Here is a 144,179-nt window from a genome sequence, read left to right as displayed (position 1 = left end):
TGCAATTACTTACAGAAAGGAAAAGACCTAGCGCACAAATCACTCACTAGGCTGGCTGCCACACAGGAGTTTCTTGCAGCGGTAATTAAAGGAATTAATTCTTCTATTAATTATTTCTTCTTAACTCCTACTGATGAAGGTGAAGTAAAAGTCTTATATGTGATCTTAAACCTCATAGTTCTCCTGGAATCGACGGGTGTCCACCAATCCTCATAAAATATATTAAGAATTCCATAGTTAAACCTCTAACGCATGTATTCAATTTAAGTCTATCATCCGGTACTTTTCCAACAATCTGGAAAACAGCTTTGGTGACACCCATTCATAAAAATGGTAACAAAAGCAACCCGTGTAACTATCAACCTATTTCTTTGCTCCCAGTTTTTTCAAAATTGCTGGAGAGGTTGGTTTACAGGAGACTAACTTCTTACCTTGAAAGTAATAACATAATCCCGGATAGACAATACGGCTTTCGGCGTGGGCGATCCACAGAGGATGCAGTAACATTAGTGTCAAATATAGTGTCGACTGCGTTGGACCAAAATAAGTGCTGTCTCGGCGTGATTATTGACCTGGCCAAGGCATTCGACACTATTTCGATACCCATTCTAGTTAAAAAACTAGAGGGCCTGGGAATAAGAGGATTGGCATTGGAGTGGTTTAACAGCTACTTGTCAACGCGGTATCAACGAGTGCGAGTGGGTGCGGATTTTAGCGGTGAATTACCAGTTGGATTCGGCGTGCCACAGGGAAGCATTCTTGGATCTATTCTGTTCCTTGTGTATATTAGCGACATGATTGAAGGCGTGTCGGGATTAAAAGACATCATTTGTTACGCCGATGATACAGCAATATTCTTTCAAGGTACTACATGGGAGGAAACCTACAAAGCAGCAGAACAAGGAATGTCACGTGTTGCTGATTGGCTTTTAAGAAACTTGCTGACGTTAAATATTAATAAAACTAAGCACATAGCCTTCCACAAAACGCGCATTTCACAACTTTCCGCAACGGCATGTTTAAAATTACATACCTGCAGCCTAATATCCTCATACTGTGATTGTCATCCCATAGCCCGCACAACCAGTATAAAATATTTGGGTATCATAATAGACGAAAACCTATCCTACAAAAACCACATAACAATACAATACAATACAAATACTCTTTATTGTACACTATCAGAGAAAAAAAAATTACACCTGAGAAGAAAATATAGACATGTACAAAAGGTGGTCTTATCCAGACAACCTCAAGCATGAAAAGGACATGACAAAAGAATTAGACGGCATGGAGGTGTACATACATAATATATACATATAATACGTAAATATACATACATATACACATTACACACTCATACACACACACACACATTATATATATATATATATATATATATATATATATATATATATATATACATATATATATCAAATATATATAAACATAATATATAAAAAATATGAAAATACGAATATACATACGACAGAAGAGAGGAAGGACTGGCTAAAATCATTGTCAGTAATATATATTTGTAGTAAATTAATTTATAAACTTATAATGTGACTCATAAGTTTAAATAGTGTTTCTTTAAGTAAATTTTAAAAGTGTCTAGTGATTGTGCCCGCCTTATATTTACGGGTAAAGCATTCCACAACCGAACAGCTTGTACCGCAAAAGAGTTAGTAAAAAGAAGAAACATGAGAAGGAATTTTAAGAATAAGATTATTTATCCGATCGAAGAGACGGGTCGTGACAGTTTGATAGTAGTTCAAAGCGCTCTTTTAAATAGGAAGGCGTCTTTGGATTAAACAGTACGCAGGAGAGAAGTGAAATAATGTGAGTATTCCGGCGAAGTCGAATTGGGAGCCACCCGAGCTTTTTGCGAAACTCAGAAAGGTTTTGAATACGCTCGAGTTTATTTAATTGATCTTCCCTGAGGTCGAGGTAACAGGTGTCGGCATAGTCGAAAATAGGAAGAAGGATGGATTGTGCCAACGCAATCTTGGTGGTAATTTTCAAAAGATTTCGTAACCTAATGGAACTAATAGCAGTAAACATTTTACGACTAATTACCATAATCTGTGAATTCCAGGTCAAATTTTGGTCAAAAATAATACCTAGATTTTTTACTTCTGAACTATAAGGAATAACATTGTTGTTAAATATAACTAATGGCAAAAGAGAGTGATCCAAACGACGAATCAAATGGTGGCTGCCAATAATAATAGCTTGACTTTTCACAGGATTTATTTTTAGACCAAATGAGTTACTCCAATTAACAATTTCACTTAAGTCGGAGTTAATTGAGTTAAGTGTATGGTGGATATCGTCTTACTTAGAATGCGCATAAATCTGTAGATCGTCTGCATACAAGTGGTAGAGAGAAGAAATACGGGAAGTTACATTATTAATAAAAGCTGAAAATAGCAGAGGCAATAGAACGCCTCCTTGAGGTACACCGGCATTGACGGTCAGCCAATCAGAATATGAGTCCTGAATTCGAACCCGCTGACGGCGACCGTATAAATAGCTATAAATCCAGCCAATTACCGATGAAGATAAGTTAAGGGAATTAAGAACCGCCAGCAGAATGTCAAAGTCTACCGTGTTGAAAGCATTACTAAAGTATAGTAACGTCAAAACCGTGAGTTTCCGGCCGTCCATAGCCTGTCTGATGTCATCAGTAATCTTGACCAAAGCAGTAGTCGTACTATGACCCGCTCTGAAGCCGGATTGAAAACGATTTAGAAGGTTGTTTGAACAAAAGAAACACTCAAATTTATGGTATAAAATTCGTTCAAAAACTTTAGAGAGGAACGGGACAATGGAAATAGGACGGTAATCACTGTATGAAGAGTGATTTCTTTTTTTGGAAGTGGGTTAAATTTGGGCATCTTTCCATGGGGAAGGAAAAGTCATAGTCGCAACTGAGTTATTAAAAATGGGTGTTAAGACAGGAGTGACATAATCAATAACAGGGATAATCATTTTCCGGCTAATGCTATCAGAACCAACAGCATCAGACTTTATGGCTAAAATATTCCTCTTAACATCATCCTCAGTTAATTGGCTAAAAGAAAATGGGGAAAATGTGGAAATTACATTGGCAGAAAGAAGAGAAACGGTATTGGACTTGATTGCATTATCAATAGCATCTGAAGAGGAGAAGTGATTATTTAGTAAATTTAGGTCAATATTATTTGAATATGCATTTTGATTGTGTACTTTGCCGACTCCAAGTGTTTTTAAAAATTTCCAAATTCTAGAGGTGTTGCAGTCTTCTGTTACAGATGTGAAAATATGCCGTCGATGAGTATCTCTACACAGTTTGTTGCAGCAATTCCGGATTATTTTGTAACGGATTTATTTTCAACTGTTGGATTTGACATATATTTTGCTTTTGCTAAGTTTTTACTCACTTGTAATGTTTTGATTTCTGTAGTAATCCAGGGTGCAGGGAGATGTTTAATGCGAATCCGTCGAATTGGAGCATGAACGTCGTACAGCTGAGTGAGTAAGGAATTGAAGATATCGATTTGCTCATTAACCGACCTACCATCCACAGCTCCCAACCAGTCAATTTTACCAGCATCTTCCCGTAAGTGTTCCAGATTCATTCCACCAAATTGCGCTGCAGAAGTATTATCTTAGAAGTATTATGCAGAAGTATATTCTTTTTTGGCTTAGGGGGTTTGATTTTATATGAGAGGAAAAGAAGATCATGATAGGAGAAAGCAAGTGCAGGACATTGACTATGTTTCACAACATGATCAATAGATGAAACAATAATTAAATCTAGCAAGGAGGGAGCGCAATTTGGAAAGCAGTGTGTTGCAGTAAGAGGAAGAATATTTAAATTTGATCCATTAATAGCTGAAGTCAAACGCAATGTTCGAGCATCTTTTTTCAGCAGGCACGTATTGAAGTCACCCATTATCACAGTATGGCTGTATGTAGGAGAAAATTTGTCCAACAAATTTTCAAAGGATTGAAAGTAGTCAACGGTTTTTGAAGGACTATAGTACACGCCTAAAAGGAATTTTGTGCAAGAGAGGGTAACCTCAACGAAAAGGTGCTCTGGGTCACCGTCATTACGATTTAGAGAAAAGCTTATAATAGAGAAAGAATATGAGATCTGAGGTAGATGGCGACACCACCGCCTGGCCGCCTAGTACGATCGTTCCGAATTAAGTGGTACCCCGGGAGAGAGTAGGAGATTGAGGGTAAGCAAGGTTTAAGCCATGTCTCTGATACAAGAATAGCGTGCAAATGATTATTTTTAAAAGAATATAACAAGTCTGGAAAATGTGCTGGAATACTTTGAGCATTGATATGAATAATATTTAGATTATTCCCAACGTCATTAAAATGTGAGTCGAGAGAATCAGTTAGAGAAGGGAGAATGCTGTGAAAGCTACTGTCACTGTTAGTTTCGGAGGATGAAATGAATTGAAAACAGTCATTTAAGCTGTCGTATAGTGCCATGTTATATAATTATAAAATATAATATTAATAATATATAATAATAATTACAAATTATATTAAAAATAGATTAAAAAATAAAACTAATTAAAACTAGCCAGATGAATAAGTAATAGAAGAAAATAAATAATAATTAATAAATTTTATGTTATCAAAAATTACTTATGTCATATCCTTTTACCCGCCAGCAATAAGAAAATAATTATTAAATAAAAAATATAAAAAAAAAATTATTGCTATTTTACACACATATTAGTCGGATGTCTGTTATTCAAAAACAGTAAACAACATTGAAAACTGCAAAAAAAAAAGTAAAACAGAAAGTTAAGAATCAAACATAAAAAAAAACAACAACAAAATGAAAAAAAAATATATTAATAATTACATAAACAAACGTAAATAGACAATTAATGAACTTTAATTTATGGAAATGACCTATGCACCTATGTATGGAAGAGACTTAACATAGACATCCGACGACGACACAACATAACATGACATAAAAGAGGGTAATCACAAAAAAAAACATAGAATAATAAAAATTGTTGTATAAAGAGGGAAATTAAAGTTTCCGATAACAATTATGAAAACAAACAGTATCATCTACTTTTTAAAAACCCTCTTCGTGCGTGGTTTTATTACCCTGTCAGTAGCCTTCGATTCAGTAGCTTTAGCTTGTGTCGGAGACTTAATATCTAACGCTGATTTCGGAATGTCGTTAAGATAAAATAATTACCACTTAGATGGAACTGTCCTTAACCACGCCGTGGCAACTTGTAAATAAAACAACACTCAGTAAATTATTGTAAACATTTATTTTTAAAATCTGTATTAGTGTATGTTTTGTAAGTTGTCCTAAAAAAATAAATAAATAAATAAATAAAATAAATAAATAAATAAAGATCCGACAAGCATTCAGCTTTATACCGGGATCCATCCGCCGCAATGATATAAACAATCCCGTCCCGTGTCCAGCAGTTACTAATACCGAAACGTGATCGTGCCTCCAAGAACACATCATGTCTATTTTTCACTAAGAACTCAGATTGTGTGACACCGGTTCCAACCATAACCGATATGGCATCGAGAATTCGCAAAACTATCTTTGTGTTTAAGTCCCTCAGACACTCAGCTCCCGATAACATTATGTCGTATGTGTACAGGGCACTGTGTCAGTCCCTTATCCTCTATTGTATAGGAGTTTGGGACTATAAGAAAGGGGGAAAACTTCTGTACCCACACACACGCACTCACACGTACACGCTCTCACACGCACTCACATGCACACGTATACACACATACACACACCTATAAATACACGGACACAACGAGAATAAGTTATTATTTCGTTTAATATTGTGGTTTTATTATTTTATCTTAATTTATTTTGTTTAGTAATTGTATATAAAATAGTTTATATTGGCTCGTGCTGTGCCTAAAGAACTATTCTTCTGGTAATTGCATGCCTGGCATCTGCGATACAAGCTGTGCTTAGTGCAGATGCCGTTAGAAATAAGTTCATTGTATAGTTTTTCATGGCAATAAAGATTATTATTATTCCACTGAATGTCACTCCGTCCGCCCAATACATAATAGATACATATATTATAATAACTACTTATGTAAATAATATAGTAAATTTACTTATACTTACATAAATATAAGCGTTGGAGGATTACGCCCCGGCAGGGAGATCAAACGGCCGAGGGTTAGGGCTGAAGGCTGAGAAACCAGCGGACAATCCTAGCAGAATCAAGTAACACCGCCTTTTGCATCCTGGCTGCGAGCGAACCGTCCAGGATCCCCAGTTGCCTCAGATGGTGAGCGAGGCTAACCGGGATCAAACCGTTGGCAGATATTACGATAGGAATGATTTCAGCAGACCTCACATCCCACATGTCGACAATCTCGTGCGCCAGATCCAAATATTTACGTTTTTTCTCAGTTTCGGCTTTCACAAGGTTCTCGTCATGCGGAATGGTGATGTCCACTAAAAACACCCTCGACCGTGCCCTGTCCATCGCCACGATAGCAGGCTTGTTCGACAGTATCGTCCCGTCTGTGGCGATAGGCAGGTCCCAGTAGAGCTGGACTCCGTCGCGTTCGAGAACTGGCACCGGTGAGTACTGATAATACGGCATCCTGTGCTCCAGGAGACCGTACATAAGGGCAAGCTCTTGGTGGAGAATCTTGGCTACTTGGTTGTGTCTGTGCAAGCACTCAGTATTAGCAAGCGCGGAACAACCCGAAAGCACATGCCTGAGTGACTCACCGGGATGACGACAGGCTCGACAGAAGTCGGGAGTGCCATCCTTCAGGACGTGCTTTCGGTAGTTGTTCGTCTTGACCACCTGATCTTGTATTGCACAGACAAAACCTTCGGTTTCCCCAAAGAGGTCGCCGAATCGAAGCCACTGCACGGAGGCCTTACTGTCCACGTGAGGCGCGTGAAGCACCTTGTAGAACCGTCCATGCAGCTCCTTCTCCATCCATACAGTCTCTCGGTCAGAGGTGCACAGTACGACCGCTCTCGGGGGGTCAGTCCTTTGTCACACACTATAACGTCACCATGCAAAGCGCTGCCTCGTCTCGTTTCCAGGTAGCCCTGAGGCTGCACACCTCGCGGTTATGCACGGTCTTATCGCTTAACATGCCTCGACCACCACACTTCCGCGGGATATACAGTCTCATGACCGACGACTTCGGGTGATGAACGCGATGGTGCGTCATATTTGTGCGGACTCTTCTGTTCAGGGCGTCAAGTTTGGTCTGAGTCCATCTGAGTATGCCAAAGGTGTACAAGAGAGTGGGCATGACCCAGGCGTTATAGGCTCGGACCTTGTTGGCTCCAGACAAATAGCTCCGAAGAACTTTTGTTAGCCGTCCAAAAAGATTTCGCAAACTGCCTGTTTCATGTCCACTTCCTTCACCCCTATGCATTTTGACATACCCAGATACCGGTAAGATTCAGCTTCGGAAAGGGTCTTGAATGATGTTAATTCGAGACTAAGCTGCGACGATTGAGTCACCTGACCCCTGTCTACATGCACGACCGCACACTTATCCACTCCAAGCTGCATCCTGATGGAACTGCTGAACTCCGTAGTGGTTTTCTGCAGTTCGTGCAGGAGTGCAGCGTTAGGTGCCAGCAATTTGAGGTCGTCCATGTAGAGAAGGTGAGAGACTTTAGTACCTCCTCTCCGAAACTGAAAGCCTGTCCCCGAACGCTCCAGCAAGGTGCTTAGAGGGTTCAAGGACAAGCAGAACCATAGTGGACTCAGGCAATCACCCTGGAAAATACCCCTCCGTATCCTGATTGGGTCATCCGCGCCCGTCAGTCGCTCGCCCTGGAGACATAGGATCGTGCTCCATTGCCCCATACATACTCCGAGGAAGTCTCGAACTGCCTGGTCAATCTTGTACAGCAGCGAGGACCCTCAGGAGCCATGAATGAGGTACCGAGTCGAAAACCTTTTTGTAGTCGATCCAGGCGGCCGAAAAGTTCCGACGGTTGCGTCTGACAAGCTGGCCCGCCACAGAGTCAATGAGAAGGAGCTCCTTTGTATCGCGACCGCCTCCACGACATCCGTTCTGAGCTTTAGACAAAATATTAAACTCACCAAAATGTCGTGAGATCTTACAGCTCAGAACGGACGTCAGTGTCTTGTAGATGGAGGTCAGACACGTTATAGGGCGGTAGTTGGTAGGATCCGCGGTGTTGGTGGACTTTGGAGCTAAGTGAGTGATCCCGGTAGTGAAAAGGTTCGGGAGTGTCTTCCGATCTATTGCCTCTTGGTATTGTCGAGCCAAGGTCGCATGGCAGACCAAGAGCCCTTTTAGCCAGTAGTGATGCAGCATATTCTCTTCTTCTAGGCTGGTACGTCGCTACTCTTATGAGTAGCGCGTCCAGGCTCCTGGGTCTTGGCTCCGACAAGGCGGTGAACCGCAAGAGCGGCACCGAAGAGAATAAAACCCGTATCCTCCAAGCCGAAGCTGCCTTCCAAATAGGGGGGCAACAGCCTATTGGCTGCCTCAACGGCACGCCGCGTCGCGGTATTCAGGGGGAGGTGAGAGAGTCGCGGTCTCATTTCCAGCGCCTCTAGTCTCAGAAATCGCCTCTTGCAAGATCCCTCTCATCTGTTCTACTTTTTGGGCGACTGCTCCCTCAGTGATCGCCTCCACAGGCGCTTCGCTACGAACGCCTTCTTGTTGCATTGACACTTCATTGCGCACCTTGGACACGTGTTCGACTTCAGGAGCAGCCTCACGTCGAAATCATTCGAGCTCGGCGGCGTCAAATATGCCCTTTCGTTGGATGTACCGAGCTCGATCTGCCAGGTTTTGTTCTGTGACAGTTAACATAGGCTCAAGCAGTAGGAACTCGCGGTGCATTACTGCCCGGTAGCCAGTCCGCCCGGTCTCCCGTCCTACAGCCCTATAGTACACACGCATGACATTCTCATTCATCTTCGGTGTCCATCTTATGCGACGTACTCCACCAGCGGCGGGCAACGAATGCTGAGTCCCTTGGGACTCTGTCGTCGCCAAGCCAACTGGTGGAGATGGTGGATAAGCCGACTGGTCAGGTGGTGGTGGCGGTCGGCGGGGTTGGCTGGCGGCCCGCATGCTGCCACGTCCAGCGCCAGCTCCAGACGCGCCCTGGCGTCCCCCAGGCAGCGGCCCTATGCGCCTTTCCAAATCATCCTCCATCATTTTAGTTTTTTGAGTGCTAATATACTCACTTGGAGAAGCATTCACGCTCTCCGAGGAGGCTGCGCGGGTGTTATGCAGCTTTTGTTGCCCTTAGTCGCCTTTTACGACACCCTAGGCGTAGAAAGGGGTGGTCCTATTCTACTCTGCCGGGAACCACACGGCTAATTAAATTATTATTATTATTATTACTTATCAATGAGATATTTCTTTCAACATAAGATACCCTGAGAACCCCATGCATTTGGCCAACGTCGCCATAGTAAAAAAATGTCATCTTGCCAAGATCTATTAATTGAGCTACATTTCACTTTTGTGGATGGATGGGGACGATTCCGCCCATTGTCTTTTTAATGTTAGAGATGAATTTCGCTCTGGTCGCCCAGTTACGCATATACGTGATGGTGCCAAGTACATTGCGGTGCCGAGAAGTCACGGTGTTGTACTGTGAAATCAGAGGATCCGAGGAAGGGGGTGATATTGGTGTTCAAGGGAGCCTCTTAGGAGTATTGCTAATCACGGCGGGCCCTATTAGGATAACCCTTGCGGGATTGCGGAAGTGCAATTCCGTCACCGCGATTCTGCCCAGGAGTGTAGAAAGAACACCCAAGGTATTTTGGTCGGTGCGTGTCGGGCATAACACTTGGCTTCCCCGTACCGTAGTTAAAATATATCCTTATGGTATTTCCTCTGGGTCAACAAAAAAATGGTGTCAAGTATTTACGAGAAGAAACATAGAAACGTAAGAAATGTAGTATCAACTCTTGGAAATAATAATTTATGTAAAACACTTTATTTTTCTTTCAATAAATTTAATCTTCTCATAGCCATAATAATTTGAATACGTACTATTTACTATGTAAATTACCAATACTTAATACATTTCTTAATTTAGGTTTAGGACAGACAAAAAATTATCATTTTTAAGGAAAATATGTATATAGGAGTTCATAATTCAAGTGTGTGTGCTGTAAAGCTTTGACATGTTGCGCAGGCGCAAGCCACGATTTATATTTGTGACGGTGAAGAGGTGGCTAGATGACTTTGAAACCGCAGATGAAAAATAGATCCATCTACAACGGCCATATTCACAACTAATCCTACACTTGTTGAAATAGTTTAGCATCGAGCAATATTTAATTAAGGAAGTCTCGCATTAATTATCGTGCAATAAATTATTTTAGTAAAATAATTATCAATTGTGCTGTGTGGTTTCGGCACTAAAGAATTTAGCCACCCCATCTCTTCCCGTGGGTGTCGTAAGAGGCGACTAAGGGATAGCACAGTTCCACTACCACCTTGGAACTTAAAAGGCCGACCGATGGCGGGATAGCCATCCAACTGCTGGCTTTTTAAATGCACAGACCGAGGACGGGCAGCAGCGTCTTCGGTGCGACAAAGTCAGCCCTGCGGTCACCAACCCGCCTGCCCAGCGTGGTGACTATGGGCAAAAACCCCCATGAGTTCGAACCTAAAAATAAGGCCCTCAGTTCCCGGCAGCCCCACTATTCCCGGCTACGGCAGCGGCCGTGGTAACGGTGGGGTAGAGGGTGCTAAGAATCACCGGGGTACGGGAGGCTGCCATAGAAAAATATTCCTGGCTACGTATAATGGACGCACGCTACGGTTGGACCATCACCTCACCGAACTTGAGGTAGAACTTAGTCACATTAAGTGGAGCATACTGGGGTTGTCTGAAGTCCGAAGAGAGGGAGAGGACACGATGATCCTGGACTCCGGGCACTTGTTCTACTTCCGTGAAGGTGATGGGCTTTCCCAAGGTGGCGTCGGTTTTCTGGTTCACAAGACTCTCACTAACAACGTTGTGGAAGTCAGTAGTGTGTCGACCCGGGTAGCGTACCTTGTACTTAAGCTCACCGACAGGTACTCCCTGAAAGTGATACAGGTATATGCGCCGACCTCGGCACACTCTGACGATGAAGTCGAAGCCTTGTATGAAGATATCACAAGGGCCATACATGGCACTACTTCGACCTTCTACAGCGTTGTTATGGGAGACTTCAACGCTAAAGTGGGAGTACAAGGCCGCGACGGATCGAGCATCGGACCACACGGATTGGGGCACAGGAATCACAGGGGGCAGACGCTTGTCAACTTCCTCGAATCGGAGGGGCTCTTCTTGATGAACTCATTTTTTGAGAAGAAGCCCCAAAGGAGGTGGACATGGCAAAGCCCCGATACTGTGACGAGGAACGAGATAGATTTCATCATAGCGGATAAAAGGCATATATTCAGAGATGTCTCAGTGGTTAACAGGTTTAACACCGGCAGCGACCACCGGCTAGTACGGGGCACTCTGAATATATGTCTCCGAAAGGAGCGGACCCGCTTGATGAAATCTACTCTCCGACCTACGCTGCCCCAAATACTATGTGGCTCCGAGCAGTTTCAGTTGGAACTCCAAAACCGATTCGATTCGCTGGAAACTACTAGCGACGTGGACGAGATAACCGACAACGTGGTGAAGACGGTGTGTACACTGGGTCGCAGGCACTTTCCACCAACAAAGCCAACGAAGCAGTCCAAAACTTTCTCCCGAAGCCTTGGATCTGATGCGGCAGAGGCGCGAGTTGCCGGCTGCTTCGCCAGAACAGAGGGCTCTTTCCAAGAGGGTACGGAAAATTATTCGCCGAGACCTCCGCTGCTCAAATACGAGAGAGGTTGCTACTCTGATTGAGCAGAATAGGGGGTCCAAAGTTTTCCAAAGACCATTGGGGAGAAGCCTTCTTGCGAAGCTTAAAACAGCAGATGGCAGAACCGTCTGCTCTCGCCCTCAGGTCCGAGAAGAGGTTGAGAATTTTTATGGACAGCTGTACTCGTCGAGCGCACGCAAGCCTGCGACTTGGGACACCGAAGATCCACGGGCACCATTGTTGCGCCATTATTCGGAGTGTATCCCGGACTTCGAAGAGGATGAGATTGGTGCAGCGCTCGGGCAGCTTAAAAACGGAAGGGCCCCGGGGGATGACGGAGTTACCACTGAACTCCTTAAAGCCGCAGGGCGACCTGTCCTGAAAGCCTTGGCAAGACTATTTAACGCCGTCATCCACCGAGGTACCACGCCGGAGGCGTGGTCCAGGAGTGTGGTGGTGCTGTTCTTTAAGAGAGGCGATAAGTCTCTGTTAAAGAATTACAGACCGATCTCACTTCTGAGCCACGTCTATAAGCTGTTTTCGAGGGTTGTTACGAATCGTCTCGCCAGAAGACTCGACGAATTCCAACCACCAGAGCAGGCTGGGTTTCGAAATGGCTACAGCACCGTGGACCACATCCATACTGTTCGGCAGATTATCCAAAAGACGGAAGAATATAATCAACCGCTGTGTATGGCATTTGTGGACTACGAGAAAGCCTTCGACTCCGTCGAGACCTGGGCTGTCCTGGACTCTCTGCAGAGATGTCATATCGACTGGCGATATATCGAGGTACTAAAATCTATGTACGACGCGGCGACGATGACCGTTCATGTCAATGACCAAAGAACAAGACCTATTTCCCTCCGGCGCGGGGTAAGACAGGGGGATGTAATATCACCGAAACTGTTTACCACTGCGCTAGAGGATGTTTTTAAGACCTTGGATTGGGGGGAACGGGGCATCAACGTCAACGGTGAATTCATCTCTCACCTTCGTTTCGCCGACGATATTGTCATCTTTGCGGAGACGCTGGATGAGTTAGGCCAAATGCTGGCCGGCCTAAACGAGTCCTCCCGACGTGTCGGTCTCTGTATGAACTTGGATAAGACGAAAGTTATGTTTAACAACCAAGTCATACCGATACCGGTATCGGTCGATGGTACCCTTCTCGAAGTTGTTCAGGATTATATTTACCTAGGCCATACTATCCAACTAGGCCGCAACAACTTCGAGAAGGAGGCCGATAGGAGGATTCGGTTGGGCTGGGCGGCGTTTGGCAGACTCCGTCGAGTCTTCACTTCGAAGATTCCGCAATGCTTGAAGACAAAAGTTTTCGAGCAATGCGTCCTGCCTGTGTTAACATACGGAGCCGAGACGTGGACACTGACCAAGGGACTGGTCCACAAGTTTAAAGTCGCTCAACGTGCAATGGAACGGGCCATGCTTGGGGTCTCTCTCAAAGACAGGATTAGAAATGAGACTATCCGCGGGAGAACGAAAGTAACCGACATAGCCCACAGAATTAGCAAGTTGAAGTGGCAGTGGGCTGGTCATCTGTGTCGCAGGACCGATGGCCGTTGGAGTAGACGGGTCCTAGAGTGGAGACCGCGTCTTGGCAAACGCAGTGTGGGACGTCCTCCGGCCCGTTGGACCGACGATCTACGTAAGATTGCCGGTGTAGGCTGGATGAGGATTGCGGAAGACCGGGATGTGTGGCGCGAACTTGGGGAGGCCTATGTCCAGCAGTGGACTGCGATAGGCTGAAGTGAGTGAGTGAGTGAATTATCAATTCTGTTGACATCACAATGTTTATAATACTGAATAAAAATCTGACATCCTTCACTAAAACATTGTCCAATCTTATATATAAAACTCTCGTGTCACAATTTTAGTTACTATACTCCTCCGAAACGGCTAGACCGATTTTATGAAATTTTGTGTGCATATCGGGTAGGTTTGAAAATAGGCTTTTTACACCCCAAAGTTATTGGGGGGGATTAAAGGGTTGATAATATATATGGCAAAACAACGTTTGCAGAGTCAGATAATACAAATATAAAAATTTATAGTCATATTTCTATTACTGAAAGGGCTGCTTTTTTCTTTAATAAATAAGGCGGCGACTAGTTTTATAGTAGTTACGATATTTTAATTTTTAACAACAAATGTTGTTCCAATAATATAATGTGTTGAATTTCGCATAATATCCTTTAATTTCATATTACAAGTAAAATCATTACCCTCTTTGCGTATTTTCTGGCATTATATTGCAACTCGACTCTCTGTATTTTATTACAACAATCAAATATCAAAGTGAATCCAATCTATTCTCGCGTGTAATGGCAATCTGACGATATTCCGCGTGTAGCTTGCCAAACAATGAGAGCCAAATAAAAGCTCACAAGCCGCCTTGGTATGATTCTAAATACATGATTACGATACATTGAATGATATATATGACCAATATTAACTTCAATCCTTAATGAACACTCGTTAAATAAAGTGCTCAATGTTTATCTACGATTTTTGAAGTACGTAATAATAATAGAACACGCGTCGCCTTTGCTAAATTTTCAATTCGGATTGTAAATGGTTGACAGGTGCCATAAGATACGTCGTTTCAAGGTCATAATAAATACTCGTAATTATATAATGGAAAGAACTTAAAAAACTTTTAATATCTGAGATAGGACACTGCAGGAAATATCCTACTCAAAATATGGAGCAGCCCGACTGGGGAAGTACCTCGACCTTACAGAAGATCACAGCTAAATAATACTGCTATAAAGCAGTGTTGTGTTTCTGTGGTGAATAAGGTGACCAGTTCCTGGTGCGGATTGGGAGTTGGTTGGCAATGCTCTTGGGATGCTTCTGGTGTTGCAAACGTCTATAAGCTACGGCAATCGCTTACCATCAGGTGAGCCGAACGATTGTTGCCGTTTGAGTTGTATGAAAAAAAGCGTCGTTACTCGTGTTTTCTTGTCTTTTTAAAATGATCAGCAAGAAGCTTCATTAGAATTTAGTTCAATATTTTAAATACTAAAACTTGCTTTAAAAATTTAATAATTTGAATATTATTCTACAATACTTTTATTTATTTTTTCTCTTTTCATATAACTTTTATTCCGAATTAATGTTCAAAAGTATTCAAAGTCTATTTAAATAAAATATATGCAAATTATATAATAATAAGAAATGACTGACAAACGGTAAACACCAATCACAAGGTCGCCTAATGGCAAAAATTACGTCAATATCTTACATTTGATGAGCATAGACAAATTTAAGAGGCAAAAACCTTGACAATAGTTTCAACAGAATAATATCAAAATAAATTAATATTTATTTTTAAAAAATAAATTAATATTTACTTTTGTTTCTAAAAAAAGGCAACAAAATTACTTAAATTTGCCGCTGTTTCCAAAAACCAGGAAAAGATCTTCGACGCAACCTCTGATGTCAAGAAATATCTACCGCAAGCAGTCGCGACCAAGGACACGTCACCGTACCCAATCTATTTCGGCACCAGCTATTCCTGAAAGCTTACATTGTTTTATTTCTGGCTATACTGTCCACTGGCAAGTACGCGACTATTAGTGAAGTAATGACTACCGGGCCTTTGTAACGATCTTGAAAGCGTTAAAAGATATAATATTTTATATAGGTATGTGTGTGTTCCACACGTGCATTCGTAAAACATAAAGTACCATTCAGATAATTAGTTTAATTCACATTCTATCAAAATATTTGTAGGAAATAAAAATTAAAATCGCTTGTTTTTTATAATACCTTAGAAACCCAACAGTCTACCTTAGTTATATTCAATTTTGGTAATAAAAAATTCAATGACAATTATGATTTGTACAATATTAAATCCATAATTACGATTTGGCTTTTACAGTAGCAAGGAATTTGAAAAACGCGCATTCAGTTATTTTTTGCGCTAAGCGCTTGCATTAAAAAAGTAGATATTTTCACAATCTGCGCCTTCTCTCATCTTCCACGAGTAGAACTCAAGTTAATATTAATACACATAAAGAAAATCTGGGTATATTCAGGTATTTAATATCATAAACAAAATTTGGCTTACTGATCCAGGTGTGAGTAAACAAACGTATCCGCAAATTAACCAAACACTGACCGACATGTTTTGTATACATATTTATGAAATTTTAATGCGTTTCATGAAACATGTAAAGATTGAACGAAAGACAGTAGACGTTTACAATTGTACCAAATTATAAAAGTCTACGGATCGATACGAACTCTAAGGATCAGACCTTAATCCACGACGCTACTCCAATGCGGGTTGGCGGATATATTCCCTACTATGAGTAACGATCGCTATCAGGTGTACATGATAATAATCGGGATCGACGGCTTAACGTGTTCTCCGAGGCGCAGTGGGGAGACCCACAAGGTCTATACAAACGCCCAGATCACGGCAAACATCTATCTGTATGGCCAATTCAAATGTTTGACATGCGGAAATCGAACCCGCAACCGCCAGCGCAACAGCCAAAAACCAGTGCAGTGATCGTTGCGCCAGATCGTCGTCATTTTACAGGTTGTTTCATTTCAATTTTATACTCATAGCAATACGTATAATATATTGTATTACATCATAATCAGTATTAACTACAAATTATGTAAGTACAAAAACGCTACAATATTTCAATAACGTCTCGACTTGCGTAGTGATGAATTTCAGACGATTAGACTTAAGCCTAAATATCTTAAATAGTAGAAACAAATTGGCAATGTAGTAACGATCGGTGAAAGAAGATATATAGAGACAAGCTATTGTTAAACGCACATATATATAAACAAGTAAGTGACAGTGAGTAATGCTCGGGAATGCATTGAGAGTCGGTGGCAAAGAAACGACAATGACATCAATCATCAGCCGCACGGAGGAAGGTCCTGCACCGGCTTTTTTTATACACATGTGACGTACAATATGGTAATGACACACTTCATGCATTCGCAACTAGTTGTACATGTATTTAAGGTGAATATGCAATTGTGACTCTATCACTGTTAACTACAAACGCCACTACGAATCCAGCATAAGAAATTTAATTCAATTGAATTTGTGCAGGCGTTGATTTTATTACGTAATGGAAGATCATATTTGTTAGTGAATATTTTATTTTCATAAATAGTCTTCTTTATACTGTAGGACTTAAGCTTAATTGTGTTTCAATTTCTTTCTTCGTTTGTATAATGGTTAAAATTTTGACGTACTCGTACATACACTTCAGCCTACCTCAATCCACTGCTGGACATAGGCCTCTACAAGTTCACGCCAAAAAAGAGCGCGAACTCATATGTTTTGCCTATAGGCACTACGCTGGGCTGACTCTGTCGCACCGAAGACGAGTACATTGTTTACAGTGAAATATTTTATGCAATTTAAATTCTGCAGAACCCGTTCATTTATATTTTTTTTATATCAACACCTTCAGGTTAACAAAACTGTTAAATATTACTGATAGACAAAGATCGAAAATACGAAGTAAAACGTGAAAAGATTTCTTTTTTGGTGCGTTTGAAGAACAATTTGTATGAATGTAGAATACAGCAATATTTAACCGGATTGTAACAGCCTGTAAATATTTAATTACCGGGCACAGAGCATTTCTTCTTCTATAAGTAAAAAAGCCAAATATAGATGTCTTCACGCTGATCTCTTTAGCAATTAGAGAAGTCTTTGGTGCCAGCCCATTTGTGCCATGACCAGATAGTCAATTGATTAACGTGTCTAATCTAGAATGGCCATCTTAGCTCTACCTACGCCATCTTAATTCTTTTGGGCCATCTTAGTTCCGATCTATAGCTAGCTCGTCCTAAATCGCTCTCAACCCGTTTAACAAACGTAATGAAGGCAATAAATCCGCCATTGAGTGTGCATAAAGTATTTATAGCTGTCGCGGTCACCTGGGACCTTGGCCACTCTTTAGGTGTGACTGCCAGCTCGTGAGACTTACATATTACGGCTGTGTTCTAATTGACAACGCACATACGCTGAATGGATCTCCGTCTATCATTTTATATTCGTTTTAGGTTTTAGGTTATCTTTACTAATTAGTTTATTTAGTCTTCAAAATTTTCTTGCATGTATTGCGTAATTATTTCGTAAATAATTTTAAATGAAAACACACACACTTCCTTCAGTTATTTATAAATTGTGATCAAATGAATTAGTTCACGTATATACGTGATATATATATATATATATATATATATATATATATATATATATATATATATATATATCACAAAAAATGACAGTTAGTTTCACAATCCTTATAAAATGATCTTTTTCCGGTAAGCGATTAAAAATGGATTCATTTTAAAAATGTCTTTGCGTCAAAAATAAGAATTCCACAATAGTTATAGAGAATGAAGAGATGCCCGTGAAATAGGAGTCGATAATGCTAAAGCGTGGGCTAAGAAAAGATAAAAGAGTAATTAAAATATCTACGAAATACTAATTTCCAAGCCTGAATCACTAATGCTTTCCAATGTAACCAAAAATACTTTTTGTTTTTTCTACACTATTTCATACCTCCGATGATTATGAATGCGTTAAACCAAAATTAAATAAAAAATTAAACGTCCTTAAGTTCATATTATTAATTTTATATTATTAATTTCATATTATTATAAAATATTGTAATATAGTGTAATAGTGAACTTTCCGAAAGTGTGTTTACACGTTGTCTCTTTTGATAACGTTGTATACATTTAGAATTAGATAGAACAATGTTTTTTTTAAAACACTTACGTAAAAGATAAAAAATAAACAAACTTAAACTGAGTTAAATTGCGTATAGTAATGCATATTTTCCTCTTTCTAAAGCTCGTCTGGAAGAGATCCCTACTAAGCGATAAGACCGAATTTGTGCATTACCAACTCTCTGTGTAAATAACTGTTTTATGTAAATCTTTTCTGAGTGGTGTGCAATAAAGTATTCTATCTATCTATTTAAGTTTAAGCTTTTATGTTAACTGTGTTCATTCAGGGCACACAGCGGCAATTAGCGACATAACTTCGCTATCTCACTGTGTAGGCATTGCATTTTGCATCAAAGTTAATTAGCAACTATTTCAGGTTGCCTACAACTTGCCATTTCTATTCCCGAGTCCATTATCAGAAAAAATACTGTAATATTCAATTTTCTGTTCAACCGAACATTGCATTAATGTGAAATAAAAAAAAATATATAATATTTCTACATTTCTATTAAAAACTGCCGAGTCTCTGTGGGTTGGAACACGTACAATTAGAAATTAGCTAATCTTTCAACTTAAACCAAAACTGATGATAAGAATAACAAGCGTACTGAGGTAATTAAGCAGAAAAACAAAAAAGAATATCATATGATACAAACCATAATATCACAATTGTGAGAAATATCCAATGGTTCGGCTGCTGTAAAATGTAGTAATATCGAAGGGGTATTTTTACGACTACCGTCCATCAATAGTTTATGACTAAACCATGAACCCTGTTATATAGGCGATATATAATTATATAAGCGATATTGGTTTTATAAAATATTTATTAATGTAATTAAATTTAAGGAGTATGTAAATATTAAAAATTAATTGCCCATATTAATTACTTCTTCTCATACATACTGTTACTGCTTTGCTAGCCGTTGCGGTTTCGGTACAAATATTTATATACAAAAGTTTGTTGTGGTCAGGGTGTTTGTATTTGTAATAAAAACCATGACAAGTCTTTACACTTAGCTTAAAATTTTTGATTGACAAACAATAGTTGCACCATTGTATGTTAAGGAATTCGTAAAGATAACCTTGATACGGTTATAAGTATTTCACAAGATTTCAATTTAGATTTAAATCATATAGTTACAGAAACGCGTTGGTTCAAATGTGTTTATTTTTTCTTTTTTACAATTGTCTGCAACGACTCGACCGAAATAAGATTCACTGGACATTGTGATAAAATTTTGGTACGATTCCCCTAAATACACTTTCAGAAAGATTAATTTTATACAGTTGCTTTAAAAATATATTTTAAACATATATATTTTAAGCATGGTCTTAATAACCAAATATAACCGTCGTAAATTGTGTTAAAAAGTTAAAAAAAATACAATGTGCGGTGTCGTTTAATCGACCAAAATCTAATAAAATGAATTTATGTAAACAGTACTGTCATTCATCGCTGTATGCTAGTATTCGCCCACGACATGTCATTTCCTGCTAATGCTATTAAACAGTCCCTTTATAAGTCACATAAATCCGTAGTAATTTTTTTAAATAAACCTTTACAGCTTTAATGTTTTTAAAATATTTTAATGGTTCGTGTCTTTTGTTGTTGTAACGATAACAAAATATTATTACGAATAGTACGAAATTCATATAACTTATAACAATTGCCTGAGAAAGGTCGTTAATTACAATAACGAAAAGTATAAATTATGGAGAAAAAACATTAACAAATATTCTAGTGACCGTATAGTATATGAAATACAATTTCAAATAAAATTTCAAGACCCTTTTTAATTTGTTTTTAAATAGTAAAAAGTTTATTTGACTTTGCACGAATTAGCAAGCTTAGCTTGTAGTGGAACTGAGGTAAAGCATATTATACACTCGTACAGCGCATTTTACCAATACTCCCACAGCATATCAAAGTAAATATAAGTAGGTATGTATATACAAGTGATGTAACGAATATTCGCATTCGCATTCTCGAGAAACGATGCGAATATTTGGCGAATGTTTTCATTTTATTTTAGGATGATGGATATAGAATCATAATTTTACTGATAAGATTTATATTTGTTATTTACTTATATTCTAATAAAATAACCATTCTGGTGCAGTAGTGGATGTAAGATACCGGCCGTGTGGGTTTGATTTCCGCTGATATTTTTATTTTTATGAATATTTTCTTCTGGTCAAGATGTTTTATCGTTTTGATTTCCCGCTATGCCTAAGAGAGCAAGTTAAGATTAATTACATAGAGAAAAAAATAATATTTATGTTGAGATAAAAGCCTATGCTCAGCAGTAGGATACAAGACTAGCACCGACTTAACTGTTGAGCTCTCGCTGGCTAACCGCCACTGAAAGTAAGAACGTAACATCAATGTAGCTGTCGACAGCAATATTCGATACTATACTACATATATGAAAAGTTGAAGTACATAAAAATAATTTAATTTTCTACTTTTTTTATATCATTAGTTCGGCAAACAAGCGTACGGCTCACCTGATGGTAAGAGATTACCGTAGCTTAAAGACGCCTGCAACACCAGAGGCATCGCAAGCACGTTGCTGACCCCAATCCCCATCCAATGGGGGGGGGATCCCCCAGGAGCTCTGGTCACCTTACTCACAACCAGGAACCCAATACTGCTTAAAAACAGTATTATTTTGCTGTGATCTTCTGTAAGGTTGAGGTACTACCCCAGTCGGGCTGCTCCATAATTTGAGCAAGAAATTCCTGCTGTGCCCTACCTCAGTTGCTAAACTTCTTTACATTTATTTGTTTTTGCCTCAAATATACAAAATTCTGGGAACGCCCGTGGCTGTAAAAAAGCAAAGATTTGAAAAAGCAAAAAGCGCAGGGTGGGGGTCATATTTCACATCGGAATATCGGCCCACATCGCCTGGATCATTACGCTCATTTTTTTCGCGTACATGCAAACTGTGAAATCACTCGCGCCTCTTCTTTAGTTGCAGAAACCCATAAGTGACGGTAAACATTTACCATCAGCTGGTACCGGCCACTCGTTAACGTTCATTATAACAAAAATGAGTCATTCAATCTGTCTTGGCTCGAATATGTTTGGTTCAAACTTATACAAAATTTTACCTTTTAAGCGAACTTTATTTAGTAAACTGTAGTGTACCAATTGTTAGATTTACGCATTCGCATTCGCGAATGTGTTAAATCTAACATTCGGTACATCACTAGTAGATACATACATCAATATATTTTGTTTAATAGTTTATCCTAAAGAATATTAAAATGCTATAAACTTTTCGCGTAATTAAATGTCATATAATTTTGATTTATTAGTTCATTGATCCTCGTAAATTATTTCTGTTTTATACTCGCTGCGCTAGCTTTTAGATATGCCTGATATGTTATGATGAGCCGTGAAGACTCAAATTGGTTTCTGTTCTGACAAGTAGTCAATAAGTATGTTGTTACACATTATTTTAATTACATAGATAGAAATACAATATATATCTAAAAATTTCCTATCACGATGTTTATCCGGACTAATCTCCGAAACTACTTGACCGATATTAATGGAATTTTGCACAGACATGTAACTTTGTTTAACTTAAAATTTAGGCTATATTTTATTTTTATAAATGACCGCGATATTTTTATTGCACAATTTAAAAAAAAATGTGACGGTACGAAGTTCGCCAGGTCAGCTGCTACTAAAACACTTAGTACTTTTTTATACTAATACTAGACTAGGAAGGCAAACAAGCGTACGGTTCACCTGTGGGTAAGCGGTTACCGTAGCCTATAGTCACCTGCAACACTAGAAGCATCGCAAGTGTATTACAGACCCTACCCCCGAACTTCCCCACGAGCTTTGACCACCTTACCATAGGAACACAATATTACCTAAGAGGACAATTATTTTTTTTATAATTTTATATTTTACTATTGACTCGCCCCGGCTTTGCACGGGTGCAACGCTGATACTAAATATAAAATATAAAATGAATATTTGCAATGTAAGCGCAAAAAATGTGTTTATTTGCGACATCACATTAGAAACCTCTAAAACTGTCAGTGTTTCTCTACTATATTATGCATGTATTATACATATAAACCTTCTTTGAATCACTCTATTTACTAAAGAAACCCGCATAAAAATCCGTTGCGTTTAAAAGATCTAATCATACAGACAGCAGGAAGCGACTTTGTTTTATACTATGTAATGATATTGAATAAACATAATTTTAATTTTGATTTAGCTGTGATCTTTTTTAAAGCTGAAATACTTCCCCAGCCGAGCTGCTTCAAATTTTGATCAGGATATTTTCTGATGCGCCTTATCTCAATATCCATCAAGTTTATGCTAAGTATATGAGTAAAAATAAAAATATAAAAAATACATACGAAGAGAATAGAGGGAGAGACGTTAGCCTTCAGTTCCCTCTCGAGTGTGAAATGCAGCTACAATAGCAACTTAAAGCATTAGTGTGATAATATTAGCTTGTCTATTCAGTTTCGAAAGGCGACATATTTTCACAAGTTTTGTAAACGATAATTCTTGACCATTAAGTCACACAACAATATTAAAATGACAAGGCAAAATCTGCAAACTTAGGTACAGTGTGGAGTCATGGTAACACAAGTATTACAAAATGTGTATCTCCTTTATGATGCGTTTGCCAAAATCTATTACAGTCTATGATTTTATTAGGAGATTTCCCAAAGTTCCGGGCTCGCAGTATTTCTGGATAGAGAAACTTTAAATAACGGGCTGTCATACATTACCGTGTTGACTTGCCTATAAATAAAATGAAACATGCATTTGACATGACAAGACGTATGTGTACAATGTCATTCTATATTAAACTAGTAATCGGTTTTCATGGATTCGTTTATCTTTTAGCGTAAATTATTTTTTTGATAAAGATTATGACAGGATGCTGTGTGGAATCAACAACTTTAAATTTTTCTATACTGTAATATTAAATGTCATTTGGTACACTTACGTATATATTAGGTATTATTAGGTAGGTACTCTTTCCCAAGGGAGTTGCTGGATCAACTACTGTACTGGACCCGTCTCCAGGTGGTGGATCGCACTCGCTTGCGAGTGGTAGGGGTCTTGCAGCCGGACCCTGCAGACCAAAACCAGCAGAGGAACGAGAGGTGGTCGCTCGCCAACCCTGTAGTGCGAGGGCACGGCATGCCGGCCGGGTTGTACTGGGCTCCCTGGAGCTTTGCTCGGTTGCTCGGTGCGATGCAGCTGACCTGTGGGGTCAGCTGAGGTGGGCTCAAAGTTGCAGAGGAATGTGTGGCGCTGTGAGGGTGCAGAAAGATGGTGTCCGACCTCCCACCACTTGATTTCCCTCATCCTTCCTGTAGCGCGAAAGCGCAGCGTGCCGGTCGGAGCTTTGCTCGGTTGCTCGGTGTAATCCGGCGGACCTGTGGGGTGGCAGCCGAGTCTTGCTGGGCTCCTTGAAGGTTTGCTAGGTTTCTCGCTGCGATCCGGCATTGAACGTCGGGCTTGCCTGGCTTGGAGATGGGACGCTCCTGGACCCTGTGTCCCGATTCTGCAGACAGTAGACTGATCCGGTTGAGTGTCCCTTAAGTGGGCTGGCTCAGGTGACCTTCGGCGGGCTTGAGACCCCACACGTCGGAAGAGGTGGTCTTGTGGGTGCCGCCCCTCTAAGTGCTGGAGCTCAGATGTTTCATTCGGGTCAACCGCCGGGGCGAGGTGGTGTATGCTAATGCGACCCTGTCATACATGGTAGTTTTTAGCCAGTAGGAGTCTGGCATAACCTCTCCAGTGCCCCCGCGCCGGAAGATATCCATGATGGATTTTCCCTACGTTAAAAAAAGGTAGATACTCTATTACAGTTTACCTTTCAAATCAAAGACATAAAAATATTTTTTAATATAAATCAATACATATAGAAAAAACGTAATAGGTCGGTCTGTACATTTAATATATATGAGAAAATTGGGACATTTAACAACGCAAATAGAATCCAAAACAATGATTGCCGGAATTTTTGTCTGTTTGTCTGTAATGTTTGCACACGCTAATCTCAGAAACAACTTATTTAATTTAGATCTGGTTTTTATCAATATATTGTGGAAAGCTTTGCTTAATATTTAATGTTTGTTTCATGTCAATCGGTTCATAAATAAAAAAGTTATGCTAATTTAAAGAATCGCGTTTATCATGTAGTCACTATTCCACGCGGACGAAGTTGCGAGCACAGCTAGTTCGTAATAAGATTTAATATGACGAAATATGTAGTCCGCCAAATAAAGAGTTATAAAATATTAATAAACTGTATTAATTAAATTAGTACAATTCATCACATCGTCATCATAATCACAGCAGCCTTTCGCAGTCCACTAATGGACATAGGCCTCCACAAGTTTACGCAAAAATGGCGTGAACTCATGTTTTGCCCATTGTCACCACGCTGGACAGGCGGGTTGGTGACCGCAGGGCTGGCTTTGTCGCAACGAAGACGCTGCTGCCTCCGGCCTGTGCATTTCAAAGCCAGCAGTTAAATAGTACAATTCAATTCTATCAAATAGAAGTTATACACAACTAACAAAAGTATCGAAATAGTTTTATTTCTTTTAACTTATGTTAATCAATTAAAACGTAGCTTTTGTTTTACTTAAAGAATCTACACAAAGGAGTAAAATTAAATAGTAAACAGAATATATATAATGTACTACGACATGTTACTAAAAAGATTTTTTAAATATTTGAACCATAAATTAAAAGTGTTTCTTATAATAAAGTAATGCGCATTAAAACGTCACTGGGCCACGTAACAATGATATATTAAAACCAGGAAGCCTAGAACATCGTTATCGTGACCGTAGCCGCTTGTATCACCTTCGTCAGATACGCGGAATTTTTTAATGGCCGAGTGCCAGTTCTTCTTTTCAAATTAATTATTGTTTTACGCGTCTCTAAAGTATTCTATTATAACAACACTTACGCTCTGCCGCGAGTAGCTATTCTCGGTTCTTAGAAAATTTACGATCTTTTGATTTGCCCTCTTGGTATGAAACAAGAAAAAACGAAATTTTGTGTCAGTCGGCTTTATGAGTTCTTAAACGATCGATATTATGATATGTTTATGTTATATAATGTTCGTTTTTTTTTTTTTAAATCAATCATTGATAAGCATAGGTACATGTGTAATAAGTCAATTAAGTAAGAATTAAAAAACCAACTATTGTTAATTGTTTTTTTATTCTTAATTTTTTTTCACTATGTCGAACGTAACATACGAGCATATATACATAAGATACCTACGAACGATAAATTCAACGTTACATGTTACTATTTATTTTATTACCGCCATAAGGGACAGTTTTTATCATTTCACAAACATTTTTAAATTAACATAAATCCAGTTAGCTCTAATATCGTGGTATCATTGTTTCAAATTCAATTTCAGTTGTTCATTTACAACTCCAGTGTACCTACTCTTCCCCCTCTAAGGGTGTCTTATTAATATCACTAATGGACTTAAAACTTAAATACCCGTTTCAGAGTACTGCAAATTTCACATTGGACACCGTTTGTACTTAATATATCTTTGACCATTCCACATTACGCGTTACAATATCTTTTATTAATTTTTGTTGTTCTTAAATTGACTAAGAAAAGAATACGAAGAAAATACAATTGCTATTGCATGTTTTATACCATTACCATTTGATCTAACATTCAGTTACTTATATGGCTTCATCGCCTTTAAAAGAGGCTAATAATATTTAAACCGCTGGATATACATCTGCGATTTCAATAGAACAATATGACTAAAAATATTTTAAATAATGACAACTATTAATTTAAAAGATACAGGACCTGGCGATAAATATTGCACTTCGACTTTTGGAAATAGAAAATCATCTAACTCGCACCCCCAGACTTTTCTTATTATCTGATGGTCAAATTGTATACAAATAGAAAACAAAATGTATTCAATTTAGTAATATGTGTATGTGTTCAGTGAAAATAGCTTGCTGAGGCTGAGGGCAGGGCTTTTTTTAATTGCCTGCTATATGTACGTAAAAATTGTACTAACTCTAGTTATTTTCGTATGGCTAAAAGTAAGAAAGGTCTGGGGGTGCAGGATCTTACTCTATTATATCTGTTACTCGAAATACTAACATTCCGATATCTATTTAGAGCTGTTAAAACAATTATGATTTGCTTGTATTGTTTTTTTTTATTCTTTGTATAAAGCACGCACTAATTTTTTCTATGAATGCTGTCTTTACGTTAGGGTAAAATAAATTAAAAGTCCTGCAAGCGCTTGACGGTTAAACGATAAATTCACGTCAGTTATATGGTGAATTACGTCATTAACTAAGAAAATACTTTTCCATTAATTCTTAATTTCAAAACCATCTTTTAAATACAAAAAATACGTATTAATCAAAAAATAACTTAAAATAACAAATACAGCGTGTACACGACGCTTCTTCCGCGCAATTTGTATCAACCCAAGTGAGGTAAAAATTTAATAGGTTGAGGAAAAAGTCTTTTCGTATTTTCTAGTAAAAAGTTGTAATAAAATCTTTTCCATTGTATTATTTATAACTGGCTGATTATGATAAAATCAGAAGAAGACATTTTAAAATCGAAAATAAAAATTTCTGTCCGCCAAACTGGCTAATATCATCATATAGTATATCATATGGCGGGTATGATATCTTATTTATAGAATCATGAGACACAAAGTCATTTCCCGCTGTCTGTATGCTTAGATCTTTAAAACTACGCAACGGATTTTGATGCGGTTTACTTTATTAAATAAAGTTTTTTTTTCATAACATACACACACGTTCGTCTGTTCCTATGGTAAGCAACTTAATGCTTGTGTTACAGGTAACAGCCGACTGTTATAACAGAGTGATTCCAGAGGAAGGTTTATCAATACATGCATAATATAGCAGAGGAACACTGACAATTTTAGAGGTTTCTAATGTGATGTCGTAAATAAACACATTTTTTTGCGCTATAGTATTTAATAAAGCCGAGGATATAATACGAAGGTAATGTCTACCGAGACATTAGAAAATTTAACTGCTGTGACTAAGTAAGGTTGCTTAAAACACTGGGTACATTATCTAAGTTTGTAACGTACCTAATGTTAAGATGTAATTTTTAATTTTTTTACTTGATATTTTGACTGCCTTAACTATCTTTTCTTATTGTCTTTTATTATTGTTGGTTTTCTTTGTAAATGATATTATTTTTAACTTTCGTTAAGTGTATGTATTACCACATGATGAAATAAATGTTTTCATTTCATTTCATTTTATTTCATAAGCCCCCATATATTAGGTTAGTTTCTTGGATGAATAGTTTAATTTGTTCTTGTAGCTTTCTTCAATCGAGTTTTTTCTATTATTTTTTTTTCAGATAAGATACCGTTTCTGAGATAGCTAGTTATGTCCTTCGCTGATCATCTATTTTGAGCAGTGGAAAGACTTTTAGACCAGTACTTTTAACCTTTGAAAATGGTAAAAAGAGAAAAAACCAAAGAAAGAGAATACAACGAAAATGAAAGGACAAATAAATTACGAGCAATCTGAGGTCGGGAAAGTGGTGGTGGTTGTAAGGGTAAAAAACTGTTTATCTCGATTTCTGGCTTAACTACAAGTTTTATGGAAAGAAGTTCAATGGCAAAGTTATAGTTTCTAAAAAGATCTACAACATTTATATTTACACTTTTTTCGCATAACTTCAAAATAAATGTGAAAAATTCAGAAAACCAAGTTTTTGGGTTTTTTATTTTTATCTTTACAAGATTTTTTTTTTACGAAATTTGGTCAAACTTACCTTTTTATGTCGTAAAGACGCTGTAATTTTTTTGATTTAAAATATTTATTTTTTCTCCTTATTTTGACCTTAATATCGAAAAAGCATCCTTATTTTCAATCGAAAATTCTCACGTCAAAATATCAGCTTTTAAAAAAAGTCGGTGGGTTTTTTATTCGTTGAAATCTCTTTTTTCTAATGGTGTAAAAAATACACATTACTATGGTAAATGTTCTCAGAAAATGCAAAGAAATGCTCAGAAAATGAAAAGAATATTTACTAAGACATCTACAATATTTTGAGAAAGTTGTAGAATCTGTGAACTTGATTGGTGTTCGCTGCAATCAAAACGTTATGTAAATAATTTAATAATACAACCAAATATAATTGTGTTTGCTCGCAAACGGAAAAAAACCGACTTCAATTACATCGACAAGCAAATACCGTTGTATTACTTGTCGTACGTTTCGTTGTTGTACTTGTAAGTAGACGAAAATAATTAACAAAAGCACTAGTCTTCACTACGATTTTCAAAGGTTTCCCTCGATTTCTTTGGAATTCCATCAACAGGTTCTGGTTATCCTGGTACCACACTGGGGATATCTCTTTTCCAACAAAAAGAAAATTATCAAAATCGGTTCATAAACGACGAAGTTATCCCCAAACATATATATATATATATATATATATGTGTGTGTGTGTGTGTGTGTGTGTGTGTATATATATATATATGTGTGTCGAACTGAGTAACCTCCTCCTTTTTTGAAGTCGGTTAAAAAATAAAGTGTTTACTATCAACTTACAATTGTATCCTTATCAATAACATTAATAATTAAAAACTTTATCTTTAAAAACATAATATATACATAAAAACATGGAAAAATAACATAATCAGTGTAGTCTCCAGTTTATTGAGGACTGCGTTGTTTATCGCACGTATAAATAATCGAATGTGATTTTTAACTGGAAACAGAAAACAAAACATTTAATCAGATTGCTTTGCAACAAGGTCGACTGTTACAGTGTGAAACAGTGTGAAACAGTGTGATCTCACAATCATCACATACGACCATTAAATTTATTTTTAGGTATAATAAATAATATTCGATTTGACTCTAGCCCTTTCTATATACTCTAGCCATTCTATACATTTTAGTAAAGTACTTTGTTCAAGAGAATGAGACTTCCCATCATTGAAACGTGTTATAACATTACTTGTAATAAAAACATTAAACTATAAGTAAGTATTTGATCACTTAAATAACTTTAACGACGTTGATTCCGTTTTAAAGAAAAATAATATTAAAAATGTGAGATAATACTGTAGCTACAAATAAATACAATCTACAATTTCAGAATAGACAGGTGTACAAATTACTCTTAAATCATTTTTTTTTTTTAACATTAAAGTCGAGAAAACTCGAAAATGAGTTAAAATTATTAAGTCAGACAGAGGATCTATTAACCCTATGTTTATGGTATAAACGATGATTTACTTTGCGCGGTGAAATCATGAATTTCTTACACAACCGTGACCGTGAGCTGGTGAAACGTAAAATACGAGTTCCGCGTAGATTTTTTTCTTGGCTTCTTCAACAAAATATCGATATGTTTATAATTTTAAGCTTTTAAAAATAAAGCAATTTATTCACATATAGGTTTAGTTAGAGTGCCGATTAAATAAAATTTTACCTTATGACTTATGAATAAGTATTTTGTTTTAACGTGGGGAAAATCCTCACACACTCTTACTCCCCTCCGGCGAGAGGGCGCGAGTCAGACTCTTACTGAATAAAAACCATCCACGTGTGAGCAGACCTCAGTCTAAGTGGGGCGAGATGGGATCGCGCTAGCGTGTACTACCTCGCCCCGGCGGCCGGCCCGAATGTAAACATCCGGGCCCCTAAATTATTTTTAATACTAATATTATTTGAATCTTTTTATCAAATATCAGTCATACTTTCTTCAAAAACTAAAACGTACCCACATACACAAACATTTATTTTGCGCATGGGTGGATGTGAGTGTACAACGTCACGTACGGTATGGAAACCTTCATAATATGAATTCGAAATTCACACTTAGTAATTTCTTTTCCAAAATTTCAAATAAAATAGCAAAAGTAATTAGTAGGAAGGAAGGATCCACTTGGCTCGTCGGACCACTGTCTGGTCCGGAGTTCTGTGCCAGTTACACGCCCACGATGGCCCCGCTTTGCGGGCAGCCGACGCGTTTGGCACTATAAATCAGCTGATTGGGATGGAATGCGGTCCTTCTTCGCATCCTACCCATGGGGGCGAATCTGCTTCTCACTGGATGATCCAGACATCGTTGCTGATTCTGTCGCCGAAGTGGTTCTGCAAGCCATGGAACTTTTTATTCCGTGCTCTGCGGTGCCTATAGGCGGCAAATCCAAGCCCTGGTTTGGTCGACCATGCAAAATAGCTGCACGCCATAAGCGGGAAAGCTACCGAGCTTGGGCTAATGCATCGATGTCCCAGGATGTAAAGACCAGCGCATTAAAAAGGGAGTATAACTTTGCCTCCAGGTCCTTCAAAAGAGTCATCGCTGAGGCAAAAGCGGAGTACGTGGGCAGAATTGGGGAGAGATTGGTTCGACTTCCTTCGGGAACTCGTGCATTCTGGTCACTCGCCAAAGCTGTCCAAGGGAATTTTTGTAAGCCATCCCTACCATCATTGCACATGAGGGACGGCTCGTTGGCCCACACCGCGAAGGAAAAAGCCGATCTTTTAGGCTCTCTTTTTGCTTCCAACTGGACTTTGGATGATAGGGGAAAAATACCACCGATGATCCCTCGGTGTGATACTATAATGCCGGAAATAGTTTTCCAACAGAGCTCCGTACGCAAAGCCCTTTTTTCGTTGGACATCAATAAGTCGAGTGGGGCCGATGGCATCCCTTCGTTAGTGCTACGAACTTGTGCTCCTGAGTTGGCACCCGTCCTTACGCGTCTTTTCCGGCACTCTTATTCGTTAGGCGTTGTCCCACGTTCGTGGAAGATGGCCTTGGTGCACCCGATCCCTAAGAAAGGGGACCGCTCAGATCCGTCCAATTATAGACCAATTGCTATAACTTCCTTGTTTTCAAAGATTATGGAATCCATAATCAACTGCCAGCTCCGGCGGTATTTGGAGGATCACCAGCTGATTAGCGATCGCCAATATGGCTTTCCACGGAGTCGCTCGGCTGGTGATCTTCTAATATTCTTAACTCAGCGATGGGCGGAGGCAGTCGAGAGCAAGGGAGAAGCGCTGGCGGTCAGTTTGGACATAGCGAAGGCCTTTGATCGGGTGTGGCATAGGGCACTTCTAACAAAGCTACCATCCTATGGGCTTCCCGAGAAATTATGTAAATGGATCACCAGTTTTTTGGCAGACAGGAACATCAAGGTCGTTGTTGATTGTGCATGCTCGGACCTCAAGTCTGTCAATGCTGGCGTTCCCCAAGGCTGTGTACTATCAACTACCTTGTTCCTTCTGCATATCAATGACCTGTTACAAACAAGTGGCATTCATTGTTATGCGGACGACAGCACCGGGGACGCCTTATACACAGGCCGTCCTAATATTTCTCGGGAACGAGTCGATGAGTGTCGGAACAAACTTGTGTCTGAAATCGAGTCTCTTTTAGCCAAAGTCTCGCAATGGGGACGACATAATCTAGTCCAGTTTAACCCTAATAAGACACAAGTTTGCGCGTTTACCGCAAAAAAATCACCCTTCGTCGTTCCTCTTAAATTTGAAGGCACTCCCTTAACAGCCTCGGCCAGTATTGGAATACTTGGCGTCGACATATCGAGCAATGTGCAATTTCGTGGTCATCTGGAAGGAAAGGCTAAACTAGCCTCGAAGAAACTTAGTGTGCTCAGTAGGGCGAAGCAGTATTTCATGCCTTGCCACCGCCTACAATTATATAAGGCACAGATCCGGCCCCACATGGAATACTGCTCTCACCTATGGGCTGGAGCGCCCCAGTACCAGCTCCTTCCATTTGACCGTGTTCAACGCCGAGCGGCTCGAATCGCTGGCGACAAGATTCTCTCCGATCGGCTCGATTCTTTGGCACTGCGTAGAGATGTCGGGTCACTCTGCATCTTCTACCGTATTTACCACGGGGAGTGTTCTGGGGAATTGTTCGGACTTATGCCTACAGCAGAATTCCACCACCGGACATCGCGTCGAAATTCAAAATTTCACCCACATCACCTCGATGTCTGGAAGTCTACGACAGCTCGATTCTTGCGCCATTTTCTGCCACGCACGACCCCTCTGTGGAACCAGCTGCCACCTACGGCATTTCCGAAACAATACGACCTAGGGACCTTCAAAAGAAGAGCATATTCCTTTTTGAAAGGCCGGCAACGCGCCTGCTAATATTTTATGTAGCGGGTGTCTGTGGATGTTGTTTTTCACTTACCATCAGGTGAGACAACTGTCCGTTTGCCCCCTCTTCTATAAAAAAAAAAAAAAAAGTTAGAACAAGAAAGTAAATTTTACTACTCCAAAGCTGCTGAGTTAAGCGGAGGAAGTATATCATTGAAATTAAAATTATAGAATTACAAGTTTTTAAGCTTAGCGTATTTATATACAAACCAATATTGGTTCGTATAATGACATTTTTTACCTACGACGGAACAAAGCACCTGAACGAAGCATATCAGTACAATTAGCATGAGACATAATTAATATTGCGAAATAATAACTGATTCAGACACAATAAAAATAGAAGAAAAATTAAGCAAATTTTAGTACCTAGTTAAAACTGAACTGATAAATCGTAAGTGGTGATCTCTTCTGACGAACTATGAAACATGAGTCCAAGTATGAATCTAATGTTTCAGAATCAATCGAACTCATTTATAAGGTGATTCCACAAGTTTTGATAACAAGCATCTGCACCGACCAAAATTAGTAGCAGTACACTTTTAGCGAGTCTTAGAGAATCTTAGTGTATGTAGTAACACATAAGGACATTTTCCAGCTTTTAATAGTAGAAAAAATTGGAGTACAAACTGTACAAATCTCAACAACTAGTGATCGCCATAAAATAAAGGTTTTCACGATGTCGCAACATTTTTGATAAATTTGAAAAGGAAAACCATTAATTTTGAATCCGGTGTTACTTATAAAATTTTGGATGATATTTGCTTTCTAATGAGTGTTACAATAAGCATTTTATTTTCTTTACGTACAGTTTTTCTTTATTCCACTAGGGTGAAATCAGCGTCGTTTCGCTAGTTGCTAAGTGATTACCGTAACCTGTAGACACCTGCTACACCAGACATCGCAAACTTGCTGCCAATCTTACTTTTCTTAAATTCCCCAAGAAAAGTTAATAAATATTGAAAGTTAAACTTATTTAAGCTGCCTTTAGACTTCTTATTTAGACTGCCATTTCATCATTTTAGCTAGTTGTCAAATTTAAATGGGTCTCATACGATTATTTATGATATTACAATTAAATTTATGGACAGTGACAACGTTTTCGCTTCAAAGTTCAAATTACTTATCTATCTATATTAAATTTTATTCTAAATACAGGTATTTAATAAGCAATCGTAGGAACAGTCGATTTTATGAGTTGTGTTTAAAAGAACTGAAAACTGCGAATGTAAATATGGCGCTGTCGTATATGTTTAAGTTTTTAGAATTAATAAAAGGTACGAAATTCGTGAACGGTGACGCAGATACAGCTTGGTACATAAACCGACTTAAAACTTTTCTTAGATATTTTTAAAATCCTTAATTTTTTCCTTATCATTGACGTAACATAACGTAACGTACGTTTAATTTAATATTTTAATAAAAATATCATAATAGGTATATAAATTACGACTCACGTTGTATATCCGCGATAGTCTCCTAAACTACTTAACCAATTTTTATCAAATTCGCACACCGTGTGCAGCTTGATCCAACTTGAAAGATAGGCTTTATTTATTTATTCTTAATGTACACCAAAATACAGACACATATAAAGAAAGATACAATACAAGATGTACAAAGGCGATCTTATCGCTAAATAGCGATTTCTTCCAGATAACCTTTGGGAACTGGACACGATACAGTAGCAGCGGTTAGAAGTGTGCACAAATTAAGGAGGAAAAATCAATAATAAATAGATAAAAACTACGATATGATAGACTTACATAATTATTAAAGAAAAAAAAAAAAAAAAAAAAAACATAAATAAGTAAATATTTTAGTGTATACTATATAATATACATATACACACACATAAATATACATACACACATACATACATACACATATAAAAATATATACATATATACACACACACACATAAATATATACATATATGTATACTTAAAGTAAACTACAAATCGCGACAGTTATGACTTAATGAGCGACATATAATGCTTTTTAAGGCGTTGCTTGAAGCAAGCTAGTGTTGGAGCTTGTTTTATTGAAAGCGGAAGAGAGTTCCACAGACGGGCAGCATTAACAGTAAATGAATTGGAGTAGAAGGAGGTAGAATGGGGAGGAATTTTCAGAAGCAAATTGGATTCAGATCTAAGGGATCGCTCATGGGAATCGCAAAGAAACGTAAACCGTTCTTTAAGGCTTATTTTATTTTATTTTATATTTTATAGGCTTTATTTTATTTCGATACAATTTGAACAATATAATTATTATATTCAAGGAAAAAATAAGGCTGTACGAAGTTCGCCAGGTCGGCTGGTATAAATATAAATTTTGACTAGCCCTTTGGTGCAGTTTGCAATGACCCTGCTTTTTGCTCTGGGGGTTGCGAGTTCAATTCCCGCCTCAAATCTGGGTGTGATATTTGTATTTATTTATATAAGTAATATTTATATGTATTTATCGTCGTATAACCTATAACAGCCTATTGTTACCTATAACACAAGCATTAAGTTGCCTTACCTTAGGAACAGACGTGACGTTTGACGTATATACACTACAAATTTGTACGTTTATATATTATACAAAAGAGCAATTGCATATGTGAGTAGGCAGGTAAAACCTGGCGGTAAGCCAATCTTCCTTTTATTCAATTACGAAACTAGCAAAGTGATTCTTTAAGAGCACGCACATGTGTATGTATGTTGTATGTGTAAATATTGTCTACTCGATGTTTATTGAGAAAATAGCACCTACGAGGAATCGTATTATAGGCTACGTTTCGAAATATACTATTCAAATTATGTGCCGTTTCAGTTTTCTTCACATGATCCCTTGAAGTGAAGCGATTGACGTAGTGTCAATTTGAAACTTTTATTTATTTTCTACTTGTAGATTGTCAAATGACATGTCGACTTATTTTTTAAATGTTAGCGAATATAACTTGTTTTGTAATCCTATCATTTTACACAGATATTACGTATTATGATTTACAATTTTCGAATTGTTGATGGTCTAAGATCCGAACCTAAATCGATCTTCATCGAGCTGATAAGAGAATGAAACATACTTTATAATAAATTTTGCAAATGTGAAAGTCGTGAAATCATGTCAAAATCAGTCCAACCATTTCAGAGATTAGCCGAAACAAACAGACAGACAGACAGACAAAAATTGTAAAAAAAATATTTTGGTACATTCATCGTATATATCCATATGTATTTAGTAAAAAGCGATTATTTAAATATTACAAACAGACACTCCAATTTTATTTATGCGTATAGATGAGAAGTTTCAAATCAGACCTATACCAAAAATATTTTTCAGCGGGGATCGAACCCCGAAAATAGTGTCGGTACTTTTAGATATGATATTAATTTTTTTTTATAATTTCCTAATGTGTGGGTAATACAAAAACAAATAATAAGAATCAGACCTATACTTTTCCTTGAAAATATTTAAAAAAAATCATTATGTTCTACTAAATTCCCAAATACGAGTAATAATCAAATCAAAAAATAATCTATTAAGATATATGAGATTTAAGTATAATTTTGATTCGTCATTTTAAAATTTTTTTTTTATACAGCTAGGTCGCCAAACAGGCGTACGGCCACCTAATGGTAAGCGATTAACGTAGTTTATAGACGCCTGTAACACCAAAAACGTTGCAAGCGAGTACTGACCCTATCAGCAATACCCTTTAGGAGCTCTGGTCACCTTACTCTCCACAGGAACACAACACTGCTTGAAAGCAGTATTATTTCGCTATGACCTGTACGGGCGAGGTTCTTGCCCAGTCGGGCTGCCCCCGATTTTGAGCAGGATATTTCCTGGTATATCACACCTCGGTTTTTTTAATTATTTAATCATAATAGTAATTGTGAATTTAACACCGTTTCGATATGTAGATTCTAATGAAAGATATTGGTAATAACTCAATAGTTAAACATTCTGTTACATATCCTGCATGAAGAACAGCGACATAAATCCACAAGTCTGCGATTTAGAAAATTTGTTACAGAGAATAAAATAGGATACAAGCTTAAAATTTATTTGTAGGCACATGAAAAATCGTTAATAGGATTTTATTATATAAATATGCTTATACCTTAGTCCAGAAACAAATAATTATATGTTAAACATAAAATAAAATAATAATAATAACATAAAAGATTTCATTGGGATTCATTGGGGTTGTCTGGAAGAGATTGCTTAAAGCAATAAGACCGCCTTTGCATGCTGTCATTGTAACTACCTTTTGTGTAATTTCATTTCTGTTCTGTTGTTTTTTTTTTCTTTTTTTTTTTTACTACGTAACAGTGTTTGATTATAATTATGTATGCAAGAAGTAATAAATAAATAAATAAATAAATAATAAAATAAACATTTCAGACGTTTACTTTTCTGGATGATAATCGATGTTTCTTTCTGTGGCAGCTAAACAAAAAAAAATAGAGCCTCTCAAAAAATTTAGAAAAACAAAGAAAAAACATTTAAGTCAAAGTAAAAATCTTGGAAAATGGAAAAGATATTTATTATTATTAGCCTCAGAGTAGCACATAGTAATATTTATTTTCTGGACAGAAGAATAAACGGATACCAATTTCTCGATTCTTTTGTTATTTGATGAAATTAATCAACGTTGGTGAAACGTCTTTAATCACTTAGTTGGCAAATATTTAAGACTTTCTAGATTTTTTTCTATCGTGAAGATTAATAGTTATCATGACAGACATGTCGTGTGCAATGGAGTATCGCCTAGCTTGCAGACAATGGCCGTGCCAAACTGTAGACCAATCACTCTATGCCAAGCTTACATACGCGCTTATCAATCGTGTGGTAGTTTCCAAATTATTATTAAGAGATCTCTCATTCATTTTAAACTGGATTTATTTTGAATAGTATTATATTAAACCATACTAATCTTTATATTTTCATCATCAATGTATCCTCAGTGATTTCATCACTTGTTTTCTTCGCATTACTTTTTTAGCGTGGATAGGAGAATAAATGTGTCTGAACTAGTTACTGTTATGTTAGCGCTATCACTAATCTTTGATGACAAAATCAAACCAACACTACTCCCCAATAAACTGTATGACTTTCTTTCGGTAGTATTTTTAACGTACCTAGAATTTTAAAAATTTATCTTTTACAATTAATAATACAGTACCCACATAACGTAGATACCAAGGTAAAGTTAACGTGCGTGTAATTGTGTACTTTCCTTGTATAAAACTTATTTTTTTTATTTTTTTTATAAGGTATACTATAAAGTTTGAGACGTATAAAAATATATATACCTGATACCGATCGTTATTCATAGTAGGGATATACCCAGCCACCCCACAGTAGAGCAGCGTAATGGATTAGACTCCAATCCTTCTCCTTGCATAGAGAAAGAGGCCTGTGCCCAGGATGTTACAGACCGAATTGTTATATAAATATAAATATACAAGAATAGTATAGGTCTAAGTCACAATCCCTAATATGTACATAACTAATTTAAAAATTTCGAAAAAAAAATACTCTATTTTGTTTAAATTTGTGTCAAGTTACTAACAAGCAGCATTTAACCAAAAATAAATATTTATCAGTGCTATACACTACACAAAGTAAAAGATGCCTAGAAATTAATTTGTTATCTCGGTTAAAACACCCAATCACCTTTTAAAACACGTGTTGTAAAAGTCACTTAGCAGTAAAAACGAAGCATGATGAAGTAAAACATCAAAGAATCAATCAGAAATTATTTAGGTATATAGCAAAAAATGTAAACTAATCTGTTTGCACAGATTCTCCACAAAAGATGGAATTAGTTTATGGTAAAGTTATTTCTGATACCAAGGCCGAACAAGCCGATGCACTTTCTTACAAGTACGTCATCAGCTATAATGTGATGCCCAATTACGTTGTTCATTACGTAGAAGTCTAGTTATTTTTGAAAACAAATATTTTTGTACCTGGATTAAAAATTATTTGTCCATGAGTAAGCCAAGGTGCGAGATCTGTTTAGATTACATATAATGCAAGAAATCAGGTTATATCGTTTCTCACAAACATAATTAATTATGTAAAAATAAATTTACGGAAATATTCATTGATACTTTCCAGACAAAAACGAAATTACAAACGAACACTAGTATCATCATCATCATACGCATCATATAGCACTTACTATTTAATCAGTCTGGTATCGGTTTTTAAAGATACGAGAATACTTATTATCTATGCGTATTGATAAACGGACGAATTGATTATTGACTTAATAAAACAATTACTAAATAACCACCTCGATCTTCAATTCTTCTGAATGTCCACTAAAAATGGGCGTTCCACGGGGATCGATTCTAAGTCCTTTTCTTTTTTCAATATAGATAAATGATCTACCATTATATATTAAGGGTATTTGGGATATAGTGCTATTTGTTGATGAGACATCGCTTCCTCTTAAAGTTGATAGATAAGTTTAAGTAAAGAATCATCATTTACGAGCTTTAGAAAACAATCTTAGTACGGATACAGTAAGGTGGCTTCTGGCTGAACCAAATTTAAAACCATTAAGACCTGCAAATGACCCATATAGCATAACAGCAGTATTGCGAGCTCGCGGAGGCAACACTAAAATGATGAAAACGGCACATCTGTAACTGTAGGAAAAACTACACATTTTTAATTTTTTTTTTACATTTATAGTAAAAAACCGTATGAATTCATATTTTTTTTTTAATCTAAGCAATGAAATATTCTTTAATTTAGTCTAGTTCATAAAGCTAGGTCAGGTACTTTTGAAGATTTAGGTAGCGAATGCTAGCGCGACTCCATCTCGCCCCATCCAGGCGGACGACTGCTCATACGTGGTGGTTTTTTAATCAGATTATTACCCTCTGGCGCTCCCGCGCCGGAAAATAATTCCGAGAGAATATCTTTTATGTTTTTGAACGATTTACGAGCACGGGTGGTCTATTTACAGTTTTAAACCTCCTAGCTATATTTCTTAAAACAACGACTGGTAATTACGAATCATTTACGACTTTATTAATACCAGCAGCTAAATTAAATTTAAACATTTTACCACGCGGAAAGATTCGCTACTCCCTTTAATCTGTTGAAACGCAATATAAAGAGAGATGTATGTTTGTGAAATGTACAATTACCGTCTGTTGTTAAATCTCAGCTTTTTGGTATTTATAGGGAGCAGGAATAGTGTAATAGAAAGTCGTAATCAATGATAACGTGTTTTTTTTTTATTTTTTTCATTTAAAATAAATAATACCTATAAGAATAACTACACCTTTCAGCTGGCAAAGATATTCTAATGCTTACCGTAGAAAAATAACATGTCCTACCTACAGTACATTTTATTCAGCCCTATAACTTGAATACCAGTATTTTGTAGCCAAACGCTTTCTAATCTAGCCCACCTTTCTTCTTTACATCACGCGAGATTTTAGCCAAGCGTAACCCTATAACCGACTGCTCCGATTTAATGGTGCGTATTATGTGTACGCGCGTACACACCACCGGTCGCAAGTTCGATCGATCGATCGAGTATAATATTACTGAGCATTATACTTGAATCATTTTGTAAAAATTGACACATCTCCAAAGTCAAAAAAAAAATTATCAACTACAAAAATAATACATGTTGCTTAATTACAGTGCTATATTTAAATTATATAACTTTTGACTTATACACACGTCCTGTAAAGCAAGCCTAATCCATACAAATAAATAAAACTGGAGTGTCCGTTTATTATATTAAAATTACCGCTTTTTACACACATACATACATATACCAAAATAACATTATTTACAATTATTGTCTGTCTGTCTGTCGGTTCGTTCCGGCTAATCTCTGAAACGATTGGACCAATTTTCAGGGGACTTTTACTAGAAGATAGCTGATGTAATAAGGAGTAACTAAGGCTTAATTATTTTAGAAATAGGCTTAAATTATTTCAGAAATTTATCTATTTTATAACTCTGCGAATTAAACAATAACTTTTTTGTTAAATTCCACCCAGACGAAGTCGCGGGCATAGCTAATACCTGCTACGCCGTAGCGATACGTAGCAGGCTACAAATTTGCCAAATTGTAGTAGTAGATTTATCTACAATAATATCCTACAATAGGTATAAGTAATATGCACACATTTATTACAAATATTAATTAATTTTACAAATCCATAAATTATCACTTTTTGTAACACCTATGTGTATGTATTGTTTTATGCAGATTTTTGGACTATTAATTGAAATCTTAATAGACATTATAAAGCTTATTATGTATTAATTATTACAGGAACGAAAACAGAATTGGATAATTTCTCCATCTAACAACTACATCAACACACACTTCACGATAATCTGCTTTCTTTTATTAATTAAATTTACAATAAAAGCAATGTCTAAAGTTGTCAGTTAATAAAGTATTGCAAACGTTATTTGCAGTTCATGCATCAATTGGTTTATGAGTTTCAACCTTATTCCAGGGTTTTAGATTATTAATTTCATATCGATATGTGTATATAGAGAGAGGAGATGTGGTAAGTTCGTACAGACGCTACCGCTGGCAGATCGCCCGTGGCTCGGGACGGAGCTTATAAAAGTCAGCTGCGTTTTGCTCCCACGCCCGGCGCGCCACAATCACGACGCTCTCCTCATGGGGCGCGCTAACCTGACCTAATAGTATATTAACATAATTTTTATAAATTAATGTATTTCTAGATATAAAACCAGTGATTGGGACCAAGTGAAAAGTGATAACGGTAAGTTTCAATATGTGACAGTGTTATCAACGAAGACAGTGAAATGTGCATTGTGACTTCAGTGTTGCCCCTATACACGATTGTGACCCTGGATTTAGCGATACATGGATGTTCTTATGTGTATGAACCTTAATGCAATTAAGGAAGCGTGCTAAATTGCGGTTGCATTAATGCCAGTGTTGCCAGAAGTGATAAGTGACAGTGAAAAATATTTACAAATAACCTACTTTAAAAGTAGAATTTTTTGATAAATTTAACGATAGAGAACTAATAAATTTCGTAATACTTTATTGTTCCGACCAAGATTTACTACTTCTATTAATTTTACGGAAATAATCAAATGAATGTCTATGTTGAATTTTTCTCTGGTATTTATCTAACATAAAATTACTATCAGTCATTGTTAACACGAATTCACTTACCTACTTCCTGTAATACTGGCTAAAATGCTTTCTTACGGACTTCATTAAGTTAAATTTTAAAAAGCATAGAATGCTTTAATCGATCTTAAAATACACACAATGGCATGTTTGATAGTGCTAGACCGATGTCTATCACCAACTCTTAGGTTATTCTTGACGTAGAGTATAAATAGCTTCTCCATCAATTTTGACATATTTTTGGCGTGAAACTTTCATTAATACTTGTATGTTTTTTTTTATACGTACATTAATCAAAAAAATTCTAAACCAAGATTTTTAAATGTACGATTATAATTAATTAACATCAAGTATTTTACAGTATGTAAATATAGTTATTACTGTTAACTGTAATTAAAAAAGTTCTTACTTCCCAAGATCAAATGTTTTTCAACAGATTGAGAAACAACAAAACTGACCAACTTAAAATTAAACTATACAAATATTAGTTCTTCATTTTAAAACAACTTTTATAATTGTTTAAAATTTTTACAATGTTTTATTACTTAATAGTCTAGTCTACATCGTAAAAACTATTCAACTGAGAGAATATTAACAGTAAACCGCAATTTAACGACTATAACGTAATATGCGTTATTATTAAAGCTTCCTAATCCGATAAAATTATTTAAATATGCTAGAACAAGCTATTATTTTTATGACTGGCTATTAAACCAGAAAATTTGAATCCTTACGTTAACTAACGGCAGGTCTGCAGTCGACCAGATCATTCACAGGAGTCGACGTATCTTATGAATGTTCGTTAAACGACGAGGACTTCTTTTAAAAAATTAGCTCACTTATCTTCTGATGATGACATATAATGTGTAGAATATTCAAGATTTTCATTTTAATACGTAACTCACTAAAACTAAATTGTATTTAAGAAAAATGTTTATTAGATACGTTTATTCAACAAGATTGACATCTAGCATAATACAAGGTTCTTACCGACGGAAAATTTAATTCAGTTTATTTATTCATGATGATATTACAGAAATTATATATATATATATATATTATTTTTACGTATTTACAAAATCCAATAATACATCTCGCACAAATAGCCCTTGTTCAGATAGTTGGCTGATGCAACATAGCCTAATATTCGAAGTCATGTAGAGCATGATTCTTATAAATCCCTTGGCCGCCAATAGATAAGAGAGACCTGCCAAAGCAGACGGTTACGACACACTCAAGTACTATAATTCTATTTCGATTATTACCTTCGCCTGTTTATTTCTAGATGACGAATAGCCTTACGTGTATGCCTCGATAGCTGTAACGTCGTGCGTACGCAGTGGCGTACTTTGGCTCGTTACATTATCTCGGAATTTTAAAAGCTTGTTTTACAAGTATATTTTTGATATCTTCTTGACTTCTATTTCTCACTAGATACAGCTCTCAGGAGTTCAACGTTGTTGATGTGAAAAAGATTTATTTGCTTAAAAGATTTATGGACTTGACTGACCGGAAAATTAATCAATCAATTTCAGTCTATTAGATCCCGAAAGGAATATTCTGACATCATTTAATATTTTTGGGTAGATGTTATGTTTTATGTAAGTCGCATACAAAGTATCATGGTTCATTTAAAATATTGTTACCAAACATCTCTTTCGGCTACACTAATATTTATCGCAACTGTTGTGCTTTGAAAATTTAAATTAAATTAAATTAAAGTATATAATAAATGTACAAGACAAAAATAAAATTATTCTATTGTACAAGACAGAATGTAAATTATTTAGTAAGCTAAAAATTTGGCTCATTTTTAACCGACTTGAAAAAAGAGGAGTTTCTCAGTTCGACTGTATTTTTTTATGCATGTTAACTTTAACTTTTGATTGGGTGTTTTTTGTGTATGTTAACTTATTTTTTTATGTATGATAACTTTTGATTGGGTGGACCGAGTTCGACGCTTTTTTTTAATTGAAATGCATTTCATGTAGTCCAATTTAATTGTATTCGGGATCTGACAAGTATTTTTTAAGTAATATCTAATAATGAGTACCTACTTACTTGACTATTTTTCCGTCCACATACGTTATTACTTGTCGATTAATTAAATTGTAATTGAAGTCGGTTTTTTTTCGTTTGCAAGCAAATACAATTATAATTTGTTGAAAGAAAGAATTATATATTACGAATGAGCTCAATAGGTATTATAATCATAAACCACTCATAAAAACAATGAGCAAGTTTGTGGGAAATAGAACGACTATTTACATTGAAAATTACTAGAGTCGTATGTTTTGAAGTCAAACTTCTTTAGACGCACGAGGGTAATTTTTTTACGGAACGGCAACAGTTTTGTCGATGGCGCTGAAACGGAAATCTAAAGCTCTCATTTAAAATTGTATAAATTTAAACGAGACTTAAAAATTCGTTTGCCAAAGAAGTTTCACTTCTGACATGTGTACATTTTACGCACGCACTATTTTTCAAAAAAAATATACTTATTACAAGACAAAAATAATAAAGGATTTTATAAAAAAGAATTTTTGTTAGTCTATTATTATTGTCTAAAAGAGCTTTAACTTCGTAACAAAATATTTTTATCTTTAAATAAATATCATAACAACGTTTGTAATACACAATCAATTAAAACAAAAATAATTAGAACCCTAAAGCAAATTAATAATATACAAGTAATAAAAGGTTTTATTTGAAGTTATTTTACACAATTAAAAGCAAATTTTTGTCAAAGAAAGTAGTTTAAAGGCTCAAAATTTATAAATTCAATTGTTTAATACTTTATTGAAAGAATATTTTGATAGGCTTATATAAAAATAAAAATAAAAAATTCAGGCTTTACTTTTAATAAATGTAAAATAAATAAAAATGCGTAATTTTTCTAGTGTATTCGTAAATGTAGATTGGTTAAAGATGTGACGTTATCAGGAATTTTAGTACATTTTGTTGCCTCCACGAGCTCGTAATACTGCTATTATGCAATTTGGTATACTTGCTTCTAGGTTTTTGAGGTACTGGGTATACTGCGGAAGATTCTGCCATATGGCCGTTGGCAAACACTATCTAAGGTATAAGCGGGCGGACATTGTCTTGCATAAAAACAACATTCTCGCCCATGACCACTAAAAATAGACCAAGGTAGGCATTCAGAATTCCAATGACATTTTTTTCCGCAGGTAAATTTCCGAGCCTCCGCTGTATGGTACTTTTTCTTCTGTACAGGCTTGGCTATAGCGCTCTCCCGGTCTTCTGTCCAGTCTTTTTCTCTCGTCGTGCTTGTATAAACAGACTTTAGACTCATCTGAAAACATATCTTATGCCCAATTATTCAGTCTCATTCTCGTGTTCTCTAGCATATCTCAAAAATTAGTTTCTGTGGTGTATTTCTAGTTTTGGACTATTTGCAGGTATGGCTAATGGTATGTAAATGGTAATGGCTTTAAATTTGCTTCAGCCAGAAGTCAACTTACTGTATCCGTACTAAAATTGTTTCCTCCAGCTCGTAAAAGATGATTCTTTACTTTAACATCCGTACGGAAGCAATTTCTCAACATTATTGACACCATATAGCGATCCTGCACCTTGTTCAGCCTGTTACCGGTCTTTGGAGATTGAATACAGTTTCTTGGAAACGCTAGAGTACTCCCTAAACTGTAGAAAGTGTCACACCAACTGTTCTCGCTGTATTTCGCCGACTGTGCCCATCTTAAAGCATCATCAGGATCCTGATACATTCTTCAGTCGCTAATGAAGGCGACATGATGACTAATCTGACACTCAGAATAATAAAATTTATAGGGCAGTGACACCATGTTTAGCACTTTTTTAATCCAAAACTAAAACAAACGCGAAACAATTGATTTAAATTTTTTGTTACTAAATTTAAAAACAACCATTATTTTACATTTTCAGTTTTTTATACTATATTATGTTATATATATATATATATATATATATATATATATATATATATATATATATATATATATATATATATTTTATAGATAATTATCTAAATAAAAAAGGTTTTATGTATTATTTGATTTTGATGCCGTGTGGTGTCGGACGGGTAAAATAGCACTACCCCCTTTCTCACCGTGGGTGGCGACCAACGGATAAACTTGGCTCAAAATCATCAGGGTCCTGGAGATGGAAAACTTAATTTGAAACCCAGAATGGGGTCCCCGTCAAGCATTCGTAACATAACTCTAAAATACGAAAGACTTCTGCAGCCGAACTGGCTCCACATGTATCGACTCCTCGTTCCTGTAGGCCTAGCCAGTAAGGTCGAGAGAGTAGCGCAGAGCTTAGGCAACTCTGCGTTTTTCTGAAGAGTGTCCTAGGTGACACAGTGTACGAGTATATCTGACACTGACTAAATCGTCTGCAATAGACGGACTAAAGCCAGTGATGATGATGAATGAATGATGATGTATTATTTAATATGGCATTAAATATTCTTTAATTTAGTATTTATTTCGTATAATTATTTATTTAAGGTAGGTCAGGTACTTTTAAAGCTATTGAAAATTTTCTAACCGACCCTTTTTCTTTGAGTTCCAGTATATTTCGAAACACAATAATAGTATTACAGATTACCTATGTGTGTGTATGCAGCAATTAACTATTCGCAGAAACGTTTATATCTTATTTAATAGATTTTTATTCCAGACACCGAAGTAGATGCTAACATTGGCATTCAGATGTTTCTCACTGATTTTCTATTTTCTCTCTCAAAATTTACATACCTAGTCTTTGAAAAGAAGGCGGACAATTTTTGGTTTATAAGCTTCCGAACCCCTGTCAGTTATGAATAAATCAACGTTTGAATAAAACTTCAGAAAGAAGAACACCAGGTCAACAAAATAATTTGAAGTTTTTCACACACAGTTTTTTGTTACAAGTTTTTTTTTTTTAAGTATGTTTTACAGAACACAAAAATCCAAATTATTAATTATGGCGTAAAAATTTAGTTTAAGTGTTTTCAAACGCTTAACTAAATATTTAGATTTAATAATACCTAACTAATTTAATAATAGACTAAACACTTTTTGTATGTAATTAATATATGTACCCCCAAAAGAACTATAAAATTTGAAGTTAGAAAATATAATAATTGTGTTTGCAGGCAAAAGAAGAAAAACCGACTTCCATTATATCGACAAGTAATACAACGTAGGTAGACGAAAAAATAGTCCAGTAAAATACGCATTATCAAAGATTACTCCAAAAGTTGTAATCAGATCTCGATGAAATTTAAATGTGACCACATGATAAACATCGGCTTTCGATTAAATTAAAAATCATCAAAATCGGTACACCCAGTAAAAAGTTATGCGGATTTTCGAGAGTTTCCCTCGATTTCTCTAGGATCCCATCATCAGATCCTGGTTTTCTCATCATGGTACCAAACAAGGGATATCTCCTTTCCAACAAAAAAAATAACTATCAAAATCGGTTCATAAACAACGGAGTTATCCCCGAACATACATTAAAAAATATATATATATATATACGGTCGAATTGAGTAACCTCCTCCTTTTTTTGAAGTCGGTTAAAAATATGAAAGATTAAATTAGATGCCATATACATGTTACAACATTAAAAATAAACTTTCGTGATTATTATTTCATTATTTAAAATCAGTTAATTAAATCTACACATATACAAACAATATTTGATTATTTCTAAGTAATGAACAGCAAGCTTATTAATTTCAGTTGTATAACAGGACGTATAAAAATTACAGTGCAACCTCAATATAACCTAATAAAATAAAATAACAAATAAATGCGAAAATATTCAATATCTCAAATAATTCATTACAAAGAATTAAATTGAACAGGGGTTAAATTAGACTGCAATTGGTTTTAAAAAGATAAAAGCAATTTTTTACTAAACAGTACTGTAATTTATAAACTCATCTACTTACCTGATATATATGCTATACTTATAATGGGTACAAAAATTGGTAACATAAATGGAAATTTCAGTTACTCCTATACTTCACAATTACTAGAAATAAGGTGGTTTATTTGAGTTTTTTTTTTATACTACTAGGTCGGCAAACAAGCGTATGGCTCACCTGGTGGTAAGCAATTACGGTAGCTTATAGACGCCCGCAAAACCAGAAGCACTGCAAGCGCCCTACCGACCCTACCCCCAATTTACCCCAGGAGCTCTGGCCACCTTACTCACCAACAGGAACACAACACTGCTTGAAAATAGTATTATTTAGATGATCTTCCATAAGGTCGAGGTACTACCCTAGTCGGGCTGCTTCATATTTAGAGCAGGAAATTTCCTGTTGTGCCCTACCTTAGTCAGTCAGTCAGTGATGAGTATTCGTAATATAAAAGTATTACTACCTTGAAATAAAAAAGAAATAAAAAATAAAAATTGCATGTTTTTAGAATAAAAAAGGTCATGGGTTCATAAGCCCGTGGATGTATATCACTTGTATAAAAAAAAATATATAAAAGCATATTTTTATCATCTAAAAGGGTATATTAAGTAAATTTTGGAAAATCATTGAATCGAGGTAATCGATCATAATTAAGGCTCATTATATTAAAGTAATCTGTATTATGAAATATTCATACATGTATACGAGTATGATATGCTTGTCATGACGTTAGTTATTCAACGATATAGATCATTGTCAAAAGCCAGTTCGTCTTGCCAGCTGTAGATGAATTTCGAACTCTCCGCTGCGCTCTAATAATAATTTGACATGCAAATCGCTAAGCTAATAACTACATACAATGACATTTAAAATAGAATAATTAATATAATAAAGTATGCAGGTACAAAAAATATTAGTTAATACTTTTTAGATGATCCAATTTACTTATAATAATTTAAGTTGTGTCATTACAACAAGCTATAAAGAATCTCAAACTTTAAAACACCTATCCCACACGATTTTATTAAAACTTTAATAAAAGCCCATGAAAAAATAAGTATCTACTAATGAAGGTAAGGGCCACGCAGACCCTGGCCATGAGCCCAGTTTTTCTAGGTCGACCACAATATCTTAATGACCGAGATAATCTTGTAACATTACAGCCATAAAAATACTGTCACTGTTTTTTGCAAGTAAAAATCATTTTTCAATCATTATATGACAGGTAAAAAAAATTGTAATTTAACTTTTAATGATAAGTCAAAAAACCACACATTCCAAATGTACCGGGAGCTCGACCCGGGCTGTGGCCGCTATAAAAAGATCAACATAGGACGGTCGACGACGGCTGCCGCGCGACATACAACCCTGGAAAGAGACTTGACTGTGCCATCTAGTACTGTTGCCAAAATAATTAAAGAAATCTCCGTCGATGTCCCTCCGCCGCACCCGCGCCGCTCTAAAATCGTCGCTCTTTGCCCGGGAGTTGCTACTCGGGGCGCGGCGGGAAAACATCTCCCGCGTCACTTTTATTTCTTCTTTCCTTCCCGACGCTGTCGAATTAAATATTTCAGTAAGTTCCTAATATCTGTAAAAACGGATTAAGTCCAAGTGTAGTAGTATTAACTGTGAAATTAAGTGTTTATAAGTTGCCTAGAGGATTGTGAAAAATATTATTGTGATAAAGTGTTACATAACGCGAAGAATATTATAGTATCTATTTCCTAATTTTAAAAATACCGCACTTTCTAGGCGCCTAGTGCATAAAAATAGCACCGCGTCACGTGGTACAATTTCAACCTATAGAAATGCACCACATTTGTTCACAACCATAAATTATATTTGACTTATTTGACTATTAAAATATAGTTCTGACAATTTTTCTATCAAAAATATGATTATTAAACTATACTGATGATTTATTTATGGAGTAAACAAAAAGTATGCATTAAAAAGATTTACATTTGATAACATTAGTTTTTGAACCTGGAGACCAGATGGCGTTATGATCGAATCCTTTTTTTACGTCAGTCTGGGAAAAAATGACGGCTCGATTGGAGACGTGTTGGTGTAGTTTATGATATTTACGAGAAAAAGTATTAGCTTAGTACAAAGTTTAGTTATAACTTCGAGAGTATAAAGTCAGACTATTTATGTTAAGTGAAACATTTATTAAGACATTATCTGCTCATGTATGAAAAAGTTCTTGGTGAGTGTATAGCTGTCCGATGAAAAGGGGCTTAATGTAGGAAATAAGTAGTTATCATCATTCGTAAATTCGTTTTTGACTATCTTTAATGAACCTCTAGTTTCTGTCACTGAAATAAGTACTCATAACGTCTTATTCACTATTGAATAAAATATTACGCTTAGTTGTTACAATAATTCTACAAAAAATAACATTGCGAGGTTACCTTCACGTTAATGAAATGATGATTATACGTAGATTGATTACAATAATACTTAATAATAATGATTCGATCAGACTTTCAAAAAGGCCGTGACTAATACTAAATATTTTCATTAATATAATATGTAACTATCTCCTAAAGCGTCAAGCTATTGATGATGACTTGTCATTTTCTAACCTATATTCTGTATTGACTTCTAGAACTGACGGCAACGTAGAAATTCCACCATGGAGGACGCTCACACGAAATCCGTGGAAGAAGTCTTAGGATATTTTGGTGCAGACCCAGACAAAGGGCTTAGTCCAGACCAAGTCAAAAGAAATCAGGACAAATATGGGCCAAATGGTAAGTAATAGTGCATTTTTACTAAAATGATAAACCATTCAGAGCTAATGCAATATTTTCTTTAATAAGCAAATACAATAAAAAATATACCTAAGGATTGTAGTATTGAGATACAAGAAATGATTACAATATAATACTTTTTAGACAAATAAATAATTATGGACTTCAAGTTATTATGGTCATGCCCTGATTCAATGTTTATAACAAAAATAAATAGATTTAACAGCTATGTATATATAGGAATTTTGATTTATATTAAACATATACCTAGTTTGAATAAAATTATTAATGTTGTATTTCATACAACAAAGAATTAAAAACCTTTTAAATTAATATAACTTAACTTATTTATTTATTATTTATTTATTTATAATCTTTTTTAATTGAACTTCATATTTGTCACAATTTCTGTAAAGAACTAAACACTAACAAAGAAAATAAACTAAGTCTTCTCTCTAATGTGAAAGTTCTCCATTTTATAATATATAACTGTTTTCTGGCATGATTTTTTCTAAGATATGGAAAACCCAAAAAGAAAAACATCAAAAGAGCTACACTAATTTAAAAATTATCTTATAAAAAGAAGCTGATCTCTCTGCATGTATACAATGAAAATGATTCTTTATATTAACCAATTTTGTCATTTCTTTTGTTCAATATTTAATTTTAATGTCCTTAATATGAATACATAAATAAATAATTTATTTGATAAACAAAAGTTCTTAAATTAAAACAAAATAAAAATATGAAATTTCAAATATTAACTCAAGAAATTGAAACTAATACATTGCCTTCAATGATGGTATACATTTTACAAAAAAAATTTTTTTTTTTTTTTTTGAAAAACTAAATTTGTAAATTAAAATATTCAATAAATAATGCATTGATTATGAAATTGTTTTTTAAATAGTTAAATAGAAACAACTATTGTTATAGTTTTACACAAAATTACATTATCCCCGCAGATTCATATGCATTGAATTTTATTATATACCGGTCACAAATGTTGCTAACATTTACTTATTGCCCTGATCCATGAAAGTACAACCTAATGTTTTATTATGACAACATTCTTAATCAAGCTAAGAAATGGCAAGAACAAAATATGAAAAGAAACTAAGGGGGTGTCCATAAATTTAGTGAGGTGTTTTTTAAAATTTCTGGCACTCCCTTCCCCCCTGGTGAGATGTCGTGAGATTTTATTCAACCTCCCCCATACCCCAACCTCATGAAATTTTTTAAAATGTGGGTTTCTTGCGTAAGAGTAACTGTAATAAAAATTTAACAATAGAATACTAAAATAATACTTTTTAATCAGAAAAAAAAATGTGTGATATTTGCCGAGACCCCCCCTCTCCAACGTAAGATTAGATGAGATTTGACTCGAACCCTCCCCCCTTAAACATCTCACGTATTTTATGAATGCCGCCTAAGAGAATCAAAGATTTATATAAAAATAATCTCAATATTTTTCAATTAATAACAGAACTATTAATATAGAAGCTATTATCAATATAGATCTGTGTGGCTACGGCACTAAAGAATTTAGCCACCCCCTCTCTTCCTGTGGGTGTCGTAAGAGGCGACTAAGGGATAACAAGGTTCCACAACCACCTTGGAACTTAAGAAGCCGACCGATGGCGGGATAACCATCCAACTGCTGGCTTTGAAATACACAGGCCGAAGACGGGCAGCAGCGTCTTCGGTGCGACAAAGCCAGTACTGCGGTCACCAACCCGCCTGCCCAGCGTGGTGACTATGGGCAAAACACATGAGTTCACGTTATTTTTGGCGTAAACTTGTGGAGGCCTATGTCCAGAAGTGGACTGTATAGGCTGTAATGATATCAATATAGAAGCGTTATTATTAATTCAAGAAATAAGTTATATGTGTCGCTCTCAACAACTGCGAGTAAAGATATAATTTGTAGTCAGTGGTCTGAAAATACTCGGAAACAATTTCAAAATTAATTTATAATCACCAAATTTTTCAGAATTTATTAATTTTTTCCACAATTAATTTAAAATCATATAAGTAAAATAAAATGATCTTATGCAATTTTTTAGTTGTTTAAACTAATCAATGTCAGTCATAGACTTAAAATAGTACATAAATATTAATTAGCAGATTATTAATCCATAATATTTGAATAAATATTAAAGCATTATTATTATGCTGTACGATCAATTAACCAGTATCGTGTATATATTAAAATATTAAAAGAAATATTACAATTATATCAAGTTTAAAAAAAAAAAAGGATGGATTGCTGATGTCAGTTTTCTACCTGTAGTGTCAAAGATTTTAGAATGTAATGAGTGTGATTTATTATGTAATTTTTCAAATGAAATGTAACAAAATATTTGTGTCGCGTATTTCAAAAAGCGCAAATACTTCATTAAAGAAATATTCAAAAAGAATTGTCAATAGCCTTACAAAATTCACCATGACAATGCTTCGTAATAAAAATCCAGTATAAAGAGCTAAGATTTGATATAAGCTGAATCACTCAATGGAGCAGCAAAACTGGTTATGTACTTTTAACTGACGCTAAAAGCATTACGATAGATTAACCGTTACATTTTGCTTACCGACTTTAATACTAAGAACCATTGACTGTCCTTTGTTTTTTTGTTTTTTTTTTTAATTACGCTGATTCTTCAAATTGTGTTATTATATATTATACAATTTGTTACGCAGTTAAAATGTAAATCATGAATCATCTTCGTGTTTTTATTTGTATCACATTCATCTTTGAAGTTTTAAGTTTAAAGCCCTTAAACAAAATTCTAATTGAGCTATGCTAAAAAAAAAGGTTAAAGTAGAAAATCTGGATATGTTTTTTTTCGCAAATTTTTTTAATAATATATTAACTAGATAATGTTCTATATTATAAATCAGGTTATTAGTTTCTGATCCCTAACACCATTTTACTATTACGTCACTTAACCCATTAGCTGACGTCAGTAAAATCTTCGCTGTTTTTAACCGACTTCAAAAAAGGAGGAGGTTACTCAATTCGACCGTATATATATACGGTACGGTACGGTACGGTAGGTACGGTGAATATATTAATTAACATACGTTCGGGGATGACTCCGTTGTTTATGAACCGATTTTGATAATTTTTTTTTTTTGTTGGAAAGGAGATATCCCTTGTTTGGTACCATGATAAGAAAACCAGGATCTGATGATGGGATCCTAGAGAAATCGAGGGAAACTCTCGAAAATCCGCATAACTTTTTACTGGGTGTACCGATTTTGATGATTTTTAATTTAATCGAAAGCCGATGTTTATCATGTGGTCACATTTAAATTTCATCGAGATCTGAATACAACTTTTGGAGTAATCTTTTATAAATGTAACTGAAGTAGGTTTTTTTTCGTTTGCCAGCAAACACAATTATATTGTGATAAATTAGTCCCATTCTGATTAGGCATTTGAAATCATAAAGCTTATTTAAAAAAATCGTTATCACAAACGACATTGCTATACTAATAAACGGTGGTGATTATAGTTGTAATGAGCAAAATCTGAAATAACAGTTAATTTGAAGTACTTTTATGTTGTCATATTAAAATAGAATGTTAAAGACACGATGTAATACAAAGATTTATCTGAAAACGTAGAACTTTCTTGATAATAGGCGTCACTCGTGGTTTTACCCGTGTGTCTAATAAGTTCCTCAAAGATCATTTTCAGTGAGTTGTTTTAGACCGTTCTGAATGTCTCTTTCATTAGGGTGAAAAAATTCATGAGTTTCCGATTTACCTATCTTATTTCTTTGTCATATTAGTATAGATTGTGGATTGTTGAATAAAAAATTCACTCATACATCAGCTTGTTATTTTTAGTCTGATTCTACCAACATCCCTTGTGTTCGGTGAACATCGTTGGCAATGGTGCGCACACGCGAGCAGCCCATCGGCCACCAGAAAGCATTTCATGCGTGATAACGATCGTGTCAACCCTAGTTATAATTATAGCCGCTTTGTTTTACCTGTTTGGATAATATTTAATATATATTTAATATTTACTTTACTCCTTTTGACGTAATTATTCCAACGTACCTTTTTTATAGGTAAACTATGTCAGAGTTTTAAGAACTATTAGAAGACTTAAAAGTAAATATGCAAACGCGTTATAAAGATATAAAATGTATCCTTCATACACGAACAAAAGATTTTATTTATCTTAGTTTATATTAGAACGTATAACGTAATTTCATAAAAGAAATATTTTAAAAATGGTATGCAAATAAATATATTCGACCGTTATCACGGGCTTTGATAAACGTAAACAATTTAACATGTCTTCATACACCTAGCTAGATATTTAGAATTGTAGAAGGTCATTAGCCTTGTAGTCGGAACAATCGTTCTTTATAAATAAGGCTCTTTTTTTATAAAAGGTTATTTCCGTCTGGATTTAAACGCGATTCCGAATGATTCAAATTAGAATATTTGACTCATTTAATGAAACAACTTTTTTCGGATTTTATCGCGGTTTATTATTAACTTTTGATTCCCGACGTTTCGGATACTTTACAGCAATTGAAATAAAATTTAATAATAAACCGCGATAAAATCCGAAAAAAGTTGTTTCATTAAATAGAATATTTGATCTCAAAACAATGAGTGCTGATGACCGATTTGTTTAAAATGTTTTGTTTGCGCTTCTAAATTTTTTCTCAAATACATTTTGTGAATATTTCTCGCAAATGCATAAATTGTCTATCAACATCTTGGTAAAGTAACATCTAAAAATATATTTAATATATTTTTAAGTAGAAAAACTAAGGCATATACTGCTAATAAGACTTTCATATCCAAGTACCTACCAAAAGAATCCCATATGATCAGTTAGTCTTGTCTACTGTTATAACCAGTTTCCTACAATTCTACCCGTCAAAAGTAGTTAAAATTTGGCACAAACAAACACATGATGTCATTAAGGAATAAATTATGAAATCCTTTTGGTAGGCAAATGATACACTAAAAAACAGATGCCATACATAGGTATACCTAGTTCTTTTAAATTCCTTAGTATCTTGGTAGAGTTGAATTACACTGTCGAATAATTGAAACGTTTATAATATAAAGGATACATTTATGCATTACAGGTGTATTTAGGTAATTCTGTTATATTTGGTAGTTTTATTGTTCGTATTTACGATAGTGAATAACAAGGATATATAACTACAATAGTAAAATAATTACAATATTCTAATAATAATAAGTACAATATTCTAATTTTTATTTATTTGTTACAATACATTAAAATGTATTTTATTAATAATTTTTTAATAGTGATAAACGATCAAGATAAATTTTATGTTAAATTTTCTATTGTCTATTATTATCAGAGCACGCTTGGAGCGTGCCGATGCAAAATACTGTTTAATATACGATAAGCTTGGTTCCAAGTGGATAATTGTGATAACACAGTTAACTAAATATATTTGCATTAGACCTTGGTCCGTACCGCTGTTCGCTTAATTTCTGTATATACCCATACGAGTTTTTATGTCTAAAATATTTTGCTATCATAAACATCACAAGTTCGGATAGATAAATAAAAACAAGGTTATCTGTATTTATAAAACAATTTGTCCTGACCGATTAGTTAATACGTTTTTACCAGATACCTTTACCAGAGATATGTTTTAAAAAATCGACCCTTCAGAGGGTAAAATGAGAAAAGAAAATTTATGTTGAATTACAGAAAGTGTTGAAGCTAGAAGAATGGAGTATATATTTATTAATTTGATAAATAATTATACTTTTAACTACAATAAGTGCGTATTCTATAGTAACTTTATACAAAATCGCAATAAAAACTTTATATCTTTCTGTGATTTTTTACATCTAATTAGAATATACTGTTTTTATATGTGGAAAATTTATTTGGATGAGCGATTAGTGGATAGGGGCATATGATGCAAAACCATGCGGAATGATCCTTGGAGGACAACAAGGGTTGATGAGTGTAACCTGCGTAGGAATACGTTAACCACAGCACTTAGCTTCCGTCCGGTCACATTCCACTTAATAAGTTTGTTTACCTGATGAAAAAGGTACCATCTTCATTATGTACCGAATGCGGCATCATTAAAAATGCAGTTCACATCATGGTGGAATGTGTCCGAAATAATATGCTACCCAAAATTTTAAAAAACTTAGAGGTTGTAATTCACTTTTGACTTATCCTCTCTCAGAACCGGCTAAACTATTATACAAGATTGTAAACATTGGTATGAGACGGCGACTTCATTAATTTTCTTGTATTAAGCATGTTTGATGTTTCTATGGAGTTGCGTAGTCCTTATGGAATACAACTCCTTAAGTAAAGAAAAAAAAAACGATTACACAAAATGTTCATTACTCTACTAGATTTCCTGTATCTTTTAAACGTACAAGAATTGCTACAAAGAGACGTGCATAATAATAACTTGTTATATGTTGTAAATACAAAAACTAGTTAAAGCTTCATCACATGATACTTAAAAGGACTATATTTTAAAAAATATCTAATAATAAAATACAGAAGCAAAGAAAGGAAAAATAGTGGAGCTTAAGTATAAGACCATCTTGAATCAGAATCTAGGTATAAGTATGTCTATGTAACCGAAAAGTAGAGGCTATTGTTTATTTTGCGGCCTCATTTTGTTGAACGATAATAATAATTTGCCTCAGTAAAATAATCTCATACAAACTACACGTCACTTCACTTTGAAATCGGTCACAATACGGAAAACTTCCAACCGAAATAGATTCTTACACAAATAATGCTTTGTTAATGAATTTATAGCGCCTTTGATGCTATAGTCCTTTAATGTTTACATGATTTATTTTGTTTACCGTTACCGTTAGAAAAATATCGTGACTTTGCAAGTTACTGTTATTTGTGTAGTGTACTACACAAAACTATTTTGAATCTGTAATCCAAAAACTACGACTTTCTATATCCAAGCTATCTAAAAGCTAAGTTTTGTAAACATTATATTTGATGCAACTAGCACGATAAAAAGTGACGATGTAAAAAAGGCATCAGACGTTGTATTTCGAATGAAGAATTTCTGTAGAAATTCTCGCCAATTAGTTAACAAACTTGGAAATAAGAATAATTCTGAATTTCTGGGTCGTTTATTAAATACGTGTCTTTCAATCAAATGAAGCTCAATCAGTGTATTAGATAGAGAGAGAAATTTAGAACATGTTAATTTCTATGGTTACAAAAATAACAATAACTGTATTTAAATGCGTTTGATACTCGAAAGCATCATAATGAATTCATAATTGGTTCCCATAATAGCAATGTATATTTTATTCATCTGAATTTTTACAAATTAACTCTCACTTCAACAACACAGGTTTGTTGTTGTTTTTTTTTTTTAATTAACTTAACTTAAACTACAGATAAAAAGTGAAATATTGCCTTCAAAATATTTTTGAATACACTTATATCTCACACATACCGCAGTTATAATAAAACTAGCTGACCCCGCAAACGTTGTTTTGCCATATATATTATTAACCCCCCCCCCCCCCTAACCCCTATAACTTATTGTATGAAAAATAGATGTTGGCCGATTCTCAGACCTACCCGATATGCACACAAAATTTCATAAAAATCTGTCCACCCGTTTCGGAGGAGTATTATAATTAACATAGTGACACGAGAATTTTATGTATAAGATTAATTTTGTCCAAAACGGCTGTAATTGCGATTTATTTTATGTATGTTACCTCAAAACTTTTTGCTTGTTTTGACCTATTTTGATGATGTTTTTTTTAATCGGACGGTGCTTGTCATTGATCTAATTTTAATTGAACTTTTCGAGTTTTATCTAATAATGCGAATTTACTTGACTATTTTTTTCGTCGAGCTAGGTTGTTTTATACCGCATAACTTTCGTGGGTGTATCGATTTGGATGATTCTCGTTTTAAACGAAAGGTGATGCTTGTCTTGTAGTCCCGTATAAAAAATTTATATCGAAATCTAATGACTACTTTTTGAGTAATCTTTGATAACACATTGACAACACTTGACAATATTTTTGTCTACCCGAGTTGTATTACGTCGGATTTTTCTCGGTCGGTTTTATTTTAGTTAACTCTCGTAAAATTAATCACAACAGTCATTTTTAATCTCCAAAACGGACATTATATTAAGCCATGTGTTTCTCGTACATCGCTCTAAGTGCGCTTATAATGCTTTTGTACCAAAATTTCTTTGATAAATAAATCACCGATCAAAGAAACATCCTGCCATAACTTTATTAGATTATTTATAATAATTTATCTTCGTTAAGTGAGACTGTACTAAATGTTGTATGTATAATGTTACGCCGTTAGAAAATAAGGCTCCTTAACAGTAACTTATACTTTAATCCTATTGTCTGCTTATGGAATAGTGTCTGAAATTAATAAGCAAATAACAATTGATTATTCGTTTCAAGTCTTAAGTATTGCCAATAACAATGCTTCACTATATATATAGTAAAATGAGAAATCTTACTAAATTAGCGTTACTAGGTAGCGTATGGTTTAATTTCTGATAAGAAACAGATTTTAAAGATATGATTCAGTGACTTAATACACTGCAATGTACGTAAACGTGCAATACGCGCACATTACCCACGTGCATCATTTATGTTATTAGCACAAAGATCTTAATAATAATGACGTCTTTAGGTGAACTAAACAATTGATCGTGTGGAGTAAATCGATTGAATCATTAATCTGCGTATTATGAATATACTCCGTGCTAGTAGGCTCGGTGCATCTGAAGTCACGAGCGGCCTAATCTGTGTGGCGCTTAGAAAAGCTAATGCTGACGCGTGATGCGGTGAGATCAGAGTGCCTAGTGACTGAAATAAAGATAAGCGCCACTGCCCGGTTTATTTTAGACAGTCTTACGTTGGTATCTTGCGTCTACGAGAGGAGCAGACGCTGTTCGCGCGAAACCTTCCTTTTCGTTATTTCATTTAGTTATTCAATAAACAATTTTCATCAGTAATGACGTCGTAATAATTTTGAATGTTTTCGACGTTGACATTTATGACCTACCGATATTATATGGCATACCACTAGAAACCACAATTCTTGCAGTCACTTTTTCAAATAAATTAGTTAATTATATAAGTAGTGTCTTATTTTGTACGTATGTTTTTTTTTTTTTAATGTTTTACACATTTACTTGGGAGGCGTGGGCTTTATTTATCCGCTACATTTTGATATTTTTTTCTGAAATCTCTCTTTGAAATACATATTTATGAAAGCATTTAAATGTATACGTTTTCAACACTTGGAAATAGATTGCTACCATACATTAAAATTAAATAATGCCGGTAATTTTGACATCACTGCTCTCTTTATTTGAATGTTTGCCAAATTATATAACAGGAATGATAAATTATTATTTTAATCGCATTGAAATAAATCTAAGGAACATTCTAAAATGTTACTATTAATTATTTTTATTTCTTTGCTATGAGCTTGTTTCAGTGAATTAAAAATAATATTCATTTATACTTGATAGTTAGGAAATTTACAACATAATAATAATAACATGGCATATAATATCTAATAATTAATGTCTCTATTGTTATTTATACATACATATATTATCCTAACTTCGATATATTTTTTTTGCGTTCATACCAGCAACAAATCATAAAGTCCATCATTGAGTAAATTTTTAGTCTGTTTTCATTAAAATATATTTTTGTTGCATTAAATAACTTTAAAATTTATACAGGGTTCAAAAAATCTAACAATACCAATTTTACGTTCTAATCAATGATTACTAAAAAAAAATACCTATCATTCAATACAGGTTTTGCAAAAACTTTCAATTTAATATTGTGTGCCTCTACCTAACAATAACTTAATTATCAATTGTATAGTTAAATTAATGAAACGTGCCATTGGCTCGGGACGTTTTATACTTAGGAATTATGTGACACTTTAATAAGTGCGGCACGTCCCGCGCGCGACGTGGGCAGTACGTCTACCATGAGTTTTTGTTACAAGCGCACATGACATAACTATAGTAGTAAACGTAGAAACGCAACAGAAATAGTTATCTATACCATACCTATTATGAGTATTTCTAAATTTCACTATAGAGTCTATCGAGCACTCGATAAGACTTATAGTTGTAAATCCGTTATATTGGTATTAGTTACTAATATCTTTATCTCTTTCTTCCGTATAGAAAAAAGAAAGAGTAAACATGATGACTTTCGAATGAAGTGAGGTCTAAACGAAGTTTAAAATAATCCGACAAAAATGCAAAGCAGCATATTACAGTGTATTCATGCGAGCTCAAGAATTTCTAAATTTTTTCAATTTATTCCGTCAGTTTAAATGTCTAACTTAAGTTGTTGACAAACACTTGTGAAACAATCATATTGTTTAATTGTTATACAATAATTCTAAAACAACAAAATATAAAAAATGAGAACTAATGCTTCCCAGTTCGAACTTATGGTGGATTATATGAAAAAGTAAGTGTTTATTTAAGTGTTATGGTTATTTATCTCTTTCTTTATTTACGTAAATCGTGATCATAATTTTATAAATAAATTGTATAATTTGTATTATATTATTATATTATTTCGTAAATTGAATATAGAAAATAATATTATTATATCGTAAATTGTGTTTTAGGAACGGGGCTATGTTCTACCAAATATAATGCAATTAAATAGTATATAAACCTAATAATTATAAACTTCTTGCACGATTTTTTCAAGTGAGCGACGCAACTATAATAGTAACGTTAAACAGGGTGACATCTGTCAAATATGTTACTCATGGTAGCGAATTGTATGAAAATATCGGCGCTCTAGAATGACATTTACGAGTGTAGTTAACTTAACTGTCCTGAGAAAACTTATGGTACCAAATATAGTAATGATAGTATCCGGTAGAGGCGCTGCTCAACTTGCCATACAAATTTTCTACTACACTCGCTAACGTGTATCGTCTCTGGAAACTCATGGTAGACGTACTGATCAAGGAAGTGCGGATCGTTAAAACTGCCGCTTTAGCGGAATGTCTTCGATAATCGTTGTAAAATTATATAAACCTACGTGAAGCTGACGCGGCGATTTTGATAAGTTGACTAATTACTTACATTAATCTCGGCCAGTCGAACAGCGTAACAAATAGTCAATACGATTGAGTTACAACACGTCTGATTACATTCACAAATTTAGAGATCAATAACGTATTCCAGACTACAAACGATTACAAAGTACTCTGTTTATTTAGTCTAAATATTAACTAATGTCTTAATGAGAATGCAAAAATAACTTATTTATTGTTCTGTTGCCGTAAACATTGCTCTACGCTATACTACGCTACGCAATAGGGTTGTCGTCAATAACTTATTTCTTTACCTTTGAATAAGTTCGATCTGCGTACGTATCCTTATAAATTATATACAAGATAAACACTTACATAAGAAGGTTTGTGGACAGGTTAATACGTCGCCCCATTAGTAAACATGTGTAACGACAACATTGGTCAAAATGTCGACCAATGTGATGGTTCCACAGCAATACAAATTTAGAATGAGTCACAAATGTATTTACAATTTTATGTAGTAAAGTAACAGCGGAGTTTCTTGCCGATTCTTCTGTGCAGAATCTACAATCCATATGTAGCCCTTGATAACTTGACTTTAAGTAATATTTAATTTGTTAATTTACGAATATAGTTTTAACTTGTAAATGACGATTCAAAAGTACTTTTCAAGCGTACTTGAATGTAATATTTTTTTATTTTGTTTTTTTTTTTTTTTTTAAACGCGTTAATTTTTTCTGTATTATATTAACTATGTATTTTAAGCATAACAAGAAAATAACATAGTGACAACCCTACTACTCTAAGATCCGAACTAGACATGATTTTCACCCAACTGCTTAATAGATAAAAACTTTTATATCTACTTTAGTATGTTAAAGATAAATCGCAAAAGTGAATGCCATAAAAATAATAGACAACCAAATGTTTTTATATTCTATAGGCTTTTAGAAAACCCTTTCGCGATTGTTTTCTAATATACTAAAATAAATACAAAATAATTTTCATCCATTAAGCAGTCGGGTGAAGTTCGTCTCTAGTTCGGATCTTCTACTGTATAACAAGTCACACAAAGTAAAGTAGGTATTAGCAAAATAATAATAAGCAAGATAATGTATTCCTTTGTTTTATGTTTCTTATCAAAAGAATAACACCTTAAGAAATGTTATCTATCCCTCGCGCTCTCATCTCATTCTTTGTTTAAATTTTTTTTTTATTTATATTTTACTACGTCCTAATTTTGCAATGAAAAGGATAATAAATAAAATAGTTTGGCCAAAAAACGGAATATAATCTTCACAAAAGATTACGGTCATTAGCATTTTGATAATAAAGATGTTAATTCCTTATCAAAATATTAGCGGCGCGTGTTCGACCTAGCAAGAACATATTTAGTCAATGTACGTGTATTTATGTACGATCGTAACTGCCGAGATAGATAGCATGCATGCTCTGACTGGTTTATCGTCTGCTAAATTTACTCCTTTGATGTTTCATTCAAAATTCTAATTACGGTACTTTTCTCGTTTTCAGAACTGCCTGCAGAGGAAGGTAAGAAGCTAACTTGTTTTGGACTCTGAAAGACGCTGTTGTGATCGTTTAATAGTAGAGATTAGATTAACTGAATATAAAAAGCACATTCATTCATGGTTTTTAACCAACCTACTAAGTAAAGGAACACTGAAATTTTAACTGCGCTCATTAATATTAGTTTTGTAATCATTCAAACGTTCACATCTCTATTATCTATTAAAATAAAATAGTGCATTTGTATCAATAAAATAATTTTATCTTACTACTCTGTTAAAAGTATGTCACGGCTAAATAATGATGTTTTTCAGTTACTTTTTAGTCTATTTATTGATGTTGATGTATTTTTATATACATTTAAAAAAATCTATATTTCGAGACGTTTTATTCTTTGACTTTGAAAAGTCATATAACATAACGTAAATATTTGGAGCTCTTTTACTGTATACTCTGCTTTTATAATGTACACTAAACGTCTCAGTATCTCGACCTGGTTTTCGTTCTGTCTTCAATCAATATCATGTATCCCGTGAGCCCACTTAAAATTCTTTCTTTTATTTATATACGTCTAAAAATCTCCTCTATTCATAGGTAAGAGTATATGGCAGTTAGTTCTGGAACAATTCGATGACCTTTTAGTCAAGATTTTGCTGTTAGCCGCCATTATTTCTTTCGTGAGTATCAGATTAAAAATGTAATAATTTCGTGACGTTCGCACGGTTAAATAATGTATTTTGTTAAAATTTCCAGGTATTAGCTTTATTTGAAGAACACGAAGATGCATTCTCGGCATTCGTGGAACCTTTTGTTATTTTATTAATTCTTATTGCTAACGCCGTAGTAGGAGTATGGCAGGTAAAATTGTTTTTATTTAGTCATTCTGTTGTTAAGATAATTTATTTGTTTGCGTACAATACCTAAACTTTTAACATTTGACAGGAAAGAAATGCAGAATCCGCTATCGAAGCTTTAAAAGAATACGAACCCGAAATGGGTAAAGTGGTAAGAGGAGACAAATCTGGCGTACAGAAAATTAGAGCAAAAGAAATTGTACCAGGTGACATTGTCGAGGTATCTGTCGGAGACAAGATTCCTGCCGATATCCGCCTGATCAAAATCTACTCTACCACCATCCGTATCGACCAGTCTATCTTGACTGGTGAATCTGTGTCTGTAATCAAACACACTGATGCCATTCCTGACCCTCGCGCTGTAAACCAGGACAAGAAGAACATTCTATTCTCTGGTACCAATGTCGCCGCCGGTAAAGCTCGCGGTATCGTCATCGGCACTGGTCTCAATACTGCCATTGGTAAAATCCGTACTGAAATGTCTGAGACTGAGGAAATAAAGACACCTTTACAACAAAAACTCGATGAGTTCGGTGAGCAACTGTCTAAGGTTATCTCCGTTATCTGTGTTGCCGTATGGGCTATCAACATTGGTCACTTTAACGACCCCGCTCATGGTGGAAGCTGGATCAAGGGAGCCGTATACTACTTCAAAATTGCCGTAGCTTTGGCTGTGGCTGCCATTCCGGAAGGTTTACCCGCAGTCATCACTACTTGTCTCGCTCTCGGTACCAGGAGAATGGCTAAGAAGAACGCTATCGTTAGGTCTCTTCCATCAGTCGAAACCCTCGGTTGTACTTCCGTTATTTGCTCTGACAAGACGGGCACCTTAACCACCAACCAAATGTCTGTCTCACGTATGTTTATCTTTGAGAAAATTGAAGGTGGTGACAGCAGCTTTCTTGAATTCGAAATCACTGGCTCCACCTATGAACCTATTGGTGATGTTTACTTGAAGGGACAAAAAGTTAAGGCCGCGGAATTCGATGCTCTTCACGAATTGGGTACTATTTGCGTTATGTGCAACGATTCTGCTATTGACTTCAACGAATTCAAACAAGCTTTCGAAAAGGTCGGTGAGGCCACTGAAACCGCTCTTATCGTTCTTGCCGAGAAAATGAATCCCTTCGGCGTACCAAAGACTGGTCTTGACCGTCGCTCGGCCGCTATTGTTGTCCGCCAGGAAATTGAAACTAAATGGAAGAAGGAATTCACACTCGAGTTCTCCCGTGATAGGAAATCCATGTCTACCTACTGCACACCCCTTAAGCCTTCTCGTCTCGGCACTGGTCCTAAACTTTTCGTCAAAGGTGCTCCCGAAGGTGTATTGGAACGTTGTAGCCACGCTCGTGTCGGAACCACTAAAGTTCCTCTTAGCTCTACCCTGAAGAACCGCATCCTTGAACTTACCCGTCAATATGGTACCGGCCGTGACACTCTACGTTGCCTGGCTCTGGCCACCGCTGATAACCCCATGAAACCTGATGAAATGGACCTCGGTGACTCCACGAAATTCTACACATATGAAGTGAACCTAACATTCGTTGGTGTCGTCGGTATGTTGGATCCCCCTCGCAAAGAAGTATTCGACTCGATCGTTCGTTGCCGCGCTGCTGGTATCCGTGTAATTGTCATCACTGGTGATAACAAGGCTACCGCTGAAGCTATTTGCAGGTAAACTTTACTCCTTTATTTTTACAAGTTTTATAATATTAATCAGTTTCTAAAAATAGTGCATTCTCAATTCGTTCAGCTGCTATTTTTGTGTATACATTATGATATCTTTACCAAAATATAAAATGCCCTAGATTCTCAATCTCAATTGTAAAATTAATTTTTTGGGCAAAGTTATTTATTTATTTATCAATAATTCATTTTATACTTGTGTACAATTTATAATGTGTCGAGACAATTTCAGGCGCATTGGTGTGTTCGGAGAGGATGAGGACACTACTGGAAAATCATACTCTGGCCGTGAATTCGATGACCTCCCAGTGGCCGAGCAGCGCGCGGCCTGCGCCAAGGCTCGTCTCTTCTCCCGCGTAGAGCCCGCCCACAAGTCCAAGATCGTTGAATACTTGCAAAGCATGAACGAAATCTCTGCTATGGTAAGTAATAATAATATATAACGATTTATTTTTCCATCGCAATTTATTATGTTGTTACAAAAAACATTAGCTTATTAAAGATATAACTAATAAAAAATTAACAACTCGATTAGCAAATTAAATATTTACACCACCTGTTTACATCGTTTCATGTCAACCTTAACAGCTACACTATACACTCATGGCTCTATAAGTAGATATAATTTAAACCCTCCTTTATGGATACATCTTATAGAAAGTCGGCATCAAAGAATTTATTTTCTGTTTACGAAAAATATAACCGTCATAAAAATAGAATTGTTTGTACCAAATATGTAAGAGTATATTATAATTTTTCTTAAATCGCCTTCTTATTTCCATTGATAAAACGGCCCTGTATTTATTGGACCGCGAAATATTACGCAGATACCTCCTAAATATTGATACAGGGAATTTAAGATGTGATCTGTTTATTGTTGTAAAAACAATATCTTCATAACTATTGTAGAGTATAAACGTTATTCGGTGTTTACAATGAGAGTATCAGTAATGCTTTTCGAAATGTTTACATTAGTCAGTTGGTGCTGTTTATAAACTATAACACTTTGAAATAACTAAATTGAAAGATACAATAACAATAGTGAAATTCTAAAGGCAAAGCAAAATAGTATTGCTATAAATACGAAAATACCTTATTAGTTTAACTTCAGTTATTATACTCAAGCTAAAAACTAAGAATCATAAAGCTATTTTGCTTCATTTCACTATTTACAATAATGGCCTTCTACTATACTAGTTCATACTGTACTAATGATATAGAAAATAATATTGGCTTACAATTGTAAGCCAATGATAAATAATCGCTATACAGTTAGTTACTTCTGAAAAAAAATGGAACTAATTATTTAATAACAACAAAAACAATTGATATATTAAATATTTTTGTTAACATCGATGGTTTAACTTTTAACTTAAAATAAATTAAAGACTATAAATAATACTAATATTAAACCCTTGTGATAAGAAGCAAAATTTAAAGTAATTTCAGAAACCTTGCAAGTAAAATAATCGCTTGGATTACAGACTGGTGACGGTGTGAACGACGCCCCAGCTCTGAAGAAGGCCGAGATCGGTATCGCCATGGGTTCAGGAACCGCCGTCGCAAAGTCCGCCGCTGAGATGGTATTAGCTGACGATAACTTCTCATCCATTGTTGCCGCAGTTGAAGAAGGTCGGTTTTTTTTTTTAAATATTTTTACATATAATTAAAAAATGAGTAGCATATATATGTTGTAATATATAAACTGAAATTATTGACCTGATTTTGACTAATTTTAAAATGTAGTTGAATAAGAGTCCATAAATGCCCACTGGGTTAAAACTGGAAAGGATATTTAGTATTTATAAAAAGTGAATCAACTCCATTTCGACGATCATTAACTTTTTTATAAAGTCATACAAAATTTAATGAGGTTTTACAGACCAGAGTGTACACCAAAATAAATTTGTAATTAATTCAAAAATAGAACGTTATAAATACAATCCGGTTTTCAGGTCGTGCCATCTACAACAATATGAAGCAGTTCATCCGCTATCTCATCTCTTCAAACATTGGTGAAGTAGTGTCTATCTTCTTGACCGCCGCTCTCGGTCTCCCTGAGGCTCTGATCCCTGTACAGCTGCTGTGGGTCAACTTGGTCACTGATGGTCTCCCCGCCACTGCTCTTGGTTTTAACCCGCCTGACTTGGACATCATGGATAAACCACCCCGTAAAGCCGATGAGGGTCTAATCTCTGGATGGCTATTCTTCAGGTTGGTAGAAGTAAAATGATTTTCAAATGTATGATGTAAATTTTCTAATAAGAAAGCTTTCTGCTTCAGCCTGTAATATCCCACTACTAGGCATAGGTCTCTTTCCCCATGTAGGAGAAGAATCAAAGCTTAATCCACCATGCTGCTCCAATGCGGCTTGGCGGATATATTCCCTACTATGAATAACTACTAAGCTTAACATGCTCTCCGAGGCACGGTGGGGAGATCACAAGGACTGCACAAACACCCAGACCATGGCAAACACCTGTATGGCCAATACAAATGTTTGTCATGTGCGGGAATCGAACCCGCGCAACAGGTACAATCCATGGCTATGACTGTTGCGCTAAGAAAGCTTTGCTGTTTGCAAATAAACACAATGTGAAATTTCTCCAAAAACATTTATGTTACAATTTTTATCTACAACAGCTTTATGCAAACTTATTATTACCTACCTGCATTTGAATTTGTCGATTTTTGTTTAAGTATCTCAACCACTAGTCCAATGGCATTTGACTGTGTTATTATTATAATCAAAGGTCACTTAATAAAATTCTTTATTCTAATAAATGCAACGCGTTTATGAACAGATACATGGCTATCGGTGGCTACGTTGGTATGGCTACAGTCGGAGCCGCGTCCTGGTGGTTCATGTACTCGCCCTATGGACCTCAGATGACTTACTGGCAACTCACTCATCACTTACAGTGCATTACCAATGAAGAAGATTTCAAGGTAATTGGTTGTTGAAAATTTATTGAATCTTTTTTTTAATTTATTTTTTTAAATTCTTATGTATTTATTTTAAAGGCCCAATGGCGTTTAAAACCTTTTCATCATACAGCCAAATCTACTGCTGTTAAAACTTAATTTTTGGACAGTTGTTTCATTTTGAAACCAAAAGGCTATAAATTTCGGAAAATCAAATCATTAAGCAGTTAATTAAAATTTGGCACAAACATTTATAAAATAATTTTGTCTTTATCAGCTATTATAAAAAATAATGTCAGAATACGATTTTATTATTACACACGAAATCAACGATCAAATAGGCTGCAAAATTAGACGTATTTTACATTTTTTCAGGGCGTCGACTGCAAAATCTTTACTGACCCTCACCCTATGACAATGGCCCTCTCCGTACTCGTAACCATCGAGATGTTGAACGCTATGAACAGCTTGTCCGAGAACCAGTCGCTCGTCACCATGCCGCCCTGGTCCAACATGTGGCTCGTCGGCTCTATGGCACTGTCTTTCACCCTTCACTTTGTCATTCTATACGTAGAGGTCCTCTCGGTAAGTCACTTGACTCATTATACACTGTCAAACGTCAGAGAGTAAGATGTATTTGTGTCTTTGGGTTGTGATAATAAATACTCGGAAACGTAAAAATTAAAATAGTCTTAAACATAAATAATTCAAAAAATATGGAAACAAAAGTTCTAAACTGCATTTTTTTTATTTCTTTTGACATATACATGTTTTTTAAACTGACGAAGTCCCCAGTGGACCGTCCTAACGACCCCGACACCTCGCTCTGTCCGCAGGCCGTGTTCCAAGTGACGCCGCTGTCGCTGGACGAGTGGGTGACGGTGATGAAGTTCTCGGTGCCCGTCGTGCTGCTGGACGAGGTCCTCAAGTTCGTCGCTCGCAAGATCTCCGACGGTGAGCGGAAATCCCTCGCGCACTGGCTCCACGGCATGCAGTGGATCGTGCTCATGTGGGCCGTGTTCTTTGGCATCATCATCTACGGACCACTATAAGCCGGCCGCGTTTCGCCACCCCGTTTGATTCACACCTAATACCCCCCCATCGGACTCCGCGCCACCCACCCTCCGGTCTGGACGGGACCAGAGCGCGGGTGGGGCGGGGCCCAGCTGTGGACCCCCACGGACGATGAGCTCGGCTCCCACAGTTCTAACAGTGTGTCGCTCGCCTGGCCGCGCGGAGACGCTCATGTGTTTGCATTTTGCATGTGCGAGACAATAATTTATTCTACAGTATGACCCTCGGAGTCTCGAACTGTGTTCGTTTAGTTTTGTATACGTGATATCCGATCGACGATAACAGGTCGGCGGCTGTGACGACTCCGACCAAAAATATCAAAACACCAAATTTTTATTATTTTACGAGAATTTACTAAGTTATAAGATAGTGTATTTGCATTCAGTGGTAAATTTGGTATAAATTAGTTGTTCGTAAAGAGCTCCGTCGATAAGATTATAGTAGTATGTATACTCGCACACTGCTCAGTACCTCGTCCTCCCGGACGGCAGACATATTATATAAAAACTTACATTATATAGTAATGTGCATTGTTAGCTTAGAGTAATTTATTGTAAGTGTATCGTTAGGACGTCGTTTTTTCGACAACTGTTCTCGTTAAGAGGATACTTTCCTTTATCCTCTTACCTATGGTTGGCTTAATCCTACCTTGACGCATTTTAATTTAGACGATTCGATCTGTTTCCAGTTAGCATTAAGCTACTATTTCGTATTTTTGCAACTACTAATAATGTAATATAAACAAATTTATGAATGTGTCTTCATGCGCTAAATGAATAGAAAAAGTTTTAGTTGATAGTCTCGACTATAAACTGAAGCCTCATTGTGAATTGAATTGCATTAAATGCTTACAACATAATTATAATAAGTATCTTTTGAAAATAATATGTAAAGCAATATAGTCAGAATATTTACAAATAAGTAGTAAACGATAAATAATGACATGATTGGTTTTGGTGATAATTTTTAGATTAAATTTAAGAATATCGTAACCATTTCTTGTGATTCGGTTTATAGTTCATCTCAGTAATGGGTTATAGTTTTAGCTTTACGAAAATCCTAAGTCTGTCAATGTTTTTTTTTTATATTATAATAGAAAATGTTAATTTCTGGACATTCGTAAGTTTTTAATAATAAAATTGTTCAAATAAAAGTCCTGCATGTGTGCATTGCATGATTTTTTTTTTAAATAATACCGTGTGAATTATTTGTATGAATTACATTACGATTTTATAATATATGTATTTTCAGGTATCTGTGGTAATCTTGAATAAGTTAAATTATTTAATAAACGAGGCAATTTGTTACCAACAACATATTACATTCTACACTGCACAATTGAGGGCATGCTCAAAAATTTGTTGTGACTCCCTTACCTCTTCCGAATATTTTATTTATGAAATAACTATGTATGAAAATGTTGCAGATAACAAAAATATACACATTTTACATTAATTAAAATATTGAAATTGTTGTTCTTTTCTTACAATGAATTGTAGTGCCCTATACTGTTCCTCGACCTACTCATTCTTTTTTTATTTATTTGTCCTAAAATTTGCACTCTCGTCCACTTAAATGACGGCAGCAGGTCACATGTTCCTCGTTGATGCACTCTAACATGTTTTGGTTTTTCTTTTCCTGCTAACATACTAAACAAAGTTTTGCAAGCTTCAAAACAAAATTGCTATTGGCTACATTCTATATCAGATATCTAAATTTTAAATTTTGAAAGAACGTGACGATCGGTCACCGTCATCATCGATTGAAATAAATTAGAATTTAAAATTATTTTCGACAAAATTACTAATCGGCTCCGTCGCAGGCTATTGCAAAACTATTCCTTACGGCGCCGCTGCGGCCGCGACGCGCACTAACGCGTTTGTCTGCCCGCAGCCAAGCCGATGTGGAACGTGTAGACGCCGGGCCCGCCGCAGCGCACCGCACGCATATTCCATGAACACTCATTGTTTGTTGTGATCCCGCAGTGACTACACACTTAGTACCTCCGACACGGTTGTGAACTCTGCGTAAAGACCTCGTAAGTTTGGACCGCGACCCACGCTGTAGCGCACCGAACTAACGCTACCGTTGTTTTGCAGCGAACGAGGTGGTCATTGACAAGTGGTAAACGCCACCGATTCATAGTTTCACCCGCTTCTCTCTGCTACTTCCACCGCTCTCGTCTCTGTAGTACGCTGCTCGGCGTGCTCGTGTCGCTGTAGGCTCCCAGCGCTAGGGGCTCCCGGAGAGGACATGTTCATAATGTGTATATACATAACTTTACTTAGGAGGTTTATTCGATTTGTTATTACGTTGTTCTTTGAAGACTACATGGTGCCCGTCGACAGAAGCAGTGCGATAGACTATGTGTACTTAAGTTGACAGCGTGCTATTATTTATTGTTATATTTTATCTCTTTATCTAGTTTGCTTATATAGAGCCGATATTTCTAATTAGTGCTGACGCCTCGACGAGCAATATGGTGTCTGTAAGGGAAGGATATACAATATTATCCAGTGTTTGGGACCTAATTGAGTCCAAATTTAAAACATACCTGTACATTTTAATGTATTATTGTTTTGTACAATAAATCGTTATAAAAGAACAAATGTTTTATTTTTAAATCTGGGGATACACATATTAATAAAATAATTTAAATTAATATCCTCTTATTCTGGGCGTTTTAGTAAAAGTGATGTATATAGTAGCACTGCTGAAGAAGTGGTATATTTCAATAACACAATGTTAATATTATATATTTATGTAGTAATTAAATTAATATTATCACCGGCAACGTGCTCGAGGATTCTGCTACTAAATTTTATTTACACCCTTCAACACTAAGATTTAAACGACACTACGCTGTTCCAGAAACAAGAAATCTATCCAGACAATTATTGACTAGTTTATAGGTACAAATTTATTTATTGAATCTTCATGTAGAAATACAGATATACGTATAAAAAAAATACAAAGGTGATCTTATCGCTAAAGGGCGATGTCTTCTAGATTTTCAGTTTCAGAACCTTTGGGCGCAGGACACGATACAGAAGCAACGGTTAGAAGTACACATATTAAGAGAAACCAGAGTGTTTCTCTTCAAAACGCATCAATCGTTTGCCTTTTCCTAAAGAGTTTCGTAGAGGGGAACACTCAAATGCCGCACAAATTTTCTATTTAAAAATGTTTTAACTAAAAAAAATCTCTTAATATCTAACTGTAAACAGCCGCACAAATTTCTCAGGCAAAGTTTTAATAACTCAGAAAATCTTTGCATAACTCACTTCGCCGCACAACAATAATTCCACAAAAAGTTTAATAAATTCTAAATAACTCTTCTGGCAGACTCCCAAATCTTGACTTATTAAACCATATAAAACGTTTCTTTGACTCGATAATACTTTTTCAAAGCCTCTTAGAGAAAATGTGAGTTATAAGTGTTTATTATTTATTATTATTATAAAATAAAAATTTCAGAATTATTATTTATACTTAGTAGAAATTTTTAGTTTTTTCCGAAAAAATTTCCACGAGAATATTCATATGGGCTTGAAACAAAGTGTATGCAAAGTATACAATATTTCTCAATTTACAATAGTCATTATAATATAGAAAGTTTGCAAGGGCCAACTTATCTCTAAAAGAGGTCTCCGCCAGACAACCCATAATTTATTATTTTTAACATTTTTAAGTGCTTGCGTGTTCAGGAAAGGCTGTTATAAAATTTAATATTATAGAAACGTTTCTAAAAGGTTGACATTTTTTGTAGAAGAATAAAGGCTATACTGCTACATACCTACACTATGCATACGAACAGTATATTTATATTTATTTTTTTGAGTCTAAGACAAAGCTAGTCAAAGGAAGTAAAAAATTAAATGTAAAAACACTATCCCTATTTAAACTTTTATACCTTTCCAACTACCAAGTAAACTTTTGCGCATCCCTATTGTATTTACTTACCTTGACGTGCCTATTTAAATGCAAGTATTTCCTTTTCACCTCTTTACTGTACCTTTTAACCAAATAGCCCTTAAATACCTTTTAAATAAAAAAGTAGTCCACTTTGATTTGAGCACTCATGTCCGTGCGGAAAGGAGATTAGTTCTTTCGGACTACATAGTCTTTCCTGCAACAAGAGTTCAGGTAGGGTTTCCTACAATGGTTCCCTAAATGATACCATAAAAAGAGCTCTTACTACCATTGACGTTCCTGCTGTTATCGAGCCTATAGGAATTAGTCGCGATGATGGCAAGAGACATGATGGATTGACATTGGTTCCCTAGGAAAGGGGACGGGTGCTTTTGTAGGACATTACCTGCGACACACTTGCTCCGTCTCATGTCAGGGAAATAAAAGTAGAAGCCGCAGCGGAAGAAGCTGAAACAACTAAACGGCACAAATATTCGTCAGTAATTCCAAATTACATCTTTGTGCCATTTGCAGTCGAACCACTTGGATCTTGCAGTTGCAGTGCTAAATTTTTTTTAAATGAGATAACTCCGTATTGCATCTACTGGTAACAAGAGGGCTGCTGGTGCATTTTTGTCCAAAGAATCGGCATAGCGATTCAACGGAGAAATGCTGCCAGTATTCTTGGCGCAATTCCACAAGGACGTGGTTTGTACCAATACTATCTGTAAATATTTAGTTATTAAGTCGTGAATGGAAAAAACGAGCGGGAAACATAAACGCGCGCGGTTGTGTTTTTTCTTGCTACTATTAAAATTACTTTAAATATAGTTCAGATCAGGTGTAAAGTGTATATATTTAGTTATTTAGTTTTAGTTTTGTATTTAGTTTGTTTTTCTTCTATTTTCGGTAAGTGTATGTAAATATTTATTATATAGAATGAACGAACCTCCGGACCCGGGTGGCGGGAATGATTTTAATTCACAATATATTCCGCAACCTAGCAATTTTATTACAATTGATTACGATGAATCGAGTATGGAAACTGATCACTCTATGAGTAAAAAGCCACTTAAAAGATCTCGTCTTCATAAAATTTGTAAACAATGTAATAAAAAAGTTAGAAAAAACGCGGGAAACCAAAAAGTTGGTTGTCATTGTTCGGAGTCTGAGAAATCAGATGAGACGAATAAAAATGAAAATAATAAAAATGTCCCCGTTTCGGTACCACAATCACAGCTCCAACCTGATAACACTGTCTCTAAAAATCCCATAGGCAGAAATATTTATAATGAAAATGATGTGTCTCCTTATTTAATTCATGTTCAAAAAATTACAAAAGGTGATAACGATGGAACGATTTTACACCCAATCACATTCGGAGATTTCCTTATGAAAAATAAAATATATAATATTATTAACGGCAGCTTGAAAAAGATAGGACGAAACCGAATTTCTGTAGCATTTAATAATTTTAAAGATGCGAATTCTTTTTTAAATAATAGCCTGCTTCTTGAAAATAGTTATCACGCTTTTATACCATCTTTTAATGTTATTAGAATCGGTATCGTTAGGGGTGTGCCAATAGAATGGTCCCCAGAAGAAATTATAAAAAATATTTCTACACCTATTGGTTGTGGTAAAGTTGTAAAGGTTAGACGTTTAAATTACAAAACTGTTGTTGAAGGCGCTACTGTGTGGAAGCCCACACAATCAGTAGTAATCTATTTTGATGGCAAGGTCCTCCCAAAAATAATTTTTATATGTTACAATTCTCTTCCAGTCGAGCTTTACATCTTTCCCACAATCCAATGCTACAAATGTTGTCGTTATGGACACACAAAATTGCAGTGCAGGTCTAAGCCAAGGTGTTTAAAGTGTGGTCAGGAGCACACATCAGAATCATGCAATGCCAATGATGATAATTATTTTTGCTGTTTATGTTCTGGCAACCATATGGCAAATAGTAAAGCGTGCCCTGAATTCAATAGGCAAAAATCTATTAAATTACATATGGCTGAAAAGTGTGTATCATATGCAGAGGCTAATAAAGAGATACCAGCATCATACAAATCTTATTCAGAAGTTAGTAAAGAAGTAAATATTAGCCAAAATCCTAATAAATCATACAAAAAAACATTTATATCTAGACCTCGGGATCCTATTAAGCCTAATATAGGTTATGATAAAATTGCTCATAAAAATATAATAAAAGAATTTTCATTCAATGAATTTGAAAAAAATTCAACTCCAGTAGATATCATTAACTCTAAAAATGATTTTGCCAAAATTTCAGATGTGCTTTCACTATTACAGAGTTACTTACAAAACAACAAAAGTTTACCGTCCATCGTTGCCCCTTTAATACAGTGTATCGTAAATATAATTCAAAATGGACAGTTCCCAGATAATAATACAGTGGAACGCCAGAAGTGTAATTAATAAAAAAAACGACATAATTTATTTATTAAATAATTATAAACCTTTTTTATTTTCTATCTCAGAAACTTGGCTTAGGCCAAGTAATAATCTTAGGTTTCGTAATTATAACACCATCAGAGAAGATAGACTAGATGGTTTTGGCGGAGTAGCCTTTCTCATTGAGAAAAACGTTCCTTTTAATTTAATTAATATTCCTGTACATAGTTCTGAACTTTCTATTTTAGCTATAAGTGTACATAACATATCTTTTGTGTCTGTATATATTTCTCATATTTCTAATAATATTTTAAATGAAATAAATAATATTTTAGCATCACTTCCAAAGCCGTTAATAATAACAGGGGATTTTAACTGCCAGCATCAGTCCTGGGGTAGTTCAGTAAGTAACAGTTATGGTAAAAAGCTTTTAGATATTCTTGATGTAAATAATTTGTGTATTATTAATTCTGGAGAGCCTACAAGGCGGACTCTGCCTTTTGAAGGTAAAAGCGTGGTGGACTTAACTATTTGTTCTCCACAGTTTGTGCCACAATTAACATGTTCTGTATTAAGTTCAACCTATGGAAGTGATCATTTTCCTGTAATCACTTCTTGTGCTATTAATAATGTAAATATACCAAAACAGAACATAAAACTGCTCCCTAGATATAATCTTAATAATGTTACATCAGAAACATGGGAGCAATTTAGTAATAAAGTAGATACAAAATTGCTACAATTATTGTTAAATGATGCACTTATTGATGCTCCTGTTTTCACGGACGTCTTGATTGAAAGTGCTAATGAAATCTTCCCAGTGAAAAATGAAACTTCTCATATTCCTAGTCCACCTTGGTGGGATAAAGATTGTACGGAAGCTATAAAAAAAAGAAAACAGGCTGAAAAAAAATATAATAACAATATGTGTTTGGAAAACTATCTGTCATTAAAAAATATTGTAAACAGTACTAGATTACTTTTTAAAAGAAAAAAATGTGATGGTTGGAGAAATTTCTGCTCCTCCTTATCTCCTCATACTCCTCCATCAGATGTATGGAAAAAGATAAGAAGATTCAAGTCAGCATATAATACAACCCATTCTGTATCACTCCCCAGCAGTATAGCAAATGATTTTCTAGATAAACTTGCTCCTCCAACAGTTAACATAAATATTAACCTATTAGACAAAAATAGCATAGCAGACGAACATGACGAATCTACAGGATTAAATTCTTCCTTTAGCAAAACGGAATTAAAAAATGTATTATCTTATGTCTCAGACTCTGCCCCTGGACCTGATGGTATATATTACTCATTTATTTCCCATCTTAATGACAATAGTTTGACAATATACCTAAAAATATTAAACACTATTTTTCAGTCTGGCAATATCCCATTAGAATGGAAATGTCAACTTATTATCCCTATATTAAAAACAAACAAGGATCCTCTCCTCCCATCCTCATATCGCCCCATAGCTCTTTCATCAGTCCTTTTAAAAATAATTGAACATTTAGTTAAAAATCGCCTTGAGTGGTTCGTAGAAAGTAACTCTCTTCTTTCTTCGTCCCAGTTTGGTTTTCGGCGAAATAAAAGCACGTACGACAATATAGGTATATATACTTCGGATATAAGATTAGCTTTTTCTGTAAATAAATTTGTGCTTTCAGCCTTCCTAGATCTGTCGAATGCCTATGATAATGTCATTGTATCAATACTAAGACAAAAATTATTCAGTCTTAAAATCCCCAGCAAAATTATTTCATTTATAATAAATATGCTTACTGATAGATCAATTATTTTTTACAATAATAACCAAAAATATTTAAGAATCCTCACCAAAGGTTTACCTCAAGGGTCAGTTTTAAGCCCCTTGTTGTTCAATTTGTATACCCATGATTTAGATTTAGCAATTGACAAGAATGTTGATGTTTTGCAATATGCGGATGACTTACTTTTATACATAAAAGGAAATAATATTGATGATGCGTCTGCGAAATTAACGGAATCTCTGTGTTATCTTAAACGGTGGTTAGATAATCATGGTCTCGATTTATCACCACCAAAAAGCTCCGTCGTTCTTTTTCATCGAATGCGTAGAGCTCCATTACTTCATGTGACTTATGACAATAGTATTATACCGCAAAAAAACCATCATAAATTTTTAGGTATTATTTTAGACGAAAAGCTTTCAGGAACTCCTCACTTTAATTTTATTATAAATAGATGTGAGAGAAATCTAAATATTATGAGATGTCTTGCAGGTGTATGGTGGGGTGCCCATCCCTTTTACTTAAAATTGATATATAACGCATTAATACGTAGCATATTAGAATATGGCACCTTCTTGCTAGAACCTGGGTCAATGTCGGGATTTAAAGCATTGGATAAAATTCAAAGTAAATGTCTTAGGATCATCTGTGGGGCCATGAAAACTAGCCCTATTAATGCTTTACAGGCTGAATGCTGTGACCCTCCTTTGCATTTACGTCGTCAATATTTGGCAGACAAATACCTTTTTCGCTGCCTTCAAGTCACTGATCATCCAATTATCGCAAAGCTCCAACAACTTGCTTACTTTGTTTCTAATAGTTCGTATTGGACAAATAAACCAAACCCGTGTTTAGTTACAAGTTATTTTAAATTGAAATCTCTTTCCGCTCCAATTCAAAGCTCTTGTAATTTACCAATTTTCTCTTGTTCATACAATGCCCTTACTTCTAGTCCTAATGTTGTAAACTTTGACATAGAAAAAACAAATTCTTTTAGGGCTGATGAAAAATTTAAAAGAATAATTAAAACACGATTTAGCGATTATCATTATATTTTCACAGATGCGTCAAAACATTTTGCCAATAGTAATGTCGGAGTAGGAGTTTTTCACTTTCAATATAATATTGTTCAAAAAATCAAACTCCCTCCTGAATGTACAGTATTCTCTGGGGAATGCTTAGGCATTTTAAAAGCTTTAGAATATATAAGGTTAGCTAAACTTAAAAAATCCATAGTTTTCACAGATTCATTAAGTTCTATTCAAGCTCTTGTCAAGAATCCTTTTAAAATTAAACAACAGCATCCTTATATATTTGGCATTAGACAATTATTAACGGAGTGCACTGAGAAAGGCATTTTAATAACGCTTGCTTGGATCCCTAGCCATTGTGGAATAGAGGGAAATGTTAGAGCAGATACTCTGGCTAGAGAAGCTACAATAAGTGGTGACCTTTTTCCATATAAAATTTCCTACCCAGATTTATTAACTTTGCCCAAACTTTGTATGGATAAGTCGTGGCAAGAGTCCTATGATCATAGTAGTAGGCAAAAAGGAACGTATTATTATAGTTTACAATCTGAAATTTTGGTAAAACCATGGTTTTATAATATGGATTTTAATAGAAAAGGCTGTAGCATAATATCGAGACTAAGGCTTGGTCACACTTGTTCTCCACACCATCTGGCTAGATTTAAAATTATTTCCAGTCCGTCCTGTTTTTGTGGTTATGAAACGGGGGATATTAACCATCTTTTATTCTCTTGTCCACTTTTCAACCGCTCCCGTTTCCTAGAGTCACTGATTAAATATAAAATTCCTTTTCCTACATCTATAAATTGTTTATTGTCTTCTAGAAAGTATGATATATATAAAATTCTATTGGATTATATATTTCTTAATAATATAGACATTTAATATACTGTATATGTTTTTTTATTTATTTTTATTTTTTCCTTTTCATCATAAAATATATTATTTTGTTTCTTCCTATCCTGTTCTGAATCCTCTCATAAATTCCTCTTGTCCGTTATCCACAATTTTTGAACATTTTTTTTAATTCCTGCTCGTCATTGGCAATGCACTAACGTGCAGTCCATAAAAAAAAAAAAAAAAAAAAAGTCGTGAATGAAAATATGTATAATCTATACAAATAAATAAAATTGGAGTGTCTATTTGTTATATTAAAATAATCGCTGTTAACTAAATGCATATGGATTTATACACGGTACATATACCAAAATAACATTTTTTACAATTTTTATCTGTCTGTCTGTTTGTTCCGGCTAATCTCTGACATGGCTGGACCGATTTTGACGGGAAATTCACTGGCAGATAGCTGATGTAACAAGGAGTAACTTAGGCTATTTCTATTTTAGGAATTTATTTATTTTGTAACTCTACGAACTGAAAAATATATTTTTTTATTCCACGCGGACGAAGTCGTGGCCACAGCTAGTGTTTAATAAACAATTAAGCCAATTTTTACGGTTATTTTCAAATAGTCCGATGAAGTTTGATCGTACATCATTGATCGTCGTGCTGTGGTTGTATACTCTAAAATGTCATTGTCAAATTAGAGAAAACATTTAGCAACGGCCTTAGTTTTTTGATCTAAAAACTTTTCAAACTTATAATAAGAGTGTTCTTAACAATACAATGATAAGAAATTTGTAAATAAAAGGAAAAATGGAAGAATGCAGGTTTGTACTTAATATTAATTCGAGAGTGTGGTGTTCTACAAATATAGTTTTAAAAGTATGAATTGATATTGCAATCGAAATTTACTTTAATATCGTCACGTATTTTTACAGATTAGTTTCGGAACTACCGAATAAAATGGCACATTTAGATATAATGGGAATAGGCGAAAGCAACGTCAACAATGCTACGCCTGAACAGACTAGTTCACGTGTACTCAGAAAACGGAAATCCTTTGCTCCAGAAGCGACTAAATCTTCAAATCGTCGAGTTAGTATGAAACCTCGCAAACATAATATTTCAGAAAATGCGAATCCCAAACAAATAGAAGCGTTGTATCTTAATAAAAAAATTAACACATGTACTCAAACATTAGAAACAATTTATGAGGAACCAAAATCTAGTAATAATGAATCAAATTCTTTTATCGGAGGACGAAAAATTAAAAGACTGTTAACATTCCAAATAGGTAGCCAATACACAAAAGAAAAAATTAAAAAACGTCGAGCTAAAATCAAGAAGCTGCTTGGAAATAAATCATTTGTCAATAGAAAGAAGATACCCATGAATGTGTTTCTTAAGACAATTGAGTGTTTGGAGTTGGATGAAGTGATCCACACTGAGAATAAAACTATTGATAGTGTGAAAGGATAGTGGTAATGTGTACCTAAGGTAAATCAGTTTTCTATAATATCATTTGAAAATAACTCAATACAACTGTGACATTTAATAAACTTTTGTTTAATTTTTGTACTTCTGCTTTTTATTTTCTTATAAATAAGTGTCATTGAGCTTATAACCATTAATAAAAGTTTTGAACATACAATTCAAAGATGTCATTATGGTTGTAATACCAATAGAAAATGCTTTTTAAATCATGACTTCATCATATCAGTTATAGGAAAAAAAAACAATTAAAAAATACTTATCATAATTCTTTCTGGAATGTCTGGTAATTAAAACAATGACAACACAAACTTAACATAATAAAATTATCAAAATAATAGATATTTAAATAATAACAATGACATCAATATCTATTCATAATTAAATAAACTATCTGCAATCAGCTTTAACATTTTTTATTTGTTTAGTTATTAACTGAACACTCTTTAGAAGAACTGGAACATCCTTCATATTCCTTTAGTAAACTTGAATCAACTTTTTCAAGATTCACACAAACACAACGAGGCCTCTTTTCTCCAGGGGTAAACAATTGCCTCGGTACTCCTTCCCAATTTCTATTTATACCACCACTGAAAAAATTTAAAATTTTAAACAAAGAATTATTGTTCCACATTTTATTTTTGTAAACATAATAATTCTGAATAATATAAAATAATAACATCATCAATCTGCCTCAAGCGAAAATTGACTCACAAAAATTTACTTGTGAGCATTTGGTGGAGACTAGTGCCGGTGTCATTCAATAAAGCTTTCTTAAATCTGGCCAGACGATTACAGCAGATATCTATTGTCAGCAACTGCAAATCATGATGGAAAAGCTAGCTGCTAAACAACCAAGGCTAGTCAATCGCTCTAGGCCACTGCTACTTCAAGACAACGCTAGACCACACACTGCACAACAGACGGCTACTAAATTATTGGAGCTTCGATTGGAATGTCTAAGACATCCATCATACTCCCCGGATCTTGCTCCAACAGATTACTTCTTGCAAGGGAAAAAATTCAACTGTAATGGGGATCCAAACCGCCTTCAAACATTTTATTGATTCTCGTCCGAATGGTATATTTTTAGTAAAGGTATCAATAAACTACCTATTAAATGGCAAAAGTGCCTAGATAGCAATGGTAAATACTTTGATTCATCATCACATCACATCAGCCTTTCACAGGCCACTACTGCACATAGGTGTGTGTTTTGCCCATAGTCACCACGCTGGGCAGGCGGGTCGGTGACCGCAGGGCTGGCTTTGTTGCACCGAAGACACTGCTGCCCATCTTCGGTTCCATACTTTGATTAATTATATTGTATATAAAAAAAAAATTGACTTTATTTTCTGACCAAACAAAACGCCAATTTCATATGTAAGGACCTAATATAAGGTATGAAACTTTTTTCTTTATTTAAGAGCTATGCCGCTACTATTGCTCTGTTGTATGCTACTGTTGACAGTAAGAAATGTTTTAAGACTATTTATTGTCAGGTTATTCTATTAATCTGTGGTATTGTAAACTTTTAAGCTGATGCTTTTTGTCTACAAAATTTATTTATTTTCTGATCTGTTTAGTACCTTGTTTTGGTGCACCATACTCGTGTCCCATCTTTCTCACTCCAAGCAATATTGCACGGTGGATATATTTGATCTTGTTTTTTAGCCTCTTCCTTTTCCTGTTTGCAATTTTTTATTCTTTGTTTTAACTGAGTCATATATACAGTTTCTTCTCCATTCTTATCATAATATCTGCCAGCTAATGAACCTAGAAATTGGATCCTATTAAGAAGAGATTTATTTTTTCGGGCGATTATTTACCACTTCTAATTGAATTCATGGACAACAGATTGATAACTTATAATCATTGGCCTTAGTCCGTCTATTGCAGACGATTTAAAACGCAGAGTTGCCTAAGCTCTGCGCCACCCTCTCGACCTCACTGGCTAGGCCCACAGGAATGAGAGCCATGCCACGAATGCTTGACGGAGACCCCATTCCGGGTTTCAAATGAAGTTTTCCTTCTCCAGGACCCTGACGATTTTGAGCCAGGTTTATCCCTTGGTCGCCTTTTAAGAGTCCCACGGGGAGAAAGAGGGTGGTGCTATTCTACTCGGTCAACACCACACGGCATATAATAACTTATAATAGTCTGCTTATATTAATACAAATTTGAGTTTAATGCTGTAAAAAATTGTTTGCAAATTGGAAGAGATAAGAAATAAAAGGAAAATTAATTTTTTGAAATTCATCTGTTCGACAAGCAGTGATCAGGGAAGCATACTTTTGCCTAACATTAGAAAATTTATAATTGTATAGATTGGAAAATATTAAAATCTTTGGTAATTGTGTCCATCGCCGGCAAGAAATTTATGTGGTTGGGGGGGGGAGGGTGGGTGGGGTGTGGGAGGGAGTGTGGGTTTTTCACCCCCCCGGACAACTAATTAAAGCAGTTAGTTATAAGATTTATTTATAAGATAATTATTGTATTAAGATATAATTAATACTTATTAATTATTATAATTAATAATTATTCAGTTGTTTTTTAACCTCCTGATAACGTAATTAGCTGCAACATTTAAAATTGTAAACATTAAACCACAAAATACTAATATTATTACATGCTTTTTAAAATCTAAAAACCAGGCACCAAAATTAAATAAATGATAATACTTAAAGGCTGATAGTACCAGTACATGTGCCACAACTTAATTTCTATAAAACTAATTGTACCCACGACTTCGTTCACGTGAAAGATTCTATATGGATACACATCTTTTTTTAAGGGCACAATCTTGATCCCATGCGAATTATTGGATAATAATTGTGTTAGCTCGCAAACGAAAAAAAAACCGACTTCAATTACATCGACAAGTAATACAACGTAGATCGACGAAAAAATAGTTAAGCAACTACGCGTTATCAAAGATTACTCAAAAAGTAGTTATTAGATCTCAATAAAATTTATATGTGACCACATGATAAACATCAGCTTTCGATTAAATTAAAAATTATCAAAATCGGTACACCCAGTAAAAAGTTATTGCGGATTTTCGAGAGTTTCCCTCGATTTCTCTGGGATCCCATCATCAGATCCTGGTTTCCTTATCACGGTACCAAACTAGGGATATTCCCTTTCCAACAAAAAAAGAATTATCTAAATCGGTACATCCAGTAGAAAGTTATGCGGTATAATACAACGTAGGTCGACGAAAAAAGCGTCAAGTAAAAACGCATTATTAGATATAACTCGAAAAGTAGTTGTTAGATCTCAAATAAATTTAAATGGGACCAATTGGGACACACCACCTTTCGATTAAAACAAAATTTGTCGAAATCGGTCTACCCGGTCAAAAGTTCTGATGTAACATACATAAAAAAAAATACAGTCGAATTGAGAACCTCCTCCTTTTTTGGAAGTCGGTTAAAAAGTACCATATATGTTACTACTAGCTGTACCCGCGGCTTCGCCCGCGTTTAAATCAGTGAGTCACAGTTTTCCCAGCAAACTTCCAGTGAAACTCAAAATCTCATCAAAATCGGCTTAGTCGTTCCATAAACCTTGATCTTGAAGCCCTCTCTCCATTGGTAAAACCGCATGAAAAGCCGTTCAGAAAATTTTGAGGGAATCGATCACATACACTTTTAGGGACTTCTTGTTATAATACACTAACTGTTGCCCGCGACTACGTTCGCGTGGTTATGAAGATATGCATTACTACTTATTTTTATAAAACCTCTCTATACACCACATTTTTAGTTTTATTTTCAGGCTGTAGTATAAATAACCTACCAGGCGAACTTATAGCTGCTGTATATGTTTCATACAAACTATCAACCCCAATCAAACGCCCTTAGCAGTGGAATATCAAAAAATCCGTTCTTAGTGGACGTTTACTAACTATAATCTACCTCCCTGCTAAATTTCATCTTTGTCCATCCTGGATGGATGGACCTTCCAGCGGTTTTTGAGTTTTCGTGATGAGTGAGTCAGTGACCTTTCTCTTTTATATATATACATTACGATGCATTATTTGGATTCCTTTTCACCATCTATAGAGCATACATTTTAAATTTCGTCTCTTACTTTAAAAACATGGGCCTTCATACAAACTTCCGTTTTATCCTCTTAGGTGTCGAGTTTCGTAAAATTCGTTCTTAGCGGATGTTTACGCCCTATACAAAACCTACTTGCCAAATTTCAAGTATGTAGGTGTTAAAGTTTCGGAGATTTCGTGATGAGTGAGTCAACCTACCATCCCCCGTTTTAACCCCAAAAGGGAGTTGGTTTCTAAAGATACTTTATTTGGACATCTTCTCACCATCTATAGACCATACATTTTAAATTTCAAGTACCTTACTTCAAAAACATAGGACTTTCATACAAACTTCCAACCCCTGTTTTATCCCTTTAGGGATCGAGTTTCGTAAAATCCGTTCTCAGCGGATGTTTACGCCCTATAAGGAACCTACCTGCCAAATTTCAAGTTTTCTCATTACAGCCTATACAGTCCACTGCTGGACATAGGCCTCCACAAGTTTACGCCAAAAATAACGTGAACTCATGTGTTTTGCCCATAGTCACCACGCTGGGCAGGCGGGTTGGTGACCGCAGTACTTTGTCGCACCGAAGACGCTGCTGCCCGTCTTCGGCCTGTGTATTTCAAAGCCACCAGTTGGATGGTTATCCCGCCATCGGTCGGCTTCTTAAGTTCCAAGGTAGTTGTGGAACCTTGTTATCCCTTAGTCGCCTCTTACGACACCCACGGGAAGAGAGAGGGTGGCTAAATTCTTTAGTGCCGTAGCCACACAAGACAAATTTCAAGTTTATTGTTGTTAAATTTTCGGAGATTTCGTGATGAGTGAGTCAACCTACCATCCCCCGTTTTAACCCCAAAAGGGAGTTGATTTCTAAAGATACATTATTTGGACACCTTTTCACCATCTATAGAGCTTACATTTTAAATTTCAAGTCTTTTACTTCAAGAACATAGGACTTTCATACAAACTTCCAATCCCCATTTTACCCCCTTAGGGGTAGAGTTTCGTAAAATCCGTTCTTAGCGGATGCCTACGTCTTATAAGGAGCGTACCTGCCAAATTTCAAGTTTGTAGGTGTTATAGTTTCGGAGATTTCGTGATGAGTAACCTTTCGCTTTTATATATATTATTATAGATTATAGATATTATAGATAGATGTAAATGTTAAGGGTAGTCCACCCCACTTTTTTTTTTAACTTTTAGATAAATTATTTATTTTTTATTTTATTGTGATTTGGCGTTAAAAAATACATACAACCTTAAATTTTCACTCATCTACCACCAACCCCTATTTCTTAATAGCGTTTAGCGGCAAGACAACGTTTGGCGGGTCAGCTAGTCTTATATATAAAATTCTCGTGTCACAATGTTAGTACCTCCTACTCCTCCTCCATACTCCTACAAAACGGCTGAAAGATTTTTATGAAATTTTGTGTCCATATCGGGTAGGTCTAAGAATCGCCCAACATCTATTTTTTCATACCAATAAGTTATAAGGGAGGGGAGGTGTTAATAAAATATATGGCGAAACAACATTTGCTGGGTCAGCAAGTATATAAATAAAAAAGGAAAGACATCTTAATATCGAAAAAAAAAGGTATTAATTTTCTGTCGGAGTGCGTGTCAACTTCAAAGACCAGAATTTTCAAAGACCTGACTTTTATTTGTATGTATATTGTCTCAAAATTTTTGACAGGGTGGACCGATTTGGATGATTTTTTTAATCCAAAGGTGTTTTTTGCATGTCGTGGGATTTTATTTAAATTTAATCAAGATCTGATAAGTATTTTTCCAGTTCTCCACCACCTTCTCTACTTTCCAGTGAAAGTCCCATAAAAATCAGTTCTGCCGTTCTGGAGTCTAGCCTGGGTAAACAGAAAAACTGACAGACAGACAAAATTTTAAAATTATTTATGTTTTAGTATCGTATAAATAGCTATATAGACTTAAAAGCACAGTTATATTGAAATCACAGAAACACTTTCATTTTATGTATATGCATAGATAGTTATATAGATTAGCGATGAACTCTAGCATCATATGGGTTATAATGAACTGTGAAAGCGAGGGACACTGGGTGTGGCATCAGTCCTATCGTCTTTGTGAGGCATATAGTTGACAATTATTTCACCATGTTTTATTTTACTTTACGATAACTTCTTAGATATACATTTAAATTATTTGGTGTAAAGAATTATCATAATGAAATGCAAATGGCAACTAACATATTTAAGCTGATAAGGATTACACTGTATTTGTCTAAATAGCATTCCAGCCATTTTTTTTTTTTACTTAAAATGCTTATAGTGAGCTATACTCAAAATATAAACATATGTCCTTGCCAACTTTTTTATAATGCTATAAAAGAGTAATAATTCCACTTAATGTTTCATTATAATCTAATGGCAATCTATGGCAGCATTTTCAATTAAAGTTCCCAAGTGACTTAATTGACTCCAACTTCCTTAATAATTATCATTTTCTTTTAACCAATTTTATTAATCCTTAACATATACACCTAAATCATCCTCAGGATCATTTTGTCTATTGGTAAAAATGTTGTGAAAATGCATTCAGTAGTTTTCAACTTTATCGCTAACAGCTAGACACATCAAAGGGGTTTGTATATTAATGTTTGAAAATAACAGTCAAAAAATTAATTTACAAATCTAGATCTTTCCCAGGATCCACATGGTCATACATTGTATTTTGAAATTAATAATACCTATTGTTTTTCTGTCATAAAACATGTCAATCATATGTCCTGGCTTACCTACCAATATATTTGTATTTTACTCTAAATGTTTGTCTCCAATTTATTATTTGTAGTAAGTCATCACAAGATAAATCTAAAACATTATCCTTATTGCTCGATTCATCTTTAAAGTCACCAGTCACAAGAGATCTTGTCCCATCTTTTCCTATAAATTTAAATTAGAGAAATATTTTAACATAACTGAACATTATTTATTACATTCTTTGATTTGATTATTTATTACAGTTTAGTTTTCGGTGGCAAAAGAAGTGAAAGTTTTTACCTATAAAATAGTGATATGGCGATCCTTTTGCATAATGTGTTTTCCCATCAGTAACATCAAAGATGCTTCCAATAACAGATAAATATAGCTTGTCAATATCAACACCGTTATATTTAGCTAATTCATCACTGGATAAAACAACTCGATCTGCCTTACGAGAATCAAAACTTAAATTCTCTGACCTATATTTCTTTAAAAATACTGCTAATATTGCCATTAAAACAGTTAATAAGATATATTTAAAGTTTAATTTAGAAATAAACATTGCCAAAATAATTTAGGATCAAAGTTTAATTTGGAAAATATAAATAAATACAAACACATAAACTATATAAACGAGTAAACGTTTGAAATTAAGAGTCAAACAGTAGGGCGACACTTTTTTTGCTATACTTTGTATACCAAACTTGAATTTTTATATAAATTGGCAAAATTGTACGTCAAAATGAAAAAATTTAAACGTCGGAAACGTCGTAATTGTCAAATTTTGACTCGAACAATTATTTCCTAACCGCCATATTATATTGCAACCACCTAGTAACCACGTCCGGAATTTTGGATTTTTAGTTTTTTCTGCATATATATTTTCTGAGCCCTAATACTTTATTGTGAGAATATTATTCGTCGCTTCTCGGGATTTACTATGGGTTTGTATTTAAACCTGAATCATTGGTATTTTTGGTCGAACGAAGTAATTTTGCTTTTGAAAATAAGTTCTTAATATCTATATCAACAGAAAATAATAGTATTTTATAGTTATACCTATATTTTTATTACTTAAACTATATTTTTCTGTTTTCATTCCTTTAGAAAATACAGTGAAACGTAATGTGAGATATCAAAAATGTACTATTTGTGGTCTAAAGAGGACCCCTGGACTGGAGCCAATGTATTTTTGAGGAAGTTTCCACTTGATCCAGATCGGTTAGTGTAAATATTACTATCCTCTGTGGTGTTAACAATAGAACAATACAATATTTAAATAAATTCTACTTAAAATCTTTATAACAGTAAATAGCTAACTGTAGTAATAAAGTAACATTAAAGTATTATACATACTTATGTATACTAGAAAACTAGTTGTAGACTATGTAAAATTTAAACTTTTAATTTAAATTGACGATTAAAATTCTCCTCTCAGGTGTCATTCTTGGGTCAAAGCAGTTGGGAATGAAGACTGCTTACATACCCGTTAAAAAAATTGCATGAAATTAAATATTTGTGTGGATATCACTTTGAAAAAAAGTATTTTAATACAAAGGGCAATAGATTAATTAAAAATGCTATTCCAACATTAAATTTGCCACAACCATTGGATGTCTTCTAGTCTTTTGGTAGATTTTCCTTTATATGGTGAAGAAAAAGAAAAATCACAAGTCTTGAAAGGTGCAAATTTTTTTTATATGTTTATACGGGATAATTATAAATTACATTACAATTATTTTTTCTCGGTGTTCTTGTTTAGCTATTTGTCTAGCCTTATTTCTGGTTCATAATATGCTAATTGATGTTTATGATAAATTCTTTTTTATTTTCTAGTTTTCAAGATATAACAAATTCAGAGTATGTGCAATGGAATGAAAATATTTTATCTAAAAGTGAGTAAACTACTTTATTATATTATATTTATTTATGTTATGTTGTTAGAAGTAACAAATGTTTTTAAGAGGTACAGCATCTTGTTAGTTCATGTTTGGTTATGTAATATATTTTTAATGATGGATAAAATTAAGATTTTTATTGTTAATTAAATGAACTTACTTATAATTTTAATAACTTGCTGTTGCAAGTCTTATACATTTTTAATAAGTGACAAAAAGTTTTCTTGAAAACAATGTCTTGTTGTTTCAAAAACTCTGTCTTACTAAGTATGTACTGGAAATTTAAAAAATAAAAAATAAAGATGAAATTATATAAAAGTCATACAAATGTTCACAATTGTACTGTATAGAAAAAGATAATTTTTAAATATATTTTGTACTAATAATGGCAGTACAATCTCAGTTGTAATAAATATCATATAATAGATTATTGTTAGTCAATGTTCTAAAAAATCATCTGACATATATTTAATTTATTATTTATACATTTACCTAGATAATATTGGCCCTTAGATATCAGATATCTAAGGCTGATTGATATACATATCGCTGATAAAATGAGAGATATATGTAAAACACTTTCTGAGAATCTTTAATATCTTTTAACACATATATGCAACGATTCACAACATATGATACAAATGATCCAATGCAGTATAAGATTTTTAGTTTTATTTTTCTATAAAATGATTATGAATAACACCTTCGGAAAATAATCATTTTCATCTTCTATATAACAAGATAAGTAATCATTAACTTTCATTTTAAAATAAAAATAATTTCATATCAAATCTATACTATTAGTATAAAGCTGAAGAGTTTGTTTTCTTGAACGAGCTAATCTCTGGACTTACTGGACCAATTTGAATTTTTTTTCAGTATTTGATAGCCCATTTATCAAGGAAGGCTAGGGCTATAGGCTATATATTATCACGCAAAGACCAATAAGAGTGGACCACCAATGAAGAATGTTTCAAAATCGGATTATTTCCTTCTCTGACCTTCCCCAGCTAGCCCAAAGTAACTATTCCACGTGGACAAAGTTGCGGGTAGAAGCTAGTAGAAAATAAAATTCAGATAATTTAAGTGTGAGTAAATAATGGAAAATGTAAAAAAAAAAATTAACAAGTAATAGATACTAGATATATTTAGATATTGTACTACTATTTTTCAGATGCTGAATACAGCTATCTCCCTTTGCCCTCTACTTCGCAGCCACCACAAGGACTTACTTTTGAAAAAACACTAGGTAAGAATAACAAATGAAAATTTCACATTTTTGATTACATAAAACATTAACAAGTAACATGTCTACTATAAGCATATAGCTAATTAGCATTTAATTTTATGACACAAGTTCACTTTATTATATAAAATATTTCTCTAACTGTATAATATGTTACTACATAGATAATTATAAGCAACTAAAACATTTTTATGTATTAATTTTTTTTTTAATGTAATTCAATTTTGAGACAAATAAGTCTCAAAATTGAATTTTATACATTTAGATGAGTAGCCTGTTATTCCAGTTGTGCTGGTTCTATTTTCTGCTCCGGGGGTTGTAGGTTCGATTCCTGCCTGAGTCTGGGTGTATTACTATACATAATCTATAGTATATATAAACGCGAAAGGTCATTCATCACGAAATCTCCGAAACTATAACACCGACAAACTTGAAATTTGGCAAGCAGGCTCCTTATAAGACGTAGACATCCGCTAAGAACGGATTTTACGAAAATCGACCCCTAAGGGGGTAAAACGGGGGTTGGAAGTTTGTATGAAACTTCTATGTTTTTGAAGTAAGAGACTTGAAATTTAAAATTTAAGCTCTATAGATGGTGAAAAGGTGTCCAAATAATATATCTTTAGAAATCAACCCCTTTTTGGGGTTAAAACGGGGGGTCCGTAGGTTGACTCACTGATAACGAAATCTCCGAAACTATAACACCTACAAACTTGAAATTTAGCAGGTAGGCTCTTTATAAAGCGTAAACTACCGCTAAGAATGGATTTTACGAAACTCGAACCCTAAGAGAGAAAAACGAGGGTTGGAAGTTTGTATGAAAGTTCTATGTTTTTGAAGTAAGAGACTTGAATTTAAAATTTAAGCTCTATAGATGGTGAAAAGGTGTCCAAATAATATATCTTTAGAAATCAACCCCTTTTTGGGGTTAAAACGGGGGATGGCAGGTTGACCCACTCATCAGCTACAAAGTTGAAATTTGGCAGGTAGGTTCCTTATACGGCGTAGACATCTGTTAAGAATGGATTTTACGAAACTCGACCCCTAAAGGGGTAAAACTGGGGCTGGAAGTTTGTATGAAAGTCCTATGTTTTTGAAGTAAGAGACTTGAAATTTAAAATGTAAGCTCTCTAAATGGTGAAAAGTTGTCCAAATAATGTATCTTTAGAAATCAACTCCTTTTTGGGGTTAAAACGGGGCATCGTAGGTTGACTCACTCATCAGGAAATCTCCGAAATTATAACAGCTACAAAAATGAACTTTGGCAGGTAGGTTCTTTATAGGGCGTAGACATCCGCTAAGAACGCATTTTACAAAACTCGACCCTTAAAGGGGTAAAACGGGGTCGAAAATTTGTATTAAAGTCCCATGTTTTTGAAATGAGAGACTTTAAATTTAAAATGTATGCTCTATAGATGGTGAGTTGTCTAAATAATGTATCTTTAGAAATAACGTTCCTTTTGGGGTTAAAATGAGAAATGGTAAGTTAACTCACTCATCACGAAATCTCCGAAACTATAACACCTACAAACTTGAAATTTGGCAAGTTGGTTCCTTATAGGACGTAGAAATTCGCTAAGAACTGATTTTACGAAACTCGGCCCTTAAAGGGATAAAACGGGGGTTGGTAGTTTGTATCAAAGTCCTATGTTTTGAAGTAAGAGACTTGAAATTTAAAATGGATGCTCTACAGATGGTGAGGAGGGGTCCAAATAATGGGTCACTGACTCACTCATCACAAGAACTCAAAAACCGCTGGATGGTCCATCCATCCAGGATAGACAAAGATTAAATTTGAAATTAGATTATAGTTAGTAGACGTCCGCTAAGAACGGATTTCGCGATATTTCACCGCTAAGGGGCTTTGATTGAGGTTGATAGTTTGTATGAAACATATACAGCAGCTATAAGTTCACCTGATAGGTTATTTATACTGCATCCTGAAAATAAATCTAAAAATGTGGTATATAGAGAAGTTTTATAAAAATAACTATTAAATTATACTAAATTGTGCCTTTTAAAAAGTTACTCAGTGTGATATGAGCATTTCAAGAGACTGAAATAAAAAAAAATTGCATTAAGCATCTTAATAGCAATACATATCTTTATAACCACGCGGACGTTGTCGCGGGCAACAGTTAGTGTATTATAAAACGAAGTCCCCAAAAATGTATTTGATCGATTCCCTCAAAATTTACTAGACGGATTTTCATGCGGTTTCACCAATGGAGAGAGAGCTTCGAGAGAGGAAGGTTTACGGAACGGCTAAGCCGATTTTGATGAGAGTTTCACTGGAAGTTTGCCGGGAAAACTTTGTGACACACTGATTTCAACGCGGGTGAAGCCGCGGGCACAGCTAGTTATGTTATAATTTATATATATAATATATATATACATATATATGCATGTTGGTTGTTGTCTATAAAACAAGTGTTAAGTTGCTTACCTTAGGAAAAGATAACCGTGTGTATGTGTTAAAGATATTTATTTATTATTGTTCACTTTTATCAATGTAATTACAGTTTCCCAGAATGAATCAGTAGAAAATGTTAAAGTTCCTGTTCGCAACTATGAAAGAATTGTGGGAAAACCTAATAGAAATAGAGGTATAATTTTCAACAATCTTTTAATGTAGCAAAGGACGTAATTCAGTATAGTTCTTTGTAGCCTACTCCTTTTTAAATTATTTTTATTGAAATTATTTTCAAATCATAATTTACAACTTCAACTACAAGGGATTAAGTTGTGGTAGTTATTAATGTAGTTATGTGGTAGACTATGTAAATAGTAGTAGTTAGTATCTATCCATAATATATATATATATACACACTGCAGGCCAATATATAATGCCAATATATATGTATATATGTCCTGAATATTGTTATAAAGAAAAAAAAAAACATTCTGTTGCACATGACATTTATTACTATTACAGTGTGTTAGTTTAATACATTAATATAATTCTATGAAAATAAAGCTAATCCGAAGTGTTCTGCATTGGCTGCAATACATTTAAAAGTTGAGGCCAGTTATTAATAGAAGCACACACTCTTTCTATGGAAAAATTATTTATTTCATTATACCTATGAATAGCCCGGTACACATTTGACTAATATCAAGCATATGAGAGTCAAATCAATTTTTAATTATACTGCTTTAATAATTTACATTTTATAAATCAAAAGTTTGCTTAGTTTTGTTAAATATGCATTAACATTAATGTTTAACAGTTTCATTTATCTATATTTTATACATTTATATATATATATATATATATATATATATATATATATATTTCGATATTATACTATTAAAGTATAGTATAGTTTAAAAAATAGAATGACAAAATAATTTATTTAGATATAGCTCTTTCCTTAGTAATCAAATATGTATATTTTATTTTTATAATATATCAAGTAAATTGAAGAAAAAGGGAAAAAAATAATAATTACATTCAATGATTCCAATTGTATCATGCAATGGGCATTCCTTTGTCGTATACTTGTGTTATTATTTAAAGCAAAATTAAATACATATTAAACTGTAACAATCACTAATAAAATATATCAATATTAGCGTTGTTTAATATTGAAATAAAAATAATAAATGTATCTTAATATAATAAAAGCAATAAATTATTTTATAATATTATATTTAAGTAAAAATTTATGAAATTAAAGGAATAAATCACATTATACATAATATTGTATACTTTTAACACAAAAAAATGTATATATAATAACAGGATTTTTTTTTAATTTCAGATTCTACATTAACTGAACGTGAGAAGATCCTGCTGAGTCATTTGACTCAAACTAAATTAAGCTTAAAGCGTTTGGCAGTCGAAATGCGAACTGTGAGGAAGACACTAATAAATAGTTTGTAGCTTATAACAATATTAGCGGGGTCCGCACTGACATGCCTAATAGAAATAATAATGATGACATTCAAGTTGTTGATGAGATAGTTTATCCTGTTTTGTCTTTGCCCAATGAAATCGATTTCTTTTTATATGAAAATGATTTATGTAACTTTTTGGAGCAGCCAGTAGTATATGTTAGTGGTTATTTAGCTGCAAAATTATTAGATAGAACGAAATGTCAGAAATGTAAAGATTCGTTAAAAGTTGATAAACCAGTAGACGACTTAAACAATTATATTAGTTTTAAAGAATGGTGGAAAGATTCGAGCTCATTGTGCTTTCCTTCTAAACCTTTATGTCATTTTGTAAACAAGAGCCAAATTCATTTCAAAGCTATTATATCTCAGGACTTACAAATTAAAAATATAAAGCAGTAGACTAGTTTGCAATTAAGTAATGAGCATTTTATAGAAAAAAACAAATCAATTAATTCATAATCTTTGTTTATTATTCATTAGAAAATCATGTAAAGACAAAAATATACAATTAGAATAATGTGATCAAGACAAAGCTTAGATAACAACTTTTAAGATTCTTGTTGAATATTTATATTTATATTGTCAGTACTATAAAACAATGTTTGTAGAAAACATACATATTGGCAGTTCTTCTTGACATCTAATGTCTTTGCAATGTTTTTTGTTTTCCAAGTTTTTAAATGTGTATATTTTAGCTTAGAAACAAAAAAAAAATTTTTCCGCTGTGGCTTCGCCCACATAGATTACGCGATTTTCGCTATTTCGTTTTCTCCCATAATCCGCTGTTCGTTTATCCACATACCATTAAATGGCGTACATGGAATTGTAGCATCCCGTGAAAGAATTTTTAAAATCGGTAGTACTTTATGGAATTACCTACTACAAACATTTAATAATACAAAAATAAGAATTTAGAAGATTACTCTAAATATGTTCTTATTATGTTTGTAAATCATTATGTTTTTTATCTGTATCCCTAGGATCATTATATAACGCTTTTCAGAATTGTTTTTACTTAGATAATATCTGTATATATATATATGTTTGTTTGTTATTTACTCTATATCGGATCGTTACATATGTAACGTTTAAAAATTTTAGATTTTTGTGAATATGTTATGAGTCAAATTCATCGTCTTTGTTGTTATTGATTGATAATTACTGTTTTACGAGATCATTTCATTTGTATCACTTTTTTTGTGACTATGCTACGTTAAGTGTTAAATCATGTTGTTTGTTAATTTTTGATAATTACTATTTGTTACTATTTAAGTTGTTTTGTTAATATTTTTTTTTATGCTTTAAAATCATCTTTTTTGTTATTGACTGACAATTACCATTAGAAACTATTTAATTTGTTTTGTAAATGTTTGTTATGCTTTTAAATCATCTTTTTTGTTATTGTTACTTACTGTTCCACGGGTTGCAGGTTCGATTCCCGCCTGAGATTGAATGTACTACGTGTATTTATATATTTATATATATTATTTCTGTTTATTTATTTCAAAAAATGTACAGTCAGTTGTTACCTGTAACACAAGCATTAAGTTGCTTAACATAGGAATATATGACTGTGTGTATGTTATAAGATAATAATAATAATAATACACTTTATTGTACACCAAAAACAGAAATAATACATATCAAAGAAAAAGAAAAGATGTTTGTAAATCATCTATGTTATAAGATTTATATTATATTTATTCATATTTATTGATTTTAATTTGTTTTATAAATAAGTTTATGTTATGCTTGTAAATCATCTATGTTATAAGATATTATATTTATTTAATTTTATTTGTGTTGTAAATAAGTTTATGCTTGTAAATCATCTATGTTATAAGATATTATATTTATTTATTTTAATTTGTTTTGTAAATAAGTTTATGCTTGTAAATCATCTATGTTATAAGATATTATATTTATTTATTTTAATTTGATTAAAATATAAAATTTGTTTGTTAGCTGTTGTGATCGACATGCCTTCAATAATGTAACTTTTTTGTATAACAACTTTTAATTTGAAAAGACTACCGAGAATTTTGTCCGGCTTTTTTTCCTCTCGGCCTACACTAGGAACATTAGGTTAAATAATTTGTTGTAATATTTATTTTATAAAGCCGATGACATAATAGATAGGTGATGTCTACCGAGACACTAGTGATCAGGGCAAAATAATAATTGTTTGTAATGTTTAATTGTAACAATTACCTTCATTTTTGTTTAAAATGCAGATTTTTTTTCGCTGGTTAACGCCGAGTTGCACGAAACCTTCGCTAATTTTCCGTTAACTAAGTAGAAATTAATCTTAAGATTAGCTAATCTCAAGATTAAATTTAAAGCTATTGTTCGTAATTATTTTCTCATCTTTTAAATGATGATTAAGTGTTTCCTCATTAAAAAATATACTTAATCTGAAGACAGATTATTAAGGTTTAAAATCGTTCACCTTGAATGAATTAAATGAACGATATTTTTTATTACCTGCGTTTTTGCTAATTTAAATTGGCGCCACTGAATAATAATATAATCAGAAAAATGAGTTTTATGTCATAGAGCTTAGAAGCTAATTTTCAATTAATACGTAGTTATCTCCGCGTGTGTCTGAAAAAAGTCAAATAACAGAAACATAGAACTGTCGAAGTAGAAAAAAAGGTATTTTCTTTTGTTAAATTAAACCGTTATTTTTGAGTGTGGACTTCAAGGCATTTCAAAATGTATAATTCTAATCAAACAAACGATAGAATTCCACGGAAAAGGGGCCCAAACTATACAGAGGCAGAAAAAGAAAATTTGATGTTTTTGGCTAAACGGTAAGTATACTATGCTTGGTTTCTTAGCAATAAGTTTTGTTTCACAGAATCCTTGTAATAGCTTATTTTCAGGTACAATAACATCATTGAATCAAAAGCCACTGGCACAGCAATTTTCAAAAAAAAAGCAGACGCGTGGGCTCAATTAGTCAAGAGCTATAATGCTTCATCTACTACTGGTATAAGAACAACGGAGCAGCTGAAGCATTTGTACGAAAATATGAAGCAAAACGCTAGAAAAGCTCTGGCTACATCTAATGTAATTATTGTTACCTTAAAAATTTGCTGCTAGCCGATCTGGCCGTATCAAATTTGATATTACATACCTAATAATATATAGACTATATTACTTCTGGATAAAGTAGCTTTCTAATGGTGAAAGATTTATTAAAATCTGTTCAATAGTTTCATAGTTTACCAATTAAATACATACAATAACATACATACTATAAATACTCTATATTATTTGTATAAGGATTAAAATTTTAATGAAAATATTTTTTATACATAGTAATTTGAAATTATATTTTTTAGAAAGCTGACTACCTGCATAAGCTAGAGGAAGAGAAAGCGAAAGCAGTTCTTGAATCTCTGGACAAATCAGACGTAGGTTTATTTGTTTAATAAATTTATACTTGATGAATTAATTGTTTATTCTAATATTATGAGTATTAATAACTTGTTTTTTTATTAGAAAGAAAACATATCGGATTTGGAAACACTGAAGTTCCTGGATAAAGCTGACAAAGTTTGTATAATTATTTAATAGCTAGTATTATATAATAACTATGATGCGTTGGCAAAACGGTCACAGCACTGGTTTGTGGCTGGTGCGGGTTCGATCCCTGCACATGATAAACATTTGTGTTGGCCATACAGACGTTTGCCGTGGTCTGGGTGTTTGTGCACTCCATGAGGGTCTCCTCACCATGCCTCGGAGAGAATATTAAGCTGTCTGTCCCGATTGTTATCATATACACCTGATAGCAATCATTACTCATGGTAGGGAATATATCTGCCAACCCGCATTGGAGCTGCATGGTCGATTAGGCCCTGATGCTTCTCCTACACGGAGAAAGTGGCCTATGCCCAGCAGTGGAATATTACAGGCTTAAGCATATATAATAACTATTTAGTCCTCATGTTATACTTTATTTCAATAAAATTAATGACTTTCAGATTGCACGTAAAAAAACTGGTGGAGGGTGCTTCATCCCCAATGTCCACAACAAAGATTTAAAAGTTTTGGAACTAATAAAGGATCAGGTGGAACCTCTTCACAGCCCTTTCGATTCTGCAGCATCATATTTTAAGGGTTATTATAAGATTATGAGTAAGCAATCTGAAGATTCGACATTGAAATACCTAACTACAATTATTATATTATTATTCAGATGACTTTACACCCGATAAATCTGTCGAGGAGAGGGCTAATAAAGCGGATGAGCCATTTCCAGTCGAAAATCAGATAGTTGTTTGTGAAATTATTGATGTTGACAACGATTTTAAGGAAGTAAATGAAAAACCAAAAGGTAACTTATTTTGACGTTTAATTATATGTATTATACATACTTAAAGTAACTTACTAGAAGTAAATTAAATGTTTTTCTTTATTTCAGATCATAATATAAAGAAAAATAAATTCAGGACCCAGCAAAAGACTAGAAAAGGTGACATTACCAAAAAATAATAAGATGATTTGTAATAATTAATTAGTGTTTGTACTTGTTACTTTAATATTTGACATGTTTTTCAGAAACTCAAGGCCCATCTATGGTGTCTGATAACAAGAACAAGACAAGGGGAAAGAATTATAAAGCAGCCTATTTTAAACAAAAATATCAGAATTCTATTTTGGAGAGGAGGCGAATATATCAAGACATAAGACTTCGCCAAAAAGAACACATGCTGTTGTCAAAGAAATTAAAATTAGAAATTGAAATTCTAGAAAAAAATAAATAAATAGCATTTAACAGCTGTAATCATATTTTTATTTAACCAAATCAAGCCTAGTTACATACTATTCTAAATATTAAATAATTAGTTAAAGTTTAATATGACTGCTATAACCCTAACAGGTTGGTTACTATCAATGTTCAAAGGAATATTATTCAGTTCAAAACAAATCTAGATTAAAAAAAATAACATTTTACAGCCATAATAATATTTTATTTAACCAAATCAAACATAGTTACATCCTGTTCTAAATATTAAATAATTAGTTAAAGTTTAATATGACTGCTATAACCCTAACAGGTTGGTTATTATCAATGTTCAAAGCAATATTATTCAGTTCAAAACAATATATATTGCTTGAAGCCTTGACAGTAACCCACCTTGTGAGATTCAGTATCTTCAAATCAAGAGTGAACAGGCATCTTCTAGGCAAACGTGCTCCACCTTAGGCTGCTTCAGACCTTTCAGCAAGTTTGATTGCAGTCAAATGGTAGCCTATAAATTAAAAAAAAGATTGCAGTCAATGGCTAACTTATAGTGGCTAAAACAAATTATAAAAATCTGTTAAGTAGTTTCGAAATTTATCAATTACAAATTTGTGACATACATACCTCTTGTGCTGGTTATTAAAATTAAATATTTCATCCGGAAAACACAGTATTTACTAAAGTGGTTCTCACAGAAGTGTCCTCGCCATATTGAAATGCACTGTGCAATTCTTCTAATGAGGCTTCTTCTAGATCAAAGTCTACACTTAGATCTTGGGGGGGCTGTTCATCTTTCATCTCTATCGCAATGTTGTGTAGTACTGCTGTTGCCACAATTACATTCAAAATTGTTGTTGTTTTTCTTAATGTAATACCTGCAAAAATGTATTAGTAAGTATATTATTTTGGACGTGAATGCTCATGCAGTATGCATATATAACCTGCTCAACTCAAAAACGTAACTTACAAGATACCTTTTTGTAAACAGGGAAAACGCCTTTTCCAGACACCAAAACACCTTTCTATGGTGTTCCTGGTTGTGATATGGGCTCTGTTATAATTTTCCTCCATTGGTGTTGCTGGACGGACAAACGGGGTTAGCAAATACTTTTTACAAAAATACCCACTGTCACCCAATAAAAAGTATCCACCGTAGTGACCAGCTTCGAGCTGTGCACATATATGTGAATTATTAAAAATAGTGCTATCGTGCACACTTCCAGGCCACCGAGCAATTATGTCCCTTATTTTTAATTTCGCATCACAGACCACTTGCACATTTATTGAAAAAAAGTCTTTTCGACAGCGGAATACTTCAGCTAGTCTTCCACCCTGACTTGTAATTTTTATATGAGTGCAATCAACTGCACCTAGAAGTAAAAAATTAACATTATTTTTAATGACACCAAGACAATATTATGTAAGAGTGTAAAATATTTGGATAATTTAAATAAAAGGATTCGCTTCAGAACAGATCAATATCTCCCTTACTGTATTAAAATATAGCTGTGAGCTCTTCACAGTTGAATTACATGAAATAAAGATATTTCAAACCAACCTGCACATCTCGGAAATCCTGCGAGTTCATAGAAATTCTCCACAACATTTTGAAGTTCTTGATCAGATGGCATTTTAATAAATGTTTCAGCCAGTTTACACAATTCTAGAGTTACTTTTTGGATTATTCTAGATATAGTAGATTTGTCTGCTTGAATTGTGTCGCCTAGCAATTGCTGGAAAGAGCCTGTTGCATAAAACCTAACAGTTATCAGGAGCTGAGTCATCGCGTCAATTGATTTTGACCTATGAGTTTGAGGAGAAATATTATGTTCTATTTTTGATAATATTTCTATGACAGTAGCTTTTGAGAAACGAAACCGTTCCATAAACTCGTTGTCATTATATTTGTTGAAGAGGTTTTCTCTGTCGTGGTATGTTCTTGGTCTTCTTCGCTCTTCATCTGAAGATAGCGAGGACAATGATGTATCTGACATATTCTGCAATCATAGTTGACATATGCTACTTATGCACGTAATGGGAAAAATTGCATAGAATACTAACCCGCATCCACTTCTAAAGATCGCATGAAAAATAATTTTAGGTTATGTCCAGCCATTGATATTATTGGTGTATTCACAGATCTTTTAAAATTGCCGGATTTTGAATCGACTTTTTGTTTCGCTTTCCGTAATAAAAATTAATACTTACTCTGAACAAAACTTGCAATATTTTCTATTCAATGCAATATATCTATACAATAACCGTTCGTCCGTCCGTTCCTTGCTCCGATTATTAAAAAATTATTTAAAAAGCTCAATAACAATACACTTCTCAAGTTCTCACTCAGACAAAGAGGGTATATAAAGTTATAAAGTAACTCAGATACAATTCAAACAAATGATAAAACTTTTACAGCAACCAAAGCGCCACCTATATTTACAAAATATTCTTAAAACTTTTGAAATCCAGCTGTGCTTGACGTCGCCATCTTCCCATTTAGCGAGTTAAGTACAGGATATTTGCCACTTAAATTTTAATTTAATCAAGTGTCAAATTAGACGCTAACGGAGATAAAATCACGTTCGAACAACGTAAATTCGGGTTTAATCATCCTTTAGACAGGTCTTTAATTAAACTAAAAAATACTTTAACTTAATTAGATCGCAGGTTTCGTGCAACAGAAAATCACGATTCTTGTGATTAAATTAGTTTAATAAGCACTTAAATTTTAAAAATTGTTTCGTGCAACTCGGCGTAAGTGTAGTAATACCAAGAAATTTAGTAGTAATGTAGTAAATACCAAGAAGTTTTAAATATACATTATATATATACAAAAAAACCTTTTATTTTAAATAAAATTAAGAACCCTGTGCTCGAAAAGTATCGATAATTTTATCGACTAATTTATCGACCTTTTTCCACACTATTATCGATTTCCGGTAGGATAACAGTAACAACACTATGCTTCATTATAACCAATTTAACGAAAAAAATTGAGCTCAACCACAAAGTTGGTACTTGAAGTATAGCAAAACCTTGAACCCGGAGCTCGACCGTGTCTATGGAGTGACACCTCTTTACTTATATACTCTTTGGAGTCAAAGAGTAGGTAACTAATAGGTACGTACAGATACAGACTAGACTATAGACTATAAAGTAACATTGAAGTAGTCAGTAGGCATGGACGTATAATTTATCGTTATAGCAGTGACGATAAATTATTGATTAAACCAATCAATCAATCAATAATTTATCGTCACTGCTATAATATAAATAATAAATAGTTTATAAGCGCCATTACCGTGACCGGTAACGTTACCGATTACCGTTATAAAATACCGGTAAATAGCGTTAATTATAACTGATACCTTTTTATCCTATACCTATTTTTTTTATCGATGCCGCGGTGGCGCAACGGTCACAGCCATGGATTGTACCTGTTGCGCTGGCGGTTGCGGGTTCGATCCCCGCACATGACAAACATTTGTATTTGCCATACAGGTGTTTTCCGTGGTCCGGGTATTTGTGCAGTCCTTGTGGGTCTCCCCACCGTGCCTCGGAGAGCACGTTAAGCCGTCGATCCCGTTTGTTATCATGTACACCTGATAGCAATCGTTACTCATAGGAGAGAATATATCTGCCAACCCGCATTGGAGCAGCGTGGTAGATTAAGCTCTGATCCTTCTCCTATATGGAGAAAGAGACCTTTGCCCAGTAGTGGGATATTACAGGCTGAAGCGTACCTTTTTATCGTTAAAATTTTTAACGGTAATTCGGTAACGTGAACGGAAACGTTTTTAACGTTGTTTTACCGTTAAATAGAATTTTGACGATACTCACAACGTTACCTCTGCATAACTAATTAACCGACAGTGCCTCTTTGCACAACTGAAAGCCATTAAGCCTAAGAAATAATTAATCACTAATTAACGATATTTTTATCGATACCTCTGTGAAGTTACCGCTCCGTGTTTTGCTGTACCGCTGACAAGACAAACGTAGTAATTTTAACGATAAAAAGCTTTTGATCGAGTCAATCATTCCATTTTAACACATAAGTTGGCACGATATGGTGTTCATGGTAATCTTTTAAGATGGGTGGAATCTTATTTAAGCAGAAGAACTCGGTTGCTCTAAAGGGTGAACTTTCATCTGTCTTTACGGTACCATCCGGCGTTCCTCAAGGGTCACATTGTTTTTTAATATTTTTGTGAATGATCTTGCGGTGTGCTTAAAAAGCCCATGTCTTATTGTATGCCGATGATTTAAAAATTTATCAGACCATTACTTGCATCAACAATGCCATGAAGCTCCAAGAAGATTTAGATTCCATAGCAAGATATTGCGAAGTGAATAAAATGGACCTTAATGTTAACAAATGCTTTGTTATTTCTTTTACAAAAAAGAAATTCCCTATTAATTTTAATTATTCCATAAAAAATTACAATTTATCCCGTAAAACTGAAATCAAAGACTTAGGTGTTATTTTTGACAAAGAATTAAATTTTCGTACGCATTATGACTTTATTAACCAAAAAGCTTCAAGTTTACTTGGATTCATTCTAAGAGTGTCTAAACCTTTTAAAAACGCTTCATCTTATTTAGCTTTGTATCATGCTCTCGTACGAAGCTTATTAGCGTACAAGACTGTGATTTTAATTTTATTTTTTATTTGATGAGAAATAAAACATTGTGATCAAGATCAATTTTGATAGTCTTTTGTACGATGGTATATATTTATATTTTAATTTTCTTTTATTTACTGCTTCACTATTTTCTCCTCATGCCATGGTATTTATACCATAGATTATACAGTTATGTTGATACTTTTATAAAATCTGTGGGCATTGACAGCAATTATAGCAATTTGTCACTTTGATATCCATGATTGATTTGACTGCTATTTAGATCTTTGAGAAATGAGAAAACTAAGTTTTCTTATTAGTATTACTTTATATATGTTATTGTATTCCTCAAATAACAAAACATTAAAATAATTATAAATATTAGCACTTATTGAATTTATTTATTTTTAATGTGAAAAGAACCTTCACTCAGGTAAAAAACTTTCACAAAAATATCACTTTAAAACTATTTCCAAAATAATGCGTAATTCAATGAAGTTTCCTATCAACTTACGTAAATATACACAATTTCCACCCAAAAGAAGAGTCGTAGTAACAGGTGTGGGAATAGTATCACCCTTGGGAACAGGCTCAGAATTAGCATGGAGTAATCTATTAAAAGGACATTGTGGAATAATTTCTCTTAAAGATGAAGAATATTCTAAATTACCAAGTAGAGTGGCAGCTGTTATACCTATTGAAAATGATAGTGAAATAAAAAAAGCTTTGTCAAAATCAAATCTAAGACTGATGGCTCCAGCTACTTGTCTTGCTCTTGTTGCTACTGCTGAAGCTTTAACAAAGGCCAACTGGAATGCAAAATTGGATGCCGAAAAAGAAGCTACAGGAGTAGCCTTAGGCATGGGAATGATTGATCTAAAAGATGTTTGTGATACAAGCAATGCCCTAAAGTTAGGTTATAATAAAGTTAGTCCATTTTTTGTTCCTAGAATATTGCCAAACATGGCAGCAGGTCATATAAGCATTAAATATGGTTTCCGAGGTCCTAATCACGCCGTCTCTACAGCATGTGCTACGGGAGCCCATTCAATAGGTGATGCTTTTAGGTTTATTAGGAATGGTGATGCTGATGTAATGGTCTGTGGCGGAGCTGAATCTTGTATTAGTCCTTTAGCTATAGCTGGATTTTGTCGCTTAAGAGCATTGAGCACATCATTTAACGATACACCAGAGAAGGCTTCTAGACCATTTGATAAACTTAGAGATGGATTTGTAATGGGTGAAGGAGCAGCTGTTGTAATTTTAGAAGAGTATGAGCATGCTTTAAGAAGAAATGTAAAAATGTATGCTGAAATATTAGGCTATGGTCTCTCTGGAGATGCTGCTCACATTACTTCTCCAAAAGAAGATGGCAGTGGTGCTATATTGTCTATGAGTAGAGCTCTGCGTGACAGTAATATAGCAAGTAGTGAGATTTCATATATAAACGCACATGCAACATCTACACCTGTAGGAGACGTTATTGAGGCCACAGCTATAAGGACACTTTTTAAAGAGAATTATAAGAATATAATGGTGTCTTCGACTAAAGGAGCTCATGGGCATTTGTTAGGAGCTGCTGGAAATCTAGAAGCAGTGTTTACAATACTGGCATGTTACCATGGAATTGTGCCCCCTACAATAAATTTAGATGACCCTATTGACAGTTTAAATTATGTAGCAAATATCCCACAGAAATGGAATGAAACAAGGAGAGTAGCATTAAAAAACTCATTCGGTTTTGGTGGCACAAATGCTACTCTTTGTATTTCAAGCATTTAAAATATTTAAGTTTTAACAAATCAATTAGAACATTAATTAAATAAAAGTATGGAATAGACTCAATAGTATATTTAAAACTGAGTTACAAATGTTTTTAGATTTTACAACAATGGCAAATTTGCCACAGTAATTCTCAACAATATGCTGTTAGCATCTTCACAAGGAGCAAAAAGTAATCCATTTGTGTACCACATATTATACTGAGTCACATAAAGCATGAAAATTAAATGTTTTGATCAAAATGCTACTATATTTCATTACAAAGCTTTTAACATTTTAAATAGTAAAAATTTGTTAAATGCTGGTGTCTTCCAGTCAATAATTTTATAATATCATAAATAGGTGGAATTATTCAAACTTGCACTTTGTTGGATAAAACTTATGTATATATAATAGAGATCACTATATATTACTATTATGTATGCTATAAGCACCCTTTCAAATTTTCCTTACATGAGAATCATTGAAAGAGTTCATGGGATAGCATTTTTAAATAGAAACAGGATTTTAATTAAGTTGTCCCAAATATTGAAAAATATACCAAAAATTTATCCCAAACTTATAACATTTGTAAATGTTTATAATTGATATTATAGCCCTTTACTTCCAATTGATTTAATAACTGTAAATAAAATTAACAAAAGATGTTTTATTTTTATATGTATTTGTATGAAACCTTTTCACTGCCATGGACATGTATATTACTTATGGATGAGGGTAAGAGGTAAGCTACAGATTTTCGAGCTCTTAGCGTCACATTTGTTCATAGCCTTTGATTTTTTATTTTCTTTTTATCTTAAAATTAGACAAAACTTAAATATTTGATGAGCCTGGAACCGCAAAAAGCTAATATGAAAATGGCCTGTTTTGTAAAGCAAAAACAATAACTAAAAAAGACAAAACAGCGACGCATGGTCACAGGCGTCTGCACGCCATAGTTATAGGCATCTGCAACGTCGCCGAAATATCGAGTTTCAAAATAACAATAGTGATAAGTCCTATAAGAGAGATCTTTAGAGATTTGACTAAGTTTAAACCTAAGATGTGCCAATTTATTGATTATGTAAAATATAATTCACTAGCCGACTTGGCGAACTTCGTACCGCTTTTTTTTTAATATATAATTATATATAAATCGAAATATAATATAGCCTATCTTTCAAGTTGAATCAAACTGCACACGGTTAGGAGTCCAATGTAGACAAACAACGTGACGCGTAATTTTATATATATTAAGATTTGTAAATGATTTTAATGTAAATACAAGTATGGATAGATTAAATTATAATAAAATATAACTATGTATTCAATAACAATGTGTTCATTTATCTTTCAAAAAATTCTTCCTGATAATAATGATACAACCATCTCTACAACACTGTTCAATGCCCTGAGCACCAAGAGCTCTACAAAAGACAACCATTATGAGCAAATAAATAAAATGTTTACTTTGAAAGTGTTGCACTGTACTGGAGTGTGTGTGCACACAATTTCAAATTTCTTTGCATTTTAAATTAAATTAACTTCAATGTTTTTTTTTATACAAGTATGGCAATTTAAAGTAATTTTTAATGCTAGAGAATTTAAAAATAAAAAACTACGCATACTAATCTCACATTAATATAACAATGAAAACCTCTATGGTTTACTATGAGTGACGCATTATGTTCTAAATATACTTGACAGTGAAAAGATCAATGCTTTCTGTTTACTAGGTCCAAGTCTTTGCGTGCAGTTTGAATGTTACAATATTCCAATACATATTATGCATGGTTTTCACCTTGTTTTAGCATTACTGATTGTAATGGGGGTGTATTTACACATAACTGAGCAAATTTTTGCCTTAAATTCTGCCTTAGCTCTTGCCTTTTTTCTGTTATGTTTCTTCGTGACTTGAATTCCAGTACATCTTCAATTGGTATATAGCTGGTGTCTTGTTCTTCATCTGAAGAACATGTATCCTGCAAAAGTTATTTGATCTTATTGTAATTTATTTCATATTAAATGTAAATTTTATAAGTAAGTATAAAGTACATACCAGCATATCTTGTAGAGAAAGTGTGAAACCAGTACATGAAGTCTTGTCGTTTTTGGTTAAATCCAAGCAGTCCCCTCTTTCGTGATTGCAAAATCCTTCAGAACAAGCGACTTCAGAACCTTCGGGAGAACTCATCAGCGAAGATGAACCTGACATTGTTTCACAGCAACCACCATTATTACCTGATGAGTATCCACAGTCTTGAGAGTGTTCATTAGGTGATAACTTCCCATTTTTATTTAATTTTTTAACTAATTTTTTAGGAGAACAAAGTTTTGTAAAATCTTCTTGGCACGAATGACAACTATCACCATTTGATTGAACACTGTCATAACATTGGCTGTACTCACGAGGTGAAAGTAAGTCTGTTGGAGTGTCTCTTTCTTCTAATAAACATTCTTCACATTGGCACTTTTCTTCAGGTTCTTCTGAGTCAGCTTCCTGCATTATAATAAATGTCTCATGATGTCAACGGTTTTTGTTTATTGGAAAATACATGCATATTGGGCATGGGAGTGATAGTACCAAGTCACAACTTTTTAACAAGTTTGGTTTAAATTAAAAATAAGTACATACTATATACTGTACTATAATAAAAGGAAATCACCTTGCATTTGTTTTCAACTGCCTGACGCTCCTTCTTCTTGCGTCTTTTAAGTTTTTTCTGTTCTTTCCTTTGCTGTCTTGTTAATTCTTCTTGGGTTATTTCGTCATATAATAATTGTAACTTTGACACTCCTCTCTTAAGCTCAACTGCTGTTTCAAATTTACGATACAATGCTTCCACTCCTACTGCTGCTAGGATTTGACAAGTATTTTCTTCTTCGCGTAGTCTAAGTGATATACGTTGTAGGCGCTCATAGATGCATATTCCAAGGCAAATTAGAACCTGTATCATAGTTGATTTTGCATAGTAATTTGTTTAAGATACCATAAAAGTACAACATAAATAAGCTAATCATTTCTTAATCAGATAAAAAAATGTATATAGAATCTCACAGCACATAAATTGCTATTCAAAAAATATGCAAATATACAAATGCCTCGCATAAAGCATAAGTTATGTACATAGTACAAGTTAATATACTGTTTCCATACTCTTAAATTAAACTAATAAAATAATAATAACTTACCATTTACTTAAATTATTACTTTTTTATTTCATTGTTATTTTTTTTATCTTGTTATAATAAAAAAATTAAATTTTAGTTTATAAAAAATTATATTAAAATGTTTATTAGTCAGATTAAATTAATTATTCAAATTATTAGTTATGATTTATGAAATAATATTTGGATTTAATAGTGTAGGTGTATAAGTACCTCTTCCTGTGCAATTTCTAAAGTTTTAGCATGTCTCTCACGGTGGTTACCAAATAGTTCTGGTTCTGCTCTAGCTATTAGGTGCGCTATGTAGTCTGTCTTTGCTTGTAAGTGCAGATGTTTGTCTAATAAACACCTTTTAATACCACCATATAAGGCACCAACATAACCTTTTTCTTTTTGGGGCTCTTTTTCCTCAACTAATAACTGATAAGCTCTTAATACCTGAAAAATATTATGGGCAAAGTTTAAATATTATATTTATATGATAACAAACACTTTCTGTAGACAACAAAATATGTTGATAGTGTCTCATATTGTTATCAAAATGATAAATTACTTTCCATTAGCATTATTTAATAATTTTATTAAGTCATAACTGTCGCGATTTGTAGTTTACTTTGTGTACATATATGTATATATTTATATGTGTGTGTATATATGTATATATTTTTATATGTGTATGTATGTATGTGTGTATGTATGTTTATGTGTGTGTATATGTATATTATATCGTATACATTAAAATATTTACTTATTTATATGTTTTTTTTTTTCTTTAATAATTATGTAAGTCTATCATATCGTAGTTTTTATCTATTTATTATTGATTTTTCCTCCTTAATTTGTGCACACTTCTAACCGCTGCTACTGTATCGTGTCCAGTACCCAAAGGTTATCTGGAAGAAATCGCTATTTAGCGATAAGATCGCCTTTGTACATCTTGTATTGTATCTTTCTTTATATGTGTCTGTATTTTGGTGTACATTAAGAATAAATATTCAAATATATATATATATATATATATATATATATATATATATATATTATTATTTAAAATAAAAATATATACATATATTAGCAAATCTAGAACATACAAAAGTTAATGATTGATATTACATTAAAAATAAAATTAACTGAGGATGGATCATTCAAAAAAAAATGTGACAATTCACTTAGATTATTGCTGCTACTTTAGTATTCAATTATTAACAAAATTTTGTTGATTTGTGCCACATTTAGCAAAATAAATAATAACTAAATAATAAAACGACGACACTTTGGCGCAACGGTCACAGAGCTGGTTTATGGCTGTTGCACTGGCGGTTGCGGATGCAATCCCCGCACAAAACGAACATTTTTATTGGCCATAAAGATGTTTGCCATTGTCTGGGTGTTTGTGCAGTCCTTGTGGGTCTCCCCACGGTGCCTCAGAGAGCACGTTAAGCAGTCGGTCCCCATTGTTATCATATACACTTGATAGCAATTGTTACTCATGGTGGGGGAATATATCCACCAACCCGCATTGGAGCAGCATGGTGAATTAAGCTCTAATCCTTCTCCTACTATTATTTAAAAAAAATTAAATCCAATAATCACTAACATTAAAAATCTTCTATGGTAAATTATACATAATTATACTGACAAAAAAAAAGTAGTAAAAATTGTTACCTTAGTTTTACAATCAGCACAAAACCTGTGTTTTCTGAGATAGTTGTGAAGGGTGTCGTGTAATGTATTAAAGTGAACTAAGGTGACATGTTCTCGAGCTGAGGTCCGCATGGCGTCCCATGCTGCACACCACGCTGTACGGCCACCCCACCCCCACGCCCCCCAGCCCCAACCACAGCCAGACGACCCCCAACCCCTTGCTGTACCGGCTTCAAGTGAATGTAATGTACATCTTTGAGACTTTTTCCATCTAGGTTGACTTAAGATAAGACATTCGAGACCAGTACTGAAATTAATTTTTTTAAATAATCATTATGTGCTAAATATAAGGGACCATACCAGGGAAGGAGTTATTTTATTATGAGATAATTGATTTCCTGTATGATGATTTATCAGTTAAGGTTAACTGTATTTGTCTTTTAAAGAGGGTATTTTCCAGAGTTACTCTTATTTTCAGCATATCAAAATTTCAATATTTTTATCAATAACTATTAATTACTGAATTAAAAATTTATTTCATACTTAAAAATACAACACTAAAAAATACATCAATTTTATACTTGCTAATAATAAACAAACTTTACCATGATATGAAATCAAACTATAAAATAAAAGTACATTAAATATTAAGTTATATTACCTGTGACCATTTAATAATGTGGCCAGTGACTGTGGATTTGTTATTTTATCTTCTCTGATAGTCATAATTTCATCTTGTGTCAAAATTAATGGATCTAAAGTCGGATGTCCTGATTTACATAATTGATAAAATAGTCTTTCAACACTGAAACAAGCAAAATTTATTAAAGATATTGTGCTTTTAAGTACATCATACATAGTTACGGTTTGCCCGTAGTAACCCAATGAATGTCTTGCAAGGTGATGTTGTATTATCGAATTTGTGAAGTAGTTATACAGTAAAGGCTAGGACCTTTTATAGCCCCTAATTTTATAGAATAAACAATAGACAGCAATGAAAACTAACAAAGTCACTACTACATGAATATAGTCAAATTCAAATTGAAATTATACGAATCAAACACAATAGTGGTATTGCAAATAAGTTACAACCTGTCCAATTATGCATTATATCAGAAAAGACTTGTCAATTTTCTTTTTATCAATACATAATATAGTGATAGGGCTTTCAGATTACAGGGGGGCAACGAAATAGACAGTCTGGATTAACACAGACCACTATATATTTTTAGCAATGTACATAATTATTGTGTATTATGTACCTATATACCGACTTAGCTTGCAATATACTAAAATCACATTACTAAGAGAATATTTCGACACCAGCAATTTATACTAAGCTAACTCTTAAAAGTGAACTTTACAATAGAGGCTTATAAAAGAGAAAAACGTGATACCTTTTATATTAATTAAGAAACCTTTTTGAAATTTGGTATCTTTAATAGTTAATTTATTCATTGCAATTTCACAATTTTTTTTATTACATATAAAACCACATTTTATCAAGTACGCATTGAAAAAACAAACTTATGGAAAAGTCAAATTGGCGTAGTATAAATTGTTGGTGTCGATTTATGACATATAAGTTAAAAAGATACTCTTTTTAACTTAATTACAATAATTTTCATTTTGCCTCAAATGAATGCAATTTGATTTTTATTTTCACATCACAGATTAATTTTCTTCTACTTACTATTACTTTAATTTTAGTTTGTTTAGTCTTTAATTATCATTAGTGTTTGCACATTTCTTTTTTTCATATTGACAATCTTGTTAAATAACAATAAAGTAATAGCTACCTTCGCCTACAACCGACACAAGGAATACTTTGATTTAAAACATTGAATATATCGGAAGCATCAACTCTAAGTGCCGACTTTAACTCATCTGTCGTTAGGGTTCTGTATTTGCGTATAAATTCATCGTATTCGCGACCTTTCACTTGAGGACTATCAAAAATAAGGCCCATTGTACTTATGTCCATAATCATCTGTAAATTAAAAGTAATAATAAACATTTAACAAAGAAAATTTTAGAAAATAAGGTCAACATTAAGACGTCACGTCTGTAAAATATTAGTTTGATTGAAACAAAAACAAAATTAATCATCCGAACTAAATTTAAAAATATAAACACAAAAATTCAAGAATCAAGTATACATTACATATAATGTATACTTAAATTCCATCATTAATAGTAATCTACGTTTGAGGTACTGTCAAAGTGCAACAAGGTAACTTACAGTTAAGTTTTCGTAAATAGTTAACGGCAACTGTTTTCTTTTTATAACAGGCTCCTTCTCACAATTATATATATCGACTAATTTAGCCATTTCACATAAAAATTGCCGACAAAATATACAAATATAACAAAATGACGGCTGATGACGGCCAACTTATGTGAAATACACGTCGTGACGTTATATTAACGTAGATTGCACGAAATGGGCACAGAATATATATAAAAAACAACCGTCTAATAACAATCTGCTATTAAACGAGCAATTCTTGTATATATATATATATGACGCCGCATTGGCGCAACGGTCACAGCCATGGATTGTACCAATTGCGCCCCAGCGTGCCTCTGAGAGCACGTTATGCCATCGGTCCCGGTTGTTATCATGTACACCTGATAGCGATCATTACTCATAGTAAGGAATATATCCGCCAACCCGAATTGGAGCAGCGTGGTGGATTAAGCTCTGATCCTTCTCCTACATAGGGAAAGAGGCCTATGCCCAGTAGTGGGATATTACAATCTATTATGTATGTATATATAGAATCTGAATCTCGGAAACGGCTTCAGCGATTTTCATGAAATTTAGTATGCAAGGGATTTCGGGGAAGATAAATAAATCTAGCTAGGATTCATTTTTAGAAAATGTCGTTTTATCTCAGTTTTCAGACAATGAAAAATGGATACCACATCGTTGAATACGAAAGTAAATTTCGCACTTGTCAATAAAATTGTAATAGTTCAGGTGGGAAATCGGCCGGTCACGATCGACCGATATGATCACGGTTCAAATGCCTAAATTTCCAGATCGATTAATATTTTTCCTTTTTTTTAACCGACTTCCAAAAAAGGAGGAGGTTCTCTCTCAGAGAACTTTTGACCGGGTAGACCGATTTCGACAAATTTTGTTTTAATCGAAAGGCGGTGTGTGCCAATTGGTCCCATTTAAATTTATTTGCGATCCAACAACTACTTTTCGAGTTATATCTAATAATGCGTTTTTACTTGACGCTTTTTTCGTCGACCTACGTTGTATTATACCGCATAACTTTCTACTGGATGTACCGATTTTGATAATTCTTTCTTTGTTGGAAAGGGTATATCGCTAGTTTAGTACCGTGGTAAGGAAACCAGGATCTGATGATGAGATCAGATCCTGGTTTCCTGGTTTGAGATATATACGCATTATAAAATATTACTCCAAAAGATGTAATCAGATCCCGATGAAATGGAGTGGTTGGGGTCTACCTCCAAGTGGTCCACCCTGGGCAACGGCACCACTAATTTACTTTTGGTGACGGCTGAACGACCCCAACACAACGCGGTGGTAGGTCCCACTTAGGGGCCGCCTGGCAGCGACCACCCTCCCGTCGGAACCAGGCGCCAAGCAGCTTGCTGCGTTCCGTCTGTGTGCGGGAGTACCAGTGCCTTTAGGGGATTAGAAGAGTGTTAGTTGCGCAGCTTACGCAGTTTTTCGGAATCTTGGACTGCACTGTACCGGGCAGCTCATACTGGAGGGTAGCGGGATCCGAGGCACGGTCTTGCCGTTGACCAACCGCAGGCAGTTGGGGGCCCTAGCGCGCCAGCCACGTGGCAAAGGCTGCCCCGCCACCTCGCGAAAAATCCTGGGATGGCTCCACCGTGCCAGTTGGCGACTGGGTGGGAGGACCCGGTGGTGATTTCCAGGGGGGCTCGGGCGTCCCCGCAGTCTCCAGATGAGCTCCTCTAATGGTCGGCTTAGCCTAGGGAATCCGCATGGTAAAAGCTGCGCCTCGACATCCAACTGCTTCCCCATCATCACTCCTCAACATGAAAAAAGCTCAAAGAAGGAAAAAAGTTAAAAAACGGCTGCACTTCCACCCACTGAAGGTGCACCTCACTAACATCCGAGGTTTGCATTCCAATATTGACCCGGTCTACCACCACCTCGAGACCGTGAAGCCGCATCTGTTTTTCTTAACGGAGACGCAAATCAAATGTCCAGCAGATGCGACGTACCTCAACTACGCATGCTACTCATTAGAGCATAAGTTCAAGGAACACCCCCAGCGTGTTCTGTGTGTACGTCCGCAATGACATTTGCTATAAACGACTCCGGTGCTTTGAAGCGACCGGGTTCTCTACATTGTGGGTTTTAGTGGACACCGGCGTGGACAAGACTGTCTACGCCTGTGTTTATTGGTCGCACAGTGGAGATCAGGAGACAACCAGGCTCTTCGACCACCTTACAGAGATGGCAGACAAAGCGCAGCAACGGTATCCGACGGCGGAACTTGTTTTTCTCGGGGACTATAACGCCCACCACGAGCAGTGGTTGTTCCCGTACGAGAAAACATGCCACGCTGGGAAGGAGGCGCGCAAATTCGCGTTAGCATTCGATCTTACCCAGATGGTACAGGTTGCAACACGGGTACCAGATATTGCTAGCCATACAGCCAATTGCCTGGATCTTCTGCTGACTACAGATCCAGACAGACACTCGGTCTCAGTATCTGCCCCGCTAGGATCATCCGACCATTGCCTAGTGAAATCCATATTGACCGGCTCTGCTCCGGGCAACTGTCCAAGGGGCACAAGAAGAGTGTGGCGATATGAGTTAGCGGACTGGGACGAGATGCGGAATTTCTATGCATCTTTCCCCTGGCGGCAAGTCTGTTTTTCCTCGGGTGACCCCTCGTGCTCGGCTGAGGCAGTTGCGGGCGTGATTCGACAGGGAATGGAATACTTCATACCATTCTCCGACATATCACTCGACCACAAATCCTAACCTTGGTACAATGCTGAGTGCGCCCATGCTGAAGCCCTTAAAGAGTCTGCTTACCTAGCTTGGGTACAAGTTCGCGATGCCAAAGCTGGAGCGCGGAGGGTTCACACGAGGAAAAAAGCTTTTAATTCAGCCGCCAAGTCCTGCAAACGGATACTACGAAAGGCCCGATCCGACCATATCCGTCGTATAGGCGCTAAACTTACCTCCTACCCCCCTGGTAGTAAACAATTCTGGTCTCTGTTGAAGGCAGTAGAGTCCAATTTCTGCCGCCCTACATTGCCTCCTCTGCAGAAGCCTGATGGTGCGCTAGCTCACTCGGCAGTGGAAAAGGCAAACTTGTTTGCATCTCTCTTTGCAAGCAATTCGCGTCTTGACGCTAGCTCTACACAACCACCATCCTTGCCTCGATGTGACTCTTCTATGCAAGAGATCACGATCCACAATAAAGAGGTCCGTAGAGTTTTGCTGAATCTTGACGTGAATAAGACTAGTGGACCTGACGGTATACCTGCGCGCGTCCTGGAGGCCTGTGCACCTGAGCTGTCTCCTGTTCTCACGCGCCTGTACCGCCTCTCTCTTCAAACTAGAACGGTGCTAAAATCTTGGAAGCTGGCTAATGTGCAGCCAGTGCCCAAAAAGGGTAGGCGAGTGAATCCCTGCAACTACCGACCAATCGTCATCACCTCCATGCTTTGCAAAGTCATGGAAAAGGTGCTTAACAGCAAGTTGCTGAACTACCTAGAAGACAATGAACTCCTCAGTGACCACCAATACGGCTTTCGTCAGGGGCGGTCTACTGGAGATCTTCTGGTGTATGTCACACACTGCTGGGGCGAAGCCATTGAGAAACATGGTGAGGCGCTCGCTGTATCACTAGATATCTCGAAGACCTTTGACAGGGTTTGGCATGCAAGTCTCCTTAGCAAACTTCCTGCTTACTGCATCCCTGCTGACTTTTGTAGCTGGATTTCAGACTTTTTGAGTGAACGGTCGATCAGAGTGGTCGTGGACGGCTGCTCCTCTGACCTGATGGATATAAACGCCGGTATCCCTCAAGGTTCTGTTCTCTCTGCAACTCTTTTCCTGCTCCATATTAACGACATGCTACGACCAGACATTGTTGGATACGCAGATGACAGTACGATTGTTGAGAGATATTTGTCCAGCGCAAGAGACAGCAGGGACGTAATACGTTCTCAGAGAGAGGCCATGGTAGAACGAACAAATTCAATACTGGGGCAAGTATCCCAATGGGGTGATTGCAATCTGGTCACGTTCAACGCCGCTAAAACGCAGGCTTGTTTGTTCTCCGCCAAACGGAGTCTTTTCAACTTGACTCCTACTTTCCGTGGTACACCTGTCCCTGTGTCCGATACCCTCGACCTCCTTGGCATAGAGTTGAATTCTAACCTCAATTTTGGCAATTACATTGAGTCCAAAGCGCAAACTGCGGCCAGAAAGCTTGGCATCTTAAATAAGGTTAAGCGATATTTCACGCCTGAACAGCTTCTTACGCTGTACAAAACTCAAGTCCGATCGTGCATGGAATATTGCAGTCACTTGTGGGATGGCTCAGCTATATATCAACTCGCCACACTGGACTCAGTGAAACGCAGAGCCAAGCGGCTAATCGGTAATGCCAGTTTGGTGAAATCTCTTCACACTCTGGCTCACCGAAGAAAGGTTGCCAGTCTAACGGTCTTTTACAGGTTGTACTTTGGGGAGTGTGCCCTGGAGCTGCACGAGCTCATACCCCCATCTCCTTTCTTCCATCGGACTTACAGACGTACCGCAGGCTTTCATCCCTACCTGATTGATATACCTTTCATACGTACAAAGCGCTTCGAATCATCTTTTTTAATGCGCACAGCCAAGGAATGGAATTCCCTGCCAGCGTCTGTATTTCCGAGTTCATACAACCCGAACATGTTTAAAGCGCGAGTGAACAGGCTTCTTCTGGGCGAACTCGCTCCATCTTCGACCTCGTCTGTGCTCTAGAGCTAGACTGAGGTCAAGAGTAAGCCCATAACATAATAAAAAAAAATTTAAATGTGACCACATGATAAACATCGGCTTTCGATTTAATTAAAAATCATCAAAATCGGTACACCCAGTAAAAAGTTATGCGGATTTTCGAGAGTTTCCCTCGATTTCTCTGGGATTCCATCATCAGATCCTGGTTTCCTCATCATGGTACCAAACAAAAGATATCTCCTGTCCAACAAAAAGAGAATTATCAATATCGGTTCATAAACGACGAAGTTATCCCCAAACATATATATAAAAAAAAACATTCGAATTGAGTAACCTCCTCCTTTTTTGAAGTCGTTTAAAAAAGACTTCATCCAAACCGGCAGCGAATCATTTTAACTCCCTCTTCTACTAATCCTTCACGATTTACTAAAAATACCGAGCTAAGCTCGGTCACCCAGGTACTATTAAACTAGCTGACCCTGCAAACGTTGTACCTACACCACCTCAGCCTGCAAAATAATGATATTTGTAATAAAAAAATTACTAATAGATTAGATTAAATAGATTTTCAATAGGTCAATTCAACTACGTTGTCCTTTAAAATTTCTCCACCTTAAAATATTTAATTGAAAATCAATAAAGTCGTTGAAACAAAAATCATTTATCAATACTTTCAAACTCCTATATCTTTTGATGTATACAATATTTTAAATTGCTCAAAGTGTTAAAAAACTCCTCAAGTTGCATTTATAATTGCTTAATTACAGTTTGGAACAACTCCACTTTCCTTAATTTTTAAATAAATATAAATAGTTTCGATGAGTTTATTGATTTTTAATTAAATAATTTAAGGTGAGCAATTTTAAAGAACAACGTGGTTGATTTAAGCTATTGAAAATCGATCGATTAGTATTTTTTAATTACAAATATCCGCAATTTTTTTGCTTCGCGTCACTTTCTGTGCGCATGCGCAGCGCTCACCTATCTATAATATAAACGTTAAAATTGTCTATTATCTATTAAGGGTACACAATTTCGAAATATTGTTTTTTTTTCCACTAGGATGTGATTTCCAACACAGTCTCAATGCCGCAGAGGAGCACAGGTGTACCAGTTTTCCTGAATTCCTGAGTGGCCGTCTAACATTCTTACGCAGCAGTCCGCGCGTGGACGGCTTTGAGCGCCAAGCTGTTTCTTTTCGGTAAAAACCACTACACAATATTTAATTACTATTCAAATCGAATGAAGCTGGTGAAATTCAGTAATTATATAGTTATAAAAAAAATACTGAGAGCGTAACTATTTTTGAGACGTTTCGTAATAATTAGAAATTACATGCTACTATAAATTAAGTGCGAAAACAATACTCGTAATATATTCTATCATACTATTTAACGCGCCAAAAAAATGAATGTATTTTTAAGAACACTATGTAATTAATAATTATTTTAGTGTTTCTTACAGTTTCGTTCCAAGTTACATTCCAAGTTCTTTCTCATATGTCAAAACGGTCCTATCATATTTTGATGACTTCAGTGTAAAATACATAAACTTGTCTATGTATAACTTCAGATAAATTTGAAATATATGATAGAGTTGATCACGCTGCATCGATTGCAATATATATATTTTAGTATGTTTTATATATATCCACGGGCTTTTGAAACCCATGTCATTTTTTATTTCTAAAACATGCTATTTTTTTTTTAAATTAAGGTTCATCTTTAAGTTCTTCTACTTTTTCGTTTGCAACAAGTGATCGGGACGCAGACGTACCCGTTGGTGAAGATCCGGGCGTAGGGAAATCACGCGCACGCGTGTAATCGTGTTCCATCTTGCCGTACGACTGACCAACTAAGTTGGAGATAGTCAGCGAGCTTGTCTTTGATTATATATACGTGTATATAATCAAAGGAGCTTGTATAAGGTAACCGTGCTAATGAACAGTTGGACTACTTTTTAATTGTACGTCGATCGGAATTGAATTTCGATTCTGATATGATCGGTATCCAATTAATTAGTTGGACGACTTAGTTGGAGAAGATGTGCGGGCTTCCATATATTACTATACCTATTAGTATACTCTGCGATTTAGTTGTAACGGCGTTCGGCCAACTTAATTGTATGTGTGCGGGAGCACTAACTTTTAGCATTTCCGTGGCGTTCTATAAACTGCTGCCATTTTTATTATGACATTTATCCATCGCAAACACTTTTTATTATTCGCCACAATATTAAACATTTTGTTATTTTATTAATTTATTTAAAAAATTAGTCATTGTCGGTTTTTTTTTAAATTTTATATACTCTTCGGGGGTTCTACCTTTAATATTTATCCTACTCTATCTAGGATGAAGTATGTACTCTATGGTTTTACCATTTGTTTACCTACCTACTTTATATACCTACTCTTTGTTGTTGTTAAATTGCTAATGCTTAAATGCTATGTTTGTGTAGTTATTTGCAAAGAGTATATATATAAATGTAGGTAATTTCTACTTGTTATAATACGTCATTGGTGCATCACTATTTTGAGTTCGAAGTTAGGTATATAGAATTAGAATAGATTGTTTTCGCAGAGTAATATAAAAGTAACGGTTTGAAGCTTCGAGAACTCTTAAAATAAACGTGCACGTTGTTTCGATTTAATAGTTCAAAATGTCTAAAATATTTACTCCAACAAATCAAATTCGTTTAACTAATGTCGCCATAGTAAGGTTAAAGAAAGGTGGTAAAAGGTTCGAGATAGCGTGTTACAAAAACAAAGTATTATCTTGGCGAAATAAATTGTAAGTATGTTTATTATTACATTTGTGAGTAGATTAAAATAAGAAAATCTAATTCAGCTTTTATTCGAAAATCACGAGAAACCTAAATAATTGTTAATGCTTTGGCTTTTCTTATTATTTTACCAAACTTATTTTAACTATCATATATCAAAGACCTTTTTTCAAGGTTATTATTTAGGCATCAGGGTCTTAATTTATAAAAGACTCGATTTATTCCAAATACTTGCCATAACAATTGTTTAATTAATATAACAAACCTTAATTCAGTTTTATTGTCAATAAATAGCTTTATAATTTTTATTAATTAATATTACTCAATACTTTTTTACATTTTAAAATATAATTACAGGGAAAAAGATATTGATGAGGTATTGCAGACTCATACTGTATTTACCAATGTATCAAAAGGACAAGTAGCTAAAAAGGAAGATTTGGTTAAAGTGTTTGGTAAAGATGACCAAACTGAAATTTGTAAACTAATTTTAGAGAAAGGTGAATTACAAGTTTCAGATAAGGAGCGGCACTCTCAGATAGATTCACTGTTCAAAGACATTGCTACAACTGTGGCAGATAAGTGTGTTAATCCTGAAACTAAGAGACCATACTCTGTTTCTATTATAGAAAAAGCTATGAAGGATATACATTTTTCAGTTAATATCAATAAAAGTGCCAAACAGCAGTCATTAGAGGTAATACCATTAATAAAAAAAGAAATTCCTCTTGAACGAGCCCAAATGAGGGTAAGAATTTCATTAAGTGGAAAAGATGCTCGTAAGATAAGAGAAAAAGCTCTAAAAATGGCAATGAGTGTAGAAGAGGACAACTGGGAATCGGGAACAGCTAACATTATATGTCTTATCGATCCTGGAAGCCTCCGAGTTTTGGACGAGTTGATCAAGACGGAAACAAAAGGCACTGGACAGTTTGAATTGTTGAGTTTGAAAGAAATGATTGAAGGCGAACAAGCCCTATAAAATGCATATTACTTCAATTACTATAAGGTGTTTTATAACTTTTAATTAATATATAATAAACTATTATTGTTGATATTTCATTGCTTTTTTTTTGGTATATTTTTAACTAAGAATAGGGCATTTGTTAAGTTTGATGATATATGATAGGTGATAGGAGGGAAGGTCAAAAGGAATGAGACGAATGATTTCAGTTGTTTTTGTAACAGTTCTTACACTTTTTCATGTTGATGGGGTCATTCTTACATACTTAACAAGTCTATTATTTATTATCTATGCAAAATAATAAAATTGGAGTGTCTGTTTGCAATATTAAAATAACCGCTTTTTACTCAATGTATATGGATGTGTACACGGTACATATACCAAAATATCATATTTTACAATTTTTGTCTGTTTGTTCCGGGTAATCTCTGACACGGCTGGACCGATTTTGACGGGTCTTTCACTGGCAGATAGCTGAGGTAATAAGGAGTAACTTAGGCTACTACTACTTTATTTTAGAAATCTATTTATTTTATAACTCTGCAAACTGAGCAATAACTTTTTTTGTTAAATTCCACGCGGACGAAGTCGCGGGCACTGCTAGTTATATACATAATATAATAAAAAAATGTTTAATATCAAAAACATATTTACAAACAACCTATTTACAATGAAATAAAAATAAATTATACTAGGGTACCATCACAATCATAAGTATTTTTGCTACAAGTCTTTATTTATATTTACTTTGAAAGCTATTTTTATTTAATATCATGTTTTAATTTAGTGCGTTGATTTGAACAATTTTGCACGTCGATCGAAAATGTGTCGGTAAAAATACCTATCGTTTTTACCATGGAGCATAGAGATGCTCCAAAAAAGTAAAAACCATGGAGCATAGAGATGCTCCATGGTTTTTACTTTTTTAGTGACGTATGAGGAAACATCAGTATTGTTATTACTATTTACCGGTAAAACAAACGTAAAACGTTTCCGTTATCTAATCACCCCGGCGTTCCCCTCTGTCAAGGTATAAGGCCAAATGGCCATATGCATACAATAAAACTAGTTGCAGCCGCACTGATCACTAGACTAAATCTAGTTGCTCGATTGAATCAACGTCCTTCAAAAAATGTCAAATTGTTCTGTTTTTTGTTGCAAAAAAATATCTGCCACGTCAAATTTACTAAAACATGTCGTTACCTTTCATACATAAGTATTTTTTAATTACATTATTACTTGTATACTTCTTTTAAACCTTTTTTAAACTTAAAAATTACTAATATTATCGGTCGTGTTGACTCGATTTGTTTACTAAAACAGGCCGCTCGCCCTCATACAATATGCGGATCGGTCGAGCAACTGATCGGAGTCTATTTCCGAGAAGTCACTGTCGCCGAGCGATAGTGTTGTTACCGGTCTGTTTGTAGATGGTTATCGATAAAAACGGCAAAGGCAAAAGAGAAGACAGACATTTTTGAGATTTTAATTTATTTATAATATTATATTGCTAGCATTTTTAATAAACATAGTTATATAATAAAATTGCATTAAATTAAATATAATACACGTATTATGAGTATTAATACATTTTACTAGAATTACTTAATGCGAACTTCGACCATAATGTTTTATATAAAAATTTGGCAGGTTTTCTAAAAATCGAAATTTAAGGGATACATGGAAAAAAATTGTAATAACAAATTTACCTGGACGCCCACAAAAAATAGTGTAATTTAGTCAAATCATATCAATACCACTAACTTTCAAGTGTTGCCGAACAATAGAAGGATTAGTTGAGGACACCAAACCAACACTAACGCCACACTGTTTTTGTCCCGTAAGTTTTTATTTTGTCTCATGTACAAGGTATATTTATATAAATTTTATAATAATTACGTTTAGTCATAAAATAAATTCAAAATGTTTAAGTAAAAATAAATAATTTACTAATCAATCTTTAAATATCTTTTTGGTTTAAAAGTGATCCCATTAGCCACATTTACCATTCAAGACTATCAAATATATTTACTTATAATTTTTTCATTTTTTTAACCGACTTCAAAAAAGGAGGTTACTCAATTCGACCGTATATATACAGAGTGGGGATGACAATACGACAAAAATTGATAACACAGGTAATACTAGTCTATAGGAGTATTTCAAAACCATCCAAAAATTTCTAACGTCAAAATCAAAAAAATGATTTTTTCAAACAAACTAAATAAGAAAAATATAATAAAATTATACTACAACATGTGTGACTATAGGTTCACTGACCTGTTATGACGCGCGGTGACACAACGAACTACTACGAACTAGGTACGTTGGTTTGTTTGGTCGGTCATAGTAGGTTACTAAATTTTTAAATTCTATCTAAAATAATTATCTTCTTATAATTTAATTCATTAATTTTGACATGATGTCGCCATTAGTGGCCATATTTTTTAATTTATTAAAAGGTCTAATAATTCTATTTTTTTACTCATCAACTGTATTTACGTCTGTTGAGTACAAGTCGTTTGTTACAAAACTTCACAGAAAATGCGGGATTAAGCATTGATCTTCCCGTATCCTCTGAAAAGCATTTGAAATGTGCGGCCATCGGTTGGACAAATACGGGTGTTCCCATATCTCTCCCGGTACTTCTGTATTGCTAAATTAGCCTTGCCGTGGCATTCTCCGTAAACAAAAATCATGTACTCCGAAGCTGTGTAATTATAACGTGGCATTGTAAATAAAATAAAAACTATTCTTACTATTAACACTAGCGCCTAATTTCGCACAATTCACCTAATAACTATTAAACTAGGCATTTATTCTACGTTAATGTTCTTGTCACTATAAAAATAAAGCGTTAAAATATCGCACAATCACTCCAAGTCTTTCGAGATAATCCAATAATTAATTAAAACGAACAAAACTCGTGCGCATATGTAGAAAATTGACAAATCAACGCGTATGACATCAAAAAACATGAGTACCTAAATAAACGGCACAGAGACCACTGGCCGCTTGTCGCGTACGCGGCAACTCAGGGAAAAACTAAAAACATGTTATAACATGTTTTGTTTACGCTAGCCTACGCACCAGGGCTGACAGATGTACGATTTTAATCGATACTATTTTTTTTTTTTAATTTTTACTCATGTACGATCGCTAGACTAAAATCATACGCAAAATGTACGATTTTTATATTCCTATTACCTGGAAGCATTTCATAATTAAAGAAACATCATTCACCGGCAAGCTTGAATTTCGTTAATTTCCCTTACTTGAATGAACCTACCACTTTTATATGAATGAGGACTCTTTGAAAAATCATATAAATGCTGTATTTGTTTGCTTTCTAATGAAACTTATAATTTATCTTGTGGTAATAATTGCGACTTGAAAAAAAAATACATTTTGAAATAAAAAACAATTTGAAAATTATAAAACACTGGCTCAATTTGCTTTAAATTTGTTATGTTTTCCCCATTACAGTGCAATCTGTAATGTGAACGAGAATTCAGCGAAGTTAATTTAATCAGAACAAAACTTAGAAACAGTTTATCCAATGATACCCTTAAGGGCACATTATTAGCCTAGCATTAATAAGAAGAAACGAAAATGATACGAATTTTAAGCCAACAAATTCTTTTGTTAAAAAATATGACCACAGAAAATTTTGTATGAGTGTGACAAATTTTTCTAGCAGCCCTGGCACAGCCAGTTGTCCTTTACACCGTTAGACGTTCTCAGGGTCATTGCAACACACGTGCCACGTTGATTGTTTTTTTCAGCTGTTGCAAGATTTAATATTTTAATGTAATAACGTGGTATTTTATTATTAATAATTGTTGTTATTGTTATTTGTTGTCTTTATCGCATTTGTTGAACTGCTCGAGCAAAAGTTTCGCGAATATTTTGATCTTGAAATAAATATAGTCAATGAAATTTATTAAATATTGTTGATATGCCATGTGTGCTCCCCGTGATATTACCTACTTGCAAAAACTATGTTAGATTCAGAATTTAGATTTTCAGAATTTAAAATTTAAGCATTAAAAGAAACAATAAATTTTTAAAAAACAAAAATTATAAAAAGAAAATTATTAGAATCATACTGAATATTAAAACTATTTAACAAATGTTTTTAATATGTCTTAACACAACACTGACCTACCAAAATAGATAACAATTTTGCACGTTTTTAAATTACGCGTAGGTACGCGTAATATTATGTTTGTACCGATCGCGCTCAAAGGGTCGTTAACCTGCGGGTGACCGTTTATTAATATTATACAACACGTAGTAATTGTAAAAAATGAAAAATCATATTTTTTGACTAAACTACTGGATGTATTTTATTGATTTTTTGTATGTGGGCTTGGAATATCATTACATATACGATGTCAAAGTTATTGTCGTATTGTCATCCCCACCCTGTATATATATATTTTTTTATTTGAGTATTTTATTTATTGTACTGTGTGGCTACGGTAATGAAGAATATAGCCACCCCCCCTCTTCCCGTGGGCGTCGTAAGAGGCGACTAAGGGATAACACAGTTCCGCTACCACCTTGGAACTTAAAAAGCCGATCCGTGGCGGGATAACAATCTAACTGCTGGTTTTGAAATACACAGGCCGAAGACGGGCAGTCGCATCTTCGGTGCGACAAAGCCAGTACTGCGGTCACCAACCCGCCTGCCCAGCGTGGTGACTATGGGCAAAACACATGAGTTCACATTATTTTTGGCGTAAGCTTGTGGAGGCCTATGTCCAACAGTGGACTGTATAGGCTGTAATGTAATGAGAGTATTTTATTTAATTTGCTAAAGTTGTAGGCTCTTTGAAGCTGATAAATGCACAATCTTGCGCACACTCACTGACACACAAACTTACATACATACACTTACACATACACAAACTATCTCACGTATACTTAATTTTATATTCAGTGTCTCATATGTTTGGTATGATTGTTTTTGTTATGAAGAAGTCTACCTCTTCATATAGAACTTGTGCCAAAATTATATATTGTATCATGGGGGAGGTTGGCTGATCACCATTATCACAGATTTTACTAATAATCCATATAGGATGATCAGTCTGAACTGAATTTTTTTTAATGCTATTAAACCCTTTGCGTAAATAAATTTTTGTAATTGATACCATTTGTTCAAAATGTTTATTCAAAATAAAGCATTATTATTATTACATAAATAATTTTAAATATAAACAAAATTTGTTATTTTGTAATATTTAATACTAAACTAATAATTTATAACTTAAAAACTGGCATTTTGCTGTTTAGAAAAAACCGGTATGAATCGAAACATGTAATGGAACGTTGAAGTGAATGTACCCATCAGTAAATGAATGACAAATTAAAAAGTTTTATTTTTCTTATATTGGTACGACATTTTATTGATTGTTTTCTTTCAAGATTTTCGGCCAGACGGCGACTGAAATTGCAAGTTACTGTGATATATTTATTTTCAATATTTAATTATTCTTATCAAACAATTAAATGAGCAGGGATATCGAGTTATGTCTATAAGTAATGGAAGGTACAGAACTGGGTGGCGACCAGCAATTCTGTTTGAGATGGAACAATTTTCAAGCGAACATAACTTCTCAATTCGAGGCACTGCGCGATGATGAGGACTTCGTGGATGTCACCCTGGCATGTGAGGGACACAGGCTCGAAGCCCACAAAGTGGTTCTTTCGGCATGTAGTCCGTATTTCAAGGAATTATTTAAAGTAAGTCCATCTTTCACTCCCCACACTTTGATGTGTCACCATTACAATGACTCTAGTGAAAGTTGTTATGTATAAAACACTTGATCTACTTACAAATGCCATGTCTCGCGATCCAGTTAAGTATTCGTGATTTCATTATTTGTACCTACTTTAGAATTCTGTTTCACAATTTCTAATTAATTCGTTAGTGTTGGTGCACTATTAGATAGCTTTATTTTAAAAATTTCTATTAAAACTTCATATTCGTCAAAACTGAGAAACCCCTTTCTAACTTTTTTTTATGACATATTTCCCTCTTGTAGAATTATTTAATGTAATTTTCAGTTGTTCTTTCTTAAAATTTATTCAAAGCCATTTCAAAATATGAAATCAACTACAAAATACAGTTATTTAGTGATTATGATGATAATCTCATAAATTTTTGCATAAGCAACATTAATTGAAATTACAATAAATTTGATTGTATTAAGGAAGAAATATTTAAAAAATACAGATAATATAGAACTTATGTACACAGACATACAAAAATGTAACAATTAAAAAAAATTGCTTAGTTTTTATTATGTTTATTTTTCTAATTTGGAATGAAAAACTATTTATAGGACATAAACCCACAGTTACAAAAGGGCCAATTAAAAACCATAAATTTTATGAAATCACTTTATTATAAGGGCTTTGTCCTTTCTTGTAATGCTTATTACTTTTTATTTTCTGTTTTGTCACTTAACATACTCTGTATGGGACGTATTCACATATTAAATCATGTGATTAATGTTTAGGATTTAAATTGTATATATTAATTAACATTCTAATGAACATAAATTTTATTTTTATGAGTTATTTTTTATATATTTTTTATTCATTTACAATGTCAAGCTTATTCTAGACTGAAATAGAATATAATTTACTATATCTATACAAATAAATAAAATTGGAGTGTCTGTTTGTAATATTAAAATAACTTTGTTTTAAACTTACTTTTTACTAAATTCATACTATTACATATATCAAAATAACATTTTTTATAAGTTTTGTCTATCTGTCTGTCTGTTTAATCTGTGTGCTAATCTCTGAAACAGCGGGACTGATTTTGACGAGACTCACTGGCAGATAGCTGATATAATAAGGAGTAATTTAGGCTACTTATGTTTAGTTTTTTTTTTTATTTTGTAACTGCGAACTAAACAATAACTATTTTGCAAAATTCCCCCAGGACGTCGCAGGCACAGTTAGTGTTTTATATAATATATAGTAATATTTCTATAAAATGAACATAGTAATGGAACAAAACGTAATTTATAAAACCATCATAATAGCCGTACCAGTATAGTATACTGTTATTTATTGTAGGAGATAAAACCACACTTATAGATAGTGTTTAAAAACTTAATAAACAATTGCTTACCTAGTTTATAAAAAAGATAACAACTACATATTTTGCCATTGTATGTCTCTGGATGTAAGGTGTATGTTAAAAGTTGACATTGTACATTATCGAGATCTGTCAATGACCTGTTACAAAATTGATAAGATCCCGTTACCAGTCTGATTTTATTGGTTTTAACAACAAAGGATAAGAACTTGCTTAAGATTTAGCACTTTTATTAAATTATTATAGCTCATTTAATATTAATTATATAAAGACTGTTTAATATTTTTTAGTTTCTTGAGAAAATGACTTCATTGTTCTAACAGTTAAATTAAAAATTGATAATGCAATGGGTTGTTGAAAAATCTACAAAATAATTAGTAACAGAGGTGCAAAATAGTTTTGAATATAAATTTTTTATGATTTGGCATAATAAAGAAATATAACTTTCATAGATTTTCTGCCTGATATTAAAATTGTATAGTTTTTTTTATTACATAAAGCTTTTTGTTAGTAAAAAATTTCCTTTCTTTAACACCTTCAAACTACTAAGTTTGTAGTAGTGTTTATTCAGTAATAATTGAATGCAAATATTTAATTGATAGTTTCTAGGTGTTACTTATTCAAGTCAATTCGAAATACGAGTGAAAACTATGCTACTCCACAATTTTTTTAAATTAATTAAAGAAATTACAGCATTCCATTGCTGTGTTTACTTTTTGTTATCATTTTGATAAATAATTATATTCAAAGAGATGTAGTTTTGTGACCATAATTATTCAATATACCATTAAAAAGGAATGTTTTGCCATTTGCTACTCTAAAATTAGAATAGAATCATCATTTGTTATATTTTATTACTTTCATTATCACTAAAGTAATAATAAATATATGGAAAATATGTGGTAGCTCATTAAGTTAAAGCAATTAACCTAATTTGCAGCTACAATCACTTATTAATTTAGAAATCGTCATAGTTGATTTGATCTATAGGATTCTATAATTTAATGTCAATGTGTAAAATATGAACTTTGTCTTTTCCAGAATAATCCGTGTCCTCACCCAATAATATTTATGCGCGATTGTGAAGTGTCACATGTCCGCGCGCTTCTACAATTTATGTACGTGGGCCAGGTGAATATCGCGCAGGCGCAACTCAGTGCATTCTTGCGCACTGCTGACGCACTACAAATACGCGGCCTCACTGATTGTTCTCAACACAACGACAAGGTAAATAACCATTTGGTAAAAAAAAATATTTTTAGATGCTCAATGTATAGCTATTATTTTAGTGTATTTTTTTTAAGAAGCCAAATCGAAAGTCTCCGCCTTCCCAACTACGTAATTTGCTCAGCGCCAAGCCGTCACATTCTACCTCCTCCTCCAAAGCCGCAAGCCAAAATGTGGAATCGACGTCTGCCGACGATCCCGAGAAGAGTGCGAGTCGCCGTTCTGAGATAAATTCTCCCGATGTTGCCAGAAATAATCTCAACGAAGAAGCTTCCTTTCAAACTTCTAGTCAAACGAGGCCTAATAATGACGACTTTAACCAAACCTGTAACTACCCCACATTGAGGGTGAAAACTGATCTCGAAGCAACTGAAATTAACAATGAAGAAAACGATATTCTCATGGATCCCGGAGATTATAAGGAAGGAGTTGAAACATGTCAAGACTTTAGCGCGACCGATTTACTCGAACCAAAAATGGAAGTCATGGAGCAGGAGGGCAGCGACGAGGAACGGTCCAATTTTCAGCCTATATTCTACAATGACAACAACGCTCTGGCGAATCCTTTCGCCACCTTACAAGGTATGTAGACTTTCGACGACTCCTCGACCGCATTTCATATCGCACGGACACTGATAAGTTGATTTGCTTTCACAGGTAACATCGATCTCATGGCCGGCATGAACGCGGAGCTGCGCGACGAGAACTCGGAAGGTAACTATACTCTAACTGTATATATATCACTGTCACGTCATCCCACGCACAAGTCGACTCGGACAGCCGCGCCCCCGGCGAACCTCATACAGATTTCGATCGTATACACTCGAAGAGCACGCGGTCTCGTATCCAACAAGGCGCTAGGCGCGCGGGTGTCGGGCGACGCGCCGTCCGCCTCGCCGCCGCCGCCCATCGACACTCGACGCTCCGACGACCCTAGGATTGTCCACCATCGGTCGCCACGTAGCGATCGCAAATTGTTGACAAAATTTCGATCGACTTCGAATCGATCCATCGAAGTAGCGCCCCTCTTTCCGCAAAACGAACTCGGACCCGAAGCGGTAGCAAAATAACAGTTTTATCGAGTCGCTGACAAATAAACCCACCGATTTCCGTCGAATGACACCTCGAGTATCACGAAATCGAAGTAGGCGGGAGGACGATCCTAGCGGGGCGTGCGGCGGCGGGCGGCGAGGCAGAAGGCGCAGTGCGAACGTGGTGTTGTTGGCAGCGAGCGGCGCGGGCGGCGCGGGCGCGGGCGCGGGCGGCGCGGCGGGCGTGCGGTGCGCGCAGTGCGGGCGGCGCTACTCCAACGCGTCCAACCTGCGCCAGCACGTGCGCCTCATCCACGAGGCGCAGCCCGTGGTGTGCGCCACGTGCGGCCGCTGCTTCAAGACGCCGCTGTACCTGCGGCGGCACACGCTCGCGCAGCACGCGCCGCGCCTCAAGCCGCCGCCGCCGTCGCCTCCGCCGCCGCTCCCCGCCCTGCGGCCCGCGCCGCACTAGCGGCCGTCGGGACACCCGCGCGCTCGCCCGCCCGCCCGCCCGCCCCGCCGCGGTAGCCGGCCGCGCGCCCCACGGGAGCGGCGGGGCGGACGTCTCGAAACTTCTCGAACGATCTCGTCCTCTCCGACGTGCGAAGAGAGGCCTCCGCCCAGCAGTGGGACGTTACGGCCTGAAAACGAGATCACGATCTTGTTCGACTCGGTCGAGTGATACTATCGACTTTTGGAGTATTCTATCTCTCCGTTGGGTGACATTGTGATTATGTGGCTTAACGGTCCGACAAGACTGTCAGTAGATGTATCTAGTCTGTGATCGGAGTGTCGCCGGGGGCCAATCTGCCGTCACACCTCTCCGCTTATTGCGTGCCTTTCGATATTATACCGAGTGCAAGAACGAGACTTCAGCGAGACTTTGCTTTCTTGCATTTCTTCATATGAGAGAAGATTAACTTAAGAATTCCTATCGAACGAGAACCTACTTAAAATACAAGGAAAGGCGCCTGTCATCATTTCAGTATTAGCGCTACAGAAGTGTCTCTCGAGTAACGGGCCTCGCTGAACGAAACGTTCGAGTACCTTCCTTTCTGACAATAGACTGATCGTTGTTAAAGCATTTGTTGCAACCGGTGCTGATTTATCATAGTTATTTACAGGTTACATAATGTTATACACACATACATATACACGTTACCCGCAACGTTCGACCCGTTCCACCGCCTCCTAGCGAATAATAAATATTTTCTTATTAGAGTGTAATATTTTGTACTGCAACGCGTTGGAATAGGTCGATCTTATCCGTTTTTAGTGTCGAATTCGCGAGTCACACGACCCGCGACAATTAACAATAACAATAGTGATATTTTTATACACAATAGTTTTTATCTTTACACAGATGTTATATTGTTGGGTGATACGACGGCTCCCGGTTCATAGTTTGTACAAAAATCACACGCGTTACGGTTAATAATTAAGATTTACTGAACCCGTAAATATCATATACATAATGAAAATTTAAAAAAAAAAGTAATATTTGTTAACGCTGTTTTATATAATTTAATAGACACGGCCCGCAAATTAACCCAGTGTGGCGGTCACGGAACTTATTATTCGAATGTGAGACTTGGATTAAGTGAAGGTGCATTTTAGAAGTTTTCGTTTGTCTTCGATTTCAGTACAATGGACTTATTTGTATTTTACTTGTATTTGTAAAGATTGCCATTTAAGACGCATCTAGTCATTTTTAAAAATCTGCATTTAATTAGGACGTCGACGATTCGAAGTTATGATTAGGGTTGTGAATTACAATATTAGTTTTATCTTTAATGGAATCATAATTAATAAAAATTATCTGAATATTATTAGATCTCATATCGTTTACTTTATATTACTCTTGATCTCTAAATTATTCTCTGCGTTTATTTTTTTATATAGCGAGTTAAATATATATATAAAAAATATATATTATGTATTGCTGAGTAATAAAAAATCGATAGCCTATGTAAGCAATTTATTAGAAATTGTATTTTGGTAAACACTTTATATTTTTCCCAAAAATAATTCCATCACTATGTTAAGGCGCAGCTATCGTTGAGAAAAAAAATTTGCAATCGTTCTTATTCAAATATAATCTTTAGAAAAAGATACGTCATACTTATTCGATGAAATAATTAATAATTACTTCAGGATTTTTATCACTATGGCTACATTTATCTATGTTTATTAAATATATTACTGAACAGAGCTGTTAGTTATGAGGCTTTATGAGAATATTCTGTTGTTGAAATAGATAAAAATATCATTAAGTATTTAACATTATCATCAAATAGTTATTTTCTATGGCTTTTCTTATTTCGAAAGTTTAATTAATATTTTAAAATGTGCACACTACAGATTAATTTATCTTTTATAAATAATACCGTTGTTTAATTATGAGAATGTTAAATGCTTTTGCAATATAATTTACAGTGCCATAAAATGTGTAAGTTATAATAAGTTTTTAGATGTTTTTAGACATTCTTATCATTATATTATATTCATGCAATAAATCAGTCAATTTTTATCGCTAATTACAAATCCTTTTTATATAATGTATGGGCCATGCAATGATGTGAAATAATTCTATAAACTTTTAATATAATCATGTTCATCTGCGCAATTGCTTTGTGCAGAATATAAAACTTTTATGTATGTACATAAATTAATGTAATTTTATACTAAACACGAAAAAATAAAGTATTGGGAATACAAACCGATTTTCTTATTGTTAGTGATAGGAGTATTCTATATAAATAATTACTCAAACAGTAACACAGGTTGATTTCATGTAAGTATTCTAATAAATGTATTAGTGTGCTTAAGTTGTAAAGGTTTTGCGATATCTTTGGTAAAAAAAGCCTAATTTTAAAAACGCTTGACATATCGCTGGCCCCGGGCAATAAAGCGGTATACGCCGGTTACACCCTTTTTAATGTTATTTAATTTTTGGCTTCTCTGAGTATCAATCTATCACTCTTATTTTTTTCAGTTTCTTTTATTAATATTTCGTTAGAATAAATGACAATAACCGTTTTATTGCATGGATAATTCTCTTACGACTAAGCTATGTATTATTGCATTATTCTTAAGAAAAATAACACAAAAAACCGGTGAACATCTTTACAGTAATTGTTAATGATCTTGCAATTAAAATAGTATCATCTATGAATTGTATTATACATTTTTTTAATTATTTCATTAAAAAATATACGATTTGTTTTTAAAAAAATATTTTTAAAAGCTTAAATTGGTAAAAAAAATAGCTTTCATTTGACATATTGAACGTCTGTTTTGGATCACTGTACACTGCACTATAAACAAATTAGCTTCTTTTATTTCTCCTGTAAAATTTGATTTTTGATATTACCGCTTTATTGCCCGGGGACAGCGATATAATCTATTCGCTTTAAGAAAGTAGTGCCTCATCGCTCTTAATTAACTTAGCCACGCTCATTGACCGATTGAATAGTAGTTTACTTCAATTGGTCAATTTGAATACGATTACGAAGGACGGAAGTTAATTGATAGCGATTAGTCACTATTTTCTAACCGCGAATAGATTGTAAATAATATGTTAAGATATTTCCGGAAAGCGTGGGATTATATGTCAAATACGGACTGGGAGTAGTAAATTTTATTTTTCAAATAAGTCAAAATAATAAATTACACCTTATTCGGCATAATGCATGGAAATGGTTAATTTTTCTGATTTATATTTTGAGAATAAGTCAGATTATTTATTACGAATAAAAAAACAAACAATTGGCTCCAGTTGCAAAAAAACAATGGGTGTAACGGATGATGCGTGGTATACAAATCACAAAAACAGTCCTAAGCTCGGCCTATATACAAAAACAACTCGTTTTGATTACGAACCGTTTAATCTCGAACATGTACAACGAATCGTATGTATCTAGCAACCTGGTTTTAGTGAGTAACTGGTAACTGAAAATATGAATCAGACTATAGCGTCCAGGCCGGTTTCACCAGTTCAGTAACAGTGTCAGTGATGGTAAGGAGTCATCTATTAATCACGTGATGTCTATAATTTTTTTAATATAGTAACGTTTTAGACACACCGTCCCATATTCTAAAACCACGTGTATTTTTTTTTTTTGAACAGTATATTGAAATTTCAGAATATTTTTAAATGGTTATAATCTGATTAAATTTTGAAAAATCTCATCGCGACACAAACTAGACAAACATTAAGGTTGCAAGGTGTTTGTTGGTTATAAGGTTTAAATACAAGTGTTATTTCATTAAACCCCCCCCTCTGTGCTATTTCTTGATTTTTTTCGAACACTCTCCTTCCCTTCGAATCTCACGTGATGAATGGATGTCCCTAAGTGTGTGTGGTGCCCCAAGGTGCGGCGGTGCCGGGGGGCGCGCGGTGGGACGCCCGCCGCGGCCGGCCCGTGCCCGACGCCGTGTGGCTGGAGCAGCATCGCCGCGCACTGCCCTTCGTCATCAAGCGCGAGAACGAGCGGAACACGCCCGCGCCCAGGCTCGTGAGTTACATCTATTCTTCTATAGTAAACAATCTGCGCGGTTATCTGCGTTCTTTTTTTATAGAGATTACGATAACTTAGGATTTTCAGTAAGCGTCTGCCCCAGCGGCCATCAACCCTGCGTCACAGGTGACCAGCCCACTCCCACTTCAAGTTGCTAATTCTGTATGCTATGTTGGTTCAATTCGTTCTATCGCGGATAGTCAAATTTCTAATCCTATCTTCGAGAGAGAATCTAAGACATGTCCTAGAGTGAAGACTGCATGTTGGCAAACGCGGCGTGGGACGACCTCCGGCCCTTGGACCGACGATCTACCTTAGATTGCCGGTGGAGCCTTGGTTGAGGATTGCGGAAAACCGGGATGTCACGCGTGAACGTGGGGAGCCACCTGCTAATCTGAATCTGTTCACTATCTACAACCAAGTTTATTGCAATGGGACATTGTACACAAAATGAACAATGAAATATACTCAGCTATCTCCAAAAATACCAATTAATTAATTATGAAGGATAAAATTTGTTTCTTTGTTATTAATTAGATTTGAAACAATTAAAAAGCTTTAATAGTATAACATTTTAGAGAAATCTGGAATGGCATATTTTGTGTCTTAATTTGATAATAAGATTATTGTTAACACGTATACTACACATACTTTCCGTGGAACTGAAAGGTTTTCGTGTGAGTATAGGTATACTCGTATAGCAAAGGCCGTGCGTCCTCAGATAAAGCTGGGCGAGGGTGTGGAGATCCGCGAGGAGCTTCTGCGCGGCGTGAAGTGGGGCGACTACCGCAAGGTGACGCGCGGGCTGGCGGCGGCGCTGTTCTCGCCCATGGAGCTGGCCACGTGCTCGGTCACGGGCCAGCGCTGGTCGCGCGCCGGCCAGGAGGCGCGCCCCACCAAGCCGCCGCTCGACCGGCGCCGCGTGCACGCGCTCATCTCCTACGTGAGCCGGCACTTCCCCGACGTCGAGGTCAGCCGCATCAAGCAGGTGCTCGCCTACAAGTGCAAGGAGAACTGCGCCGCGCTGCGCATGCGCACCGCCAGGTGACCACGCACCCTACACACCACTGCGACACGATGTAGCCACTCTACACAAACAACTTGATAGAACACAATAATCAAATCATCTCTTATCGTATTCTTCGTATCTTATCGTCGAGAATTTAAATCTTAGATGGCACTACTACTAATTTAAGTTATCACTTGAAAGGTTTTTGTCTTAAAAACAGACATTCCTATAAATCTCGGTATGAAAGAAAAACATAACGAATAATATTTTTTTAAGGATTTTACAAACATTAACATTATTTTCAACATTTGCCATTTAACGAAATCTTCTAGATTGCGCCACGTAAAAGTGTAACACATGTGCACAGTGCCTAAAAAATAATAATATTATAAAGATTATTTTGTATTATACGACCATGATAATTTATATAAACCGATTTATGTTAAATAGATTTGATGATGTGATATATAAGTCATGACACAAAAGTCCCTCTTGGGCGAACCGGAGGCAGTAATACAATTTGAAGCAGGCTGTCGAACTGTTTCAGCGAGTCCAGCAACTACATGCTGAGCGCGGCGGCGCGGCCCGACGAGCGCGCGCACGCCTCGCCCGCGCCCCCGCGCGCCGCCTACCCGCACTTGTGAGTCCGCCCTGCGCCCGCCGCACGCACCCCCGCGCCTACCCCGAACCCGCCAACCGAATCCACCACCAAACCTACTCCACACCTACTCCACACCTAACCGACACCTACCCCACACTTACTCACACCTGCCCTACACCTATCTACACAATTACCACACACCTACACCTACACCCAAACCAGACAAGTGGTGTAAGTGTGGGGACACATACACCACTTGTCTGTCTCCACTGTACAGCTAGTCTGAGGGCCTATGTCACCGTTGAGTATGTACGTTCTGAAAAGCTATCTTCGAATAGTATCCAAAAGATTAAAGATTTGATTTCATTTTCATTTTCTCCACTTTATGTATCAAACTTCACTTCATATGTTAATTTTTTTGCAACTGTGAATCCATAATTGTAGTTTATTGGTTGTGTTGAAACTGTTTACCACTGCGCTAGAGAATGTTTTTAAGACCTTGGATTGGGGGGAACGAGGCATCAACGTCAACGGTGAATTCATCTCTCACCTTCGTTTCGCTGACGATATTGTCATCTTTGCGGAGACGCTCGATGAGTTAGGCCAGATGCTGGCCGGCCTAAACGAGTCATCCCGACGTGTCGGTTTCTGTATGAACTTGGATAAAACGAAAGTTATGTTTAACAACCAAGTCATACCGATACCGGTATCGGTCGATGGTACCCTTCTCGAAGTTGTTCAGGATTATATTTACCTAGGCCATACTATCCAACTAGGCCGCAACAACTTCGAGAAGGAGGCCGATAGGAGGATTCGGTTGGGCTGGGATCGTTTGATAGACTCCGTCGAGTCTTCACTTCGAAGATTCCGCAATGCTTGAAGACAAAAGTTTTCGAGCAATGCGTCCTGCCTGTGTTAACATACGGAGCCGAGACGTGGACACTGACGAAGGGACTAGTCCACAAGTTTAAATAGGCTCAACGTGCAATGGAACGGGCTATGCTTGGGGTCTCTCTCAAAGACAGGATTAGAAATGAGACTATCCGCGAGAGAACGAAAGTAACCGACATAGCCCACAGAATTAGCAATTTGAAGTGGCAGTGGGCTGGTCATCTGTGTCGCAGGACCGATGGCCGTTGGAGTAGACGGGTCCTGGAGTGGAGACCGCGTCTTGGCAAACGCAGTGTGGGACGTCCTCCGGCCCGTTGGACCGACGATCTACGTAAGATTGGCGGTGTAGGCTGGATGAGGATTGCGGAAGACGGGGATGTGTGGCGCGAACTTGGGGAGGCCTATGTCCAGCAGTGGACTGCGATAGGCTGAAGTGTGTGTGTGGTTGTGTTGAACTGGGTTAGCGCCTATTTACTAACTGAATCCTAACATAACTTATCAGTGGCTATGATATATATACTTTATCAGCAAATTTGACACAAGCCCTTAAGGATAGATCCATTTAGTTAAACATCGTATTTTCATACCATTCATATTACTACTGCTTAATTTTTCGTTTTCTTATATTTGGTTTTAGTAATTGCAAAGAGTTAATATTAATGAGTGTATAATGTTGTGTCTGTAGCGAGGGCGCGGCGGGAACGGGAGCGGCGACGGGCGGGGCGGGTGGCGGGGCGGGCGGCGGGGCGGGCGGTGGTGCGGGCGGGGCGAGCGGTGGTGCGGGCGGGGCGGCCGGGGCGGAGGAAGGCGAGGCGCCTCACTGATGCCGGAGCAGTTTTGTACCAAAAAGAGAACCCGCACGACGCACCCGCCGCCAGGGTCGTATTTATTTAGGTGATATTTTTCTATTGCGCCGGAGTCGCGATCGAAGCTCTAGCGATAATTTATCAGGTTCCTAAGACATGTTCTGTAGTTAGGTTCTATTTGCACGAATTTTCGCGAAACACTGCCGCTTCCTTCTGAACCCTCTCGTCCGTATCGGTCGGTCGGCCACATCCTTCGTTTACAATTAGTCATTTCTTTTTTTTCTTTAAGGTATAAATCTGAACACGAGGCACTTGAGTGCCGAACGAGGGACCGTTGCAATCGCAAAGTGAATATATCAAAATGGCATAATTTTAGAACTAACATAGATATATTATATAGTCATTTCGTTCTATAGATATAATGTAAAAGAGAATTTATTTTGGAGTGAGTCGGGTCGGAAATCGAAAAGTCTTCGGAGTGCTGTGATCGTGATGGTTATAAAGGAGTCATATTTTTAAATACTTATAAGAGATAACGTAACGGTTAGCGCCCGAGGGGCGCGCATCGCACATCTGCACAGGGATGTATTTATCATATCAACTAAGCAATAACTATTATTTGATAATGAAGATGAAAGATTTTTTAATTTTTAAATACTATTTTAACCGAGTTGTTATAAAAGTAGTTAGTAAATAACTGAATTCTCTAAAGTCCATGATCATTTATATAGTTCTTTTGAACGATGATCGAATCCTCATAATGATTACTTGTCACATATGAAACTTCATATCAAATGTTATTTTACGAAATTTTGTACTATTTAGTCGTGTTTATTATGTGTAGGTACAAGCAGATATTACCTTTAATACGACGGAAGACCATTCGTTCGTTCTTTTTATAAATATTCGCTTTTAATATTTTATTAGGCTAAAGTTAACGCGACATTGTGTAGCTACTCGTCATAACAAATAATAGGCAACAATGATACTCAGATAGTTGTAAGTCGCAGCGCCTCGGACACGTCGAACAAATACTCAGATATCTGCTTGTCGGGGCGCAGACGAGTTCCAGTTACCAGAGTTAGGTATTCTATCGTAGTGGCCGCGCATCGCTACTTGTAATGTTTTACGATGCCGATTGGTCTTTTAAATGCTCAATTTTGCCAAATTTTACTTGCCGAAAGTCTTGTCTATCATTTCTTCTACTATATTATTTCTTCTACTATTACGTATCGCCATCCCGCCCCGTTTCTTCTCGGGATCGTGACGGATAGGAGATGGCACGTCTGATTTGCTCAATGAAATGCATTATAATTTTCCTTTTGAACTCTGTTCGTACGTTCTAGTAGAAATTAATGGTCGGCCCAATCGTTAGAAAATTTTTAAAAATGAAGTTTAATTATAATTATTATAGTAAAATGAAAAATTTTATCGAGAATATTAAGTATAAATACTTATGTGACGAATGCTCGAGATGCAATATGTTAATTTAGTGCCAAATGATAAGTTAACTCGTAGCAATATGTCGTATCCTAATGCTCTTGTAATTTCTCGCGTAGTGTTAATGACCTATGAGGTTAAAAGGTTTCTTTTACAAGACTATAATAATATATTTATACAGGGAAAGAGTTAGGTATGTACGGTTCGGATATAAGAATGTTGTTGCGGTATAATACTCACTGTGGCAGGGTGTAAAAATAAGGAGAGCCAGTTTGTACGGTCGAGGATGTGTCGAGGGAATGTTTGCATCGGATACTAAATCATAAATGCCAAACCACCTCACCTACAGGGTAGTTATTAATCGTTCTCTTCGATTCGACTTTATTATTTTTACACTCTGTTTTATAAGCACTGAATGAGCAATGGAACAGAGAATTTATTTACTCAAATAAGTTTTTTTATTATTATTTATAATTTTTTTTTTTTTACTAAAATATACATTATTTTGCATTTTATGATTGTAATGGCAGCTGTCCATGTTTGCGGTGAATGATAAAATCAATCACTGTTTAAGGTTTTGTAAATGAGTAAGAAATGAATACATCGAACATGACACATTGGGCACAAATGTTAGTAAAATTCTACGGCTTATTTTTGCTTGCAATACGTAATTATTAGAACGAGAAAGTTCCCAAACTGAATGTATGTCGGAAAATGTTTGTGGAGCCCTTGTTAAAAAAATTATATTTTATTAAGTATATTTTCACTGAGCAATACACTAATCTAAATGAATTATGTATATAAGAAGAACAACATAGATGCCACTGCACCGAGAGGTCAGTGTTGTGCCAAAATTAAGTGCTAGTCTTTAAAAAAATGTTGTTATCATTTTCAGATTTTTATTTAGTCCAGAATGTGTTTGTTCCTGTGCTGTGAAAGTAATATTTTCTAACAAATCAACACTAGGGTTTGAAGGAAAATTAGATAATATAGTTGTTTTTGTGCTAGTTTTAATTTTTATATCGTTTATCGAAAAAATACTGATTTTAATTAGTTACTATTATTTACACTATATACTAAATTGACTCGTTTTGTGATTGTTATTATAAATTTTATATATTAATAATTCTATGTTAAAGCAACTATATTGTTTAATTATGATGTATATAGGTCGACAACAACACAGGGTTTGTTGATGTTATTTGTAAAGATATTAATAAGAAATATATACAAATAGAATTTGAAGGGCAATGAGTTGTATTCCCTTGCTTCTAATAAATATTTACCGTGGTCCATAATATATAGTCAGTTGTCGTCCTATGGTCGAGTCGTGTTTCAAGTCATAAGTGTAATATATGAAGAGTTGTGTTGGTTTGTTGCTATATTTATAGTATTTATATTAATAATGATGCACATGATGATTTAGCTCTGAGCTCGTGCAATATTATTCCAAATTGTTTATAGGGAAACTGTTATGATAATTTCTAAATTGTTATATAAATATTTTTATAATTATAAAAGACAAAGGCAACTTGAATTCTATTTTTGTTGTGCATTTATTCTCAAATTTTATCATATTACAATACCACAAACTCATTGTGGACTGTAACGTCTGCATCTGTGAAGATTATTATTAAGCAATGGTAGATGGTTTTTTTATATATTGCTGATATTGTGAGTCAATTCTAGTAATGTTAATTCTCGTTAATTTAGAATAGTTTACAACAGTAAACAAATTAAAATTGCTCAACCAAGATGCAACACTAACTGCAAAATAGACAGAGATAATTTTATATTATGACCCATTTATATTGTTATTTATCTAATAATTCAGTTTGATATTTTTGTGAGTTGTGGCAGAGCATGTTATTGTCTTATGTTTATTCTTAATAGAGGCCAAATGTTGACTTGCTTATCTGAGACTGTTTTGCCAAGAATCAGAAAGTATATTACATACATTGTTTTAAAATAAATGCTTTTATATAAATGTGTTATTTTATTTCTCAATGCTTCAAAATTCACGGTTTATAATTTTTTTTGTATTTTATCTCTACATCTATATAAATCTATACATACAAACAAATAAAATTGCAGTGACTGTTTGTAATATTAAAATAATGCTTTTAACTAAATTCATATGTATGTGTACACGGTACATATGTCAAAATAACATTTTTTATAATTTTTGTGTCTGTCTGTTTGTTCCGGCTAATCTCTGAAACGGCTGGACCGATTTTGACGGGACTTCCACTACAGATACGTACACACGTAATACGGAGTAACTTAATTTTATTTTAAGAATTTATAACTCTGCGAAACGAAAAAATAACTTTGTTAAATTCCACGCGTACGAAGTCGCGGGCACGGATAGTGTAGTAATTATAAGAATAACGATTCTAAAAAGTTAAGACAACCATAAATTAGACCAGCTTATATCAAACCTAAATTTTATTGTACTGCTAGGATATGCCATTTTAAAAATCCATTCCCTAATTTATTATTCTTTCATTCTCATTGAAGTTTTTAAATGGCTAAATACATTTAAAATTGAAAAAATATAAAGGAATCGTTATAAGCTGCATGACGAATACCAAGATAACCGTAGTTAAATGAATTAACGGTTTTGAACAAGGGTGGAAAAGTTTTTACTGACAAAAGCTAATTGCAGAGTTCTGTGATAATTTAACAGCGTAGTACATATTTAAGAACAGTTATCCATCGCCGAGTCACGAAACCTTTTAAAGGTTATTTATATAAAAATATATTCTACTTCTTATTTATAAATGGCTAAGATAATATATAATAATAAGTATAATGCCTGACTAGCCTGTTGGCGCCGTTTGTATTACAGTGACCGCCTTCTGCTCCGGGGGTCGTGGGTACGATTCCACCCCGAGTCTGGGTGTAATATATATTTTATTTATATATGTACTATTTATATGTATGTTTACCGAAACAAAAAAAAATATATGTAGCTATGCCAGTCGGCTGTTACCTATAACACAACCATTAAGTTCTTTACTTTAGGAACAGATGGCCGTGTGTGTATGTTGTAAGTATTTATTATTATTACTAGCTACCCGGACAGACTTCGTTCTGTCAATAGTTAATCAATACATAGTATAAAATAAAGTCGCTTCCTGCTGTCTGTATCCTTAGATCTTTAAAACTATGTCACAGATTTTGATGTGGTTTTCTTAAGTAAATAGAGATATTCTAGATGAAGGTTTATATGTATCATACATAGATATACTTAATAGAGTAGAGGAACACTGATAGTTTTAGAGGTTTCTAATGTGATGCCGTAAATAAACACATTTTTTTGCGCTTAAATTGGAAATATTTATTTATATCTAGTATCAGCATTGCTATTGCTGAATTAGCTCTGTGGTTACGCCAGTAAAACATATAGCCAACCCCTCTCTTCCATTGGGTGTCGTAAGAGGCGATTAAAGGATAACACAGTTCCACAACCACCTTGGGACTTAAAAAGCCGACCGATAGCGGGATAACCATCCAACTGCTGGCTTTGAAATACACAGGCAAAAAGACGAGCAGCAGCGTCTTCGGTGCGACAAAGTCAGCCCTGCGGTCACCAACCCGCCTGCCCAGCGTGGTGACTATGGGTAACACACACAATGAGTTCATTCCATTTTTGGTGCGAACTTGTGAAAGCCTATATCCAGCAGAGGACTGCGATAGGCTGAAGTGATGATCAGCTTTGCAGCCATGCGAAGCC

General features: G+C 34.8%; 9 protein-coding genes and 2 long non-coding RNA genes across 16 annotated transcripts; 8 read left to right on the top strand and 3 right to left on the bottom strand.

The window, feature by feature from the left end:
* Positions 1 to 16,437: 16,437 nt before the first annotated feature.
* LOC123653980 lies at positions 16,438 to 28,359 on the top strand. Its single transcript, XR_006743168.1, has 2 exons — positions 16,438 to 16,818; positions 28,015 to 28,359. It is a non-coding gene; the product is annotated as an uncharacterized LOC123653980 (long non-coding RNA).
* A 21,002-nt stretch (positions 28,360 to 49,361) lies between these two features.
* LOC123653441 (calcium-transporting ATPase sarcoplasmic/endoplasmic reticulum type) lies at positions 49,362 to 72,415 on the top strand. Of its 4 annotated transcripts, none has more exons than XM_045589440.1 (13): positions 49,362 to 49,463; positions 50,502 to 50,646; positions 63,278 to 63,295; positions 63,866 to 63,948; positions 64,025 to 64,129; positions 64,214 to 65,799; positions 66,044 to 66,233; positions 67,296 to 67,443; positions 67,767 to 68,025; positions 68,616 to 68,760; positions 69,112 to 69,321; positions 69,573 to 69,690; positions 71,704 to 71,939. In XM_045589440.1, the coding sequence occupies exons 2-13, from the start codon at positions 50,529 to 50,531 to the stop codon at positions 71,724 to 71,726; spliced, it is 3,003 nt and encodes a 1,000-aa protein (XP_045445396.1). In that variant the 5' UTR covers positions 49,362 to 49,463; positions 50,502 to 50,528; the 3' UTR covers positions 71,727 to 71,939. The 4 variants fall into 4 exon arrangements, with proteins under 4 accessions (XP_045445396.1, XP_045445395.1, XP_045445393.1 ...); XM_045589439.1 differs by lacking the exon at positions 71,704 to 71,939 and adding an exon at positions 71,062 to 71,279; XM_045589438.1 differs by having other exon boundaries at positions 49,372 to 49,463; positions 71,910 to 72,415.
* A 7,981-nt stretch (positions 72,416 to 80,396) lies between these two features.
* LOC123653439 lies at positions 80,397 to 81,365 on the top strand. The gene is made up of 2 exons (XM_045589435.1): positions 80,397 to 80,616; positions 80,728 to 81,365. Exons 1-2 carry the CDS (start codon positions 80,603 to 80,605, stop codon positions 81,266 to 81,268), a joined length of 555 nt encoding a protein of 184 aa, XP_045445391.1. The 5' UTR covers positions 80,397 to 80,602; the 3' UTR covers positions 81,269 to 81,365.
* Positions 81,366 to 81,528: 163 nt separating this feature from the next.
* On the bottom strand, positions 81,529 to 102,469 carry LOC123653438 (neuferricin homolog). 2 transcript variants are annotated; one of them, XM_045589434.1, is made up of 5 exons: positions 102,459 to 102,469; positions 88,368 to 88,694; positions 88,107 to 88,250; positions 82,870 to 83,056; positions 81,529 to 81,870 (listed from the first exon to the last, which is right to left on the bottom strand). In XM_045589434.1, the coding sequence occupies exons 2-5, from the start codon at positions 88,630 to 88,632 to the stop codon at positions 81,705 to 81,707; spliced, it is 762 nt and encodes a 253-aa protein (XP_045445390.1). In that variant the 5' UTR covers positions 88,633 to 88,694; positions 102,459 to 102,469; the 3' UTR covers positions 81,529 to 81,704. The 2 variants fall into 2 exon arrangements, with proteins under 2 accessions (XP_045445390.1, XP_045445389.1); XM_045589433.1 differs by lacking the exon at positions 102,459 to 102,469 and having other exon boundaries at positions 88,368 to 88,733.
* LOC123653440 lies at positions 91,159 to 95,789 on the top strand. 2 transcript variants are annotated; one of them, XR_006743098.1, is made up of 3 exons: positions 91,159 to 91,217; positions 93,737 to 93,820; positions 94,979 to 95,789. It is a non-coding gene; the product is annotated as an uncharacterized LOC123653440 (long non-coding RNA). The 2 variants fall into 2 exon arrangements; XR_006743097.1 differs by lacking the exon at positions 91,159 to 91,217 and having other exon boundaries at positions 93,682 to 93,820.
* On the top strand, positions 97,377 to 99,909 carry LOC123653436. Its single transcript, XM_045589432.1, has 8 exons — positions 97,377 to 97,927; positions 98,000 to 98,186; positions 98,462 to 98,533; positions 98,622 to 98,675; positions 99,107 to 99,242; positions 99,322 to 99,459; positions 99,547 to 99,597; positions 99,684 to 99,909. Exons 1-8 carry the CDS (start codon positions 97,830 to 97,832, stop codon positions 99,887 to 99,889), a joined length of 942 nt encoding a protein of 313 aa, XP_045445388.1. The 5' UTR covers positions 97,377 to 97,829; the 3' UTR covers positions 99,890 to 99,909.
* On the bottom strand, positions 100,075 to 101,943 carry LOC123653435 (putative nuclease HARBI1). Its single transcript, XM_045589431.1, has 4 exons — positions 101,429 to 101,943; positions 100,845 to 101,240; positions 100,495 to 100,745; positions 100,075 to 100,378 (listed from the first exon to the last, which is right to left on the bottom strand). The coding sequence occupies exons 1-3, from the start codon at positions 101,862 to 101,864 to the stop codon at positions 100,525 to 100,527; spliced, it is 1,053 nt and encodes a 350-aa protein (XP_045445387.1). The 5' UTR covers positions 101,865 to 101,943; the 3' UTR covers positions 100,075 to 100,378; positions 100,495 to 100,524.
* Positions 102,470 to 104,697: 2,228 nt separating the features above from the next.
* LOC123653434 (3-oxoacyl-[acyl-carrier-protein] synthase, mitochondrial) lies at positions 104,698 to 106,933 on the top strand. The gene has a single exon (XM_045589430.1). The coding sequence runs from the start codon at positions 104,976 to 104,978 to the stop codon at positions 106,275 to 106,277; it is 1,302 nt and encodes a 433-aa protein (XP_045445386.1). The 5' UTR covers positions 104,698 to 104,975; the 3' UTR covers positions 106,278 to 106,933.
* Positions 106,934 to 107,580: 647 nt separating this feature from the next.
* LOC123653978 (gametogenetin-binding protein 2-like) lies at positions 107,581 to 113,472 on the bottom strand. The gene is made up of 8 exons (XM_045589945.1): positions 113,311 to 113,472; positions 112,868 to 113,058; positions 111,730 to 111,873; positions 111,090 to 111,375; positions 109,638 to 109,862; positions 108,923 to 109,204; positions 108,316 to 108,756; positions 107,581 to 108,238 (listed from the first exon to the last, which is right to left on the bottom strand). The coding sequence occupies exons 1-8, from the start codon at positions 113,398 to 113,400 to the stop codon at positions 108,041 to 108,043; spliced, it is 1,857 nt and encodes a 618-aa protein (XP_045445901.1). The 5' UTR covers positions 113,401 to 113,472; the 3' UTR covers positions 107,581 to 108,040.
* A 6,943-nt stretch (positions 113,473 to 120,415) lies between these two features.
* LOC123653977 (ribosome maturation protein SBDS) lies at positions 120,416 to 121,885 on the top strand. Its single transcript, XM_045589944.1, has 2 exons — positions 120,416 to 120,836; positions 121,186 to 121,885. The coding sequence occupies exons 1-2, from the start codon at positions 120,706 to 120,708 to the stop codon at positions 121,808 to 121,810; spliced, it is 756 nt and encodes a 251-aa protein (XP_045445900.1). The 5' UTR covers positions 120,416 to 120,705; the 3' UTR covers positions 121,811 to 121,885.
* A 5,457-nt stretch (positions 121,886 to 127,342) lies between these two features.
* LOC123653769 lies at positions 127,343 to 139,018 on the top strand. Its single transcript, XM_045589752.1, has 8 exons — positions 127,343 to 127,543; positions 129,957 to 130,142; positions 130,220 to 130,724; positions 130,800 to 130,856; positions 135,548 to 135,690; positions 136,415 to 136,737; positions 137,250 to 137,342; positions 138,880 to 139,018. Exons 1-8 carry the CDS (start codon positions 127,343 to 127,345, stop codon positions 139,016 to 139,018), a joined length of 1,647 nt encoding a protein of 548 aa, XP_045445708.1.
* Positions 139,019 to 144,179: the final 5,161 nt, after the last annotated feature.

The sequence above is a fragment of the Melitaea cinxia genome, chromosome 5 (assembly GCF_905220565.1).
Source record: "Melitaea cinxia chromosome 5, ilMelCinx1.1, whole genome shotgun sequence".
Classification (NCBI taxonomy): Eukaryota; Metazoa; Arthropoda; class Insecta; order Lepidoptera; family Nymphalidae; genus Melitaea; species Melitaea cinxia.
The sequence above is the reverse complement of the archived record's forward strand: the minus strand, read 5'-3'. Positions and strand labels throughout refer to the sequence as shown.

Coding starts and splice junctions, on each gene's coding strand:
- LOC123653435 (XM_045589431.1), bottom strand. CDS start 101,864: ATGTCAGATACATCATTGTCCTCGCTATCTTCAGATGAAGAGCGAAGA. Junction 101,241..101,428: donor AGGATTTCCGAGATGTGCAG/GTTGGTTTGAAA, acceptor TTTTACTTCTAG/GTGCAGTTGATTGCACTCAT. Junction 100,746..100,844: donor TTTTCCCTGTTTACAAAAAG/GTATCTTGTAAG, acceptor ACATTTTTGCAG/GTATTACATTAAGAAAAACA.
- LOC123653436 (XM_045589432.1), top strand. CDS start 97,830: ATGTATAATTCTAATCAAACAAACGATAGAATTCCACGGAAAAGGGGC. Junction 97,928..97,999: donor TTGATGTTTTTGGCTAAACG/GTAAGTATACTA, acceptor GCTTATTTTCAG/GTACAATAACATCATTGAAT. Junction 99,243..99,321: donor TGCAGCATCATATTTTAAGG/GTTATTATAAGA, acceptor ATTATTATTCAG/ATGACTTTACACCCGATAAA.
- LOC123653441 (XM_045589437.1), top strand. CDS start 50,529: ATGGAGGACGCTCACACGAAATCCGTGGAAGAAGTCTTAGGATATTTT. Junction 64,130..64,213: donor CCGTAGTAGGAGTATGGCAG/GTAAAATTGTTT, acceptor AACATTTGACAG/GAAAGAAATGCAGAATCCGC. Junction 66,234..67,295: donor TGAACGAAATCTCTGCTATG/GTAAGTAATAAT, acceptor CTTGGATTACAG/ACTGGTGACGGTGTGAACGA.
- LOC123653769 (XM_045589752.1), top strand. CDS start 127,343: ATGGAAGGTACAGAACTGGGTGGCGACCAGCAATTCTGTTTGAGATGG. Junction 127,544..129,956: donor ATTTCAAGGAATTATTTAAA/GTAAGTCCATCT, acceptor TGTCTTTTCCAG/AATAATCCGTGTCCTCACCC. Junction 130,857..135,547: donor GCGCGACGAGAACTCGGAAG/GTAACTATACTC, acceptor TGGTGCCCCAAG/GTGCGGCGGTGCCGGGGGGC.
- LOC123653434 (XM_045589430.1), top strand. CDS start 104,976: ATGCGTAATTCAATGAAGTTTCCTATCAACTTACGTAAATATACACAA.
- LOC123653438 (XM_045589434.1), bottom strand. CDS start 88,632: ATGTTTATTTCTAAATTAAACTTTAAATATATCTTATTAACTGTTTTA. Junction 88,251..88,367: donor GCCATATCACTATTTTATAG/GTAAAAACTTTC, acceptor TTAAATTTATAG/GAAAAGATGGGACAAGATCT. Junction 83,057..88,106: donor AGTAAAATACAAATATATTG/GTAGGTAAGCCA, acceptor TCCAATTTCTAG/GTTCATTAGCTGGCAGATAT.
- LOC123653977 (XM_045589944.1), top strand. CDS start 120,706: ATGTCTAAAATATTTACTCCAACAAATCAAATTCGTTTAACTAATGTC. Junction 120,837..121,185: donor TTATCTTGGCGAAATAAATT/GTAAGTATGTTT, acceptor ATATAATTACAG/GGAAAAAGATATTGATGAGG.
- LOC123653978 (XM_045589945.1), bottom strand. CDS start 113,400: ATGGCTAAATTAGTCGATATATATAATTGTGAGAAGGAGCCTGTTATA. Junction 111,376..111,729: donor ACATTATTAAATGGTCACAG/GTAATATAACTT, acceptor AATTAATTTCAG/TACTGGTCTCGAATGTCTTA. Junction 109,863..111,089: donor GTGCTGATTGTAAAACTAAG/GTAACAATTTTT, acceptor AATATTTTTCAG/GTATTAAGAGCTTATCAGTT.